Raw genomic sequence first — 144,179 nt, forward strand, 5'->3', positions numbered from 1 at the left:
TTGTGGGTTCCTCCTCCTCTACTTTTTATTACTATTAACAAGACCCATTCCAAGCCTGTTTTGGAAACTGTTTGGGACTTTTTCTTTGGTCATTATGATGAATGGCCTACATTAGCAACTGGATAAGGAAAATGTCCATATTAATTCTGCTGAGCATCTCAGCAGCATTCAGCCTCCTGGGTTTTGTTGGGTGAGATGGCCCTTGGAAGCACCATTTTTTATGATTCTAATTTTTTTCTGGGATGCCATTGTTAGGTCTGAGCCAAAGGCAGCTGAGATGAACAAGGATGAGTTGGGATCCTCCTGAGCCCAGCAGTAAACAGAATTGCCCCCTCTCCAAAACTTACCTCTAAGTTTGGACATGCTAGACAGCTCCCTGAACCCTAAACCAGAATGATCACTGTCCTTGTGCATTAGGTGATGTGAAGGCGGAGCAATCCTACTTAGTGCTGTGTCCCCACTTTGTGCCCCTAGTTGTAGGTCACTCTGGGAGATGCACAAAGCAGCTTCAATCAAGCCCAGCTATTAGGTCAAGGCCTACCCTGATCTATATGATATCAGGTGTGATGCCCTGGGATTCGGATTCGAATGCTGAACCTGAGTAATCCCAGCCTCCAGAAGCAGCTGAGTCGGGGCTGGGGCATGAGCCTGAAGGGTCCTCACCTGTACTGAATCCTCAGGTGCAGGCACCAGCTGAGTCTGCTCTGGCTCCTGAGGGGGTGGAGGACCCATTGCCTGCAGGTGCCTCTGGGTCCGGTAACCCTCCAGCTTCTCCTGAGCTGCAGAGGCTCAGGGCAGAGAGGCGGAGGGAACTAAGTTCCCACGGGAGGAGTGCTCGCCTCCAGGCCAGGAGAGGCGAGTCACCTGAGGATTGGGGCCACCCTGTGCCTCGGTTGTCACTTCCTGCCTGAACCCTGTCCTGCTATCCTGCTTGAGCTCCTGACCTCACCTGACTACATGCCCTACATCCAGCTTCAACTTTTACGGATGGCCTCCATACTGCACCTTCGACCTCAGACTGGACTCGGACCTCGCCTCTCGGTTAGCCCACGGGACCAGCACATCAGGTGTAGGGCAGGTGGACATGGCTTGCCCAAAACAGCCTCACAGGCCAACTAAGAAAGCCTGTCAGGCCAAGTTTGGCCCAAGGGCCAGAAGTTCCCCAACCGTGCTTTAGAGCCCTAACTAGCTTGAGTCCAAGATCTCTCAGGAACCATTTCCTCCCATACCAGTCTGTCCCCTTCCTTATTTGTTGTTGCACACAGATTTGGGGGTATTTTTTAACGTTCATCTCTTATTAGTTTTCACTGCCTGCCACAAGAGGACAGTGGCCATTTTGGGTGTTGTGATTTTATGTGATTTCGCACTTTAGTGCGCGCCTGTAAAAGGTGCTTTCCCAGGCACTGTGCCCAAAAACATGCATTTTGGGGCACTGTGCAATAATGCACAATAATATTTTTTCAGGGGGAGCTCAGTGCACAAAAGTGCATGACATCACAGCACCCAGAACGGCCACAGTCCTCTGACAAGAAAAAAATTGGACGTCCTGTTTTTTCCATGGCACTTGCTGGTTATGAAACCAGTAGGCATTTAACCAGCTGGACTGAGTATTTTTATGTGATGAACCATCAGTCATAATATTATCTGTTCCACATGCCTCTGTTTTATTGGGTTTATATTACTATTACTATTACTATTACTATTACTATTACTATTACTATTACTATTACTATTGCTATTTTATTTTTTATTTTTTTGTGGTTTAAGATGTCATCTTTGATACAAATACACTGGAAGAGAGTGCCCATTAAATATATATATATATTAGTAATACATAGACCATGCTACACCTGCTGTCTTTGAAAGCAAGTTAAGAATTAACACCTAGTCAAGTCTGCTTGCTTACAACAGGAAGGGTTTGTTTTGGTGTACAGGAAATATTGATTATTACAAATCTTTCTCTGGAATTATTTCAGCCCAATTATGAATGTTATAACCCGGTCCCTTTGGAATCTGTTCTTACCCAGGCTGGAAAATGGTATGGCAGACTCTATGAATGCACAAAAGTATATATATTTTAGGTCGGAAATAATACACCTCTTGTAAATATAGAGTAATCATCACCACAACCAAATATAGAGTAATCACCACCAACAACAACAAAAGAAAATTTAGAAAATCCTGCATTGTACTGAATAGTAAAGTAGTATTAAGTGTAGGATATTTGTGTTTCAGAATAGAAGGGGGTCAATTTCCTGTAACTAGCATTTCACAACATCTTTTAGCTAAGGAATAAAAGCACAAGTAAGATAGCTGTTTGCAGTAAGAGCTGCACCATGTAATTTCTAGCCGCTCTGCAAGTGATCAATCATTCTTTCAATAAACTTGAACTTAGGCACTAGCTCCTTGATTTCAGAATGCTTCATGCTTTTTGATACCCATGTAATGAGTAAAGGTTTCTTTAATACAGCTGCCCAATTGAAAAGGCTCAGTCATCTGCAGGTAGGTCTCTGAATGTGCTGGTTCGATTTGTTTTGTATCATAAAGGGTGCCCTTCTCTCCCGCTTGTTTGCAAGATGCCTTTCGTGAAAGATTTGCTGCCTATCTCTTTCATTCACCAACATTACAGTGTTTAATGAAGGAATGGATGAAATTCCATAGCATCACACGGCGGAGCACTTGGTGACAACTTGCTCTTCTGCCCGCTCAATGGTCTCAGATGTGAGTTCTCATAGAAAGTGAATGTTTCATTATTTGTGGAATGGAAAAGTGTGCTTCCTGCCTGGTTCAATTTTTGGTTTGGGAACCACAGAAATGCCCACTGCAAAATAAATGGCCCAAATGTGTTCGGATTATTATTTATTGAATTTATATACCGCCCTATACCTGAAGGTCTCAGGGTGGTTCACAGAATCTCACTAGAGCAGAAATAGTCAAAAACATGGCTACATTTTACACACAAACATAGAAGATAGCAGTATAGGTACATAAGGGGGGGGGGTGGAGAATCCAAAGCCCACATACTGTATTGGCCCGACTATGAGCCGCACCCAAATATAAGCTGCACCTTTAAAATTCAAGGGGGGGGAGAGACAATACCCAAATATAAGCTGCTCCCTTAAAATTCCACAGGCACTCACACCCGCACTGGCAGATGAATGGGGGGCAGGGTGGGGGAGCGTACTGCCCCTGGCACCATCGGGGAGGGGGTACCATCATGGCCGCCCCAGAATGTGCCGTGCACCCCCCCTTTGCTGGGTGCCATGCCCCCATGGGCAGCATGCCACATCCCCGGAATGCACACCATGCCCCCATGGGCGATGTGTTATGCCCCCGGGATGCGCGCCACACCCCCGGGACGTGCGCCATGCCCCCGCCTGCTCTCCGCCCCTGGTGCCGGAGCATGCAGCTTCGCCACTGCACACCCATTCCATTTTACCATATGTCTGTTACAGCAGCAATATCATAGAAGCCCATTTTTGTAAGGTCACAAATTAAAGCCGCACTTCAGCTTTTCACATTCAGAATTTGGAAGAAAAGTGAAACTACCCACAGTGGCCAACCAGGCTAACAATTCTCTGCTGTTGTTCCCCAACAACTGGTATTCAGACATGTGCACCTCTGATCATGGAGGTTGTATATAGTCATTGTTACTCATAACTATGAAAGCTTTATGCTCTTATCCCCTTCTGAATGTGTATATTAACCTTTTAAAGCAGTCCAAGCTAGTGGCTAGCAAACCGTGTGCCGTGTGAAGCAATAGCTCCTTTCATCTGTCCTGAATCTCCCAACATTCAGCTTTTGTTGGATGAGTCTGGGTTCTAGAATTATGAGACAGGGAGTTCTGCCTATCCACTTTTCCCACATCATGGATAATTCCATAAATATCTGTCATGCCTTTCTTGGATTCTGGCTATATTTGTTGTTTGGGTTACAAGGAAAGCAGAAGGATTGTACAACTAACAGTCCAAAATTAACATTCAGTGCATCCAGCTGGCTAGTTGTCTTCAACCTTCCCACCCAAATGAATTAGAAAAGAACATATCAAGGTCATTAACTGAGTTAACAAATGCATAACATTGAGCTGTTAACTCAGTTTTAATCCATACAATTAGCAAGGCTGTTAATTAATATGCAGCTCTCTAAATTCATATGTGCTGTTTTTAAATTAATCTGAAACTTAATGAATGGTGAACAAGAAAAAATCATTTATTTCAGTTGTGACTGAGATGTCGATACATTTATTTAGTCTGCAGTCCTATTCATTTACAACATTTCAGTCTGAGCTATTTGGACTTCCTTGTAAACTAAATAATTAGAGGTCATATGTCACCCTGCTGTCTGTTTTGTGACATGCACTATTTTATGTGACCCAACCACTTTTTCCCCCTTCCAAATTATTCCAGCAATTTAGGAGATCACGGCTTTTACTGTATGGCTGTCAGAAAATAAGTGTTGGCAACATTGCCCCTTAGTTTTAGTTCTTAGTGTAAAAGAACTTGCTGTCATACTACTACTCCACTCTTTAGCTATCATAAATTGGAGAGGCATGTTGCTCAAAGTAAGCAGTCAGATACAGGGCCAATATGGGTCATGTTCACATAAAGCAAGATGAAATGAAGGGCATGTAAACACTGATAATATGCATTTGGTGTTGGAAACAAGTGCCTTTTGGGGGTGCAGAACACATTATTGCAGACATTGATGTCGCACAGTTTGAAGTGACTGGATGCGTAAAAACTGACTCCCTTTGGAAATGAAGCATTGTCCAGACCCATTAGATATTATTCAAAATTTGACTTGCAAAGTTTTCTTTAAAACAGAACATGAACATCAGCTGATACATCCAAACAGTTGCATAAGATATATGGCGGTCCAAGGCATAGGCTCAACATCTTACAAAATCTGAAATAATTCCAACAGACCTCGAAGCAAAGGTCTGTCTCTCCCCAGGGCCTGTATTCCAGCCTACATCCTGCCTTAGGCAGTTTACCTGGAGAGTTTCATGTACATCCTTGCTCTCACAGAGTCTGAGAACAAAGAACTCCAGCCACCATGCTTCCAAGATGGCGAATTTGCAATTCAATACTTCTCAGGTGATCTAAGCATAAACACTCATGTGTTAGCTAGCAGAAAACAACAATAGTTAATAGAAATCAACTCAGTTAAAGCTTGGAGAGCCCTTTTTGCTCTTAATTTAGTTTCAGTAGAGTATTCCAGTTAAAGACTTTCATCAATACACAGGCATTCCCATTTCATTGTCAGTTAAATAAATTAGACTTAATACACATGACTTCATCCCTGCCCCCATGCTATTTGTCAATATAAAGCACTTTCTGCTGGAATGGTTATAATCCACTTTTTTTCTGAGAATGCACTTTTCACAAACTTGCTGCCTACATGGATACACAGAGAGGGGCTTTTTCAGGTGTGATAGGAATTTTATGGTCTTAGATATATGGTAATGTTCATAAGCGTACCAACCAAGCACACACATAGATCAGCACAGGAAGGCCAACCTGGAACCATTTTGATTCCTAAACTGACCAAATCTTTTCTCTGCAAGGTCAAAATGGAAAAGCCTCCCCATTGTCTTTTCCTTCACAAATCCTGTCTTAAGGGTATGTCTGTGTTTGAATAGGGTGTGAGCCTGTGACCTGGCCCAGGAACTAAGTATTTATCATTACAAAAGACTGGCCAGGCTACCCAGGAAATCCAATCAAGTAACCTGCCAGACAGGAGATAAACAAAAACAGGAGAAAAACAATATTAAAATTTCTATTTTGGACCTCCTTTTCTGTGATGTAGGTATGATGTATCTGAGGGGTGGTCTTAGGTTACACCCCTTCTGTGATGTATGTATCATGTTTCTGGGGGTGGTCTTGATCTACAGGGTGGCAATTTCAAAAGTCTTTATAAGGCCTTGCACACCATTTTTCTGGGTCCCTCCTCTCTCCTGCAAGTGAGGGGAGCACCCTGTTGCAACAGTTCAATAAAGGCCAAGCCTACAGGCTGCTGTTTTGCTCCAAGTAATCCTGGTTGGTGTCTTTGTTTTTGTCCAAGGGAGCCCTCAGATTTTTCCGTTAACACAGGTCACCTCCTTTTGGGGCATAAATACTATTTCTACACTTTAAAAGCGTGTTTATAAAACAAACACAATGTTGATGCAGTCAGTAGTCACTTTTGCTTCATCTTCAGAACAAATAATTAAACAACTAAGGTTTGATTTGGTTGACAATTGATAGCAGAGACCGCTCAATAAATCCACAGAAAACCTTGTGTTAAAATTCCAGGTCCAGCATAGTCTTAGCTGTAGAGTCTTCCTTGGCACGGAACAAATTGCTCCCCAGCATCAATTTTTCATGTGAAAATGGGTTTTGTGACCAAATTCTGTGAAGCTGAATAAAAAACAGTGGTTATCAGCCCTGAACTCTACAGGATGACCTCAGGGTGTAAAGCCTGCAGGGGTATAAATCTAAATAAAAGCCTTAACTTCCATCTGATCTATCCATGAATTTATTGCAAATCAGCGCACGGCAACAAACCGAAGTAAAATATAAATGCTTAAAGTATCCATATTGCCCAGGAGAGGGCACCATGCATCAAAAAACCCTGTAAATTCTAATCAGAGAAGATATTGGAGAGCATGTAAATCTTTATACTGACTCTAAGCCTTCGCTGTCTCCCTGGAGAAGCTAGACTGGCTCTCTCTGTCTTGTCCTCCTACCAGCAGGTCAAGACTTATTCTGACATGCTTTTGGGAATTGACTGCTTTTAATGAAAGTTCAGGTGCCATGCTGTTTTTATTGTAATTAGTGGTATGTTTTAAATAGATTTATGTATATGATTTTAATTCAATTAATGTTTCATTTTTTAATGATTTTTTTTCTATGCTTTTAGAAATTCTTGTTTTTATCTGTAAGCCAAAAGGCAAGTTAATTATCATCGTCGTCGTCGTCACTATTATTATCATCATCATTATTCTGTTCACTGACAAAGTCAATAAAGATAAAAGAAAAAATAATAATTGTGGCAGCATTTGATTCCATTCCTTTGCATTTTGGATATATCTAGCTTGTTGGAAACAAATCTGCACACCTTTTTCTGAAAATACTCTGGAAAAAACACTGGAATTGCACGTATCTGAGATCTACCTTACCAGTCCTGCCCTATCCAGTAGCAGCAGCTGCAGGTTTTAATGAGCGAATGCAGGGAAACTATTATTACAGAGTTTGTTGCAATACATACAGACACCACCCACTTTTCCCCCTCCCAATTCCCCAATTCAAAAAATAAATGCAAAATGCTTAACAAAAAATAGATATTTATTATAGAAGGAGACTCACTGTTGCTCTCTGCTTAATTGGCCTTAACTGAATGGGTGGGGGCAATCCTTTGAAATACATTGATGTGCATGCATGAGTGGGTGCATAGGAGCAACATCGTAAAATATTTGAGGGGACCAGGCCCCCACAAAGTTGATGGGCATTCCCATTCAAATGTTGTGTGTGCACTGCATCATGTGATCGGTTACCTGGGCCCACACAATATTTTATTCAAGTTGGCACCCCTGGGTGGCTGGGTGCACACACACACACACACACACACCTGTAGCTCCCTACAGCTTCCTTGAGGTTGTATCCCGAGTCACTCTGAAATTAGGACAGTCTAATCATATATGTCAGTAAACCACAAACGTCTCAGTAACCCACTTGGCTAGAAAAATATACCAGACATTCTTTGGATTCTAGATTTCTGCAGAATAACTGTTCAGTTTACTTGCACAACATATTGGGTGGAGTCACAAGTGGTTTGTAATTAGTAAATAAGATACAGCCATTGGCATTCTTGTCTTGCTTTTTGTGAACTCCTAACATTCTAATTTGACCCTCTATCAACAAAACACACACACATATATTTAACACCCAGAATAGATTCAAAATCACAGTCTTCATTTTGTGTCAAACCCCCTTTTTTGGTGTCATTCAGTATAATCCAGGATAATATTTCAACTACTGGAAGCTTTTAGCCATTCCTAATTTGCCTCTAGCCAAGGCGTGAGCACCTTTGCATATGGTAGACATCATCCCTCCGGCAATGCCTCTTTGTTGTCTATGCAAACAGAAACAAATCTGACCCTATTGAAGCTATGCTGATGTGAACAGCCAGGAGGGAAACAGCTATGATATGCACCCAAAAAAGAAAAGCAAACAAAAAACAAAAAATTCACTGTGAACACACCCTAAGAGATAAGGAGATCCTTGCCATTTTTCTTGTTGTTGCTGTTTGGGGAATAAGAAATTATTGACAATCTATTACAGGGGTCGACAACGTGTGGCCCATGGGCCAAATGTGGCCCACAAAGACCATTTTACCGGTCCCCGAGCTGCCCTCGAACTGAGCTGTCCACTTGGTGAGTCTCCCATGTGCTGCGCTAAACTGGTGCAGTGTGGCACGGGGACTCACCAAGCAGTGCTGGAAATCACGTCTGCACACACGCAGATACCGGAAATCACATCTGCGCATGTCCGGATGCTGAAAATCGCTTCTGCGCAGGCACAATTTTTGGCATCTGGGCATGCACAGAAGCAAATTCTGACACTGCAGACATGTGCAGACGTGATTTCCAGTGTCGCGCTGCGCTGGTCCGGCCCACGGATGATCTCTATGGGAGTGATCCAGCCCATGGCTGGTAAACCTTGCCGACCCCTGATCTATTATAATTCACCTGGAGGTCTACCAGCAAGTCCAACTACTTTCCCCTCCCCATGGCATACAGAACCTTCAAAAATAGATTCGCATACCGTACATTGGTTGTAAGTGGATAGTTGCATGTTAAAGATGCATGGGAAATAACCAGAACACTCAATACAATCAAAATTAACTTGTTGCAACTCTGACTGGGCTGTAGGACTTGGACCTCTACTTGTCACTTACCTTTGCAGTGCAGAGGGACTTCAGCCAATGCCAGTCCCCTGCCTATCCTCACTGCTAATGGAGATGTGCAACATTCTTAGCAGGTCTCAGCTGGTAACCCAGCAAAAACAGTACCTGCCTTTTCAATGTCATTCCTTACTTTCAAGTTATATACTAGATAATGAGGAAAGTAAGAGTCTGTGTTTTTCAGAAACTCACATAATGCCACACAAGTGTTAAGCTTAGTGATACATTTTACCAGTTCTTCATATGTATCCATTGCTTCCCTTCCGCATCACTGTCACAATCGGTAATAAAAATGCTCAATCAGCAGCTCAGGCAGCTGGAAAAGATGCATCTGGGGGTGGGGCATGGATATTCCAGAGCATTTTGTTTTATACGAAGGTAAAATTGAGTTGGTACCCTTTATCCTGCCTTTATGCCAAGTTTTAAATCCACTTGGAGTTGCTTGGTTGCTTTCCTGATACGAGGCATCATTTGTGTTATATGTTCTTATGAACTTTCATACAAAGTTATGACTTTTGGTGTGATGATCATACCTTATAAGAAGGAATTAGATGAAGGGAAGGCTAGCCATAATGAGTTTAATGGTGTGTGTGTGTGTGTGTGTGTGTGTGTGTGTGTGTGTTCAGTAACTCTAGACTAGAGCACTGGAAGAGGGGCACAAAAGGATAACAGACATTGCTACTGTATGCTGCTTGTGAGGTTGATAGATGCATCTGGCTAGATGCTACTAGAAGCACAGTGATGGTCGCTAGGCAGACCTCGGTTTGATCTGGGAAGGCATGTATTATAGTACTATATATTGTCCACTAATCATGAACAAAGTTCACAAGCAATAGGCTGTTAAAAAATTTCTACGGGCACTAATTAAACTGAAATGCCTTGGCTGTGGACATTCAACGTTGTATTCTAAGAAATAATCAGCCACAATGTGGGGAAATTTTTGTCTCAGAAGATCAGCCAAGTGACTTGATCTTTATCTTCTCTAAGCTTTTCCTGAAGTTGTCATGTGCTCTTATGTGCTAGTTGGAACCAGTACTGAGAAAAAGGCTACACAATTTTCTCACAACTCTAGCAGACGGTTCCAGAGTTATAAATGATCTTTCACACTTGTACAGCACATATAATGGTCCACAGTGTTTTATTACTTCACTTGATAATGGGTAACATTTTGAGAGTCCAGACGTATTTCAGCCTCTTTTGAACTGAAGCTGACAAGCAACCTTGTGTGCCTGCCTGTTACCTCACTTTTCTTTTTGTTTCAAGTAACTATATTTGATACCTATCTAGGAAACATAAACAAGACCTGCCACAACAAGGCCTATTCACTTATAAATCATATCAGCTGATCCTCAGACCTTTAAACCCTTTGCTTGCCAAGGGAATACCAAGTGCACTAGTATACAGGCAACTCTCAACTTATGGTTACATTCCAGGGGGTGGCGCATAAAACCAAAAGCATATATAGTCAAAACACACATGGTTCCATGGCAAGTGGGATTGCCAAAGTCTTTTTTCTTGGATGCCAACCCCCTTTCCACCCCCACTTTTTTTTGCCATGCGCATAAAGATGAATGTGCTTTATGCACATCAGTTGCAAGTTACATATAAAAATATATACTAATAATATATTCTAGTAATAATTAATTTAATAACGATGATGATGTTATTTGTACCTCGCCCATCTGGCTGGGTTTCCCCAGCCACTCTGGGTGGCTTACAATATTAGTAACTCATAGACTGTTGTTGATTAGTCGTTTAGTCGTGTCTGACTCTTCGTGATCCCATGGACCAGAGCACACCAGGCACTCCTGTCTTCCACTGCCTCCCGCAACTTGGTCAAACTCATGCTAGTAGCTTTGAGAACACTGTCCAACCATCTCGTCCTCTGTCGTCCCCTTCTCCTTGTGCCCTCCATCTTTCCCAACATCAGGGTCTTTTCCAGGGAGTTTTCTCTTCTCATGATGTGGCCAAAGTATTGGAGCCTCAGCTTCACGATCTGTCCTTCCAGTGAGCACTCAGGGCTGATTTCCTTAAGAATGGATAAATTTGATCTTCTTGCAGCCCATGGGACTCTCAAGAGTCTCTTCCAGCACCATAATTCAAAAGCACCAATTCTTCAGCGATCAGCCTTCCTTATGGTCCAGCTCTCACTTCCATACATCACTACTGGGAAAACCATAGCTTTAATGATACGGACCTTTGTTGGCAAGGTGATGTCTCTGCTTTTTAAGATGCTGTCTAGGTTTGTCATTGCTTTTCTCCCAAGAAGAAGGTATATTTTAATTTCATGACTGCTGTCACCATCTGCAGTGATCATGGAGCCCAAGAAAGTTGTTGTTGTTGTTGCTGCTGTTGTTGTTAATTAAATTAATATACTGCTCTTCATCTGTAGATCTCAGCATGGTTCACACAATACATAATAAAAATATAGACAAAAACAAACAAATAATGCACCCTCCCACAACACATTTGAAAGGGCATTGGATGTCAATCAGCCCAAGGCCTGGGTGAAGAGGAACATTTTTGCCTGGCACCTAAAATGTATAATGATGGCATCAGACAAACTTCCCTAGGGAGAGCATTCCACAAACGGGGAGACACAGCAGAAAAGGCCCATTCTCAAGTTGCCAGCCTCCAAACCTCTTTTGGAGGAGACACACAAAGAAGGGCCTCAGAGGATGATTTCAGGGTCCAGATAGGTTCATATGGAGAGAGGTGGTCCTATAAAAGGAACAGGTATGTGAACAAGTGAGTAATTTTATAGGTGATTTAATATATTATAAATCATTTTGTAGACTACTTGTGACAATCCAACATATGTGTTGGATATGTGTTGCTGCTGCATACATGTGCTGATAATACCAAAGCCAATCATACATACATAACAATTGTTGGCATCTGTCTGTCTTGGGAGACAATGGAGGAGTGTACATTTGGGGGTGAGGTCAAACTGTTGGACGGTTGCAGTGTCTGCTGTAGAGACCAATGTGGGGAAGGCATTAATAGAAATTTACTATATGTCAAGTGGACTTCACTGGAATTTATTCGACTTAAGAAATTACTGTGATAGTACTTCCTCTCCCCTTCTTATTCATGATTAGATCATTTTATTGTTTGAAACCATGCACAAATTATTCTGGCTCTCTTGTTAAATGCATCCAAAACTTTTATTACTGAACTAGCTTGCTATATACTGTAATTGTATCCCCATAAAACTTAAAAAAGTGTTGAACCAGTGATGGAAATGCAGCTTCAGGGTGGAGGCAAATTCTGAGGGGAGGGGGACTGTAAAGAGGGGGAGGAGGAGATGCAGATCCTTTCTTTTTCTTTTTCTTATCCTTATCCTTCCCCAGAATGGCACACATGGTCCTCACATATTCTAGCTGACTGGTGTGAGAAAACTGAATCAGGGGCATCATGCTTCTGAATACCAGTCTCTGGAAACCATGGGAGAGAAGAGGGCTTTTGTGTTGATTTCCAGCTTGGTTTCCCACAGGCATCTGATTGGCCACTGTGAGAAGAGGATGCTGGACAAGATGGCCTGGGGTCTGATCCAGCAGGGCTTTTATGTTCTTATGGTGACTTTCCTCTCCCTCCCTCTCCACTCCTTTGAACTTGACAATCCCTGTTTGTGGTGTTGGTAACAGGATAACAGAATTGTAAGGGACCCCAGAATTGTAAAGAAGGCTGATCGCCGAAGAATTGATGCTTTTGAACTATGGTGCTGGAGGAGACTCTTGAGAGTCCCATGGACTGCAAGAAGATCAAACCTATCCATTCTTAAGGAAATTAGCCCTGAGTGCTCACTGGAAGGAAAGATCGTGAAGCTGAGGCTCCAATACTTTGGCCACCTCATGAGAAGAGAAGACTCCCTTGAAAAGACCCTGATGTTGGGAAAGATGGAGGGCAGAAGAAGAAGGGGACGACAGAGGACGAGATGGTTGGACAGTGTCTTCGAAGCTACAAACATGAGTCTGACCAAACTGCGGGAGGCAGTGGAAGACAGGAGTGCCTGGTGTGCTCTGGTCCATGGGGTCACAAAGAGTCGGACACGACTAAACGACTAAACAACAACAACAAAGGGACCCCAAGGGACATCTAGTCTAACCCCGTGCAATGCAGGAACCTCAAGTTGATCATCCATGACAGATGGTTGGTGGTTGGGGAAACCCAGCCAGATGGGGAGAGTATAACTATTATTACTATTATTATTATTATTAAATTATTATGGTCCTCCAACCTCTGCCTAAAACCCTCCAGGGAAGGAGACTCCAGCACCTCTCCTGGGCGTCCCTTCCACTGCCAAACTGCTCCTACTGTCAGAAAGTTATTCCTGGTGTTTAGTCGGAATCTCCTTTCTTTGTAACTTGCATCCATTGGTTTGGGTCCTACCCTCCGGAGCAGGAGAAAACAAGCTTGCTCCATCTGGCCTTTGAGATATTTGATGCTGTCCATAAAAATAAAAATATAATAACACTCAAGTGGAAGTGAAAAATATTCGCCTTTGTGAAAGAGGAGGGGGTGGAAGACGGGTGACTATACTCTTGAGAATGCCTCTCTCCTAATGCAGCACGTGGGTGTGAGCTTGCTCACAGAGAGAGAGAGAGAGAGAGAGAGAGAGAGAGAGAGAGAGAGAGAGAGGAGAACAGCCAGCAGCATCAGCACCGAAAGACTCAACAGGAAAAGGGTGTGGAGCTCGAGAGTGTGAGACAGCGCAAGGAGCAAAGCCTCGGCGCCTCCCCCCTCCCCCGTGACGCAATCCGCAGGAGTAACCCGAGTCCCAACCTTGGCAGCGCGCGCGGACCCCGACTCGCGCATTCTCGCCTCCTTCCTTTCCTCCCCTGTTCAGCCTCCAGGGCCGCACGAGGCGCCTCCCCTTAAAGCAATTCAACCTCTCCCCCCCCCCACCTCCGCGCGCGCCCTCCCTCCCACCCGTTCCTTGAGCTCTGCCGGCGAACACTAATTAGGTCGTCCGCTGCCCCTCTGGGATTCCAGGGCGAAGAGATAAGCGGTGGGCGGGCGAGGGTGGAGAGAGAGCGCGAGAGAGGAAAGGCTGGGGGCGGCGCGCTCGCGCTCTGCCCGCCCGCCTTCCCCACCCCCCCCCTTCTTCCCCCACACTGGCTCTCTCTAGCGGGCAAGGCTGCTTGGCTAGCCTGCGCGCCCGCCTCTCCCGAGCAGCCATGAACCGAGTGGGCAAGAAGGATGAGACCCTCATCGAGATGGGTCTGGCCAATGACGGTGAGTAAAGCCACTGGGAGGGAAGCGGGGCGCGCGCGGGGGGGGGGGGTGTCTTGGTCGCTCGCCAGTTTGCCCTTTCGCCACTCCGGCTCCTGAGGCGGCGCTTGGGCAAGTGCCTGGGAATCCCGGGGCTTCCCTTGCCCCGCTCGCGCTCCCTGTCCGGTGCTGAAGGCGCAGCTTCTCCCCACCCGCCACCCCGAGACCGACAAAACCGGGCCGGGTGTCGCTGGGAGGTGGAGGATCCCGGCCTGGTTCTTGGCTGGCGGGCGGGCGGGCGGGGCTGGCCGCGGCTGTTCATTCCGCCGCCCGGTGTTTGGCTGAAATGCGTCGCCTCAGGCTCCCTTTTTCCATGTGGGCACCTGCGGTGGGGGGAGGAAGGGTGAGCCCGGAGAAAAAGGCGCGCCTCGGGTGGGCTAGAAGGAGCGAGGCTAGCGGAATTCCCAGGCGGCCGTGCAAGGAGGGAGGGCGGCTCCCTCCTTTCCTCAGAGGGAAGCGGCTTCACAGTCCACTCCGGCTCCAGAGGCCTCTTCAAGCCGTTCCCAGGGGTTGAACCAAACCGAAAGGCTCTGTCGCCAGTAGATTTCTACGGGAGGGTCCTTCCTTCAGCAGATCGTAGGACGGCCACATTATAAGCCTATGTCAGCCAAAGCTTTGACCAGAAACATGGGAAGGTGCGGTGTTTTGCATCTGGCACCGTTGGGGAAAGGTGAGAGAGTGAGGCCTTGTTGAGATCATGGGGCTCCCAACACTGTTCCAACAGCCAATTCACCAGACTGCATCAGAGATAATGAAGCTAAGGCTGATTGCCATTATTTAACTTTCCCCTTCTTAAAAAAAGGCCTTCATATCATTTTCTGAAAGCTGTAATTATTACACCAGAAGCTGCCAACCTTTTTGGACCAGCAGACACAATTCAAAGTTCTGTGGGTGCCATTCGTTTCCATGAGCTGCTCTGGTTCTCCAGAAGTGGTTTAGTCATGCTGGCCACATGACCCGGAAGCTGTACGCTGGCTCCCTTGGCCAATAAAGCGAGATGAGCGCCACAAGTAGATAAATAGGTACCACTCCGGTGGGAAGGTAAATGGCGTTTCTGTGCGCTGCTCTGGTTCACCAGAAGCGGCTTAGTCATGCTGGCCACATGACCCAGAAGCTGTACGCTGGGTCCCTTGGCCAATAAAGCAAGATGAGCTCCGTAGCCCCAGAGTTGGTCACAACTGGACCTAATGGTCAGGGGTCCCTTTACCTTTACCTTTACCTTTATGAGTGCCATTCTCAAAGTGGCTGCTATAGGGAGCATGGCATAACACAAAATAATAGCTGCTCCTTTCCCTCCATTCTTGCTGTTGGCAGTCATATATGTCCTGCTGGCCCTGATTGTTCAGATCACACCCACCCACTGAACACACGCTAAGAAGAGAGAGCATGCCCCTGTACCAGGAAAAATATACAAGCTGGCCACACCACAGCACACCACAGCACACTCACTACACACATATAGACCACAGACACACATGCAAAAGTCTCTCTCTATCTCTATCTCTCACACACATTTCCCCCTCTGTCTGCCCAAGTGTATGTCTCTCAGTCACACAGAGAGCATAGCTGAGAACCCTCACACACACATTCAATAAAGGCTCTTCATGAGTGAAGGAAGTGCCTACCATTGCAAAAATAAAATAAAATATCTCTCCCTGCAAAATGCAAGAACTAGTGATTTTGCAAAAATACCTTAGGGCCACCAACTAGTTTGGTGATCTCTGTTCTAAACAAAAATAAAATGAAGGTGGCCCATAAGGAAAAAATAACATTCTATCTTAAGGCAACACTTTAATCAAGCCAGCCAATATATCCCAAAATAGTGTGCAAGCTTTTGAGTTGAAAACTTGCACAACGGTTTTGGCATTCTGGTTAGCCTACATGGGTATTGCCCTAATGTGGATTATACTATTTGTTAGCTTTCCAAATGAACTTTTCCTGCCGCGTTTTGAGCATTGCATTGTAATTCAAAAGAAACAGCTCTGCTCTGTGAAACAGAGAGCCTCTTCAAAACATGATTTGGTTCTCAAGGCTACCTTTGTTAAACATAACACATAACCTGTGAAAAATAGACCTGTAAAGGAGAAGAAATTGAGGCAAAGAATATTTTCATACATGACCCTAAAAGCACCTTTGGCATGGTTGACCCAGCATGAGAAAAAAAACCTGCTTCATTACGAAGCCATAGACGAAGGCAGGAGTTGGTTTCCCAATGGTGCAACAACAGAGGACGTATGAGCAAATTGTCTTTCACCGATACTAAGTTTTGGGCCTTATTACTACAAATGTTTTAAACACAAGTTAGAGTCTGGATGTTTCTCCCCTTCTACATGCTGTAAAACTACTCCCAGTAGTGACTGGTGTGGTGTAGCTTGGAGGCACCCCCTGACACCAGTGCTTGGATGGACAGGGCAGGGTAGTGATGAGGCTGGGTGTTTGTGGCCGCTAATGGAGGCTGTAAAACAGCCCAACCTTGATATCGCCCTGCCCTGCCCAGGTAAGCTGCAGTGATGCTAGTGCTGGAGGGGAAGTTTCAGCTTCACTCTACCAGATGCTATTGATTATTTCCCTAGTAGTTCTTGCCTTCATTATATGCAAATTGGAAATTATGTCACTGCCTTTGAACTGATACTTGCAGGACTTTCACCTCAAGGTGAAATGGAATGGATACTATAGCTAAGCTAGACATGGGACTGGGGAATGGATGCAGATCCTTCCCAAGACTAGAGGACACCTCTGCCTCCTCCCCAAACAACTCTGGTGGCTTTGGGAAATAACGAAATTGGCTGGGGTGAGGAAGGAGAGAAACTGAGTGTGGAAGTGGAAAGCCATGTTGTTTTGTTGTTGTTTGGTGGCAGCTATGACAACCGGGTCATAGCAGTAGAGAAGTGAATAATGTATTTTTGTATGTGTGAAGTTCTGGTGTGTGTATGTGCATACTACTAGTCAACCAAAAAAATGACAGTAAAATCTAGGGTTGGGGGAGGGAACGCTTCATCCCTTCTTTCAAGATCCTTAGTTTTCATTCCCTTTTATAAGATAGATCAAGTGAACCAATATAATGTGAAAGTCAGAGTGTGGTGTTATCATCATGCTGGAAAACATTATTTTGTAAATTAAATACTGCCTAAAATAGACTTACTAAGCACTTTCATAATGACTTCCAAGTTGGAGTATTTTTCTCGTAAGTGTCTGAGATGAAGTTATTGCTATGACTAAGCTAAAGTGAATATTTACAAAGTGCATAGTTGATGCCATTCCCAAAGCAGTTACTAAGCCAGGAAAAAATCCATTGCATCAATTTTTGCCTAGCATCTTTCCCCCATCATTACTTAATCATTAAAGGAACCCATTATTAAAGCATAATGCAAGCTAGAAATGTACTGATGTTCACTAGTTCCATTCCCACCACCAACACACTGAACTTTCTGTCTCAGTGGCCTTTGACTTGAAAGTTTTTAAAAGCATTCCATGGCATCCCAGACTGTGTTTGGGATAGGTGTCATCTTTGAATAAAACTGAAGTCAGAGTTCTAGCAGGTCTGACATCCTGTTTTTTGTAATAGCCAGCATACTTCATGTGTGATTTTTCTGTTGTGTACACATACACACAACACTTGCACATACACATTCACATAATCACTTACATGCAGGTGTGTTCTCTCAGTCATGCACTGCACAGAAGTATAAGTTCCCCTCTGTTAGGTAGTGAAAGAATGAAGCAGACAAGGCACTCTTGTGGAAACTGACACCATGAGTGGTATTCAATTAAACAGTTCCACTAGAGCAATGACTTTTAGTTGTGCAATGGAGCTTATTCGCTCCCTGTGCAACCCCTTTTTTCTGGGGGCTCCCACAATCTTCTAGAACAGATTTATGGGGCATGCATAGGATGCATGGGGAGAGGAGAAGGCAAAGGGGTTCAAATTCTCAGTCATGTGTCTTTGTGCTAGTGGAACACATCAGTTGACTATGCTAATTTCCAGGAAAAACCTTGAAAGGCAGACCTCAACCACATACCTTAAAAACTGATATAGGATGAGCCTGAAAGCAGTTGAAAAGAGCAAAGTAATAAGGCCTCAAGGAGGTTTTCAGCAAAGTGAGCAAATGATGCCTCTATTCCATATCTACTCTTCTCCCACTTCTAGCTTTCATTCAACTGTCAACTTCCTAGGTCCAAAGTAACCCCCTTCCCTAACTTATTCATCCATTGCCTCTTTCCTTGCCTCCAGAGATGCCCTGGAATGCTGTTTTACCTGCTTCTTATATCTCTTTAAGGCTAGGAGATATGGCTATACTTCAATAGCTTTCTGATTCCTTCAAGGCCCAGAAATGTGGCTATAAAAGTTCCACAGAAGTCATATTCCGAGTCAGAGACCATTGAAAGGTCAGGATAAACAATCACAAGATAGGTCTCATGGTTCTGCATCGTGAAAGCAGTGTTTGGAATTAGCCAGGTGCCAGGCTCACTTTGCACCTGGTTTTTGACCACTTGCAACCAAGTGAAGATGCCTGGGTGCCAGGATGGTGCCTGACATCTCCACCATGTGGAGGTGCATGCCTGGGGATCATTGGATCTGGTTTGTTTTCACATACTAATACCCCATCCTATAGAATTCTATCAGTTATATTTCATCTGCACAATCAAAATGAATTTCTGAAACCAAAATGCTTTTTCTGTACAGCCTAAGCAGGTTCAGTCACCTTTAAGAAAAAAAGGTGGTTGGAAAAGGCCAATATATTCATGAACTGGACCTGGATCAAGTGACTTTTCTTCTTAAAGTTCTCAAAGTTCTTAACCTAGTTCAAGGTTGTCATCTCAACTAGCCAGATAGTCAATCATAGTCAATCCATCATTTGAAAAATAAGATTTTAGAGCTCTTTTACCCAAAAATGGCAATTTGGTGACTGTAACCTTGGTTTAAGGAGCCACTTGACTATGCTAACCAAAAAGTCTTATAGTATGAAGGAAGTCCTCTCTTTTCATTTTTAGCTGTATACATAATAAATTTGTACCAATCAGTTGCAAAAGAATCTTTATGCTTTGAACCTTGTAACATTTTTATTTTATTAGTCACTTTTTCCATTAGTGCTTTTTATCGTACTTTATTGTACCAGTTTGTCAAAGAAGCACCCTCTGATTTTTTCCAGTAACTTTTTATTATCAGCCTGGCTGCTAGTAAAAGATGACATTAGGGGTTTGAAATGTAAGTTAATGTTGTCTCCCATAACAAAAAATTGAGCAGGGTTAGCTCTGGACATTTCAAGGTGTTTTGTCCAATAACTGCTTTTATTTCAACAAATACTTTCTCACAGAATTGAACCATTCTCACCCCCCTCCACACACCCCATAATATGTTGATTCAAGCATAATGCTCTGCAGCCTCTCCAGCAGCTTGGTGAATGTCAGGTAGTAATATGAGCCAAATGTATAGGTGTGATATAGGCATTTTTACAATGTTTTAAGTGCTGCCTCTTCCGTTGAGGCCAAGGCAGATTTCAAAACAAATTTTCCCCATGTTGAGGTCCAGTCGTCTCTACTGATAGTAATCTGTCAGCTTCCCACATCTGCCTTAGACCATCAGCTATATCTGTATCTATTAAGATTAGCATGCTGTACAGTCTAGACACGCTCAACCCTGTTCCACCTAAACATTAGGAAGAACTTCCTGACAGTAAGAGCTGTTCGACAGTGGAATTTGCTGCCAAGGAGTGTGGTGGAGTCTCCTTCTTTGGAGGTCTTTAAGCAGAGGCTTGACAACCATATGTCAGGAGTGCTCTGATGGTGTTTCCTGCTTGGCAGGGAGTTGGACTCGATGGCCCTTGTGGTCTCTTCCAACTCTATGATTCTATGATTCTGTTCTTTCAATTTGGGGAGAGTCCAACAATAGCACAAAAGGGGTAAGGTCTCTCAATGCCTGTTCTTTGATGTGGATTTGGCACATGAAATTTCCAATTGGGTACAATGTCAACCAGCCCTATATATTATTCTGATGTCATCATCCAGTGGGCATTATGAAAAGGGAGAGAAAAACAGGAACCTGAAACAGACAAGTTTCCACTGACTACTATTCCTTCAAATAAACAGTACTGTTTCCATGTTATTCAAAATACAGTACATGTTTGTTCTGCTGTAGAAAAATACTGAGTTTTACAACTGAGTCAGTCTGTCAGTATTCTAGTCTGAAGGAAATGTATTTGCATCTGATTAGTTTTGTGAAAACAGGGACATATTTAAGGCACTGGCATTATATATATTGAAGTCTGTTTTACACTGCCCATACAAATTTGAGAATGAGGTCTTTAGTTCATGGACACAATGTTAATGTAAAATCATTAGTTCTAAAGTAGCAACTTCCTACAGGGAAAGGGGAGGGAAACTTTTGTTGCTAGTTCTGACCAAATATAGCCTTGCTGTGGCGCTGACTCACATCAAGTAGAAGTGCACATTCACTGTTAAGCCTTTTGGGCAAGATTTTCAGTTGCAGTGAATGAAACTGAGTCAGGGACATCTCAGCCTTATGGTACAGATGATCTTAGGATTAGTGCAGATATTAGATCAAAAACTTGGTAGTTGTGCTCTTTGCCTGCTGTTTTGAAAGCTAGTACAGGGACATGGTGAGGACAGACAAATAATCTGAGTGATTTTGTTCTAAACTAGTGTAACCATCCCAAACACTATTTATATTTATCTGTATAATTGTTTTCTTGCCAAATGCAAGTTTGGAAACATGCATTTGTCCAGAAATTCTTTAACTCAGTCAGCTCTTAGTTTTGTTTTGTCTCCTTCATACGATTCTCAAGTTTCTGGTTTCTTCTTCTTAATTTTATTGAGCAGCTTAACATTTTATTTTTTGCATTTTCAATTTTACAAACAGACTAAAAAAACCCTACAAACATAAAATCCCCTTTGACTTACCATATTTTTCGCTCTATAAGATGCACCAGACCACAAGACACACCTAGTTTTTGGAGGAGGAAAACAAGAAAAAAAATATTCTGAACCTCAGAAGCCAGAACAGCAAGAAGGATTGCTGTGCAGTGAACGTAGCAACCCCTCCTGCTGTCCTGGCTTCTGTGATAGCTGCGCAGCCTGCATTCACTCCATAAGACGCACACAGATTTCCCCTTACTTTTTAGGAGGGAAAAAGTGAGTCTTATAGAGCAAAAAGTACGGTACCTCCCCACCTTCATGGATCTTCATATAATAATTTTCCCCTCTGCATCTCTTCCGTAGCTCTATTTTTATAAATCCTTTATCACTCCATAGTTCGAATTTTTACTACATGTTTTCTTTCAATCCTATTACCAATGTGTGTAATTGTTTACAGTATTTTTTAAAAATAAATAATAAACTTCCCCCATTCTTTATTAAAGTCAGATTCTTCCTGGTTTCTAATTCTTCCTGTGTTTTGCCATCTTGGCATAATTCATCAGTTTTATCTGCCACCCTTCCTTGGTCAGAATTGTGCCATCTTTCCATCTCTGGGCTAACATCATCCATGCAGCCATGGTTGCATGTATGAATAATTTTGTCTGGTCCTTCAGGATCTCTGGACCTACAATACCTAAAAGAAGAGCTTCTGGGTTTTTTTTAAACAAACCTTATTTTCAGCATTTTTTTCAATTCATTGTTTATCATTTCCCAGAAGTCTATTACCACCACGTGATAAAATGTGCCCTCATTCTCTTTACATTTCCAGCAGGTTTTAGACTTTGATTTATACATTTTAGCTAATTTACTAGGAGTTAAGTACCAACGATACATCATTTTCATATAGTTTTATTTCAAGCAGGCTGTCAATTTTAATCCTATTGTCCATAATCTCTCCCATGCTGCTAATTCAATATTAGAACCAAAATCCTTCACCTAGTGACTCATAACCGATTTGACCTGTTCCATCTTTTGTTTGCCAGTCTAATAAAAGTTTATACATTTTAGAAATTAACTTAGTTTTATTTTCTAACAGTTCCCTTTCGAACTGGGAGGTTTTGTTTCTATCCATCTTAAACACTTCATGAATTTGGTGATATTGCAACCAATCAATTACTAATTCTCTTATGTCTTATGGGGTTTATTTGGGGGGTGCACGCCACCTTCGTGCTTCTCCCATGGTAATCCAGAAGTCCAAGTTCCTGGTTTATTGTTTATCAAACTAATGTTCTTGCAGATGAGCCAGAATAATTACAATTTCAGTTGCAATTATGACATACCTATATTGGCAACTAATGTTCTTGCAGATGAGCCAGAACAATTACCATTTCAGTTGCAATTATGACATACCTATATTTGAAATTATCCATGATAATATTGTGAGCTATGAAGGCTCTAGCTGTGCTCTAGTTGAGCAATATTGAAGCAATATTTTTAAAATTCATGGATGAGCTCCAACCCTTAAGCAATAATAAAAAAGCACTCTCATCTCACAAGCATACTTGGGGGAATCTAAAGAGATGCAGAAGTACAATTCCCCTCCCCCCCTCTCCATATAGCTATAGCTATAGATAGACCATAAGGAAAAACTACTCCTCCCACCCCCAAACCCAGTGAGGACAGAGCATTCCCAATAGCCATGGAACACTGAGTCATTGAAAAATAAAATGGCTGTGGGAGGGGGGAATAGAATCAGCCTCACTCTCTGAAAGTGGCCTGTAAAGAGGAGGGTGTGGCCTCAGCTTCAAAGGCTTCAAATTTTCACTGATCAGCTGACATGCATGCAGGAGAGAGAGAGCAGGCTAGGAGCGCAGAGGGGGAAAGGAGGCAAAGAATGGAAGGTAGGCATAACCCATAGCCATAATTACTAATGTTTTATAGATTTTATTTTTGTACAAGTTCAGAGTGTTTCACATATAAACTGTTTCCACACTGGGCTTTTACTGTCAACTGTTTTCATTCATTTTTACAGAGCATTAGCTTGGTATTGTCAACAAAATGCCCTGCTCCTATATTTCCCCTGCTTAGCTTCCTTCCCTCCCCCCATGTTCAGAAATTATGCCTCCTTTAACACTGTATTTAATTTCCCTAGGGATAGATGGTTTATGGTGCAACTGTTGGAGCCAGCTGTGGTCTTTCGTAGCTTGCTGTAGCCATTTCCTTTCATATGCTTCGTCTCTTTTCTAACAATCATTTCTATCATTTTCACCATCCCCGTTCCAAATAATATTGCCTTCATATCTATTTCTTTTAAAAAGGTAAAGGTACCCCTGCCCGTTTGGGCCAGTCTTGCGAGACTCTAGGGTTGTGCGCTCATCTCACTCTATAGGCCGGGAGCCAGCGCTGTCTGCAGACACTTCCGGGTCACGTGGCCAGCGTGACAAGCTGCATCTGGTGAGCCAGCGCAGCACACGGAACGCCGTTTACCTTCCCGCTGGTAAGCGGTCCCTATTTTATCTACTTGCACCTGGAGGTGCTTTCGAACTGCTAGGTTGGCAGGCACTGGGACCGAACGACGGGAGCGCACCCCGCCACGGGGATTCGAACCGCCGACCATGTGATCGGCAACTCCTAGGCACTGAGATTTTACCCACAGTGCCACCCGCGTCCCTCTATTTCTTTTACCCAGCCCCAAATTGCAGCAGAAGGCATATACTTATTGTGAGTGCAGCAAATGGGGTGGGAGCATTTGACTTTTCACCTGCACTGTGGTCCATGTAACATTCCCAGAAATTTGGGACTGGGGAAAGGGGAACTACCCACATGGATGCAGAATATTTCTTGGATTCCGTAAGTCTGGAAACAGAGTTGCTATTTCATTTGCAGCTTTAAGTAGACCAGGAATGATTGGGTCTGCTGATTGTCCACATCTGGAAGCACTGATAGTATCTCTGGGGCTAACTGTTATTTATATACTAATGCATATAACAGCTCTGTAGCCATATGTAGGGGCAGAAAGGAAGCATTGATTGATGCTTTCCTTCTACCTCAGAAATAGATGGATGCTTTCCTTCTACCTCAGAAATAGATGGATGCTTTCCTTCTACCTCAGAAATAGCTTGTTTTAACGGGGGAAACTGTTGTTCACTACAGTGGTACCTCGGGTTACAGACGCTTCAGGTTACAGACTCTGCTAACCCAGAAATAGTACCTCTGGTTAATAAATTTGCTTCAGGATGAGAACAGAAATCACTCAGCAGCAGCAGTGGGAGGCCCCATTAGCTAAAGTGGTGCTTCAGGTTAAGAACAGTTTCAGGTTAAGAACAGACCTCCGGAATGAATTAAGTTCTTAACCCGAGGTACCACTGTATTTGGAATAGAGAAATGGCAAGCAAAAAAGGGTAAGATGCATTCCAATTACTTCTCTAGTTTTTTCTTTTCTTTTTTAACAAAGGGCCATGGCTGTGTGTGTGTGTTTGAACCTGGGTCCCCCCAGTCCTAGACCAATACTTTAACCATATTTTTAAAAATGTTCAAATCAGCTATAATGTAAAGAATAAAATTCTAATCCAAAAATCAACAATAAACATACAGTCAAACCTCACTTGTTGAATGTAATCCATTCCGGAAGCCTGTTCGGCTTCCAAAATGTTCGACAGCTGAGGCATGGCTTCTGATTGGTTGCAAGAGCTTCTTGCACTCAAGCGGAAGTCGTGTTGGACATTTGGCTTCTGAAAAACGTTCAAAAACCAGAGCATTTACTTCCGGGTTTTCAGCATTCGGGAGCCGAAATGTAAAAAACGGAGCTGTTCGACAACCGAGGTTTGACTATACCACTGTAAACTTAACAAACAGGTAAAAAATAACCAAAACCCCTTGGGATAGCATGGAATCAAAAGCCAAAGTTTTTAAAGCTTTTATTAAAATAATGCGGAGCAGCTCAGTCCCTCCTCATGACTTGAAGTCATTTTACAGCTCTACTTGGAGCAACATATTTATATGGTATTCATATCTCACACACTGAAAAAATCTGGAGCCGGGTCTGATTAGATGAAGAGAGTTCTCAAGGGTGTTAGGGTGTCAGGATTGTTTGCCTGTAACGTGTAGCTAACCCCTCAATACTCCTCCTAACAACACTGAGAGATAGGATAGCATGTGTATTCCCAGACCAGTACTTAGGAAAATGTATTTTCAGTTTGTTGAGCATCTCTCGTGAAATAATTAACGTTCTCTTGGGATGATGACTAAACAAGGATGACCTTGTTTTTGTATGCATATGATGTCTCTAGCTTACAGCCACAAATCTCCACATGTACATGTTGAAGATGTCAAGTAAAGAAACAGTTAACAACTTTCCTATCAAGTGACCAAGATGAAGGAAACACCCAGTGCCTGTTAGGGATCTGATTAGCTATTGCACACGCCTTTTAAATTGTCCCAAAAGAAGGGACTATTCCTACCCTGTTTTGTCATCATTTGTTACAGCACATAAAAACAAAAACAATCTGTTAGTTTTGAAACAAGAATATTAACTGTGGAGTTTGATGAGACAGAGGTCATTTGTCAATTTTTTTGGCTGTTCCACTTTCATTGATACTATAACAGCTGCTTAAACGTTGTGACAGACATTGTTTAAATACGTTTGTAACTTAGGCATAGGCTGTATATGAAGAACATATCACTCTGATGACAATAGATGTCAACATCAGACATATTTAACATTTGTAAGTATACCCTACTGTAGTATTCAACAATACAATTGTCATTATATACTACTTCAGCATAACCATAACACTTCATATACATTATCTCACTAACTTTTACAACTATCCTGTAGTTTAGGTCAGAAATACTGTAACCATATTTGTGATTAGGGACTGAATTTGAGAGATAAAACCTTGTGCAAGGCCTGCCAGTGAATTTATAGCAGAGGCGAGATTTGAATTGGTTTATATCATAGAGTGCTAGCCATTATTTTACAAACTGATGTCATTCATGATCTTGGAAACTATAGCAAGACCTGCTCTCACAATACACTGGCAAATGACAAGGAATTAAAGTGCTTTTATATTTTCATTCAATATTTTACTAAAAGTGGTGCATGCTGCAGAGTTGCTATAAGGGGGAAACAAGGTCAAGGCTGTAAAGCACACTTAAAATAATAAACAATTCAGTATTACTTATTTACTGTATATGAAATATTTGTGATCTATAATAATGAAAGTAACTAATGCAAAGACATAATGCAAGGTGGTGAAGACATAGTTGCAAGAGATGCTACTACAATAAATACTGGATTGAACCTTCGTTTACCCTTTGAGGACTTAAACGTTCATTGAAATCTGAAAGGGACAGTCTGGCTGTCTGGTCTGGAATTTACACTTTGCAGCCTTTGAAATACTAACTTCTTTGGCTTTCTTATACATAGAGTTATTGGCTGAAAACAGATACAGTTGAATAAATTAATTCCCACTAGTCTCAGGTTGCCATTTTATGGATTGTATCCAGTTGTATTACTCCACTTACAAAAAGATGTTTGATCCAATGGATACTTGAAGGTAAAGGGACCCCTGACTATTAGGTCCAGTCGTGACCGACTCTGGGGTTGCGGCGCTCATCTCGCTTTATTGGCCGAGGGAGCGTTTGTCCGCAGACAGCTTCTGGGTCATGTGGCCAGCATGACTAAACCGCTTCTGGTGAACCAGAGCAGCACACGGAAACGAGCTGCTAGGTTGGCAGGAACAGGGACCAAGCAACGGGAGCTCACCCCGTTGCGGGGATTCGAACCGCTGACCTTCTGATTGGCAAGTACTAGGCTCTGTGGTTTAACCCACAGTGCCACCCGTGTCACTAATGGATACTTCCATTAGTGTAAAGAGGAGGAATGGTTTTTGGTAATTCCTTTTTCCTCTGAAGCCCTACGTACTCAGCCAATCTGCTAAAGAAGTGTGATGGACCTTTGCAACAAAGTGGTAGGTTGTGCAAAGAAATGCAGTACATAGCAAAGTGGGAATCTGTGAATATCACCTCTCCCCCTCCCATTTCACCTCATGAGCACAAAGAAGCATGATATTTAAAGAAATCACATGCTTATTCTGTTATCTGAAATTCTTGATGGGGTCAGTATTTTCTTCTTGTTATCTATTGCTGATAAAATAGTTCCAGAGAGCACACTCTCCAGAAGCCACAATACTTTAGGTGTGGTCCAGTTTTATAGCTTGACATTCCAAGTGATGATATAGCTTCTCTCAACAGGATTCTTGTGATACCTAGGGATTTTTAGAACGACCAAGAATTTGGCAAGATGGCAAATGCCCCTGTGGCATGAAACCGCTTCGTGGGGCACATGCTAACAAGCAGCTCTGCTAAATTTAACTTTTTTGGGCCTCTAATTTTTCCATAGCTTTACTTTGAAATTACACAGTGATATGTGGTTTGCTATTCAAAGAGTTCCTCTTAACTATAAGTTAGGATATGTGAAAGACCAGACTTAGCATCTTTGGAGCAAGCCTGACATGTATTGTGCTGACAATTACAAACTGAAAATGGATACTTAGAAGAAGAAAAAGATCTTTGCAAGGCCAAAGTAAAACCAGCAGCCAGCAGCCAGCTCTTACTTTATTTTGAGTGTAACCCGAAACTATAATATGAGTGAAAGATTAAACATTTGCTACAAGGATCTATGGATTTACACTTTTGAAAGTTTCAAAACTGTATTGCATTAGATACAGTAACTCATTATCTCATTTTTATTCCGCTTGGTCCCCAAGATTATCTCAGATAGAATTTTCAAATTCATTTTATTTTATTCATTTTATAATATTTTTTCAATGGTTTTTACACATACTTTCTAGCATAACATCCTTTTAAACATCATTTCGAAGTTTTTGGCTATCACAGCCTAAGACTTCCTTCAACCTCGACGGATGGTTTTCTAAAGCCGTTCTAATTATGCATTTTGTTACTATAATTATTGCTATAAACTCAAATTTCCAATACATCTATTCTTAATTCTTTTCACAATAATTTATAAATTACTCCTTACAAAACTTCTTTTAACCCTACAAGCGATGTCAATTGATTACAATTGCTTTCCAAATATTTCAAAAACTTATTCCATTCCTTTAGGAAAGTCTGGTCCTGAATTTCCCCTGTTAGTCTCGCCATCTCTCTTGCCACTCTTCTTTAGTTGGTATTTCTTCTTGTTTCCATCTTTGGGCTAATAGTATCCTTGCTGCAGTTATCACATAAAAACATTTTTTAATCATTCTTATGAATTTCTGTATCCACCATACCCAACAGAAGGGCTTCTGGTTTTCTAACAAATGTGTATTTCAACATTTTTTTTTTATCTCATTATAAATCATTTCCTAGAAGTCCTTCACTTTCTTGCATTCTCACCACATATGGTAAAAGGTACCCACTTTTTCTTTACATTTCCAACATTTATTATCTGTTTTATACATTTTAGCTAATTTTGCTGGTGTTATATACCACCATTTTGTTTATTTTAAAGTAGCTTGCATATATCAACAATTTTGAAACACACAAACAAAATAAATTGTGCAGAGGAAGAGGCATCAGCAAAAATCACCTCCCCTCTTCTTGCATTAGTGGATACCTCTGTTGCTTCAGCAGTGCTTCTGTGTGCACAAGATTCCACACAGTATGTTGAACTAGGAGAGGATATTAAGAGATTTGCTCTGAATCAGGATGTTGAAAACCAAATGAGGAACAGGAACAAATAACAAGCAAAGAGATACAGTGACTAAATCAGAAATTGGAGAAACAGAGGGCACTAAAACCATATCCACATGACAGAACTTCTGCTGGGATGATCTATTTGAAAGCCTCTCACCTCATGTTTTGGCCTGAGGAAAGACCTTAATTATGCAAGTCTTTGTCACTAACAAGGGGAACCAAAGTACAAACCAAACCAAAGTTGGGTTCAAATGTGGCTCAGCAAACAAGTTTTCATTCTAAAGAAGGATGTGGTTATTTCCACAAAGAAACAAGTTTTACATGATTTATTTATTTCTTCTGTCCTTCAGGGTAGTAGTAGTGTCATGGAATTCCATGGCTTATTTGTGTGTCTTGAGGTAGATTCACACCATACCTCTAGAGCACATGACTTCCCTGAAGAATCTTGGGAAATGTGGTTTTCCCTTTACAGAGCTACAACTTTCAGTGCTCTTAACAAACTACCATTTCCGTGATCCTTTGGGGGAAGCCATATGCTTTAAATGAATGTTGAATTCACTTTACATGTATGGTATGGATCTGCCCTGGTTTAGCATTGTGAGAATGAGCCTTTGCAAACCTGAGTCATGCATGAACCTCCTTCCCTCTCCTCTGGTGTGGCCTACAAGGAGGAGAGTGTAAAATCCCACTTCTGGTTTAGATTAACCATAGTTTTATTCTGTTGTCTGAACCCTAACTGTAGTCTTGAGTATAGTATGGTTATACAAAACAAGCCAACTTCATAAACTGTGGCTTGTTTCATTTCATCATTGTTGAAATTAACTACCATTGTCCAGGTTTGAGTGAGACAGAAATCTACAATCAATTCAAAATGGAAACAGAAGCTTCTGAACACTTCTCTGTAGCTATGAGAGAGGAGAGGTACGGTAGTACCTAGGTTGTTGAACTTAATCTGTTCCAGGAGTCTTCTGATTGGCTGCAGGAGCTTCCTGCACTCAATTAGAAGCTGCAGAAGTCATGACAGACATTTGGCTTCCAAAAAACATTCGCAAACTGGAACACTCACTTCCGGTTTTGCAGAGTTCGCGATCTGATTTGTTCAGGAGCCAAGCCATTTGACAACCAAGGTACCACTGTACTCAGATTCGTCCAGTGTAGAGTGTTCATTACACTCAAAGGCAGGGAAGTCTGTAGGTACAGAACAACATGTTCAGAGCAACAGAATGATACAAGTCTCTTGGTAGAGCTGGTTTGAATCAGATTTATTATGTGTCCTCTCCAGGCAGTTTTAATCCCTTTGCCACAAAGTAGATTTCATTCTGCTTTAGAAACACAAATCATTTCTTTAAAGATTTGTTCTGCAACAGATATTGCACAATGGAAACTCAATTCCTTTGTGCTATGTCTGTTCCTTGCGTTTTGACATTGCATAGGCACCTTTGCTGTACACTTTTCGGTTCCTGCTTAAAACACTTTTGTTCAGGCAAGCCTATCCAGACATGTTGACATGTTTAATACATTTTACTTTAATTTTATTTATTTAAAAATGTTTTTAATTGTCTTAAACTGTTTTTGTTGATAATTACAATATTTCTTGTAAACCACATAGAGATTTCACTATAGCCAAGTGAAATGTAAAGTTTATTAAATAAAGTGAGTGTGTGCTAGAGAAAGTGCTTGCTGGTTAGTGTATGTACCTCAATATGTTTCAAACACATTTCAAAGGAAATTTAATTCAGTTTTCCCCTCCTTTCTATCTAATGAGATGTAGTTGTAAGTCAAGAAGATATTAAGTTTCTTCTTTAGCCAAATTTAATTTTTTTTAGTGTTTCACAAACTGACTTCACAGAATTGCCTTCCATATAAATGGGCTTAAGACAAAATCCTAAGCATGAAATCCAGTGTACAAAATCCTAAACATTCATATTTGGTAGTCGGTGACAGAAGCATCAAGTATAGGTTGCATGTGAGAATTAGGATGAGTTCCATGTGATGGTACTTCAAAGGCATTTTACACAATAAGTCAACAAGGTATGCTAATAACATTGCATGTTCAGCATACAATGTTCAATTTACATATACTACTAGATTCATGAATGCAAGCTCAGCATAGTGGAATACAAAAATCCAAAGCTGCCATTCTAGGCACGCTTGGGGGCGGGATTATGGTGAAATCATTTGGGCTCATAAATGAATGGTCTATGATCCAAAGCTGTTTGGACTCTCCACTGTGCACATAAAGCTCTTCTTTATGTAAAATTTATGGAAATTTTCAAGTCATGAAAAACAACCAGTTTTGCATCAGGAGGAAGTTCCAAAGAACAGGTCTGAGTTTCTCCATTGATTTCAGTGCAAATAGAAATAGTTAAACTGAACAGGAAACTCCTAGTAGGTGGGGGACTTGATGCATATTTTAAAGCTTTCATGACCATACGAAATAGGTAAATTGTGGTCGGTGTTTCATACTGGAATGCAAGAAGTTAACTGAATACCAGACATAGATGTTTCAATTGTTTTCTTTCTCACTGGCAAGCAGTTAAATGAACAGCAGCAAGGTATAAGGTTATAAAATATTCTCATGTATATTATCACTTTTGAAAGATTATTTACCTCATGTAAATTATATAATCTGATATCAGGGCATCAGCTGGCACCATAAAAAACCATTTGTTAGACATTGTATGCTTGCAGGTAAAATAAACAGCTCTTATTGAGCTCAGGACAAAGTGTGAACAGAGAAAAGCCCATTTACAAGAAAGTTCTTCATGTGAATTCCTGCATTGCTGTTAGTTATTAGGATGCATGTTGTTCTGTGGCTTTTCTTCATGTAGTGATTCAGAGGTAGAAACTCTATGTAGGGTAAAAGTGTGGCCAAAATACAGGATAATCTTTGCTTGAAGGTTCATACTTCTTTCAGTGTACAAAAGACAAGATCCCATTGCTTGGAGAAGCACAAAAAAGTATACTTCATTGATTCTTTAACAATGAAAGGCCAGTTGCATTTTCAGGAAATGGCTACAGAACAAGCACAACAATGTATTTAGAGATGGTTGACATGTTAGTCTGTTGCAGCAAAAACTGCAAAAAAATAAATAAATTGTGGCACCTCAAAGACTGACCCATTTATTATGGCATAAACTTTCGTGGATTATGTGGAGTGTCGAACAGAGTTGCTGGTACACATAGGTGCCAACTCTGTAGGGTTGAGGTGCCTGCAGCCCCCCTCCCCCAGTGTCTTTTGGGATGGGGCTGAGCTCCCCCCATCTTGAAGGGATGAAGGAGGCCAAGCCCTTCCTCGCCCACCTTCCCCCGCCCTCTCCCCCACTCCCCTACCTTTGTCCTAACTTTTGCCTCAATTCAGTATGTTTGCACAGATGTGACGAAGGGCTGTGACTTTAGCAGAACACATGCTTTATGTGTAGAAGGTCCCTGACATCTCCAGGCAGGGGTGGAGAGCCATCACAAATCAGCTAGCTCACCAATAACTCAGTAGAAGGCAGCTTCCTATGATGCGAAACACACTTGTCCTCCCTTTGCTGTACATGATGCACTACTTATTGTGCATCATGTGCATCCTGCCTCTCAGGATGTAGCTACTAAAATATGAAATCAATATCCCAGAATTGCAAGCATGGCTACACTGCCAGAATTGTCTGTGTTATGTGACTGCCAAGGGCACCTATTGGTTAGTACATGTGAACAGAAAGAGTAAGCCTCATTAAACTCAGAAAGTCTTAGCTCTGAGTGAACATATTTAAGATTGGGCTGTAAATATTTCTTTTAACTTCAAACATGAATTATTATTATTATTTAGGGAAGCATACATTTGAGGTAAATGTGACTTTTATTCCTGTATTCTTTAGGAGAAGAAAGCAATGGACCTTTATTTGAAAATTTATCAAACACAGATTCAGAACTGCCTTGCAACTCTGAGGTAAGGTTTAACTGTGGGCACAGTTCATTTTATAAAATGTGATTTTTGATACTGAAAGGGAAGTAATGCTGTGGGTAAGTGAAAACCTCATTAGATTGCCAGTAATCTCTCAGGGAAGGCATACACCTTAATATTTAGAAATTGGCTTTTAAGGAATCAATTATAGAATTCTCAGGGGAAATCGGAAGACAAAAAGAGTGGAATGCAGGGCCTTGCCAGTCTACAGAAGACAAGCAAAATGGAGCCAGGAAAGTTTGTCCACCCTAAATTCCATTGCGCAGCAGAATTGTGCAAGTGCCCCCTAATCTAGGAAACTGCATATAGAAGCCTGGTTACATGTGTGAATTGGTTAGATGATTAAGCTGATGAATGCTACATGAAATCAAATAATGTTATGTGATTTAGATATGAGAAAGGCATCTGTGCCTTGTGTTTGTATTCCCATATGATATAATAATAAAAGTATTAATTCACAGTTCTCATCACAGTTAATGCTGTCCATTTCTTTGCATAGCTGGAAGAATAGTCTAACCTAGTTCAAGGCAGCTTCCTATATCTTAATGTATAGTGTTTTTTTTAACAACCCAACTCAAACTGTATTTATTTTATATATATTTAGCGCTTTATTTATTTATTTATTACTTTAGGCTGATTATTAGAAAGTCTTGATTTGATATTGGTAGCCCACTTGTTGTATACTTTGGATACTGTATGTACTTGCTCTTGTAAATATATATTCTCTTCATTACTTTAGTGAAATTGTTCAGGTTGCGAATCGCATACCTATCATGAGTTTAATGAGTTTAAACACGTGGTAGTATTTGAGGGCATATACCGGTACTATGTGGGAAGAACAATCCTTTATTCCCATACACCAGGAGAAGAGTTGTGCTTTCACTACACTGGTACAACATCTGCCATATTCTAGACTCACCATCCCAGAAAAACACTCTGCTCCAAAATAGAGTAACAGCAACCACCACACCCCATCGTCCATGGCAGTGGAGTGAGGCAATGGTGTGGATTTGAGGTTGAGGTTGCAGAGATGTCCCCATGTTAACCAGATGTAGGAGGAGTCAATCTCTGTTCTCTCACAAAATACACATCTGCCAGATATAATGATGTCACAGCATCTTCCAGTGTGTGAACCACCATTGAACAAGCACGAAGAGGCCAGTGTATGTATCCCTGCACATAGAAGTTTATTTTCCTTTGTACCATAAACTGTGCACAGGTACTGTTTATTTTTAAACATAATAGCCACATATTGACAGCAATAATGCCCAATGCCATAGGGACATAGAGCTGGAAAATGAGATGCAAGTTCAAGATGCACTGTAGAGGAATGGGGAGGGCAATATGATTCTGCTCACTTTTGCAATTATATTTCAAAACAAATGTATTTTTGCTTTATTGGGTAAAGCCTGTGTGTAAATCTGATACTAAAATTGTATTTTTTTGGCTTTTGGTTGCAAAGCAAATGTAAATTCAGCAGCTGCATCGAGGCTACACATATGATAAATATAGTAGCTTAATAATAAAAGGACAGATATTTGCAACTTCAATTAAGTTTTTTCAGCATTTTAAATTCTGATTTCTTTACAATAATTTACATGCAATGCATAGTATACAAGATGAGTTATGGATAAGCCATTACTAAAATGTTTTATGAGTATGCATTTTGAGTAATATTTATTGTGATGAATGTTAGCCTAAAATTAGTTCTGCTTGGCTGCCATACTTTCACATAATAAATACCTTATCCACTTTGCTTGCTGCAACAGTTACTGTCCAATATATTCTGTTGTACATCTTTATCTAATTTAAATACGAAGGTGATCACTTCTTTGAATTTTTGTGCTAGATGCTCAGTGACAAACTTGAATCCAGTTTAATTTGTGGATGAATATCACCATCTGGCTTTTATTGTCTAATACTGTAACTTGCTCATGCACTCATATGCACTGGACTGAAATTAACCTAGAAAAATTTGCACATCTTGTTTCATATTCCCTACCTGTATTTGAAACTAACGCATCAAACATTTGTCTTTATATATCTTTATGCATCACCACTATATACCCCGCTCGACTGCCAGTTTAAACTCATGTTTTGAGATCACTGTTGGAAAACCTTATCCTAAGCATTTGTTTGTTATTACATAAAACGTTAGATCATTTTTCATACCAAATTTACTCACTTCTTGAGGTATACAGCAAACTTCTAATTTACATAGTAAATTTGATTGCATTCAAGAGACCGTTAGATTATAGAAATTTCCAAAAGCTTTTAGTGACCAACAGGAAATTTATTATGATAAAAATGTAAAGAAAGCTTCCTTTCCCCATCATTTCCAAATGTGGAATAAAACTCTTATCAAAACCATAGCCTTTTTCTATTTTTATTTTTTTACAGCAGAATAACCAAAAGATTATTAGATAGAAACTTTTATTCCTGTTCGCAAACAGGAAGATAATAACCATGTAAAACATAAATTACTGTCGTTTAAGTTTCCTCACTTTATTTCCTCACAGGAAATAAAGCTGACTGGTGGCTATGGCAGTCTATTGTTTCCTTGAGAATTAAACTGGAAATTACTCACTGCAGCTTTAAAAACACATACAAACCCTGCAAGGCTTCATGGTTACTGCTGGGTTTTTTGTTTTAAGCACCCTGCAGCTTTTGCATCTACACTAATCCCATTATATTTTTCTCATGATGCCACTGGCAGGGCCTAAGTACCACTGAGACTACATTACTCATCTCTGATCTTCAAGGGGTAAGCAGCAATCAGTGGCAGTGGTTATGCATCCCTGCATGAATAGTGTTGTCTCTTACTGTATGTCAAAATGCAACAACAGCAAAAAAATATTTTCCAGTTTTCTTAAGATATTTTGGATATCCCTTCAACAATCTGTGCAATAGACTCTCCAGAACAGTGTGGAAGGTAAAATGGGAGACTGCATGAGAAATCAGCAACAATGATCCCCCTTTCTCTTATATTAGTAGACACCTCTAGTAGAACAGAAGCCATTCTGCAAATGCAATGGTGACCCTTGATTTTCTTCCTTTGAGTTACAGTATCAAGATTTCAGAAATAAGGGTAATGTCTGTTTCTGGAATGACACTTTAGAATAAGCGATTACCCTTTAGATATGGAGTCTCTGTCCATCCAAAAATTAAATAATTCTTGTCTCTTTAATTGCCTAGTGTTCTCAGTTTGCTGGCATTCATTTTAATCATTAAAATGGACAGTGGTATCAAGGACAGAGAGTACACCAAATATGAAGTGACAAATTGCATAAAATTTCCACACAATGCTGAAAACTGGAAAGTTTTTTTAAAAAATTTCTTGGGTTTGCTGTGGAATGAGTTGCTATTATGTGTTTGGATCTTTTCTGCTGTTTTAACAGGACTTTGGGTTTATTTTCTACCACCTTGCTCATTCATCTGTCAGTGGGAGTCTGCATGCCCCTTCTGAATAAATGGACTTTCAACACCCCCTCGTCTTGTACTGAAGCAAGCATAAATGTTGGGCAGTGGGGAGTCCCTAATGGATCAGTTTGAAAAATGAAGTCCAAGAAAGTGTAATGCTTTGCTTTATTAATTACTGTAACAATATGCAGCTAGTGAAAGCAGGATAAAAATGGTATCTGTTAACATTCTTAACATGGTATCTCGCTTTTAATCCAATGAATTTTGAATGGAGTTGAGGCAGTCTGCCTTTCAGGTACACCTAGATATCCTTAGCTTCACGGACGAAATTATCTGAGGTAGCCGCTGACTTCTTACTATCATTGTGTATTGGTGTTACTAATACTGGTGTTACTTTTCCATTTATTTATCTATCCGGTTTGTGGTGCCCGATGGATGGATCTTTATCATTATTTACTGTACCGCTCCTTGTATTCTGAGCCAAGAGAAAGTTATAACTCTGGATTTATATTTATTTATTTGATGTGCTTAAGTGAAGTAGGCCTATTTTAGTTTTTTTTCTTACCTAATAACTTCCATGAATGTTTGTCTTTTTATGGTTTTAATCAGTGCTTTTTTCCCTAGTGGGACGCTGGGGTACGCATACCCCTAAACATTTTGTGAATCTAAGTTTGGCCTCATTGAGGGGCAGTATTTCAATATGTATAGGAAAATGAGAGTACCCCTAAACTATGTTTTTTTTAAAAAAAAAAACACCCCACAGATTTTAATTAATATGTTATATAATATTTTGTACAATTAAGCAATATAAAGTTTGTAATTGTGAAATATAACTCCAACACAATGTGTTGTGAATTTAAAGATCTGGAAAAATATCGCTGTGACTTTTTACTGCTTTTTATGACCATATATTCTTCCTTGGTATTTCTGGTCAGTTGATCGCTCACACTTCCATCCCAGAATCATGTTAGCAGACTTCGGTGATATCTTGGTTATCTTACAATACAGTGCATATGCATCATGAACATCATCTCCTTTTTGTTCACCAATTTTATTTCTGAAGTGATTTGTTGTACTGTACATGTACAGATTGCCAAACTGTGGTCTGTGGACCCTAGTGCTCCATGAGCTTTATCTAGGTGATCCACAGCATGTCTGCATCAAACACTCATATTTATTTTTAATTGTCTTTTATTGCTTCTTTTTATGTATTTTATTGTATTACAATTTGAAATTTATGGCATGCAACCTGTAATGCAATAAAATACATGATAAGAAATAAATGAAGCAATTAAAAAGCAATTAAAAATCATCCAGCATCTAGCACAGTGCATCACGATTGCTACAACAGGCAGAAAAATCAATAAATGGTCTGCCAAGACTTCAGTAATTTTTAAGTTGTCCACAGGGGAAAGGGTTTGGGAACCAGTGGCATATGCAGCAAATAATTCTTACAGTATTCATCTGATACAATAAATGTATAAGCAAGTATTATTAAAATAAGAAACACCAAGAACTCTTCTGTTAATATAATTTGGTGGTGGAGGCTGTAACCAAAATTTGCTTTTCTTAGCTATGTTACTGGTGGCTGACCTCTTATTTGTTTTGGAGTTAGTAGCTACCTTTAGGGAATGAAGTGCTAAAAGCTTGTACACAACCTACTTAGCTGTTGGGTACAGACAACTTGGATCTTGCTTTGACTTTTTAAATAAGAGGGCACTGAAACTGGTTTTAATCATATTGTGGTAAAAGCCTCAGGACAGAAATAAAATGTGAGGCTTTTATCTGTTCTTAGTTTTATGAACTGGAGGGCATATCCATTCTTCCAATTTTGCTTTGGAGCATGTAACTAGAAGCATGGGAAACTGCCTCAGAGAAAACTCTCGCCCCTGCATGGAATGCCTCCTTTTCCTTCAAAAAATACTTCTGATAACAATAACTGCAGTGCCCACTACATAGCTCTGAAAGTTCTCCTTTACTGCTATGTGGACAGAAAGGGACGTGGGTGGCACTATGGTCTAAACCACGGAGCCTCTTGGGCTTGCCAATCAGAAGGTCAGTAGTTCAAATCCCTACGATGGGGTGAATACCCGTTGCTCTTATCCCAGCTTCTGCCAAGCTAGTAGTTTGAAAGCATGCCAGTGAAAATAGATAAATAAGTACCACTGCGGCGGGAAGGTAAATGGCGTTTCCATGTGTTCTAGTTTCCATCAAGGTGTTCTGTTGTGCCAGGAATGGTTTAGTCATGCTGGCCACATGACCTGGAAAGCTGTCTGTGGACAAACGCCTGCTCCCTCGGCCTGAAAGTGAGATGAGCACCACAACCCCATAGTCGTCTTTGACTGGACTTAACCATCCAGGGGTCCTTTACCTTTTTTTATTTTTTACGTATGTGGACAGACTAGTCATACAATGGCCAAGTTCAATTCCCTTTCATCACATATATTTCAGTGTGGACACATAAATGCAACTTGGGGTGTCTGCAGGTATAGCTATAGCTTCCTGGCATCAAATTACCTTGATTGTAAACTTCCAGCTCTTGCAATAACAGGAATTGAATGCAAAATGCTCAGTCTGTATTTGTCCATGGGTGTCTCTTGGAGCACATTGTTTTCTTGTTGTGAATGTGTCATAGAGAATTTAAGAACCAGATCTCCAAAAATGATATCTTGAATGTATGATATACATATTAGAACTTAAGGTCTATGTGAGCATATATTGTCTTTGAAATAAGTATTCTTTATTATGGCAGGTTTTATTACTGCAGCCATAACTTTCTGATCTGGAAAAATGAGTCTTGTTCCTGACTTTACGCAATTGTAGATTTAGGTTTTTTTAAAAATAGTGTGGTGACATGCTAATTCCCTGTTGGTTGTTCCAGAAGGCTGGAAGGAGATACAATCTGTTCCTGAAGCAACGTCTCAGGGTAAACCATAGAGAGCTGATACTGCTAATAGCTTGGATGGCTGCAGTGATAACAAGCTTCACTATGTGATGTCTCTGGTTAATTGGGAATTAAATTTGTAGCCTCAATAGTCTTTAAATAAAGAATAGTTGTTTGCATAATATAAACAAGAACAGAATTTAGACCAGAAAACCCCCCAATAATGATCAGTGATTTTTAGCTTGTTTCTTAAAACAAAACAAACCCACAGCCACCCTAACATAATTTCATGTTAAACTTGATGACAGCATCAAAGCTCTGCCTACATGACTGCAAACCTTATCCAATTATTTGACAATTGGACATTATATGATATTTAATTTCTGATGGGGTTTCTTCAGCATTGAAAAACTTTGTATTAGGGTGAACTTAATATTACTAGAGACTCATTCTAATCATTGCAAGGTACTGCGTACCAACTGCAAGGTACTGAATACAAACCTAATTGTAGATTAAATTAAGCTCTGTTTTGCATGCATATGTTGGGAGAAACTGCAATTGCTGTATTGGACCAAATTTCCTTCAAACACCCAACCACCATGCATTAGATGAACATTTGCATAGCAGCTGTTGTGATTTATGAGTCTGCTTTCTGCACAGAAATAAAGTGCTCAGGGATATCCCATAAGATAAAATGGAACAAAAAGTACAATTAAGAGTCAGTTCAACAGTGTGATAAAAGCAACATATGACATTGTAGCAAAATTATGAAAAGGTGCAAATGACACTTGAAACTCTGTCTCTCACACACACCCAAAATTCAGCTAGCAGAATAAATAATAATATGGGCTTCGTAGTGGAATGAAAATGAAGAGCTACCTTGCATAATTGTGAGAATGAATGAAACCAGTGCTGCAAAGCATTTGGCATTGCATATAGCCTAAATTTCTATATACGGTTGCTGCTGCACTACTGATAGCACCAAGTCTAGTGGAATTCAGAAAGGTAAACTTAGGATTTTATTGTTTGTTGCATTTGTTCTCCACCTATCCATAAAAAAATTACAAAGGCAGATAGCACTAAAGTCCACAAAATCAATTGGCTTGACTGCACACACCATAAACAATAGTACAGTAAAATCAGATAAGAAATCCAAACAGCGGAAGCCAGTTAAAAACATTCAGTTTCAAACACAGAGCAGCCCAGAAGAATGACTCAGAAGGCCAATGTCTGGTTAAATAAAAATATTTTTTTGCCTGCCTGCAATGCCATCCAAGGTCCCTACTGAAGTTTAGCCTAACTCATAAGGGACTTGACATGGTGCAAAAAAAATCTCAAATTTACTCTAGTAATGAGATAGCTTTAAGAAGGCCTTGCAGTAAAGGAAGCCTCTAGCTTAAGGCACCCACTGCTGTCTAGGGTATATAATCGCCAATTTCTCGCCAACTGTTTCCCCTCACTATTTCCTTGCACAGTAAATTTGGGAAGGGGAGGGAGACACAGTACTGGAGGGTTGGCAATAGAAGGCTACTGACAGGGAGTTTTCCTTGACTTGGTCTTTCCAAGTTTTGTTGGAGAATTCATGGGCAAGCCCTGAGACTTCACTAATGAAATTCAGAATAGTCAAGCCAATTATAAAGCAAATCAGAAGGAAACTTACTTTACAGCTATGTGATTAATAGTAATCGTCTAAGTGCATAAAATAAAATTAAAACTAGCTGAAAAAGACACCGCTCCCAGATTTATGGAGTCTTTATGGAAGCAAGTACCTCTATAACATTACTTATGTACCAAATTTGTTCCCACATTTGTTACTGCAGAATCCAAAGTCAACTAGATTTTGTTGCTAAGCGTCTGTTGCCTTCTTAAATATTTATTTAAAAAATAATGACAGATTTTCTTTACTTTCAGAACCACTGCTGTGCTTCCTGCTTTCACATATTGCAAGTGTGTTGTTTTAACAGCAGAGTGTTATTATTTTACAGTACAAAATTATGCTAGGACTAAAATAACCTTTTCAGTGTTTGCAGTTGCTTCTAAAAGCAGACATTTAGACAAAATGTAAAATGAATTTAAAGATTGTTGTCTTTTGTCATTGTATGTTGCATTTAACACGTCTGATGTATGGCAGGTGAATAACATTTATGTGCAATGGGCTTCAGATGTTCTTTTTCATATATTTCATTCATTTCAAATGTGTGACTTGAAAACATCTGTGATGTATGGGAGAGTGTGAACTTGTTCATGCATGGAGAGGGGTCAGTAGTGTGAGTGACTGTCTGGAAATTAGTTATTAATAGAAGAGGGCAAATGCGAGGAAATGTAAAGGGGAAGAGTGTGTGTGTGTGCGTGCGCGCGTGCATACACACACACACACACACACACACACACACTACATCCATAAATTATGAAGCATTTCCCTCAAGTTATTTCATAAATCTCATACTTCTTTTGGAAATAGGAGACTGAGTGCTTGAAACAAACTGGAAGATGTGTGGTTTTCTGCCATGTTTATAAGCAGCCACAAATATTAATAGTGTACATTATATTCTATATAGATTGATAAACGCCATCAAAGCAAGGACTCTGTTTTCTTCAGGGATGGTGTCCGGCGAATAGACTTCGTACTTGCATATGTAGATGATCCAAAAATAGAAGGAGAAAAAAAAGTGGTAAGTTTCTTTTATGGCATTTTCTGAAGGAGCAACTTAGGAAACAAATGGTTGCTTCCTGTTTTTGCTTCTTGTATGATCAGAAAATACCAGCTCCAAGCAATTTACTGAGGCATGATGTAGTTCTGTCTGAATTTTTGTTCTAAGTTGGCATCTACTTCTTCAGAAGTGTCAGGATGCCATTCTTAGTGTTGCATTCTTCACGGTTAATGATTCTGCTCTATATATTTAATATTATCTGTGTAAAGTTCTGTTAATGCCTGTATATATCTTCTAAATAATCATAATATAGCTTTTAAAGTATAGATGTGCTGAGTGGTGCCAGTTGAGCTGCAGCAATCGTGTGGTTGTCCTAAAAGAAAGGGTGGGGAGCAGCAGCTTCTTTGATGACGATAGCACCATTTTGACTGCAGGTCGGAGCACTATTTTGTGTAATTGGACAGTTCATAGAATCATAGTTTGTGTTGCCCTTCAAATATTCAGTGAAACAACAACAGACATAGGGAATGACTCAAGATTAAGATTGTTTACAGTTCCTCCTGATGTTGGAGATTGCAGTCATGTCAAGCACATGTGCTTCCCTAATTGTATGAAATTAGCCAAATGGTCCTTCATTGCACAAATGGGAATGCTGTAGTGTTCTTGGTCTATCCCTCATTCCCTTGCTGGTAGAAAAGTCTCTGGGAGGGATTCAACTGATGAATCCTATCAGCAGAAGCTCTGTGCGAGGACGTTCACTCCCTTTTCCGTGTGCCCCCTGAAATTGGTTCTGGGGGATTTTGGGAGAAACACTGAAACAGCATGTGTGGGGAAAAGAGGGGGAATTGTTTTGTTTGGCAAGCCAAAATGCTTGACTGGACAGAAGGATTGCCTCACTGCAATGTTGGATTCCTCTCTCAATGTAGGAGAGGAATGTATGCTTAGACACTGACTTTTTGCAAGAAAACTCAAGGTCATGGAGCCCTGAAACTCTGTTAGGAAAAAATTAAATAGACCTCCATCTCAATTTGACTTCTTTATAATCAAAACAATTTATTTCCAAATGTATTGGAAACATACCGCATTTTTCGCTCTATAAGACGCACCAGACCACAAGACACACCTAGTTTTTGGAGGAGGAAAACAAGGGAAAAAAAATTCTGAATCTCAGAAGCCAGAACAGCAAGAGGGATCGCTGCGCAGTCAAAGCAGCTGTTCTGGCTTCTGAGATAGCTGCGCAGCCTGCATTTGCTCCATAAGACGCACACGCATTTCCCCTTACTTTTTAGGAGGGAAAAGGTGAGTCTTATAGAGCAAAAAATACGGTATGTTGTTGCATAGCTTACATAAGATACTATATATTTTCAGGGGTCCAGTACACTAATCATAAACAACAGCATTTCAGCAAATGTTTTTTGTTTACCCATCTAGTGACTCGCAATGCTGCCAGAGTAGTTTGAGAACCAGGCTGTAAGCAATTTAGATTTCCTTATCCACAAAAGCATAGAAATAATCTTATCTTCTAAGATGGGGTGGGAACTTTGTCCTCGGTACTTTGTACCACATCTTGTTCCATATAGCTGTTATACACAACAGCAGGGATAGCCAATGTTTAGCTCTCCGGATGCTTAGACCAGTGTTTCCCAACCTTGGGCCTCCAGCTGTTTCTGAACTACAATTCCCACCATCCCTGACCACTGGTCTTGCTAGCTAGGGATGATGGGAGTTGTAGGCCAAAAACATCTGGAGGCCAAAGGTTGGGAAACACTGGCTTAGACTACAGTTTCTGTCATTCCTCACCCTTGGCCATGCAGTTATCAACAACATTTATAGGGTTCAACACTGGCTACCTCTGCACTACAGAGAAAGCAGAGACAGCTTTGCCTATTGCTAATCAATCACTTGGCAATGAATAGAGGGGATTGTACACTAAATTGGTTTCCTGGTCAGGGCTCTTTTCTGGTGGTGTAACCCTACATGATTTTCTTGGGACAACAGTACTTCAGATACCCCAGCTACCATCCTGTACTGATAATACTATTTTCCCTTGGAGACCAGGGGGTTATATCCAACTGCGTTCTAATTATTGAAATTAATGGGCCTAAATTAGTCGTGTCCATTAATTGCAGTGAGTTTAAACTGAGTTGGCTATGACCCTGGCTTATGTAGAATCAGGTGAGCAATATATGAATCCCACAATGTGACTAATAGATGTTGCTCAACATACACATCTGTATGATCTTAGGCAATAATGCAGAAGACTTGCAGGCTCCAGTGACTGAATAACTGGATCATTCACTGAATCATTTGGCAGTTTCCTGGGGTTTGCTTACATGACCTTAAGTCTCATTGTAATATGCAGCACTAGAAAGTTTTTGGCTTTTTAGGTTGCCTTTGCTTTTTTATATTGGCTTGTTCTGCATGTTTTCTGATGGCAATTTGAAGATTAGACTATGAGTAATTTGGATGCCCTTATCCAGTGTAGCATATCACTAATGCCACAGACTGAGCACTGTCATATTTCTGTTCTTGTGCAATTTGATGATAACTGTTCTATTATAGGATGGTTGGGTGTGGTTTTTAAAGCACTACATATGCCATATTATTTTTGTATCTCAATTATTCCATGGCTTTCAGAATGCAATGTAAAGAGACGAGATAATACATGGCATGTTATCCTTAAGTTTGCTAATTAGAACCTTTACTGCACAAAATTACTCAATAAAAAATGCATAGATAACATACACATATTCTGTATGTAACCCTTAAAAAAGAGATCATCCTGTGGTCTCACCTCTGGTAGGAACCATTTGTACATGAGGCCTATGCACCCAAGATACCGTATTTTGCGCTCTATAGGACACACCTTGTTTTAGAGGGGGAGAACAAGAAAAAAATAATCTCCCCCTCTCTGCGCAGCGCCCCTTCAGTGAAGTGGCAAGAGAAATGGAGCCCCTTTCATTTCTCCTCCTGCTTAGCTGAAGGGGCACTGCGCCTTAGCTGAAGGGGCACCTACCCTTCAGCAAAAGGAACCCAAAGCCTCCGGAGCACTTCTGGATGCTTCAGGCGGCTATCTTTGAAGCCTGGAGAGTGAGGGGGTCGGTGCGCACCAACTCCTCTCGCTCTCCAGGCTTCAGCAGAAGGCATCCCGAAGCCTCTGGAAGCCTCCTGAAGCTTGTGGGGCTGGCGGTGGGGAAAGCCAAGCTTCCCTCACCGCCAGTCCCGGGGAGCAGTGGGAAGGCTGCATGCAGCCTTCCCGCTGCTCCCAGAGCTTGTCGGGGCTAGCAACGGAAGCCCGGGTCCCCCCCCCCCAGTCACAGGGACCACACATTCGCTCCATAAGGTGCACAGACATTTCCCCTTAGATTTTAAGAGGAAAAAGGTGCATCTTATGGTGCAAAAAATACGGTAGTTTGCAGATCCATAGTTACCATATTTTTCGCCCAAAAATGAAGGGGAAATGTGTGTGCGTCCTATGGGGCGAATGCAGGCTTTCGCTGAAGCCTGGAGAGCGAGAGGGGTCAGTGCGCACTGGGCCTTTCCCGCTGTCCCCCGACTTGGTTAGAAGGCTGGTGGGGGGGAGAAGCCTGCAAACTCGGGGGACAGCGGGAGAGGCGCAGCACACCTTTCCCACTGTCCTCCGACTTGGTTAGAAGGCTGGCGGAGGGCTTCCCCCTCCTCCAGCCCCGCAAGCTCCCAGAGCGATGCCAAAGCTGCACGCAGCTTCGGCATGGCTCTGGGTCCCGTTCTGGGGGCTGGGGGAGGGGGAGGGGGAAGCTTGGGCTTCCCCCTCCTCCAGCCCCGTGCCCGGGGGGGGGATAATATTCTTTCCTTTATTTCCCCCCCCCCAAAAAAAATCTAGGTGCGTCCTATGGGCCGGTGCGTCCTATAGGGCGAAAAATACGGTAAATCTTTCAGTTTCATTCAGACAGCAAGACAGGGCTTTTGCAACACTGCTCAAGTTTCACTGTCTTTTTCCTTGGGGAGTTGTTTATTGTGTTCCTTTCTTTTTGAGACTGTGTGAGGCCTTCCTTTCTGAAGAATGGAGAGTTTAGTACAGCATCAAGGCCATTGCTGATAGCAGACTAGTCCTCAAAGAAAAAATTATGGAGAGACTGCTTTCCTGTCCCAGTTTGTGTCGACCCCAGCTTGACTTCTTGTTGGTTTAAAAAGCCCAAACCATGGAACTGTAGCAAGTGATTTTCTTTTTGCTGCGTTAAAAACTCTCAGACTGAAGATCATCTGGAATATTTGTGAGGTTTACTCTATGGAAATAAACTAGAAGGTTGACTAATCTTAATAGAGATATTAGTTTTAACATCTGCCCACTGCCTGAATACATTCCGTCCAATTATATGTCATTGGGAGAAGCAAAGCTGGAGGCGTTGTCAGACGTAAAGGTTTACTTAGTAACGTCTCCCGTTTAAGCAGTGAACTCTAACCATGGATTTTTATTTTATTTTGCTGTTATAATGGATTTGGGCTTGACACTTTGTTAAGGATTGGAAAAAAAGTGCATGCAGTGTCATACTGCAGAGTAACTGCTAGGAAATCTCATGCATTGCTCTTTCTACAGCACAGTGACTTGGCAATGTTCTGTGGGCTAAGAATAGAAGCATTATTGGGAAAACATCTGAGAGCTGCACAGTCTGGAAGTCTGTATGCTTGCTTTGTTTTGCAGACATATGCTAGTGGAGCACTTAAATTTTTCATACAAAGAAAACTTTTAAAAATCATTTCCATTTTCAGCAGAACCTTAAAATGTATCAATGAGGAGCTGAAATGTTGTCTAATAGAAAGAGTTGGTTCAATGCTGCATGCCAACACGCTCTAGTGCATGCCTAAGCATGTTTATTTGGGTAAAAATGCCTCTGCTAGAAGTTGGGCCAATTTACATGTGCAGTTCTGAAATACATCTCCCTAAGTTTCACATGAAGAATAATGGATTGTGCAAAAATTGCTACATCAGAAAACAGGCTTGAAAACTGGTGCATCAAGTTTCTTGATTCTCACAGGCAAACAACTCCAGAGAAATATCCCTCATGTGAAAGATATTCTTTGAATAACTTGCACTGTTATATTTTGTCTATAGTACAGGGAGAAGTTCATGTTCAGAATATGAATTTTGGTCTTATTTTCCCCCTTAGTAAACCTTCCCCTTTCCCCTATTGTGGAAATTTTGCAATCTAACCAAAAAAGCACTAGTTGTTTTTGGTATTTCTGGTGTTGACTTACCTGGATCAAAATAACACAAACTTTGGCAACAAATTAGAAACAGGCAAATGTTTGGAATTTGTCCACTGTTGCACATATCATTTTCACTTATTGTTTGTCCACCTGGTGGATTTTCCTGGTGCTAGTCTTGTTGCTTTTACTAAATAACCAAAATGGTAGTAATCATTTGCCTAAAATAAAAGGCCCTGTTCTGTTTGTCTCTCGCCCCCCCCCCCCCATGTGGACTGTGCCATCTTGTAGGCAGTAATCACAAATGCAAAACATTCTTACAATGTAGGACATCTGAGAGATGTAAAAGGGAGACTATTGATGATGCCCTCCAAAGAGTCGTAACAAAGCGAAAGCCTTGCATGAGAACCCCTGAATTATAATACATACACTGTAAACATGTTATCACTTTCCTGATTATTTGAAGGTTAGGAGCAAACAGCACTGTTATCTGAAAGTGAACTTCTTTTTACATTGATAGCACAACTTTTCTCTAAGATAACATGTATTATCTGTTCATTATATTAAACTTCTTTCAGAATCATTAACTTTAATCACTGGACTTTGGTGCCTATTTTTTATCTTCATAAAACTTTACCATGGGAAATTGAAGCCTACCTTCAACTGTTACCCTGAGGGTGAACTTGGGATGGGTCTACAATATAAAACAGGAAGTCTGTTAAGGAAACCGTTCAAGTCATTCTAAATAGGTGCTGATAAATATTATTTTTGTTTGTTTAGTTACTGCCAAAAGTAACTAAAGTGTTGGTGTGATTTATAGTCCTACCATAAAACAGAAAACAATGCAAAATCGTCACCTAAGGCAGGGACATTTTCATCTAGCTAGAAAAACAACCCTTTAAATGATATGCCTTTTCTGCTGCTGAATGTCCAGGGAGCAGCCATGGCCGGTTGACAGTTTGGCTAGTAAGCTGGCTATGATCTCTCTTCTTTTTGACCCAAGATGTGGTTACTGTCACCAAGAGAATGGTAATATCATTTTTAGACTATTGCACTGTGCTTTGTATTGGGCTGCCCTTGAGAACATTTCTTTGACACATAACAGGTATTTATCGATTTAAATGCACCTACTATTTTAATAAGAAGTAAAGAGCTTTTTGTTTTCCTTCAGGAACGGAGACGGGAATTTGAGAACAATCTAGAGAAGGCTGGCCTGGAACTAGAAACTGAAGACAAGAAGGTAACGAAGCATTATTGTGCCTTCTTACTTCTTGAACATATGCTTAAACTAGATGGGGGGATGAAGAACTCTGCTTGGAAATTGCTAGGAAATAGAAAGTCGATTGAATTACGGCATCTTTCACCTCCCTGCCAGCAGCATGTTTAAGATTTGTTTGTTAACAGCATGCTAGATGCTGATCAGAAAATAATAGTGATGCATTCAATTCCTTGAGAAATTCTGTGACCTTTAGGTGTCATCCAAAACCCCGCAGTGCCTAACAACATGGAGAGGTGCTACAGTGATATCCCTGCTCCTCTGCCTGGCAAGCCCAGGACATACCTGGGATCAGGAGATGCACAGTCCAGCTGCAACAACAATGCTTCTATAGGAGAAGTCTCGGCGAGTAGTTTCAAGGCCTAGGAATTTCACTTTCTTAACTCAAAGTATGGCAATTGCTCTGATTATGAGATCTTCTGATTCCAGGTGTGCCTAGGGTTTGTTTGGGCCCATTATCCTTTGTTGTGCGGGGGTATGGGGAGATGAGAAAGGTAGCCCCATTGAAATAGAGCCTCTTTGTAGATCTTGTTGATAAGCTGTAATCCTTCGGCTATCATCAGTGGGAGGTTTCTTAAAGGCCTACAATAAAGGAAAAAGGAAGGGCTAGAAGAGCATTAAGTTGTACATGCAGAAAATCTTCAGGCATGTGGTCTAAATAAAGGTTTTGTATGGAGACAGAATACGGACCACTTCTGATGAGCACAACTAGCTTCTCTTGGTCTTGATTATACTCCCATTTTGCCTGTAGATGATTAGTCATGATTGAATCCCACTGGGATTAATACAACAAGTTAGTGCTATTGGTTTCAGCGAGATTTAAATGTAACTTAACATTTTATACATCATAGTCCAAAAGAAATACCATCAAATACCTAGAAGAGTAATGAGATGAACAGCAAACAGGGCAGCTTGACATAGAATAGAAGCACATGCTTTCTAAACTGCACTTTCTCATTATGTTCAAAATATGCCTTTTAGGGCTTGTTTCTGGTCTGAAGTTTAAAAAATATTTTAAAGGTTTATTTTGCATGTTTTATGGTATTTTGTTTTTTAAGAAATGTATATCGCCCAGAAACACTTGTAATGGTGGATTAAAAATGGTGGTAAAGGCTAAATAAATATTTATGCTAGAGTCCAATGTAGCACTAAGTCTCTCATTTCATCAGAGGAAGGATTTCTTGATGGGTAATGAAATGTTCTCCCTTTCTCTTCACTCTGCACCCTCCCAAAAACTGTTCCAGGAGTTCCCTTCTGGAGCAGATTTAGTGAGGGCATAGGATGCTCATAGTGGAGGGTGCAAAAAAAGGAGAGTAAGTCTGATTACCCATGTGGAAATCTTTGCACTGGCAGGTCACAGGAGTTCAGTGCCACCCAAAGTATTCTTGTTTTTGCTTACCACATGGATTCAGTGGCCCTAGCTCCCATAGATGATATCTGTATTTAATGTGAAGCTTCTTTATAGATGTATGAATATGAAAGTATTGCCTATTTTAACCTCAAACCTTATCATTTCCTTCGTAGGAATCTGACAATGGCAAAACTTACTTTGTGAAGATTCATGCCCCATGGGAGGTTCTGATCACATATGCTGAAGTGTTGAGCATAAAAATGCCCATCAAAGAAAATGATATCCCTTGTACTGCGGAAAACCCTTTGGATTGGATATTTTGGCCATTTAGACTGCCTGAAATTGTGATGCACCCAGAACCAGATTACTTCACAGCCCCATTCAGCAAAGAAAGGCAAGAACTCTACCTCATTGAAGATGAGAATACATTTTTCTCCCCGTCTGTCAGGAACAGAATTGTGAGTACTTCCGACACATCAGCACACATGAGGTGCAATTCAACGTTCTGGAGCCTTATATTGAAGTATTTTAGTCTGTAAAGGTAATGGGTTAATAAATTAGTTTAAAGGTCAAATATAATTTTATTTGACTAACGTATCTATTTTTGGAGTGTGGAAAATGTTTTGTATCCACGCACTGCAGTGAAGAACGGTTGTGAAGGAAAATTACCAGTAGATTACCTGATAATCATAGTATAGTCATTTTAAACTGTGGGGTTGGTTTCTCTCTCCCTCTTTTAGGTTTTCTATATTTTAACAAGGTGTCCATATGGAACAGAAGAAGGGAAAAAGAAGTTTGGAATCAAACGGCTCTTGAATAATGGCACCTATACTGCTGCTTATCCTCTTCATGATGTAGGTATTTTTTCTGTCATTCATTCATTCATTTCAGAGTACTTCCCTGTTTTCCAAACCTCAGTTTATCTGTTTTTAAGTAACACCTCCTAGGGAAGACATAGTATGTGTGATTCTCTGTAATTGTGACTACTGCTATGGGAAACTGCTTACAACATAACATAACGTAACATAACACCTGTGCAAGCCTCGGGAAAAGAGCAAGGAGGGGAAGAAAGTTAATTACAACTGTGCTGTCAAACTGGGATGGTTATTGCAGGGTTAAAGTTTAGTGTCAAAGCGCCCTCTGGCGGCATACGACAAGTGCTTCACTGGAGCCCATTTTTTTATTTTCTTTTTAGCAGTTTATATATGAATGGGGCACATAATTGTTTTTAGAAACTATGTTAGGAAATTGTGGCCTTTTATGTAGTCATAAAAATACTTGCACAGTGCCGGTTCATGTGATATAACAAGGACAGCAATATATACAATGCAACAATATATGCAATGGAATATAAAATAGTACAAAATGATCATTTTAATTCCTGATTGCTCAAAAAAAATTAAGCAGTTGCATGGACCTGCCTGCATAACAAGGTAGAGATTCCTTCAAGCGAAACATCAGAATCAAAAGCAAGGGTGTTTGCTGAATCTTTGCTAGAAGACTGTTTTCACTGCTTGCAACCAGCCTGGCTTCTGGTAGAGGCCAGTCGGGCCTCCGTAAGATGGGCCTGGCTCCTGATGATCTCAGTCATCAAGATGGGGTATAGGGTTTCCTGAATACAAGTTGGTCAGCACTTTGTATATTAACACAACAGACTTGAAAGTTGGGCTTGCATATTGCAAGACTCCTGAACTTCTATACCTAAATAGTTTGAGAATTTGAAAAATAATTAGGGACTTAATTGCTGGGAGAGTAAGCACAACTATCTATCTGGCACTAGAATCACTGCAACTTGCCATGGCGGGGTGGGGAAGGCAGGCAGCAGGAAGGTCTGTGCTCTGATGACATGCTGGCAGGAGGAGTACATCTGCACAATCCCAGTTTCTTTGTTGCACTGCCCCTTCCCTTCTCCCTCCTGGTAAGCCACAAGGGTGCCAGCGTAGTTAGTTCCCTGCCGTCCACTCCTGCTTGTTGTTGCCCCACAGTCAGTTAAGTTTTAAAGTATGTATTATTTAGACCTGGCAGAGATGCAGTCCCCAAATTTCAGATTAAGGGTGCGTGTTCTTAAGGAATGCCCACATTGTTGCTCTTAATACTATAAATAGCTATTTGTTGCCACCCGCCCCCAGCCTGTCATATACGTAGAATTATACCAATTTCTACATATATTATCCTGGTTCATATTTAGGGGAACCAGTGTTGCAGAACACATGCTGCCGTTTGCTGATCTGTTTTATTTCTGCTTTATTTCATTGTCCACGCTGACACAGTGCCAGTACTGGAAGAGGGCGAACGACCCGAAGTGTGAAAATGAAAGGTATACCCTCTACAGAGAATGGGCAAGGTTTCCTCGTTTTTTCAAAGAACAGCCCTTGGATCTTATCAGGTGAGCAATTGGATACTCTTGTCTTAATGGAAGCGCCAGCTTTTGCATTGGCTTGCAATATTTACCTACTTTAATTTGTAGATTATTTCATAGTTCAAGGAAACCTCAAAAATTGTAAAATGGCCTTAAAGGTAAAGGTAAAGGTACCCCTGCCCGTACGGGCCAGTCTTGACAGACTCTGGGGTTGTGCGCCCATCTCACTTAAGAGGCCAGGGGCCAGCGCTGTCCGGAGACACTTCCGGGTCACGTGGCCAGCGTGACATCGCTGCTCTGGCCAGAGCCAGAGCCAGAGCCGCACACGGAAACGCCGTTTACCTTCCCGCTGGTAAGCGGTCCCTATTTATCTACTTGCACCCGGAGGTGCTTTCGAACTGCTAGGTTGGCAGGCGCTGGGACCGAGCAGCGGGAGCGCACCCCGCCGCAGGGATTCGAACCGCCGACCTTTCGATCGGCAAGCCCTAGGCGCTGAGGCTTTAACCCACAGCGCCACCTGCGTCCCCTTAAATGGCCTTAGTGGTCCACAATCTAATGACCTCTTGCTTGGACTGCTGCAGTGTGCTCTACATGGGACTGACCTTGAAATTGGTCAGGCAGCTGCAGCTAACGCAGAATGCTAGATTGTTGAGTGTGGCATCCTGATAGGACCATGTTCCGTCAATCCTGAAAGTTGCACTGGCTGCCAGTGAGCTCTTCGGCCCAATTCAAGGTATTAGTACCAGTGCCCTAAATGGCTTGGGGGCCATGTGCCTAAAATAGCACCTTTCCCAAGGCACACTATCTCAGGCACTGCAATTCACAGGAGAGAGCCTGTTGGTGGTGCTGCCACTTCCCGCTGCCCTGTTGTTGCTGACCCATGACAGGACCTTCTCATTGGCCATTCTCCATTTATGGGCTGTCCTCCCTGGTGGGGTGGGGTGTCTCCCTCATTATCAACACTCTAGAGGAATCTTAAAACATCCCTGCTCAACCAGGCATTTAATGGCTGAAAGAAATGGTTTCCAGCAACCTTGAAACTGAAGATATATAACTGTTTTTAGTTGTTGTTTTTTAATTAAAAAAACCCACTACTGTGTTATTTTGGTGCCTTGTTGTTTGCTGCCTTGAGCTCCTTTGGGAGGGTATCCAATGGGATACAATTTATAATAATGGAAATGAATAGCTAGATAGCTGGGAGACCTGTATGTACCAAGATCATCACTGGAACGTTCAAAAGTAGAAAGAATGAAAAATGTTTTGCATGAGATTTTTGACCCGTCCCAGTACAGGTGTCAATATTGTTTCTCTTTACATCACACCGTAAAGCCCTCTTTTCTGGTTGCAGTGAGTGTCCTCCTATGCTAGAATCAGATTTGTTTTCCAAGTAACCCTCCCCCCACCAAATGCTTCATTTTGTTTGAGGTGAGGGTACAATGTCAATGTATAGCTGTAAAACGATGTACTTTGAACTGTTAGATTCCTTTTCTCTGGTGTTCAGCTTCTATATGCATATTCCCAACTGGCTGTTTGACCAATTATGCTAAACAATGTTCTGTGGATGTTAAAGGTGCTGTCACTGGCCATGTTCATATAATCATTTCCATGGCTTCATGCCAGAGTCTAAGGCAGCTTTAAAATCAAAATGAGGGGAGGGAGAATCATATCTGGTTGCTGGGCAACACATGAGCAAAAACTAGCTATCCATGTAATTAGGGCACAAATAAGAACAAGAAATTCTGAGAATTGTTTTACAAGCAACTCAGTAGCATTGCTTTGAATTTTGCCTGAAAACTTGTCATCCAAATCTAGCCCTGTATCTTTATTTGCAATTAGTCTTCCAAGCTTTTTTCCCCTTTCCTCCCCCTTTTTAAGATGCTGGTTGTTTCTTGCATTCCCTTACTTTCCATTCCACGTTACTTTCCCACAGGAAGTATTATGGGGAGAGGATTGGAATCTACTTTGCCTGGCTGGGGTTCTACACTGAGATGCTGTTCTTTGCCGCTATCGTTGGATTAATCTGTTTCCTGTACGGTGCATTCACAATGAATGAAAATATGAGTAGGTAAGAGTAATTTACATGGTCGTGTTGGTTAGATTGAATCATGACCAGTTGACTGATGACAGCTGTCCTGTCCACTTCAATGCAAATTGTTGTGGCTCAATTTTTTCTTTGAAAAGCTCCCCTTGCCTTCTGTAACATTGTGTGCAGCGATCCTGTGAGCCACTGTACAGAAACATTAGCTTAAACGTATGATCCAGATGTAGAACTATGTGCCACTGCATTATTGTGGGTATGGCCCTGCTGAATATTGTGCACTGAAAGAGAGGGAACTGTTTCTCTATATTCCTTTTGTAAAGTCAAATATCAGCATCTGCACAAAAACACAATTTATCTGTCTATTGCTTAATTAAATACAACATATCTTTTATCTGTCCCCTTCAGCCAAGAAATATGTGACTCTGAAATTGGGGGAAAGATTATCATGTGCCCACTATGTGATCAAAAATGTGATTACTGGAGATTGAACTCCACGTGTGAGTCTTCAGAGGTCTGTAGTCATTGCTGCAATTTCTGTTTTTTTTAAAATAGCTTTTCCATGGTTGTTTTCAGTAAAATTGTTAATTTGTGTTTTTATTCCAGTACTCCCATTTGTTTGATAATGTGGCTACCCTCTTTTTTGCAATCTTTATGGGCATCTGGGGTGAGTATATTTGTTAGTGCTACTTAAATAACACTCAAGCCATGTGGGTCAGCTTTAGGTTTGTCTCTTACTGCATGCAAGTCAATGGCACTTTTGACAACAAGACCATGACTTGGTCCTGTGAGTGAATGTTCACTCACGGGATGCTCCTACTGGTAGAAAGGGGAAGAGGGAGAGCTCACAACTCCCTCATGAATCCCTCTGTAAACATAAAGTAAAAGGTAAAGGTACATGACCCCTGGATGGTTAAGTCTAGTCAAAGGTGACTATGGGGTGTGGCGCTCATCTCGCTTCAGGCTGAGGGAGCCGGTAATTGTCCACAGCTTTCTGGGTCATGTGGCCAACATGACTAAACCACTTCTGGCACAATGGAAAACTTTCCATCTGTAGTGGTACCTATTTATCTGCTTGCACTGGTATGCTTTCAAACTGCTAGGTTGGCAGAAGCTGGGACACAGCAATGGGAGCTCACCCCGTCATGCAGATTCAAACTGCTGACCTTCCAATCAGCAATCCCAAGAGGCTCAGTAGTTTAGACCACAGCGCCACATGCCCCCCCTCCAAGTATTCAGCTCTGAACTATGTGGGAGGTGACATGGCGTGATTGCAGGGGAAAGGGGGGAATTGGCAGATATTACCTTTGCTGAATTGGAGTTGCTTTTATTCTTGGATGAGCAACTCTAGATCTCAGCCTCTGTAAGAATGGTATGAATGCAATAAATATCATTCTGTAATGATATATGTAAATGTGCAATAATTCACTGGGTTCGATCCAGAGGAAGTTAAGCATGTTTTAGATAACTTGGGTCCTATTGGTTTCAATGGAACTGAACAGCGCTTCCATATTCTTAATCACACCAAATCCCATGGAGTGGTACAACCCTCAATGTGCAAAAATATGCAGACAGTAATGAATCTGACTAACTTTGTCACAGCTCCAAAAATTCCATCAAAATGAGAAATGGCTTCTCCAGGGACTTTGCAGTAGTTTTTATGTAACTGATGTGCTGTATAGACATCAAATCCATCACAAAGATAATAGAGAAAGTATCATCTGGGAATGTTGGTTTTGCTCAGTAGCTACTAGACATTTCTTATTCTTATTTTTGTTTGCACCATACTCTATTCATTGCAGTCACACTTTTCTTGGAGTTCTGGAAGCGTCGGCAAGCTCGACTTGAATATGAATGGGATCTAGTTGATTTTGAGGAGGAACAGCAACAACTCCAACTGAGGCCAGAGTATGAAGCAAAATGTACTCAAAAAAGGAAGAATCCAGTAACGCAGGTAACCTGAGCATTAGAAGACAAAAATCACATGGAGGTTGGCGGATACATAAGATCCAGTTACCCATTGCGTATTTAAGACTAAGTATGCCATCTCTTGTGGGACGCAGGTGGCTCTAAACCACTGAGCCTAGGGCTTGCTGATCAGAATGCTTCAAATCCCCACGACGGGGTGAGCTTCCGTTTCTTGGTCCCAGCTCCTGCCAACCCAGCAGTTCGGAAGCACGTCAAAGTGCAAGTAGATAAATGGGTACCGCTACGGCGGGAAGGTAAACGACATTTCCGTGCGCTGTTCTGGTGCACCAGAAGCGGCTTAGTTATGCTGGCCACATGACCCAGAAGCTGTACGCCGGCTCCCTTGGCCAGTAAAGCAAGATGAGCGCTGCAACTCTAGAGTCATTCGCGACTGGACCTAACGGTCAGGGGTCTCTTTACCTTTTATGCCATCTCTTAAGTGCTTAAGAAGGAATTATGCCAGAACATTACACAAGCATGTTGTTCTGACATGATCCAGAAAGTTATAATTCTGTAAATGTTTCAGAACAAGGTGACAAATCAGCTGCCGGTGCTTAGGGTTAACATCTGGGATCCAATGACTGATATAAAATGGATTTGAAAAGAATCAGGCTTTCTCCAAATGCTGTTATCCACAGTCACTTACGGACTCATTGTTAAAACCATGTTTATAGAAGACAATCTTACTCTGCTACAAGTGATCGCCAAAGAAGAAGATATATCATTCCAGCAGGGAAAGGCAGGAGGTCAAGAGGGCAAATTTAACTGATTTGTTCTTCTCTAGGAATTGGTTCAACCATTCAGAAAAAAAGCTTATGTTGCTCTCCTTGAGACTATATTGGTTCAGAATACAGCTTAACAGTTGCATGTTTGAATGCTATCCCATACCCCCAAAAATGCTGAACACGGAAAGCTTCTACCTAGCCTTTTCCCTGAAACAGTAGTTCTCTAAGTATAGGTAGTTTTTGATGTGGAGGCATTCAAATATGCAGTTTTCACACCTGCATTCTGGAGCAACACAGTCCTAGGGCCCTACAGCATGTGCTTCTTCTGAGTGTTTGAATTGCTGATAAGCTTTTATCTGCATGCCGTGAGTTTCTGGGCAGCTAAACCAAAGGGGGGAAATAACAGACAAAATGGCTACAATTCTACTTCAGGTGCAGTAAATGTCTGTTTCACTAAGCCTGATCCTTATGATGGAACTCTGGTGCTTTAAGGAACAATTCTCTGGTGTTAATGTGATTACATTGGATGTAAGTAATATTAATGTATCTATTTATTTGTTAAATTGTATCCTGCCTTTCTGTCAAAGCTGCTCAACTGCAGGAAAATAGAAAGTATAAATAAATAAATAAATAAATAAATAAATAAAGAAAGCAAGGGAAATAAAGCATATCAGTTAGAATCAGCAAGTTGATGATTTTGCAGTATCTTTACAATGGATTGGCAAAATGTTTTGGGACAAAATGAAGGTATCCTCTGAGCGCAGCTACAAGTTAGAGGAATCCTGATTTATATTACAGATTATTATCTATCCTAGCTTAGATATTTCCTTTTGCACATGAAGCTCATGAAGAATGAGAAGTCTAAATGTGTTGACATTCTTAAATATGTGTTTGATCATTACAAGTCACTTGCTTTAATTCCTAGTTACATTTTTTTTTAAAAAAAGAAAGCTAAAACCTTGTTCCCTCTCATTTAAATAATCTATTATCTATTTGTCAAGGTTCTAGGTTACAGAAATTTGTACACATCCTGTCAGCGGTCCAGATATGAAAGAAATCAATGGTTAACCAAATTATAGTTGAATGTTCTTGCTGTGTGACATTAGACAATGAAAATGTGAAGGACCTCTGTGCTCTAAAGATTATATCTGCAGATTGAAAAGAACACTGATAAAGCAAATTTGCTAAACTATGTGCTTAGATTAACATTTTCTTCAACTGTACAACTACATTTCATTGTTACTTACACTAATTTGAGACTTTTGCTGGTCACCAGTCATTTTGCACTTCCATAGACTTATATCAGAATTGTGCCCTCTTTATTAACCCGCAGGTATAGCAACATTGTAATCAATCTTAAAGCATTAAGCTAGGTCACCGTGGGTTATGATCTGCTCTCATGGAGATTATTACTTATGATGGTACTGAACTTCAAAATGGGGGAGGAGTGTGTGTGGTTGAACAACACTTTTCTGGAGGACATCTTAAGCCAATTTTGAACTGAGCTCAGACATTTCCAGAGGCAATGCCTGGTTTGAAATGTGCTCAGTTCTTTGTTGTCGTTGTCATCCCTTCTGCCTATTTGCTCTCCTTCCACTGGCTTTCACAGGTGAGAGGCAGCAAAGGGCTTATAGCAGCATAGACCTTAACCTTAAGGCCTGGACATAACCATTGACCTTTGTTATAAATTACTTCCATTCTTCCCTTTGTGTTGTGCAACAATCAAGCCAGAAAGTCTCCAGTTAACCATAGTTTCTCATAGCATTTAAACTGATGGTGGTGACCCTAGTTTCCTGGCTTGGATGAAATGAGAAACTCTGGTTAATTGGATGCTTCCTGGTTAGATAGCTGCAGACATGAGTATCACTAGTATCAGGTGATGGTGGTACAGTGAAATCTTTTCCGTTCTTTAATTACTGCTTTTTAAATTGTCTGGTCTGCTATTCTAGGAATTAGAATTGGTTAAGAGGAAGAGCATACATGACTATGGGAAACTGAGCTTGTTGTACTTTGGAATTTTGTTTTGGGTAAGACAGGGCTGCGTGAACTCAGCAGCTTAGAGTGGCAACTAATGAAAGAGCCATTTCTTCAAGTGGGAAAGCAATGAAAAGACCTGAGAGAATGGAGGACAACACTTAACAGCAATAGCTAGTCCAGTCCAAACATACATATTTTTTTCCTGTCATGTAATTTGGGCATATTGGAAACTGAACTGCATTCACTCCCTTCTGTTCAGAAGATCACAGAGAAGGAAAACAAAAATGGCCTTCTGTCCGTCTTGTAAATTTGGCAAAGTCTTAAAAGCTCTGGATGACTGGCTTATCTACTTATGGACTCCTCTATTTCTGTCTTTCTCCCATAAGATGAAATGTGCTACATCATGCATTCCTTGGGAGTGTAAAAACTATTTTCTTGGGGTGTGTTTGCTTTCTCACAGTGGTTGAGGTTGCTTTCTGCAGTGTTCAGTGTAAGAATATGTCTGCGGGAGGTGAAATGTGCTGTGCTTGCTTGACTGTTTCAGGAGTTGGAGCCTTACTTGCCTTTAACTAGCCAGGCTATACGATTCTGCATCTCGGGAACGACAGTGTTGTTCTGGGTGAGCATCCTTTTGAATCATCACTGTAATGCATAACAAGCAAGGCATCACTTTTTAAGCTTGAATTTTAACATGCCTTAATGCTTTTGCTGTTGGTATCTTTCTCTCTGTGCTTCTGGCTACAAGGGGTTGTAACTAACATTCTGCTTTCTTAGTGTCATGCAAAGTACACACTGAATCGTATAGCATACAATCCATAACTCTCTCTTCTGCCAAATCAATCCATTTGACTTTATTTAGTTGTCCATTATTCATGATAATGAATATAGTGACTTAGGTTACAGTTTTATACCCACATACCTAGGAATAACCTCTGTTGAATTCAATGGAGCCTACTTTTAAGATGACATCTATGAGATACCACTGACTGTGTTATTATTATTGTATTTATTTATACCCCACCTTTTCTCCTGATGGGATTCAGGGCAGCATGCAGATAAAAATAATCACTAAAAACATAGAAAAATAATAATTAAAAAACAATTAAACACTGATAGAATTAAACCATATACGTGTATTAAATATGTTTAAAACAAGCAAATAGTTACAGTAAAAATGGTATGTCACCAGCCCTTTCATTAAAAGCAGTTCCCAAAAGCCTGTTGGAACAAGATAGTTTTTACCATCTGATGAAAGAACAACAAGGAGGGAGCCAGTCTAGCTTCTCATGGGAGGGAGTTTTAGAGTCTGGGAGCAGCTACTGAGAAGGCCCTTTACTATGTCCCCACCAACTGTGCAAATGCGTGTGGCATGACCAAGAGAAGGACCTTTCCTGAAGATTTAAAAACCTGAGCAGGTTTGTATGAGGGAATACATTATTTCAGATAGCTTGGACCTAAGCCATGTAGCGCCTAAAGGTCATAACCACCACTTTGAATTGTGCCTAGAAACAGACTGGTAGACAGTGGAGCTGTTCCACTGCTCCCTAAAGGGTTATGCTCCCTATAATTATCTCTGGTCAATAATCTGATCATATCTCTTTGAGCCAGTTGATGTTTCTAAGCACTTTTCAAAGGCAGCCCCATCTAGAGCGCTTTACAGTAATCCACATAGGAGGTAACTAAGGCATGTGTCACTGTGGCCAATTGAGATATCTCAAGGAATGGGTGCAGTTGACACAGTGCAAATGCACTCCTGGCCACTGCGGAAGCCTGGTCATTCATGCTCAGTCTAGAGTCCAGGAGCACACCCAAACTGTGTCTTCGTGGGAAGTGTTACCTCATCAAGCACAGGCTGAATCCCTATTCCGTGTTCTGCCTTCTGACTGACCAAGAGCACTTCTGTCTTGTCTAAATTAAGTTCCAATTTGTTCACCCTCATCCAGTCCATTACAGATGACACATGTGGGTTTGCATCTGAGACTGCTTCCTTGGATTTTGGTGGAAAGGAGAAATAGAGCTGGGTCATCAGCATACTGGTGACAATGAACCCCAAAACTCTAGACTACCTTTCTCAGTGGTTTCATTTAAATGTTAAATAGCACAGGGGACAGAAGAGAACACTGAGGGACTCTGCAGGCCAATGTCCAAGGTGTCAAACAGGAGTCCCTCCAGGAAGGAGCAGAGCCATTGTAAAATAGTACCTCCAAGTCCCATCCCTGCAAGGTGGTCCAGAGGAATACCATGTTTGATGGACTGAAAGCTGTCAAGATGTCTAGCAGAGTCAACAGGGATACACTGTCCTTGCACAGTTCCTTGCACAGAGCCTCTGTTCCATAACCAGGCTTGAAACCAGATCTAGATAATCAGTCTCTGTAGTTGTCTGTAGACCAAGGGAATTTTGCCCTATTTTGAATTGTTCAAATGCTTGATTATAAAATTTTCCTATAACCTGTAGTCATATATTATTGACTAAAACACTCTGGAGAAATTGGGTTCTGGATTGCATCATTTACGTCTGAATCAATTCAACTTTCTCTATTTCAGTACAGAAAAAAATTGAGAGATCTTTAGTATGTGGATAATGTGTTATAAACACAAATGTTTATAATGCTACCATATCTATGCAATGAAATTGTAACATGGTATTGGTGGATTTTGAAACAGCATGCCACTAGTGTGCTTTGCCTGATTTTGCTTGGTGTACTAACAGACAAGCTAAGCAGAAAAAGACAATATTACTGCTCTGTTGGGACTATACCACTTTAGACTGAAGACATGACTACATTTATTCTACTTATTTCTAAATTTCCCTTCATCTAGCGGTTTCCAGGGCAATGTACAATAATTATAAACAATAACTTATACGAAACACAAACACAATTAAAAACAACCAACCTTGAAAACAAATAGGCAGGAAAAGCTACAAAAGCAAAAGCAAACATAGCCCTTTGAAATGCTTGGCCAAATACAAGAGGCACCAGAAATATTACAATGTCAGCAAAAGGCTTACCAGCATTGAAGAGGGTGTTCCAGAGTTGGAGTACCACTGCAGAAAAGGACCCAAACCATTTCAGACTTTACAAGTACATATCACCATCTTGAATACTGGTCCCAGTTGTGACCATGTAGCCAAGACAATTCTTTCTGAATCAGAATACTGTGAATCAACTGGGCTGAGCCAGTTAAAATTGTGTCAGCTGAATTCTTCACTAATTGAAGCTTCTATATAGTCTTAAAGGGCAGCCCTGTGTATAACACTGAGGGGTTGCCCTATGTATAATGTGTCTAAACCATCCAGGATATTACCAGAGGTTCTGGCCAGGAACAGATGCAGCTGGAGAACCAGGCAAATGTTAAAAGACAAGGCCGCTAAGGCATCAGGTGGCAATGTTAAATCAAGGAGTACACTCAAGTTCCATGTGTGCTACTTCAGGGGGAGTGCAGTGCCATCCAGAACACACTGAACATCTGTCTCCCAGACCCAAGAATCACCTGCTCACAGTCCTTCTGCCTTGTCAGGATTCAGCTTCAGTCTTGACCCTCATCTGTCCATTTCCAAATCCAGGCATTGGCTGAGGCTCACTTGACTCACATGACATAGAGAAATAGATCTAGGTTAGATTACCTTACTGAGCAGTTTGAGAAAGAGCATGGGGGCATAAAACAGAGCCATGTAGGACTCTACGACACAAGTGTCATGGTGGTTGAGCAGAAGCTCCCCACTGCAGCTTTCTGAAACTGACCCTGGAGGTAGATGCAGAACTATCACAGCATTGCGTCCATTACACACAACTGTTGGTAGCAAATATCAACTGAAAGACACAAAAATAACAGCGCATCAGGCAGAAAGGGTCTGCCTTGGCTCTCACCCTGATGTACTTGGGTTTTACTTGCAAGAAGAATACATTGGATGAGTATCAGATGAGCCTTCAGATAAACACATATCCTCCCTCTTGCAGTCTGAAGTGATACAGTCCTGATGGGGCCATACTACACTATTATTCTCAATGTGTAGTTTGGTCCTTAGAATATGGCACAGTTAGGGAACTGGTGGTCCTCCAGATGTTGCTGAACTACAACTCCCATCATGTCCATTGGATATTATGGGTGGGGCTGATGGGACTTGGAGTCCATCAACAGCTGTAGGGACATGGGTTCCCCATGCTTGCTATATAGTAAAAAGCATCAAAAGCTGTTTCTGATACGATGTCATTGTCCTTAACCCTCTGGTTTCTCTCAGATCTTTTTGATCATAGCTAGTATGATAGCTGTGATAGTTTACCGCCTTGCCGTCTATGCTGCTTTTGCCAGCATCATGGAGAATGCACAAACCTTGCAGCCTATTCAAGGTATCCTGACACCACAACTGGCAACATCGGTCACTGCTTCATGCCTGAATTTTGTCATCATTATGATACTGAATTTCTTGTATGAGAGGATAGCCATCTGGATCACAGATATGGGTAGGTATGTTGCATAAAGACAGAACTGTCAGGGATATGTTTCTGTCGCTGTGGTGGAAATGCTGAGTTTATTGGCAACCAGAAGTTGAATATTTGTACAATTTTTCCATATGGTCAAGTTGGCTAGCATTCCTGGGAAACTGTTTTTGAGACCTCCCTCTGTATCATGTACCGTATTTTTCGCTCTATAACACGCACCTGACCATAACACGCACATCGTTTTTAGAGGAGGAAAACAAGGGAAAAAACATTCTGAATGAAACAGTGGATGTATCATTTTTGGGCTTCATGCTGTGGCCACAGACATGTGATCTGATGGTGAATTTGGGGTGACCCAATGCAAAAATCCTGAGAATTCCTGTGGATCCATGCTTTGTAACCACGTTTTTGCACCATTGCAGCCCCAGGCAACAGTGGGTGCGTGATTTTTTTGGTGCAGGCTGTAGCCATGGACATGCTATGTGATCTGATGGTGAATTTGGGGTGACCCAGTGCAAAGATCCTGAGAATCCCTGTGGATCCATGCTTTTTAACCATGTTTTTGCACCATTGCAGCCCCAGGCAACAGTGGGTGCGTGATTTGGGGGGGGGCAGGCTGTAGCCATGGACATGCTATGTGATCTGATGGTGAATTTGGGGTGACCCAATGCAAAGATCCTGAGGATCTATGTGGATCTATGCTTTGTAACCACATTTTAAGTGGGGAGCGAGGGAAAAAAAAATAAGGGACATGAGAGGGGTGTGCAGAGAAGCAGCTGGCTAAGAATGCAGGAGAGGGATTTAATGGGAGGGAGGAAAGAAAGGCAAAAGTTTTCCCCCACCAAAGCCAGCCATCTCTCTCTCCCTCCCTCCCTCCCCCCTCTCTCTCCCTCCCTCCCTCCCCCTCTCTCTCTCCCTCCCCCTCTCTCTCCCTCCCCCCTCTTTCTCCCTCCCCCCTCTCTCTCACTTCCCCCCTCTCTCTCCCTCTCCCCCAGCAGCACCTGAGCACAGAGAGGAATTCCCCTCTGCTTGCCTGGAGGGGAGGGGCTTTCCCTGCTCTTTGTTCAGTTTCAGCAAACACAGCAACGAAACAGAGGAGGGTGAGCAGTAAGACCTTGAGGCAGAATGCAGGAAAGCAGCCGCTTCCTCTTTTCAGTTTTCCCTTCTCGGTGAAGTGCCGCGATTTGATTTTTGCCTGATTTTTCGGCTCCAGGGACCACACATTCACTCTATAACACGCACAGACATTTCCCCTTCCTTTTTAGGAGAAACAATCTGCGTGTTATAGAGGGAAAAATACGGTAGCTTTATTCCTAGATTATCCACAGCTGCATCCTAGTTCTGTGATTTTATGAGGAAGAGCTTGTACACTATTGCAGCTGGCTAGACCATGCTAATAACTACTTATTAGGAGTATAACATCACTGTAGGGAACTCATGGAAGAGCGTTTCTCCCCTTCCATAATAATATACCATCCACAAGTGACATTTTTCTTGACTCACCTCTCCAGATTTTACACTTTTCATATGAATAGGCTGCTTATGTGAGCATTTATTACAATTTGCAAACCTTACAATTAAGATTTGGACCACGAATTCCATTTGTGTCATTAACTACCACACTAGAGTGATGTTTGTTGTTCAGATAAATTTATCGGGATAATGAAGCATTTAGAGTAATCCTAAAATAAGTGCTTCCTGAACTAAGATGATGATCCCCCATTGTAGCTGGCAAATGGAAATGTTTTAATCTGCATTCATTTTTCCACAGTGGGAATAATAATTATAATGTGTTTTAAATGTGAAAGAATTTAATTGTTCACCTATAGGAATAATTCTGCAGTAGTCCTGTCACTTGCATAGAGAGGCTATAGACTTGACTCACTGTTCTATAGCTGCTGCCCTCTGCTGGCATAAAAATGCAGTGAATGGTCTTGCAGTATTCTTTTGGAAACCCTGTTCTTACTCATACCTAATAGTTCTGCAGTGCTTCAGCCAAATTCAAAATTGTCAGTGTTTGCTGTAGCCTTGTTTGCTGTGCATGGTGAAGAAAAGAAAAAAAATCCTTGTTTATTTTGTTGACCTTGCAGAGATCCCAAGAACTCACCTTGAATACGAGAACAGACTCACCATGAAGATGTTCCTGTTTCAGTTTGTCAACTATTATTCTTCATGTTTCTACGTGGCTTTCTTCAAAGGGAAATTTGTGGGGTACCCAGGTCACTACACATACATGTTTGATCGCTGGAGAAATGAAGAGGTATGGGGTCATTTTTCAGTGAATTAAGGAAGTAATTGCCAACCACCCTCATTTTTGTAAAGACAGGCCAATAAAACAGCACAATATTCTGAATAAAAAGCCAGGAAAATGTCACAAATGTACATAAGATGCAGTAGAAGATGCCTGTCTGTGTTTGTCAGTGTATGTTTTGGAATGTGCTATTTGCAAACAAAGGTCCTTGCATTATATAACTCAAGAGTAAATTGCTGAAACAGACTGGCTCTCTGAGAACAGTAGTCATGTCTCTCATTCTGGCGTTAACACTTTGTCTCTCCCTTTCTTCCCAAATCATAAATTTATATAGTATTAAGGGATTTTGTTATGGTGCTGACAGTGCCACTGACAGACTAAGCCACTCTAATGTCAGGGTGGGGTAGGAGAAATAGCTTCTGGATTTGATTGGCTGAAATCTGTTGTTCCCTATCAGTGAAACTGCCACTACAAAATGTGATGGATAAATTTTCAGGGGGCATCCTCAGAAGTTGACCTTAGGTAAATAGTGGGATATACCTTCTCTGCATAAGAATCCTCTGTACAGCTAACTGGGTCGTAGGCAAAGGAAGCAAGTCAGCCTAGCTCCCTTCCTCTGAGTCTCTGGCTGCCGTTAGTTGAGGTGTTCAGATCTTAGAAAGGGACAGAGAAGTCAGAAATACCATGGGGGGGGGGATGGCAGAAGAAGGCAGGAGCCAAGAACTTGAGAAGAAGGATTGCTGCCCAAGAGAATCCATGGAATGAAGGTTGGAACAGGTTACTTTCCTGGGTTGAGTTGTCCAGAGGAATGTGGGTAAGAAGAGAAGGCAAGAATGAGAAACCTGACAGAAGTAAAATTGGGAGGTGGGCACAGAAGAGAGCTGCACATGCCCAGGAACAGAAATGAGGGGTCGCCTGTTGATTTGAAACAGCCAGTCAGATGTTTGGCTGCTGGCTTTTTAATATTAAAAATAGGCGCTTTACATCAGTACTTGGTATACACATAATTCAACCTCTCACCCCTGGCCCAGCTCTCTAACCAATTCTCATTGCCTTAGTTTTCCTAAAACAAAAGATGGCAAGCCCAGTACTGGAAAGCTTCTTTTTTGGTCCTGCTGTTCTCTTTTTCTGGCAGAAACTTTCTGCTGGCTTTTGGTGTCAACTTGGGGGTAAGGTTGAGGAGTATAGTGAATGCTGTAGTCAGTTTAATTTCTCGGCATAATCAAGAACAGTTGCTCTTGTAGGTAAGCAGTTTTAGGTTTAAACCCATGTGGTTTTGCTTTCTTTCTTTTTGCTTTCTTTTTTTACTACTTAGTAAAGAGTTCCTGTCTTCTACTTTAACGCTGCGGTTTTCAAGGGAAAGACCAATTACGTGTTGCTTCTTCCTCTCCCCACCCTTGTTTCATTAGTGTGATCCTGCAGGATGCCTGATAGAGCTGACAACACAGCTTACCATTATCATGGCTGGCAAACAGATATGGGGCAACATCCAAGAGGCTATTGTACCGTAAGTGATGCCTTCATGTTGAGTAAGTTTCATTTTTAAGAGAGAGAAATAGGTTGCGTTATGCATCTCAACAGTGAATGCAGTCAGTGCATAAAGGCATAACGATGTTAATTTTGGTTGCAGAAACTTCTTACTGCAGGATGAGAGAAAATTATTTAAAATGAAGGCAATGGTTATGGAACTGGAAAAGAGGGAGCATTCCTAGGCACCAGAATCAGTGCTATAGGAGGGAGTGTCTGCACACACATGGTCTCTCTTTGATTTGGAGCACTGTGAGATCAGGGTTGCAAATCATGGCACTGTCATACACACAAAGAGCCAAGCTCCTCTTTTCAGACTTTCACCCCAGTGTGTGAACAGTAGGGGTGATGATGGTAGGTGATTTGACTGCAGAGATGCATTGTGTGTGTTGTGTGATTTAGAACAGTGTTTCCCAACCTTGGGCCTCCAGATGTTTTTGGCCTACAACTCCCATCATCCCTAGCTAGCAAGACCAGTGGTCAGGGATGATGGGAATTGTAGTTCAAAAACAGCTGGAGGCCCAAAGTTGGGACACCCACATAGAACTACAGTGGCCCTGTAATCTGGACTTTCCCCACCCTGTATTAAACCCTCGGTAGTCTTCTTTATGGGAGAGATACTTTGTAAACACTTTTGGTGTCATACCATATGGGACATGATTCTGACTTCAATGCTGAACCTTTTATGCAACCTGCCCCATCCTGTGTTTTCTGGTACCCCAACCCACAGCTGGATCCGGAATTGGTGGGGCCGTCGGAAAGCCAGTAGCAGTCCTGAGAATTTATACAGTCGATGGGAGCAGGACCATGATCTGCAGAACTTTGGAGCCTTGGGCCTATTCTATGAGTACTTGGAAATGGGTAAGCACAAGGAATGGTTATAAAATACCTCTGTATAGAGCTTTTTAAGTTTCTGACAGCTGCTTTTCTTCCGTGCAATTGAATGGAGCTAATACATATTCCTCAGTTGATGTCTCTTGGCTGAAAGACTATGTGAACTAATAGTACTACATATACACCTGTAGATGCATTTGCAGTGGTTGTCCCCTAGGAATAGGGACCTGTCAAACCTTTCCATTGTAAAGCACCTTATATATAGATGGCACTATATAAACAATAACAATTTCTGGCTGCCAAGCTGTGAAGTATTGGAAAAAAATCAACTTCTTGGGTACAAAATGTAGAATATCCATTAAAAAAATATTCTAAAATTTTGCTGCAGTGCTGTGCCTCACAACAATAATTACTGTATTTTTCGCCCCATAGGACGCACCGGCCCATAGGACGCACCAAGTTTTTTTGGGGGGAAATAAAGAAAAAAAAATTATTTCCCCCCCAGGCGCTTGCGGGGCTGGCAGCGGGGAGAAGAGCGCTCTTCTCCCCGCCGCCCGCCTGCAGACCAGGTCTGGGGACAGCAGGAAGATGTGCTGCGCCTCCCCGCTGTCCCCGGAGCTTGCGGCGCTGGCGGCCGGGAGAAGCACGCGTCTCCCCGCCGTCAGCCTCCAAACCACATCGGGAGACAGCGGGATGGCGGCGTTCCGCCTCCCCGCTGTGCCCCGACCTTGTGGGACTGGCGCTGCGGCTCTCCTGAAGCCTGGAGAGCGAGAGGGGTCAGTGCGCACCAACCCCTCTCGCTCTCCAGGCTTCAGCGAAAGCCTGCATTCGCCCCATAGGACGCACACGCATTTCCCCTTCATTTTTGGAGGGGAAAAAGTGCGTCCAATGGGGCGAAAAATACGGTACGTTGCTTTTAGTGAGCTTTCAGCACAGATTTCATGTGGCTTAAACCCCTGCCTTATCTGAACACAGCTGTATCTGCAGTTTGACCCATTCTGTACAGTGAAATACATGAACTTTCTGCTGTCACAATGTGCTACCACATAAACAGAGCATGACTACAGAGAGCAGAAGATAAGAAGCCAACAGCTGTTGTGATTTCACAGAGCAGCCAACAGATGGCATATGGTAGCTTGCAAGAAAATCTGTTCTAAAATAGTGTTGTTATGGCTGCTACATTGTGTTTTGTGTGCTAGCCTTTAAGAAACTAAAAGCAGACGTGCTGATTTGAGTTGGTATTCATTGCAGTAATGAATAAAGTATGTTTTGGGTTTTCTCTTTATCTGAAAGCACCATAGAGCGAAATATTTTTGTATTTGTTGTGGACCATACAGGCATCTCCCCACTTTCCCATGTTCTAAATAGAATCATACCAGGAAATGGCAGTAGAGAGTCCTCATTGCTCATGAGGAGACCCTCACAGAGCCCAAAGAGGACATCAGTGAGGGCGGAGGAAGCCCCAAAGAGACTTGAGACACAGCTGGGTTTTGTTTAGGCTGCTCAGCCTCCCCATGCATCTTCCAGCCTCCAGCTGGCCCCAGAGTTTCTACACTAGTTGAAGAGAGAGTTGTATTGGGAGAGAGCATGAGAGGGAGCTAGAAAGCATGGAAAAATGAGCATTTCGAGGCATTTTAGAGGGCGCTTCCCACTTTATGCAATTTCACTTATGTGCATGATGGCCCAGAACGTAACCACTGCGTAAGTGGAGGGGGGGACACCTGTATTACCAAATGAAAATTTAAAGCTGGGGGGCAGAGAAGATTATAGTGTAAAGTTAATATGCATTCTATGGGACGCAGGTGGCGCTGTGGGTTAAAGCCTCAGCGCCTAGGGCTTGCCGATCGAAAGGTCAGCGGTTCGAATCCCTGCGGCGGGGTGCGCTCCCGCTGCTCGGTCCCAGCGCCTGCCAACCTAGCAGTTCGAAAGCACCTCCGGGTGCAAGTAGATAAATAGGGACTGCTTACCAGCGGGAAGGTAAACGGCGTTTCCGTGTGCGGCTCTGGCTCTGGCTCTGGCCAGAGCAGCGATGTCACGCTGGCCACGTGACCCGGAAGTGTCTCCGGACAGCGCTGGCCCCTGGCCTCTTAAGTGAGATGGGCGCACAACCCCAGAGTCTGTCAAGACTGGCCCGTACCGGCAGGGGTACCTTTACCTTTACTAATATGCATTCTATTATTCTGTTTTTAGACCCTATCCTATTCTCACTGGGCAGCTTGTCAAATCGTAGCCCCTTCTTCCCCATTTAAAATTTTATTACCTCATAAAATGCCCTACTCTCCCACCCATGCTCACTTTGACAGCCATGGAGAGGCAGTGACTTGCAAGGAAAAAAAGTCTCAATGAAGCTGTAGTGGCCAGTGTAGTAGCTTAGGTGGGGCACCACTGTCCTCCCAGCACCAAACTAGGCACTGTGCAGGCACATAATGGCAACAGCAGTGGGTTGGGTCCACTGCATAGCACCATGCTCCTAGCCTCTCTCCGTCCTGTAAGTGCCAGCAACATACTGTGTTTGGAAGCTGGGGGAGCATTGATGGCTGCCACACCAGCCACTACTGCCGTGAAGGCTTTTAGGCCAGGGATGGGGCTGGAACACAGCTAAAGTCACACAAACTCTTGGTTTATCATTTAGTGTGATTACCATGCCAACAGTTTGTATGGCACTTACAGAGACCCTGCCCTGAAGAGCTTACAATCTAAAATTCAGTCAAGGGAAATCAACCAAGAAAAGGGAAGAAAGTGGAGGCGGAGAGAAAGACTATGCCATTGCTTTGATCATGCATGCTTAAGATTGACTGCAGACTATGGTAGGTCATGAGAACTAAGGAGTGGGGGACATGTGCTCTTCCAGATGTTGTTGGACTCCAGCTCCCATAAACCCCAGTCGGTGTGGCCTATGGTCAGGCATGATGGGAGCTGTAGTCCAGCAACATCTGGAAGGTTGTTGGCTTCCAGCCTCTGAGTGAAAGACTTGAAGGAAGAGGTAGAATTTCCTTTTCTGTGTTAGGGTTTTTCTTCTTCAGGGAAAAGATTTTCAGTCTTATTCTGGAATTGATCTCTTCATCTTCAGTCTCTGTATTATTTTTCTTAATAAATAACTATCATTTTTTCTGAATTAAATGTAAAAACAGGTTTACTTTTTCCCCAGGAATACTTGCTACATTTGTTTTGATTCATACCATGTACTTGCATCCACAGCTGCACACAAATATTCTGATATGTATGTTTACTATTCACAATTAATTCAAATGTAAATTCTCTAAGGTTTCATTCAGATGTTTTCCTTTATTTTTCTCTCTCCTTTTCATGTAGTTATCCAGTTTGGATTTATCACTTTATTTGTGGCCTCTTTTCCTTTGGCTCCATTACTTGCTCTGATGAACAATATCCTGGAAATTCGAGTTGATTCTTGGAAGCTTACAACGCAGTTTAGAAGGCCAGTGGCAGCCAAAGCCCATAGCATAGGAGTCTGGCAAGAAATTCTGAATGGGATGGCTATCTTGTCTGTTGTCACAAATGTAAGGTTTTTTTTTTTGTGTGTGTGTGTGTGTGTGTGTGTATGATTTCTTAGTTTACAAAAATATGTGCATTGTCTGTTTTGTCAAGTTGTGTTTTCTACAGATCCGTTTCATTTGTTGTGAGACATTAGTGTTGCATGCAGTATTAGGTTGGGAAGAAAAGAGGGGGAGGGGGACAGTGAGTAGAGTGGTGTGGTAATGCTTCTATTCTTGTACTCAGTGTATGTGTGGGGTTTTGTGTCAGTGTCACTTGTGTGGGTTCGCTTTCTATTCGCCTGTTATATTTCCTTGGTGGTGAGAGAGATTGGGGAAAATTATTTTTGGATATGAGGGGGATGTTGAAACACATGGCCTCAGATTTTGCAATGTTTAATTGTTGGCCCGACACCATTGCAAATGTGTTGAGTTCTTTGGTTAGGGTGGTTGCTGTGTTATGGGGTCTGGTGTTGTGATCATCAGGTCTTCTGCAAAGTGCCCTAATTTATAGGTTCTGTCTTTTATTTCCACTCCCTTGATGTCTGTGGCTGCTTGGATTCGTTTGCTAGAGGTTCCAGAGCCAAGATTAATAGGAAGGGAGACAGTGGGCATTCTTGTTTTTTGCCTCTTTGAATTGCTATTGTATTAGACTCCATACAGCTGGTCCTGCATTTTGCTGAGGCTTGGGTGTACGTAAAAATTTTTAAGCTGAAGGTGTATGGTAGTACGCATTGTTTTAAAGCTCATGTCTTACTTCAGGGATCCTGGGAACCGAAGCTCTAAGAAGGTGCTAATTGGTGCACTCCAACATAATCACTTTTTTCTAAGGGAAATTGTAGTATGTAAAGCACAGGACCCTGATTCAGCTAAAGTTAGTTCCATTAAAATTAGTGGAATAAATTGTTGGTTTTCGTCCCGACCTTTGCAGAAATGTAAATGGCAAAGCATCCATAGTGGTGCCTGCATTGTGGACCATGCTTTGTCAGGTTAGATTTCAGGGCAGCACTAAACATAAAAGATCAATGTAATGAAATACAAAAACAAAGATAAAAGCAGCAGATGAAAGCTTTAAAATGAACTATTAAATGATTGCTCAATTAAATCAATTAAAATGTGCTATTGCCTGGCATTTAAATGATTGCACCTTCCTCTTTGGGAAGGATGCTTTATAACCACTGCCAAGAAAGCCCTCTTCTCTGAAGGTATTGTCATACTCCAGATGGAAGAGGTACATGGAAGAGAGCCTTGGCAGAGGATCATAGAGCATTGGCAGATCAATAATGGTTCCAGTTAAGTTTACCAGTTGTACATCCAGGTTTCCTTCAGCATCAGAGGCTCTGAATGCTAGGTGGTGTGGAATAGGAACAGGCAAGTGCTCTTGTCTTACCTCTGGGCTTCACATAGCCATCTGATAGACCACTGTGGGAAATGGGATGCTGGACTAGGTAGGGTTTTCATCTGATAAATCACCATTGTTCTTATGTTTTTACATATATCAATAAATAGACACTTTTTAATCCCTGTTTCCATGGAGCTCGAAGTGGCATACCTGGTTTTTCTTCTTCTCCTATATCCTCACAACATTATTGTGAAGTAGCTTAGGCTGAGAAAGAATGGCTTAAGGTCACCTGGTGACCTTCGTATCTGTGCGTGGATTAGTATTCAAAGGTAGAAACATTGTTCATTTCTTTGCATTTCCTGTGAATGAAACATTTAACATATAATCCAACTTCTTTCCTGCAGGCATTTATTGTTGCCTTCACATCCGATATGATCCCTCGATTGGTTTATTATTATGCATACTCTATGGATCCTTCTTCACCCATGTCTGGATACATTAATGACAGCCTCTCCATATTTCAAACCTCAGATTTTCCTGATAAAAACAGGCCTGACATAAACCCAGAAAACTTTTCCACTTGCAGGTTAGTTGCAATTAACCCCTTTTACGTGTTTGTTTGTTTGTTTGTTTGTTTGTTTGTGGTTTTTTGCACTGGATTTCTGTAATAAATCAGTTATATTGGTCTTGATCATTAAATTCTTCTCCTTACTGTTGCCTTCTATAAGATGAAGTGAGGGGCCCTTTAGCCATCAGAATAAGACATTTGCTTTATTATATGAGTTTTAGGGAATGTAATTTGATGTCATCTTGAAGGCAAGATGTAATTGTGGCAATATTACCAGTACGGTAGTAGGAAAAAAAGAACAAATGTAGCCCAAAGGACAGAAGTAAGGAAGTGTAAAGACTACAAGCTTTCATTGCCTTATTCTCACTTTTAAATTTAAAGTAATTTCACTCTAGAAGTAGATGTAATGCTGATCATGGTGTCTCTGCAACCCCATATTGGCAACCCCCCTGCCACCTTTCTCAGTAACATGTAATGTGTGTCAGGAAAAGCTAAAATAAAATAAAATGATGTAATGTCACCTGCTTCTCTAACATGTCACTAGGGGAAGAAGGGGCCCACAACACAGAACTACAGTTTTCAATAGTAGCTCTGTGATTGTCTCACCTGGAGAGGTGACCTAAAATAAAATGCATATATCAGAGTTCAGAGAAAGGGGAGTTGTATCACATGGAGACTTTTTACAGTCTCCTTTAAAAGAAGACTCATATGTAATTAGCTAGGAATGGATTCAACATTTTGTTTTATCCAGTGCTACCGCTACGACATTCCTGATAACCCTATTCCCTGTTGAGTGCACCTCTTGGAATGGGGCTACTATAACACACAAGATTCCACATGGCTTTTCACTACAAGGTGCCTACAGAATCATTTCTAGCATTAGCCTTCTTTGCATGTTTCTCATGCAAAGGGGCATCATGGCTGTAAAAGACCACACATTTAGCGTTACCCTGGAGCTCATGTAATTCCTCCTGGCCCCCAGTGTGCTTACAGATACCTTCTGGAAGAGGGAGCCTTTTTTGTCAATGGAAGGTGTTGCTCAAGGGGGAGGGGGCAGGAGGACTCACACTGCCTCAGGCGTGGGGCTATACATGCAGCTCTCTTTATATCTCTGCTATCCATTTGCATGAGTTGCATGTGAGGAGGACTGTTCCTGTTGGCTATAAATGAGCCATGGAAATCTACAGTAGAAGTGTAGGACATGTTCCCATTAAAGCCCAAGGCTTCTGTTTGTACCATTTAAGCTTTAGTGCTTTGTTTGAACAACTTTCCTACATCACGTCTTGTTTTATGTTTCTGTTCCCTGATTTATGCTCTTCCATGATCCACCTATTCAAACATCACCTTATGATAGCTGAAAGCTCTGCTAGCATGTGCTCTACAGTTTGCTTTTGCTATGAATGAGCAAACGAGGGACACTGAACCAGTTACAAGAGCCATGTCCTGAAAAGAAATAAATAAAGCAAAACATTAAGATCAGGATCGAAAGGCTTCTTAAGTGACAGGTGTATTTGAATGTAAATGCCACTGAGCTTGTAATCTGTCTGCCTTTGAATGTGGCCCTTCACCTTTACATGTTTGTATTCAACAGGTACAGGGACTATCGATATCCACCAGACCATGAGAGGAAATATGCACACACAATGCAGTTCTGGCACATCCTGGCTGCCAAGATGGCTTTTATCATTATTATGGAGGTAAGTTGTTCCCTTGCCTCTTGTAATTGATTCAGTGTAGAGTGTCAGTGTAGAGTTACTGCAGTTTTGATGAGGGTACAAAATTATCTTGTTGTGATTCATGGAATTGTAGCTTTAAAAGAAAGGTAACAACAAAACACAAAGGATTTACAAGTTGCAAACAGAAATCCAGAATCGAATACCATTTGCATATATGCAGATTATAAAAGAATTGCAGAATTTTGCAAGCTTTACTGCAAACAACCCTCTGTTGTTTTGCCCCCCAAAAGTTTGTGCTATTTATCTAAATGCATCCCAAGCTGATGAAATTAGTGTGCATGGCATGCTATTGTTGACCCCCCCAAAAAAACCCCCTCTTTGTAGCCACAACTTTAAGGTGTAGGACAGGCTTCCTCAACCTCGGCCCTCCAGATGTTTTTGGTTTACAACTCCCATGATCCCTAGCTAGCAGAACCAGTGGTCAGGGATGATGGGAATTGTAGTCTCAAAACATATGGAGGGCCGAGGTTGAGGAAGCCTGGTGTAGGAAGATATCATCACTTTGCAAAACCATCTTTCTCAGAGCTCAAGCCTAGAAAGTCTGCATTGCAAGTGTTTAGGACAGGGAATAACAATTGTTTGATGAAATACCTTGCTTGCATAGTTCTTTGCATACATCCTCCTATTTTTGCATTGTTCCCCTGCCTTGCAGCATGTTGTTTTCATTGTCAAATTCTTTGTGGCTTGGATGATTCCTGATGTCCCGGCTGAAGTGAAAGCCAAAATAAAGCGTGAGAAGTACTTAACTCAGAAAATCTTGCATGAGTATGAACTCAATAAACTCAAGCAGAAGCTGTGTGAAAACAGGACCACCGCCAGCATGGAAAAGGAAGTCATTGCCACCGAAGGGAGAGTGGAGTTATCAGAAGTCATGTAACCTGAGGAACAGCTGACTGTGAAATTCCAGCCTGTGAAAATTGGTTGTCCAATCTGAGATGAGCAGTTCAATATGCGTGAAAGCTTCTCTTTTGGTTCTAACAATTTTACTGAAGCAAATGGAGAGAATCAACATGGATTTCCTGTTGGCCAATCAACAAGCTACGTACCTTTGCTGCTGTGGAACCTTGAAAAACGAATCTGCTCATGACACTGCTGAAATGCCTTGCCTTTCTAAGGCTGTATGTTTCTCATTACTAGAATCGTCTTAAGTGTGTTATAGCGAAAAGTTCATAATGTTCCACATTTGCAGTCACAGTTCTTGGTAAGTGTGGCGATGGCGTCCTGAATGAAGCTCAGGAAGTTCCTCCCTCACCCAGCCTATATTTAATTAGTATCATTATTAGCTGATAAGGCCAAGAGTTTTGGTGTGTTGTCCTTCAGTTGTTGCACTGTCAACTGATGATGCTAGAGCATAAACGGAATTCTGTATCTTTTCATCATGCTCTTCAAGTGATATTAAAGCACTCCACAGACTCCGGTGGGGATGCTGTCTGTGGCTGTGGATTTCATGCATCATCTTGGTAGGATTAGTCCTACCAAGCTTCAAGGCCCCTTCCAACCTATGGCTCTATAGTTCAATCCTATTTTTGTTTGCCTGTTCTCAGAGTTGGGGAAACTGGGATCTGAACTGCCAATATGCTAGTCATAGTTAACCTTGTTAAGGCAGAAGGGGCTTAGTGCAGCAAGTACACAAATGTTTGGGGAGCCTTTACTGTAAGATGCTAACATCAGACAAACAAAAAACTAAATTGGATGCCTTACTTAGAGAAGTACTAATCTGTATTTGTCTGATAGGTAGCACTGGCTATTCAAAAGCATGTACTTTTCACACATTGGCCTTGATCATGCATTACTTTGGAACATTACTTGGAAAATCTTTCACATATCACGTGTGCATTTCTGCCGCACAAACCTGTACCTTTCAGTACCTTTTGAGGTGGGTTGTTTTGTAGGTTATTTTTAAGGCACAGATAACATATTTGTAGATTTAACAGTTCAGTAACTATAGTGACCTAACAAAAATTAAAACCCACAGTTACTTTTTCATAAGTAATTTCTATGCTTAATAATTTTCATCAGCCATATTTTCTCCAAAATAGTAAGGGAAGTTTAAGGAATTATACCTCAGAGTTCCTAAAATAAAATAAAATAATTTTCTATTCTTACATGATTAGTGAGAGTTAGAAAGATGACCAGATTCTTCCTAAAATTAGTATGATATTGAATTGGAAATATACTTTATCAAGACCAGATCCACTGAGGTAATCTGGAGTTTTACCTGTGATTGTAGTAGTATTATTTGGGATCTGAAGTCATTATTTCTGAAATTTTTAAAAATGATTTCATATTTTTCAAAACCCCTGAGTAAATTATCTACAGGGATAAATTGTAAACAAAGCCATTTGTTGTGAATATGCCTTAATACTAGATCTCTGTGTTTGTACAGAGTATCTATTCATAATATTTAATGAATGAAAGGTTATGTACATTAATGTAGCCAAATCCGTAATGCTTAGAAATAATGGTTTTTTTAAATGTTGCTAAGAAGAGAAACAGTTCCTTTTTTTTGTCTTAAGACAATTTTGCAAATTTATAAAGTTTATTTAGTGTAAACTGTGCATGTAGACTTAGCTAGAAGGTGTTACAGGCAGTGTTTTGTTATATAATTTTAAGTTCCTGCAAGTATTTTTGAAGTTTTGCTACGTTTTTATACCCAAGTTTGCCCCACACTGCATAGTGCCTTATTTACATGCACTTGTGAAGGAAAAAAAGATGTGAAAATGCTAGTAGTGTAAGTTATGTAGCATAATGTATCTTATCAGTGAATTCACAGGTATTATGAAAGTATCAGCTTTCAAACTCAGTCTTGTGCATTAGTAGCTGGTCAGGAGCAAGTTTTGCAAACTTCCAAGGTGTTTTGCTCAATGCAATACGAACCTTGAGAAACAAACACTTGCTGAATTCTGAATTCACTAAACATGAAGCATGTTGGACATAAAGTACTTGCACTTTGAAGCTTATTCTTGACTGTTAAGTATTGGAACAAATATCCCAGGCTGTGTCTAGCATGTGAGCTAAAGATTATGTTGTTTTATACATTTGTGTGCTTCGGTTTCATTTCTTATGGCAAAAGAGCAAATTATCTTCTTTGAAACACTATGGTAAAAGATCCCAATCAATGAAGGAACAGTACTCATATCCTTGGCAAAGAAAAGAGCTAGATTAGTGGGCAAAATGCCCAGATTAGATTCATAGTATCTGTCTTGAAAAAACGAAACAAGAAAAGAATGGTGCTTATAGCAAATAAGAAACTTATACAGATATTGGGTAACAAACAAGAAGGTTATGCAGATACTAGGGGTGTGCAATGGCTCCAGGAATAGAACAATGAGAATTGCAGGGTTTGGGGGTTTCCTCCTTTTTTTCATTGACACATGATATCAGTAATTTCCCCCAAATCAGATAGGGCCCTCTCCTGGGGTTCTGTTGCTCTGTTTCTTTGCTTTTCTGTGCTGAATAATTCAATGTTTGCATTTATAATAGCATGGTTTGCCAAAACTATGCAGACCCCCAGAGAGGAACTTGCAGCCACTTTGCTCCTCAATTGTCTTCTTTGCTCAGCCAGAAAGAAAGGCTGAGGTGAAGCTGCAAATGTTAAAATAATGTTCAGGTAAGAATATACACCATTTGGCTATCACTTAATTGTTTTATGGTAAGAAAGAGACAAACTCCCATTTCCCTGCACTTATCCAGTAGAGCATTATGGAGGAAAGTGAATAATAAAAGTCCCTGGACCTCTTTGTCTGCAATTTGGCAGATTTAATCTCTCTGATGGAGCTCCTGGGCATGTAAATTTCATCCATTTTGGTCAAAGGTGGGAGGAAGGTTTTTAGATTCACTTTAGATTCCCCATTATAGTAAATCGGGAGCACACAGCTTCATTTTATACAGAGCAGCTCTGAACTGGGGGGAAAAAAAACAGATTGAAGAAAACAGAGCACAGAATGACTTAGAAGCAGATTGTAAGTTTTTAAAATGTACAGATACAAAGCAAATCTTAGAGCCTATGCACACCCCATATTTAATGGGCTGTTCCAGCAGAGAGGTCTGCAGGAAAAACTAAGGTACTAAGGGTGCTGTCTGCAGAATGTAAGTTGTTAGCCCAATTTCTATTTATTGAACCTAATTTCAAAGGTTTCCATGCTCAGAGACAGGGTTTCGGTCACCATTGCCCTACTGCCCATTCTCTGCTTTGTGCATATATTATAAGGGTCTGTGCATAACCTATGGGGTTTTGAAGAGAGTTTGGAGAGTGGTGTGACAAAAAGTATTCAGCACCAGACTGAATTTAGCATCCTCCTCAAATTTTGAATCGGTCTGGCTTACATTTTCTTTCTTTCTATTTGTGATGTGCTCAGTCTGCTAAGATACTGTCATCCCCCCCCCCCGAAATGATGTACAGTTAAGACAAATAATATTATATAGTGTATATTAGATATGCCAAAGAGACATTGCAGTCACCAAAAAAATCTACATATTTAGCCAAAAACACTTTCTCATTGTTTGAGCATAAACACTCTGCTGCTTATTTATAAGTGTTCTTGTAAATATAAATGGAGGATTTGCGATAGATTCATATTTAAAATATGTTTGTGTTAGTGTATAATGAACTGCAGTGGTTGTAAAACAGGCAGCAAACAGTGCAAATCAAGTCCAACACATCACAGTTCTGCTTGACAAAAAATGCCATCCGTGTCAAACTTAAATGTATTAACAAATTAAATGTGTGGGTTTTTTAGCTTGTCACACTAGTTATTTTAAATTGTGTAGAATCATTTTTTTTTAAATGAACACTGAGCTGCAGTGACTTGGCACAGATGTAAATGAAATAAGTGGCTGTAGTTGCACAGTACCTTGGGTTGCGTTTTGTCAAGTCCAGTTGAGATGAAGATTACACAAACAGCTTTGTCTGCTGTTATTATGCACTCTACCCATTGCAGCCAGAGCAATGAGAGGGGTTAAATTTTTAAGAAGTGGCATGTTTACTTATGTAACTCTGACCTGTCATTTGAGGAGACTGTGGGGCAAGCCCTGAATGTCTGCAAGGATATCAACAGAACAGAACTTCTGGCAACTTCTGGTACACAGGTGACCAGCCATCTTTACAACTGCACTGAGTCTATGATTTTGTAGTTCCTGGCAGCAGTGGCGTAGCGTGGGGGGTGCAGGGGGGGCCGGCCGCACCGGGCGCAACATCTGGGGGTTAGGGTTAGGGGGTGCAAATCCACGGGTTAGGGGGCGCAAATCCACGGGTTAGGGGGCGCAAATTACTTGCCTTGCCCCGGGTGCTGACAACCCACGCTACGCCACTGCCTGGCAGGGAGCAAAAACACAAGATATTTTAAGCCCCTGGTGGGCAACTGTACCCATGGAAGGTTTTATTTGTAAATCTGGAACATTGGGATGGCATCCTCTGTTCTGTATTTATATGCAATTCCCTTTTAACCAACTCCAAGTATTGTTTTAGTATTGTTGGATTAAATTCCAGACATTTTAATTTGTAGGCTATGACTTCTAGGCAAAAATATGTAGATAAAGCCTCTTTGTGCTTAGCTCAATCTGTAAGGAAACCTCATTTTGCTCAGTGGGACTTATTCTTAAAAATATGCACAGGACTGCAGCTTTAAGTGCCCATGCATGATACATTTTGAGTCACAGTTTGTTAAACTTGTACAAACTGAGCTCTCACTCAAGGAGAATTATATCAGTTGTGGTCTGAGTGGCAGCAGTGCTTTTTGCATTCTAGCAACCTTTTCAATAGATACTTTTATACTAGTCCACTGAAAGAGCCAAGTTACCAAGTACTGCTGTGGTGTTATATTTTCAGTTAATTCATATGCAAGCACTGGACCCTTGTGCCTTGTAACAACACTTACTAAGGAATGGTGTTGTGCATGTTTGCCTCTATGCCCTTGCTTCTGACAGAGAACTGTAAGTGGTCTAGCACTACCCCGTCTGAGTTTTTGAATTGTGCATAACACTCCTGTCTTAGAGTTTTTGAATTGTGCATCATGTATTGTGCATCTGTTTACCTGTGTAATTTTTTTTAACCTTTCCGTATCCCTGTCTTATCATTGTGTGAGCGCTAGTCTTCTGTTGCATATGGATTATATGCCGTCTTGTGTATACTGGTGGATGAATCCAATGATTATATTTGTAAATTGTTGGTTTATGCATACTGAATCATGGTATATAAATGTCCTGTGATGCCTTTAAGGACTACAAACTTTTATTTATGCTTTTAAAGTAGAAGTTGTGATTTCAAAAATTGCTTTAAATTTTCTTGTGACAACAAACATTCAAGTTTCTTTCCCGATTCTGTGCTGTGCAGTTCTGTACTCAGAAGTAAGTCCCTTTGATTTCAATTTAAAAAATCTCTATTTTAAGAAATACATACAGAATTGCAGCCTTGAGCCCCACTCCAGATATGCACATCAGTGGGTTGAATTCAAGCTTGAGTGTAAGAGCATCTGCCTGCCTGCATCCTCTGAATAGTTGGTGCTTTCAGGAAGAGGCTAGAAAGGTGAAGAATTTGAGATTCAATTCTCCCACACTCCTAAACAAGTAATTGGTATTAAACTTGCTTCATGTTTGTCTTACGCAGTACAGTCCCAAATCACTAACCACAACTATGTAGAGAGTGTTCTGCTTAATGCAGTATCCTTTTGTGGACAATGGTCCCATTCCAAACAGACATACCTGCAAACATTGAATCAAGCAGTCAGTTACGCTATAATACATACCAACCTTAACTTAGCAGAGCAGAGATCTAACTCCATTTTTTAACCCATCAAGGCTCTGGTAGTGCAATAGGCATATCAGCATGCCTCCCATAACGTCAAAATTGGGTGAAATGAAGAGTACCATATCCTTTCACTCTTATTGTTCGTAATGAGAGGATTTTCAGTGCTGGTGGTTGACTGTGATCAGGGACCCACCCCCCACTCCCTACTTTGCTTATTACAGAGAATTAGTCTGCTTTAAGTTTCTAAGTGAACATTTACTAGATGGTTTTTATTGGGCTTTCAGTGCAATTTGTTGATGTTGCCAATTTTAAGCTAAATTTGGGGATCTGGGATGTTTGCCTGGTAGTCTAAGCTTATTCAAATTGTGTCTCATAAACTGATATCTATGGTTAGATGGTTGATCATCAAGCTGATATGTGCAATACTGGGATCTTAAAAAAAAATCAGCTAACTGATGATGGCATTTAAAAGGTGTCTGCAAATAGTGTGTTGCTTGTTTTGTAAATACATTGTTACATGTATTCAACTGATTCTGTGAAAAGTTGACTGTTAATAAAAGGTTTTGTTTACATCCATAGTTCTGTGCAGTTTACCCTATCAGCTGTGTTGCATGCAAGACCATTGTTACTGCTGTGGGGGTTGGAATATTGGGAGGTGGAAGTTAGGCACTGCAATGCCTTGTCTCAAAAGGTAGATGAAACTGAATTCCACACCAGTCCAGAAATGGGGAAAACTTGTCAAAGGAAAGAAGTGTGTCCTATACAGGAACCAAAGCTGTATAAAGGCTGACAATTGACTTCTCTATATTTTATGCCAATTAATATATTTACAGCACCATGTAGGAAATAAGTTTCCTTCAACTCCTTTCCCAAAACCTACTATGGGCACCATGCCCAGAGATTCCCCTTCCATCCCAAACCTTGCCCTATAATACAGGCATTGTGGCCTCTGCAGTTCACCTTCATAACAGCAAATTGCCTTACTTCTACTTGTGGTAGCACAGGGTTACCGCATCACAGTGTACTCAGGTGGTTTTCTTTCATTGTTCTCTTCAGCATCAGCTTCCATTTAAAGAGCCGGGGAAATCAGTTAATGCCAGAGAGAAGGAGGAAGGAAAATGGAGAAAGGACACTCTGTTCCACTGAGGAACCATAACTGAATGACAGCCCTGTGTCTGGAATAAAAGGCAGAGTGAGCTGGAAGGGAGAAATTGCCACTTGCAGCTTACCTGTAGTACCTTTGAGATATGGCAGATGCTGTGCTAGTATTTCAGAATCTATATGCATCAGAAAAAGAACAAAAATCAACAATGTAGCACTTTAAGGGCTGAAAACCTACAAAGAAAGTATTATTAGGCCTGTGTGGATTTCAATTTATTGTTAAGAACATCAAGGCAAGCTTTTTTTTTTTAAGCCTTCCATTTCCCCATGATTCAAGGAATATAAGAAATGATCTAAATGAATTGCACAACATGGATGTTACTTTAAATATATGCTAATGAAATTCGATCAAAGACTTATACAGGACCTGTAGGTGAAGTTGATGTAGTTTAAAAGATGTTGAATCAATATTAGATGAATTAAAGTAATGGTCCTTCAATTAGAGAAAGAGATTAAGTACATTGTGTTTAACGAGAACTGCAAATCGCATTTACAGCAAAACACTGAATTTTTATATGGTGCAGAGGTTGATTCTGTTTTTATTCTTTAATACGCAGTTCCTGGACCAGATTATCTCTATGTTGTATTTCATTTTATTGCCTTTACAAACAAGGTTCATTGTAGAATGTCTGTAATCAGGAATTTTCACATTTTCATTTCCTGGTTTCATTTCTGTCATAAACTTTATCACTGTATACTGGCAGATTCCACAAATAAGAATTAGAAAACAAAACAAGATCATAGGTATCTTAATGCGTATATGCTTGTTACCTGTTCACTCCCACTGTTCTTTTCCGGAATCCCAGAGGCTGTCTGTCACAACTTACCTCATCCATGATAAAGAATGGTGATGACTTTCCCTAGGAATAGGTAAGACAAAAGCAGGAAACATTTGAATTGTCTTGCCACCACAGGGGAGTTCATGAAGTCTTATATGGTGTTTTTCTTCAAGGGACTTCACAGTTGCCCACAAAGGATTCTTAACTCTAGAAAGCTCTATTGGCCACTGTCCCTCGGCACACGCCCTCTGAGTGCTCAGGAATGCTGCTCTGAATGTATTTGCTTTACACAGCACAGCTGCAGCAAACCTAACTGCACCACCACCACACCTTTAATAATGTTCCTGGTCCTCTGAGACAGAACTTGCGAAAGAGCAAGAAGCACTTGAAACAAAGACTATTGATTTCCTTAAACATTCCTCCCCCAAAATACTGGCGCTGGAGAGTTTGGGTAAAATAAAAGCCTATGATTAAAATCTCAGCATGAGTTCCTGCACACCTCTAGTGCTTACTACTTCCACATATGAGTGCTGCTGGTTATGTGTGTACATGAGAAAGAGGGTGAGAGACAGGTGGAAGTCTGACTAAGAAAGAACAGCATCAGGTCACTGAAGGATCTCTTGTTGCTACTTAATCTCGGTTACTGTCTCTTATAAAAATTAACAAGCTCATAAAGCATTTCTTCACTAAATAGTTGGGTATGTTTGGCTTACAGTATTTTGAGTACCTAGCAGCACAGTGGTACCTCTGGTTACATACTTAATTCATTCCGTAACCTGAAACTGTTCTTAACCTGAGGTACCACTTTAGCTAATGGGGCCTCCCACTGCTGCTGCATGATTTCTGTTCTCATCCTGAAGCAAAGTTCTTAACCTGAGGTACTATTTCTGGATTAGCGGAGTCTGTAACCTGAAGCATCTGTAACCTGAAGCACCACTGTAATATTGTGAGATCCCTAGAACTCTGCCATTATGGCCTTTTCTAAATGGATAGAATACAGCCATATACCCCTTGGTATTGGCAACAGAGCCTTGGGTTGAACATCCTCAAAATAAGATTTTTTTCTTTAAAAAAATAAATTCCCACTTAGCTCTCATTGCATTAGCCTTTGCCAATGAATCACTCTGCTGTGCTGAGCTACACAAAGCAGGGAGAATGTTCTGGGAGGATAGTCTTTAAATAAGAACTGTTTTTACGCAGTTCTGTTGGAAATGAATTAAGAGTACCCCATTAGGGTAGCATTAACAAGGAAAACATGATGAACAAGAGATAGCCCTGTGCTGTGTTTCCACCGTTTTAGGCTTTTATCAGTAGCCTTTGAATAAACATTTGATATTGGCCCATTAGGGAAAAGATCAATAAACACTGTAGTGCTTTAGCTACCCAGTGTTGGTTTCAAGTGTTGCTATCTGCATTGCAGGCTCTCTGTGTATAGCATTAGCTAAGAAGATCAGAGAATAAGAACAATGAACATAGTATTCCTGTGCTATGTAAACCTTTCAGTGTTATAAAAATGGGCATGTGTGTGTTTACAGCGGGGGGGGGGGGATCTTGGGGTATGTCCTTCACATTTTTAAAAATCTGCTTAATATAATACTCAGCTATTTTTTCCAGGATCAAGCCCACTGGAAGCAACAGATGGATTTATTTCCAGATGTGACAGATAAAACCTGAGCATATGCTGCTCTTTGACCTCAAATCTGCAGTTTACTGCAGCAAGCAGATTTGAAGCCAATAGCAGCCAGGGAAAGGTGATTTTCAGCTGGAAATTCTCATGGGAACACAAGCTACCTTGTGGCCTCACTGTTTTATTTTTATTTTTCCAAGAGGTTTTATTTTTCCTTTTTTTTATAAAATGTTTATTGAGTTTTCACATTTTATAAACACAGACACACACACACAGACAAAGACAACACATATAAAGTTTCATATCCTTACTTTCCTAACCCCAGTTCTTGACCTCCCCCCACCCCCCCTTCATACATCCTAATTCAATTAAATTAGCTCAGCAAGTTCATATCTCTCATCCTTTACATATTATTATTATATATATATATATTTTTAAAGAAATACTTAATTCTTATTACTTGGCCAAATTTTGCTTATCCAATTTTCTTATAAATACTAAATCCTTTTCTAAGGTCGACTCAAATTCCTTCCACGAATTTCCCTTTTATCTTAAAAATAAGTCATAATAATCAAACACAAATGTCATAAACATTTTTTTAAAAAAAATTCTTCCCCCCCCCCCGCCCCGGTTTCTGTCCCTTCCCAATGTCCCCATGTCCACAAAAACAGTTTTTAGCCTGGATTCCTCACATCTGAGGCCTTTAAATCTCCGTCAGTCTCTCTCTGCCGATTTTGTTGGTAGCCCTCTTTGTTGGTCATCGGGTCTCGAAGGAGTTCTAGCTCAGTCTCATCAAATTTTCTTCCATCCAAAGTACTTGGTACCAGCTGCTGCGAAAGGTCAGCTAATCTTCCATACTCAAAGAGGAAGCCCCAATCATATTTCTTATTTCTTTTAAATTCAAATATTCCAAGTGTTCCAGGGGCTTCCTCCCTCCTCTTTCGCATCTTTCGCAGATTTATAATCCAAAGGTCTTCTTCTTTATGTTCTGACAATGTAGGCTTCTGGTTGGTACTCTCCATCTGTACTGGCCCTTGTTCCCTCTCCTCCTGTTCCGAAGTTATCTCTTCTAATTCAGCTGCAGATTTTTTCCCGGTCAAGTCCATTGTGCATTCAGCAGAGTCACTTATTTTAGAGTTCAAGGTTATAAGTTGTTTATTCATAGCCGTAGTCTGCTCCTGCAACTTTCCCACGAGAAAAAACATTCTTTCTATCTCTGCCTGTAGTTTTCCATCTGCAGCCATTGTAGTGTTTCAATGTTTCCCCTAGGGGGATTCTGGTTACTTAATAGTCTTTTCCCAACAGTCCGTTACTTTGTTATTTCACTACTTTGTTCCCAACCACTTTAATTCAAATATAACAAATTTAGTCCAGAAAGGTGTTAAATAATAAGATTTTTAACTTTCACTGCCCATTTGACAGCTCCTTTGACAACTGTCAAACTCCTTGTTCCTTTTTCTCCAGCTCACATACAGGACACTCCCGGGTCTGGGGGGGGGGGGGTTTAGACAAAGGCTTCTAAAAATCCACTCTTACTCTCCAGCATAAATCTTCTTCTGTCAAATTCATGAAAATATTATCTTTTAAAAAACACCAAAAAGAAAAAACTCTCCACCTTATTTCTCCAATCCTTGCTTTAAATCTTCTGTAAGCAGGGGGGTGCGGACTTCCCTTTAGCACATCCCCCGATCGTACCAAATTCAAGGGTAGAAATTTTAAAGTCCAAATTCCATTCTACTCACGGATTAATTAAAGTCCGAATTTCAGGGAAGAAAGTCAGCGGTCTCCGGCCATGGCTCGCGGCTTCGCTCCACTGCAGTAGCGGTCCACTCACAGCACCACGCCGCTCCCCGTACCCTCTCCACAGCCTTTAAAAAGGCTCTTCGTGGGTCGGGGGGGCGCTTTAGGTGCCCGCCGAGTCACCAAGTCCGCAGGCTTCAGCGCCTGCGGTTTCTGAGGGTCCCCGCGTCGCCGTCGCGGTAGAACCCTTCTCCAGCGGAGCCGATTCCCTCCGGAGCTCAGAGGGAATCCGCCATTAACCAGATCGCGCTAACCCGGAAGTGAGGTTTTATTTTTCCAAAGTGGCTGATTTTTGAAAGCATTAAGAGCATCACATATGGTTTGTTTCATGGGACCATGTCCATAGTCTTCACATAGCTGAGAAAGAAGCAGAACTGTGGTTTGTTTCCTGGAGTAAGATTTTACTTCACTGGCCTCAAGTGATTTACTGTTTGTGCTGCTGACCTATGCCTAAAATCCATGGAGCCTCCTGGCTGTACTGCTGTTCTTCCTTGCAGTTCTTACCTGTTCACTGCAGACCTTGTCCCCCATCTCTCTTTCTCTCTGATGTGATGGAGCAAAATAACAAGTGAATAGACAATGGCAACAATGAGGAGGAGGAGGAGGCGATGAGCCCCCTCAGAAAGGGAGGCCCACTGAGATAATTTACCCAAGGACCCCCAAAATTTAGAACATTTGGAGGAGCGATTTTGATTGCGAAGGTAGTCCAAGGGGAAAGTTACTGTTCTTAGTTGATTTGTAACCCCCCACCCTCCACCTTAGGGACGCAGGTGGCGCTGTGGGTTAAACCACAGAGCCTAGGACTTGCCCATCAGAAGGTTGGCAGTTCAAATCCCTGTGACGGGGTGAGCTCCCATTGCTCGGTCCCTGCTCCTGCCAACCTAGCAGTTCAAAAGCACGTCAAAGTGCAAGTAGATAAATAGGTACCACTCTGGCGGGAAGGTAAACAGCGTTTCCGTGCGCTGCTCTGGTTCGCCAGAAGCGGCTTTGTCATGCTGGCCACATGACCTGGAAGCTGTATGCCGACTCCCTCGGCCAATAAAGCAAGATAAGCACCGCAACCCCAGAGTCGGTCACAACTGGACCTAATGGTCGGGGGTCCCTTTACCTTTACCCTCCACCTTGCTGGTCTTAGTTGATTTGTAGCTCCACATGCCTAGATTTCAGGGCAGGGGGGGACATTGACAGTTTGGCCCTCAGAAAGCTTCAGGAACTACGAGCTATGGGGATCTCAAATGGCAATTTCTCAATATCACCGAGCTCAGAAGCCTTTGATGAAGGCCATGATAACTATAGGGATAGTGGTTGAAATAAAATTGTAGTGGAAGATATAGCATCTGACTCTAAATAGAGTCAGCGTCATTGGGTCAAGGTGAGTAAGAAGGTGACATAGAGGATAAAGAACCAGATTTGCATCTTTTCTTGCAATGGCCAAACAGATGTCTTCTGAGAAGCCTGCAAGCAGGACCAGAGCTCTGAAAAACACTCCCCGGTTGTGAGTCCTAGCAACTGGCACTCAAAATCATACGGCCTTTGATAGGGGAGATAGAACATGACCACTGATAGCCTTATCCTCCATGAATTTGTCTATACTTATTTTGAAGCCTTCCAAGCTGTTGGCCATCACTACTTCTTGTTGAAGAAAATTCCATAGTTTACATGCTGTGTGAAGAAGGCCTTTCTTTTTGCGTGTGTCAGGGCAGGACTTTGGGGCAGTTGGCCAGGGCTCCTCTCAGGAGAATGAGCAGGAGGGCCCCTAAATGCAGCAAGGCTGTCCTACCACATTTTGAAGTGAATGAAGTAATGCACATCATTATTTAAAGGGGGGAAGGGAACTGAACAATCTGAAGTTTACAGCATGTTATTCTTTGAAGGAGAATTATTTGAAAATGATTTACAGATGGTATTTAACTCTGAGGTTCACCAGAAGCAGCTTAGTCATGCTGGCCACATGACCTGGAAGCTGTATGCCGGCTCCCTTGACCAATAAAGTGAGATGAGCGTCGCAACCCCAGAGTCGGCCACGACTGGACCTAATGGTCAGGGGTCCCTTTACTTTTAGACTTGCTAAGATGTATAAGCCTGAATCAGATAAGTGTTGGAGATGCAATGAGGTTGAGGGTAGGTTCTTTCATATGTGGTGGGCCGGTAAAAAAGTATTGGGAAATAATTTATAATGAATTGAAAAAAATGTTGAAAAGTACTTGCCTTTTTGTCCTTTTTGTTGAGGATAATTCAGATGGAAATTCCAATGTGTCAAAAAAGGCTATTTATGTATACCACTACAGTGGTACCTCAGGTTAAGTACTTAATTCATTCCGGAGGTCTGTTCTTAACTTGAAACTGTTCTTAACCTGAAGACCACTTTAGCTAATGGGGCCTCCTGCTGCCGCCGCGCCGCCGGAGCACGATTTCTGTTCTCATCCTGAAGCAAAGTTCTTAATCCGAGGTATTATTTCTGGGTTATCGGAGTCTGTAACCTGAAGTGTCTGTAACCTGAAGCGTCTGTAACCTGAAGCATATGTAACCCGAGGTACCACTGTACTGTGGCCCATGTTTTGTTAGCCCCAAAATGGAAAACGAGCGAGGTTCCAACTAAAGAAAAATGGCAGTTTAAACTGATGGAATATGTGCAGCTTGCTGACCTAACATATTGAATAAGAGAACAAAAAGAACATACGTTTAAAGAAGATTGGGAAATGTTTCTTGAATATATGGGAGCAAACTCTACACTTGAAAACATTTGCAGCTTTGAGATAAATTCAACAGTGTAAACAAGTTTTGATGTACGTATTCATGGAATACGGAATGGTTTAGTTAATGTAAAATATGCAGAGATTTATATGTGCAAACTGAACCATGGAAAGAGAAGAAGGGAAGTCCCTGACATTTTAAGGTTGTTTAATGAATATTTTTAATTGTAAAATAGAAGATTTAATAAAAATTACACACGCACACACAAATGGGGATATAGGACTATTAAGTCCCATTACTTACCAGCACCATTGATTGTGGGGGTGCAGGAGAGTACTCGATACAGAGTTATAATTTTTGGTTGCATCATGCACAGGCACAAAGGCATTTATCCTAAACAACCCATAAGGAAAGAGGATTTTTTATTATTTACCGCACTGTGTCAAGCATGGCATGGAGAACTGTGTATCACAAATTTCCATGAAATGAACATGCATGTGGAGGAGTGGTGGAAATCACGAATTCCTTTCACCTCATTTAGTTCAGCTGTGTAGGCAGGCAGCTGTCATGCAGCTGAATTAAAACAAAGCAAAACACCCCACTTGTTGGAACTTTCAATAGAACAAGGAAACTGGTACTGTGTGCTTTCCATCACTGCACAATATATTCTTTCAGAGGCACATGTTTTGTTGTTGCCCATCCATGAGTAAAACAGCAGATTTGTTATCCTATGTGGACACAACCTAGTCTGCCAACATCACTTGGAAATTATTAAAAGCCGTCATGCTTTTCAAACAAAACACCCACTTTTGGTCTCGGTGTTCCACCTTACACAAGTTCCCCTTTTGCAAAAACCATTAGCGCACGCTGGTCCCCCTGTGACGCCACTACGACGAGATATGTTCGTGGGCAATGTAAAAAAGCAGGGGAAGAGGGGAACCAAACCAAAAGTGATGTAGTTCTTGTGTAATGGTTGGGTCTCTCCCACAGAAACAAGACAACTCCGGCAGCAATTAACTCAGGTTTATTGCTCAAAACACACAAATCACTCTGGAGCTCAGTCATTCAGTGTCTGCTTCCAAATTAGCTGTTGCCAAGTCTGAGTTCCGCCCCTTCCTCTTCCCACTTTCAAAGCCCCACTTACACTTCCTTTCCTGTTCACGCCGCTCATTAATTTTTGAGAGCCTACGCGTCTTGGGATAGGCTATTTCCGGTGGCCCTCCCTCTGAGTCCAAGCTTAAACTGTCAGTTTGTGTCTTCTCCCTGGAACTCCCCCCTTCCTTCCCCTTGTTCTCAGAGCTCAGGCATCTACTGCAACTTGGCTGCTCCTCCTTTGTTCCACATTCCTGCCTCATTACCTCCTCCTGTCTCTCCAAGCTCTCCCCCTCTGTCAGCAATGGGACGCCACTGACATCTTGTGACATTCAGGCCAGCAGTGTTCCATGTCAGCAAGGGAAGAATTAATCAGACACAGGAACTTGAATATTCAGTAACTAGTGGAAGTCAGTATCCATGTAATAGCGACTGAGAGAGAATGGGACTATGTGCTGAAGATGTATTTGGGAGACCACAGTATATCTCTTTGCGGTCTATGTATTTCACTTTCAGTGGGACTCCTGTTGGGGGCAGCTCAGGTTGTACCTGCATAACAGCAGGGACTTTGTCTCCATTGGAGTGAATGGCAACTTTCTATGGTACCCACACAGGAACACTATTAGAGCCAGGAGCAATCCTGCCTCTGTTCCTCAATCACAGCAAAGAGGCACGATGTTGGTTTGGTCCTCACCTGTATCCCAGGTTGAATGCCATTTACTTGGTCTTATAAACTCTGCGAGAGCTTCTGAGAACAAAGCTGCTGTCATGCCTCTCTGCATAGCTCCATTCTGGGTTCAGTACAATTATGGTACAGTACCAAGAGGGACGCGGGTGGTGCTGTGGGTTAAACCACAGAGCCTAGGACTTGCCGATCGGAAGGTCGGCGGTTCAAATCCCCACGACGGGGTGAGCTCCTGTTGCTCGGTCCCTGCTCCTGCCAACCTAGCAGTTCAAAAGCACGTCAAAGTGCAAGTAGATAAATAGGTACCGCTCCAGTGGGAAGGTAAACAACATTTCCATGTGCTGCTCTGGTTCGCCAGAAGTGGCTTAGTCATGCTGGCCAGATAACCCGGAAGCTGCACGCCAGCTCCCTCGGCCAATAAACCGAGATGAGCGCCGCAACCCCAGAGTCGGTCATGACTGGACCTAATGGTCAAGGGTCCCTTTACCTTTACCTTACAATACCTAGATGAAGATGAAGAGATGGAATCCAGGAGTCAGTGGATGTAGCGATTCAAATTTTGGACTAAAACTTGAAAGACCCAGGTTCAAATCCCTGCTCAGCCATGAAATTAACTGGATAACCTTGGGCCAGTCATTATCTCTTAGACTGACCTACCTCCCAGAGTAGTGATGATGAAAAATGGGGGAACCATGTATTGGAGCTCCTTGGAAGGCAGGAGATAAATGAAATGAATAAATAAATCATGATATTTCTTTTTTAAAAGCCTCATTCCAAACATAAATAACACATAATGGAATCCTATATTATTATGCTAAATATATATGTTCTTTCAAAAGAGCTAATAAAAATAATTAAAATAAAACAGTATTGGCTACAGTAATGTATGAGAAAGTAGCCAACCATATAAGTATTTAAAAGGAGAACCAGAATGTGCAACTGGTTTATTGTTTTAAAATGCTCCCTCCCCACCACTTCTTTCTTCCTCTGATATTTTTTCTGCATCAGTCAAGAAGCTGAAGAAATCCAGAGAAGTCCCGACTCCCCAGTATATGAGATTCGCTACCTTTGGGAAAGCAAAACAGCTTTAAATTTGCACACCGCATAACCAAATACTCCCCTCCTGTCTCTCATCTACTCCTACCCAGGCATAGAGCTATAACAGCAGCAACATCCCTTGCACATCTGTCATTTCAGGAAGTTGGCCAATCATTCTGGTAAATGAATAATTAACGGCACAGAGAGCATTATGAAATCAGCATAATACATGTAAGGATTATGGAACAGACATCTAGCCAGGTAAGACTATTTTTAGTGTTGTTGTTTTGCTGGACTTGGTGTTGTTGTTCTTAGAATAACAGAGATTTCTGAGACTTACGTTATTGATTATAACTATGTTTGATCATAATTTCTAGCCCAGGGAGAACTATCAGTGATGAGATATTTATAAACACTGTCATTTTTCATACTGTTTTCCATGCTGTGGATTGATGCTGCTTATTTCACAGACTGGACCTCCTTGATCTTCCAGCTTCACATTCAATTTCCTAGACATTAGCCAATTTACACTTACTTGCATGTACATCGCTTCATTACTCTTGATTACTCAACACTTGATAACTGGTAGTTGGATGTGTAAACGTTGCTGAATTATTATTTTTTTAATGTGACTTACTGAGTAAAATGACAAAGAATCTTGTGGCATCTGAAAGATTAGCATAATTGTTGTAGCATAAACTTTCATGGACTCAAGACTGTCAGCTGCATCTTAAGTCTAACAAAGCCATAGTAGATTTGTTAATCTTTAAGGTGTCATGAGATTCTTCGTTGCTTTTGCTGTTAGAGACTTAGCACAGCTACCCCTCTGGAAATAAGTAATATGAAATTTTGATCTGTGAAAATTCATTCACACATGCAGATTGGCAACTGGTGGTACATTCAACAACTGATGAAATTGAGTGCATAAAACAGTGCTTGCTTAAATGTTTTTAAGTCCCAAGTAAGGTAGTTAGGTCTGTAGCCATTTTCCTCTTACAATACTGAGAGATTCTTCTGAGCAAAATAGGAGTCATTTTCCCCATGTTTACTTTTGGCAGAAACCAGAAGCAGACTTTTGTGGAAGTACTGACACCCTCTTAGACACCATCCAAAGGACTCTAATCCCTGGAACCTTCCTTTTCATCCTGGTTGCGGGATTGCTGCTCAACGTCCCCATCATTTGGATCCTTGCTTTCCGCATGAAGCGCTGGAACAGGAGCACAGTTTTCCTCTGCAACTTGGTGTTTGCTGATATCATGTGGATCTTAACCCTTCCCTTCCTGATCTACTATCACCTAAACCAGCTGCACTGGACCTTTGGAGAGAGCTTCTGCAAGATTATACGGACTGCCTATCACCTGTGCTATTACTGCAGCATCCATTTTGTCACCTGCCTGGGCATGGACAGGTACTTGGCCATTGTCCACCCTCTGAAGTCCCTGTGGGTATTAAACAAACAACACTCCCTGCTGATTTCTTCTTCCATCTGGACAGTTACAGGATTGGTTAGCCTGCCAGTTGTTTATGTTGCAGGCACCCAGGCCTGCCCAAACAACAAAACAATTTGCTCCCTCTATGTATTTTCCAGCTCTACCTATATAACCCTCCCCCTGTCTGTGAGCTGCTCAGTTGCAGGGTGCTTACTTCCTTTCACTGCTATTTGTTACTGCTATTGCAGCAGCGTTAGGAAACTCCAAGATACTGGCCTCCAGCGCTTTCAGAAAAGGGAGAAACTCACCAAGCTCATGTATTCAGCCTTGGTCGTTTTTGCTCTTCTCTACTTCCCCTACCACGTCTCACGAAACACTTGCATCCTCCTGAGAGCTGTACGGCCTTCTGCAACCCAGTCTATTCAGCATGCCGACACCTTGTTCCTTGTGGAGATGGCTATCTGCAGCCTGAACACCTGCATCAACCCTCTCTTCTGTTTCCTGGCTGGGGGAGACTTTCGAGAGGAGATCTGCAAATTAGCATCCTCCTTCTGTATCATCAAACGCTGGAGGAATCGACAGCAAGTGGCATGTGTTTATCCCATATAGATCTTCTCCAAAACAAGAGTCTCCTTGACTGAAACAAATCACTTGCAATGAGCGACTGAGTGACCATCAATTGCTCTGAGTGTGTGCATGATAGCTAGCAATAAAAGTAGCAACAAAAATCTAAAAGTCTCTCCATCAGTAAGGACCTGCATATCAAAATCCTGAACACTCAAAGTAAATTGGAAATCTAGTCAGTTCCAAAGCTCATTTTTTCAGTATAAACACCGCAAAGGATTTATTATTCAAAACTGGTGGTAGCTTTAATTATTTCTGTACTGTACAACTAAAATCCAATACCTGTGCTGGTGATAGAGAAATAATCTACTGTTAATTTCCTAAAATGACCTTATGGCTGGGTTCACAAAGTCTAATTGGGAGTAGAGAAATAAGAGGTTGGGGGAATGTTGGCTAAACACCCTTTGGCCACCTCACATGTAAGGTAAGTGCATCAGAAAGCCTACCATCCACCCATGAGAATCTCACTGAAATTATCTTTCCATTTGATAATTTTTGGATGCAAGTTAATGGATGGAGAATTCAAGAATTTTTGGACAAACCGCTAGTTCTGCCCCACCAATTATTTTCAGGCAAGAGAGCTCCAGTGCTCACATGACACTCCCCCCTCACCTTCAAAGACTTCTCCATTTACTTAGAAAAGACATGTGTGCAGAGGAATTGCCTGCCTTGATCAAATTTCTCCTTAAAGTTTAGAAAATTCCAGGTGCTCTAACGTAACCTGCAATACATTATGAAGACAGCACATATACTATGTTTCATTATGGGTGGTGCAATCCCATTTTATGCCCCCTCATTACAGGAACAACTAATGCAGCTTGGTGAATGTAATTAGATGTTGCTCAGTCTTAAGCCTTTGCAGATGACTTGGTATTAACATTAGAAGAACCACTAACCAGTACCAAAGCGGTTATTGAGGAGATAGAACAATTTGGGCAAATAGCAGGTTTTAAATTGAATAAAAAGAAGACTAAAATGTTAGTCAAAAATATGAAACAAGATTTGGTAGATATGTTGCAGCAACAGTTCGGTATAGAAGTGATTTAAAAAGTCAAAAATTTAGGGATATGGTTAACATCAAAGAATATAGACTTACAAAATAATTATACACCAGTGTGGAATGGAATTAAAAGAGATCTGGAAGTATGGGAGAGGATGAAATTGTCATTTTGGGGAAGGATTTCTGTGAATAAAATGAATGTGCTACCAAAGATGTTATTTTTATTTCAATCAATTCCAATAATCAAGGGGGCAGCAATTTTTAAGGAATGGCAGAAGACAATTTCAATATATATCTGGCAGGGGAAGAAACCAAGAATTCAATATAAGTTGTTAACAGATGTTAAAGAAAGAGGGGACTTCACTCTGCCAGACCTGAAGTTATATTATGAAGCGGCATGCCTCTGTTGGTTAAAGGAATGGATGTTGTTAGAAGATACAGAGTTGTTGGATTTGGAGGGTTATGATAATAGATTTGGTTGGCACGCATATTTATGGTATAAGAAATCAAAAGTCCATAAAGGATTTGGTAACCATATATTCCAAAGATCTCTATTTGAAACATGGGATAGGTATAAAAACCTATTAGAACGTAAACCACCATGGTGGTTATCTCTATTAGAAGCTATGAGTGTGAAATAGCTTTCTCATTTTATCATCAAATCCATTTTCTTTTAAGTCTTAGAAACAAGAACTGTAAAATACTGTCCGAAATGTATAAACTACTTTGGAATTTCATTTGAAAGATGAAGAAGTAAAGTCAGTTATGATACATTGGGCCAAAGATTTTGGATATAATATACAGTTAGAAGATTGGGAGATATTGTGGAAAGAAGGAATAAAATTTACAGCATGTAATGCCCTGAAAGAAAATGTGATGAAAATGATGTGTAGATGGTATATTACACCAGTGAAGTTAGCTAAAATGTATAAGAGAAATAATAAATGTTGGAAATGTAAAGAAAAAGAAGGAACTTTTTACCACATGTGATGGGAATGTAAAAAAGTAAAAAGCTTCTGGGAAATGATATATAATGAGATGAAAAAAATGTTGAAACATACATTTTTTAAAAAACCAGAAGCATTTTTACTTGGTATTGTAAGTGATGATATTAACAGACAGGACAAAAAACTGTTTTTATATGCAACAACAGCAGCAATTGTACTGTTGGCACAGAAATGGAAACAAGAAGAATTACCGACGAAAGAAGAAAGGCAGACGAAATTAATGGACTATGCAGAATTAGACAAGATGACAGGAAGGATTAGAAACCTGCGGGACCAGAGAATCTCAGAAGACTGGAAGAAATATGTGAACTATTTGAAAAGCAACTGTAATCAACACATTGCGCTAGTAGGACTACAAGAAGTTTTGTAAGAAGGAATATATGAAATATTGTAAGGAAGGTTATGATGAGAGAGTCAATAGATAAGATAATTAATAGCAATAGTGAAATTAAGAAATGGAAATTAAGTGGAAAAAATGGAAAATTTTCAGATGTGGTTGACGGAAGTCCCAAAAAATTGTATAAGATGTAACTTAAGTTGAATGACTGTTGAAAATGATATATTAAAACACACACACATATATATATGTTGCTCAGTCTTACTTTTCAAACTTCAATATGGATTTTAATTACCTGGGTATTGCCATAAGTCAGAACTAACTTTCACGAGGTCAATGAAAACAAATGTTGTAAACAAGAGGGATGTTTGTTAATTAAAAATATTTTGCTTTTTATAAAAACCCCAAACAAGAATTTGTTTCCTGCCCTGCATGTCATTCCCCTGTTTGGAAATGAGAGAAGATTGATTTAGGAGGGTTCATTTAACACCACAGAAAAAGAGATGAAATAGTATGTGAAGCTTCTTCAGCATGTTTCAGATTTGAGAGTAGTGGAAGCAAGGAGATTTCAGTGAAGTAGTGTTAGGAGGAGTGACAGGGCAAAGTTTCCCATGAGGTTTCATACCTGTTCTTGGACTTATTCACAATTAAATTGGGGGGGGGGCAGATATAGAGGAGGAACAGCCACCATGTTGCTTTCCAGACACTGTTGGACAAGGACTCCAAAATCCCTGATCATTGCCCTTGCTGGTAGAGGCAGCTGATAGGAGTTGAAAGTCCAACAACCTCCAAGGACCACAGGTTCTCCACCCTTGGCTTAAGCAATGCAGAGCAGTGCCTTTGGTATGCACACCTAGTACTTAGATGACCCTGAGAAGCAACTGAAGAGGGCAACCTCTGCCCTTCCTAAATGAGGACTTTCTATAGTCCTAACAACCTCTGCTTGTAAGTTTGTTAGGAATAATCTCATGTGGTTTGAAACACTGAACAGGAGTAATGAGCCCCTGCTACCTTCCCTAAATATAGCCTTTTACTAATCTGACCCAATGGCCAAAGAGTTGAAGACATGGACTGTAGGATGAAAGACTTCTGCTGCAGAACCATTCTGTCTATGTGCTGCTTAGTGATCTTTACAAGGTCATTCTGCATAAGGGCTGAGAAGTCACCCATTCTCTGTTTTGCATCCTCATTTCTCAAGGTGCAGTAGGAATGAAGCCAGGCAGGCGCGGGGCGGGGTGGGGGGGGGACACCTTTATGTATCACTGACCAAAAATAATCCCTTTGTTATCAAGAGGGAAGACTATTCTGTGCTACTAAGTCTCAAACAAGCAAGAATGAAACCTTTCTCATAGGTTCAGTGACCCCATCCCACCTGCCAGGGCTTGTTCTTCTCAGATTTTCAGAAGAGTTGCTAAGGCCTTTTTATTCCACAGGCTTCTTGGGGTTCTGGGTTACATTATTTTTAGCTCTCTCTACTGCTGTTGCATTTAAATTCTTTTTTTAAAAAAAGTCTTGCCACTTGTCCTAGTCTTACCACTCTTTTAAAAAACGCAATTGTTCTACGATTTACATTTTAATACAGTTGTGCAGCGAGCCTCCGCGCTTGAACTAGTGTGTCAAAAGGCTAATTGTGCATTTAAAATAAATTGCCAAAACACTGACACACACCCAGGGGGAGCCGCTGGGAGGGAGAGTGTGGACAAACATTCCTTATCAACCAGATTTCCTCCTTTCCCTTCAGAACAGGTTACAACATGCCAGAAGCGGGGTCTTCTGGTGAGGTGTGGGGTGAGGAGAAGCTCATGAGAGGCCACGTGGCAGCTATTTTCTCAGCACTCACTGCAAAGATGGTCCAGTGCCTATCCTATCCATTTTTACAGAACAAGTCCATTACACAAGGCTGGAGGCAGGGAGGGTTTGAATGAGCAGAGCTGTCCCTCTGCCTAGCTTGCCCAGCTAAGCTGTCATCCTGCTGGCTGCCAAATGCCTGGCCTGCTGGGAGTGCCATGAAAGGCCCTCAGAAGGGCATTCTGGAGATGGGGATAAAGTGAAGCTAAGCCAAGTCTCATATCCCAAGGCAGTTTCACAGTCTTGATGCAGCAGCATGGGACCTGATTGCTGTGCCAGTTTTAGGCTGGTACAGCAATCTTCGTCTCCCTCCAGGGGCTACAGATGTGGCAGTGGTGCCTCCACTCTGTGAAGCCCTGCCAGCAGGGAGCAAAGGTTTGGATGGTGTCTTTTGCACTTCAGCCATTTAAATTTTCAAGTAAGCCAAATCAATATACCATCCTTCCAAAAATTACTTTAGCTAGGTCTATGGATCTTTGTGTGCAAGGGACCCAGCAACCACTATAGTTGTTTTATAAGAATTGTGTATGTCCTAGATCTAAACATTTTCCTTTCAACTGAAACCTGCTACAGTAATTGAGACCAATGTATCAAATGCCGCAATCTAATACAGAGTTTAGTTATGCTGATGCTCATTCGAAACAATGTTCTTAAACGTGCCAATTCTGAACTAAACTGAAGCTCACTTGTTATGGTCAAGGAACTAGATTGTTTTCATTTGGCAATACTACAGGCCTTCATTGACTACTACAAACTTGCTCTGGGCTGTTTCTGACCCATAGCTGATAAAATCCTCATGGCCAACTTATAAAGAAGTAAATTCTTCCAAAACACACCACATCTGTTCACGCAGGCATTTGGTTAACTTACTTATGGAGGGCAATAGCTTGATCTCATTGATGTTTTGGTTTATTGCATTTGTTGATGGGTTGTACTGTACTATTGGATTTTTTATATCACTTTTAATTCTTTGTTATGTTTTGTTGTCATATTAAGTACCTCACCCTGAGATTTCCTTTAATTATGCGTGGTCTAGAAATATTATGCATACATATCAGCTGTAGAGTTGACTTACTGTTTTTGTACCATTCCCTGCTCATTTTCAAGAATGATGCCCAAAAGCCTAAATACATCTACCAATAACCGTCATGTCCCACTGAAATCAAAGGACTGACTCATGTGTAGATTTGTTAGTAAAATAACCACTACTTGTAGAAGAGCATTCAAACTTATGGAGATATTTGCAGTTAAGCCCAGCAATTGTATAAATCACTCCCTCCTTCCCCAGAGAGTAAAGTTACTCTTGCCAAATGTGTCTGAGATTATAAACATTTAAATGTGAATATTAACATTTGCTAGATTTGGGGCATGAGCTGTTATACAATCATGCAGATCCAGGTGTTTTGGACTAGAGTTTCCATCAGCCTCAGCCAGAACAATTCTAATGGGAGTTGTAGCCCAAAACATATGAAGGGCACCAGGTTGGAGAAGGTTGGTAAAGCCTGCTTCTCAATATTTTCTCAGAGCAGTTTAGACAAAGGCAATGCTTCCTCCATTTGCAGACCAAACGAGAGCATGTATATCTGTTGGCAGACCCCCTCAACATGCCTAGTGACTGCATGTGTCACTACAGATACAGAGGTCAGGGCACGCAGTACAGTTCTTTTAAACCTGAATAAGGGGGAGTTAAATTCCACTAGGTATCTTTTAGTCATACCAGGATCAGCTGGGGGGAAAAACCAAAAAAGGGGAGGGGGAGAAGAAGTTGATATTTGGATAACAAGTGGCTGATTTATAGGAACAGGAAGAACCAGCTGAGCAAAAGTTAGCATGGCAAGAAAAGGTGAGTAATCGTGTTTGGTCTCCTGGGACTCAAGGCTTGGCAGCTGATGTGAAGGTAAGAGCATATGATTTATGACATGCATTGACAATGTGACCAGCAAAGTGCAGAAGGCTATTAATAATTGTTGTCATAAATACTCCACAAGCAGGAAGTAGACTGCAATGCTGTGAAAATCGGTGTATGGAAGCAGAACAAAAAAAGTGGATCTGATGGGTGGAAATGTTAAGCAGGAGAATGCTCCAAGGACTTACATTCTCATAAACATACATTGCCTTCCTCCCATCACCTCAGTATGGAAGAAGTTCCACACCCAGAGAAAGAAATCACCTGTTTTCTCCTCTTATTCCACACTCAGTGACCACTTTTTATCACAAAAACCTGATAATACTTGCCACATTACATACAAGTCAGATGAATTAGTCACCATGTGTTCCCTCTTTAAAATGCCACCAAAGATTGGACAATAATGCAGATGGTCACAAAGGGAGTGGCTCTCTGAACTAGCCATCTAAATGAATCTAGCAGACACAATATTATTCCCCCCCCCATCTTGTAAGCAGAGCATACTGGTATAAAAAATATATATAAGATGAGTAGATTTATGTTGTACTTTGGTGTAATAGCATCTGATAAAGTATCTTCTCAGATTTGGTTGCGTGGTTTGGTTTCATTGGGGTTCTTTTGTTTCTTCTAAGATCAAAAAAAGGTGGGAAGAACTATGATATTAGAAGAATCCAGAGAAGAAGCATAATTTTAGAAGAAACCAAAGGTTGCCAATGAAAAATGTCAGCCTTCAACCTGTTTCAAAACCAGGTATCTGCTGTACCGCAGCTGAGGACTAGCAAAAACTGAACACCCTGATGTCGTGTGCTGTTGTACAATGCATGGCTACTGGCACACTCATTAGTGATGACCTAAAATAAAGTGAAATCTTTCCTCTGCCCACATTTAACAATGTGTTGTTCAAAGGTTCTCCTTGGGGAGATAAAAGAAATGCTCTAGGTAGCTATATTACAAAGCAGCAGCCATAGCCATTATCTTGCACAGGCTCTGTCCAGTCCTTTTAAAATTGTTAGTTCTTGTTACTTTATCTCTTGTGGAGACAAAATAGCACTGGATCATTTCTGTTCCTTCAAATATATCAATTCCTTTTGCTAGAGAAAAACGTGCACTAGTGCTGACCCATTTAAGGGTTCACACAAAAAAAAACACACAAAAGGGGTGGAGAGAGGTGGATTAAATGAATTCATTGTTTAGGGAGAAGATGAATCAAGATACTTCTGCTTGATGTAATACTAAGGTTAAAGACAAAGAACAGAACAGAAAAATGCTTTCTGAATGATTATCATATACTTCATTATGACTTATTTCCCCCATATAAATTCCAGAGTTATTTTAAGTTTGGGAGTGTCTGACATGGCAGAGGTGGTGTGTCCTGTATGGTACTTAATTAGAAATTCTAGATTTATGGAGAGTTTTCATTTGCAGAAATGCAAGCTTATTTGCAGGCAAAGCCATTTTTTATTTTTATCTATTGTTCAGGAATTAGCATTATTTGTTGTCATTCTATTAGAATATAATACTGATTAAGCTAACTCATCCAGCTTAAACAATGTACCTGGAATCTGAAGATATTCAAGCATAAGGATCTCATTACTGGTAGCATATAGCAAGGGTGGCCAGTGGTTTGTTGTAGGAGCCTGCATTCCAGCTCAGTGTATTAGCAGCCTGTTGAAATGCATGACTAAGGGCAGATAACTGAGCCAGGAAAGGAGCTTGCCCAGCAATACAAGTACGATACAAATGGACAAAGAAAGAAAACCGTTCCCCATCAGTTATCTTCACCCCCTGCTTAATTTATGTGTAGCCACCTACTGTCAAATCTTAGGAAGAGGCTCAGATCACAACTCTCAAGGTCATTAGGCCAAGATGGTGAACAGCAGCTCTGCTTAGGAACCTGAAGATAAACGCTGCTCCTATATAAAACTAATTACAAAGGCGTCCTGAAGAGGCCTCATAAGCCCCCAGCTTCTTCTGAATTTACCTCTACAGAGGAGTGGAGAAAACCTGAGAAATGACTGAGGTGCGATCATATCCATGAAAGACCCCTTTCCCCAGCCAGCCACATAAGCTCAGCAAGGTGGGGGATGAGAAGCATTTGTGATTGAGTCCATTGGAAAGGTAGTGCTCATTTATCCTCCAAAAATGTCCCACTGTCTGTCAGGCTGTGACATGTCTATGTAGCATTGCAACTCCCCCCCTTACCCCCCTCCTCTTTTTCTAATCACTCTTTTTCTTTTAACAGCATTCAGAATTTGAGTAAGTGAAACTTTCCTCACACACACACACAGAGAGAGAGAGAGATAGAGAGATAGAGAGATAGATAGAGAGATAGAGAGAGAGAGAGAGAGAGAGAGAGAGAGAGAGAGAATCAATCAATTTCAGTATATTGGGCTGCTAACAGAACCAGCGATCAATCTAAAACATAGCCATTCACCATCCTAACCTAGATGAAAATTGCTTCCTGAACAATAATTGCTTCCAGAGTTTATTCTTAAAATCATAAAAATGCCTTCATTCAGAAATCCCCAAAGCAGTGGGACATCAAGGAAGTAAGCATACACTCTCCCAGACGTCTCATAGTACATGAAATCCACACTCTTGCTAGGAATGGATATTTTGCCTCAATGATCCTGCAGTCAGAATCCATCATGGCAGAGCATTCAGCTGAAAAGTGATGCCACCCATATGACAAGCTGCAGTGCTTTTCAGCATCATGCTTGGCTCTCCATTGTCATATCAGAATGCAGTAACTGGGCGGGGGGGGGGGGTTCTTGGTAACTGCAGTCCTGTTGGCTGCTGCTCAGGCAGATTTGTCTGCTTCCAGCCAATGCCTGAAAACATTGTGATTTGTTATTGCATGATGGCCTTATCCAAAGCCGCAGCTGCAGCAGAGACCAATCAGGTTCTCCTTCCACTAAATCTGTATCCCTGGAAAATGGCACCATACGATGTAAAGACACAACCAGTTTATGAAAGCATCATATACCTTTTCTCATGAAAATGCAAAATGTACACTAGAGTTTAGATACAATATTGTACATTATCTTAATGCATCAAAAAACGGGGATGGAATATAAAACCTGAAGTATTAACTGATCTACTGCAAACATCCCATACATATCTACTATTAAGTCACATAAGTTCAGTGGGGCTTAATTCCAGGGTATAGACTCCAGCCAAAGAAATCTATTACAACTGTTCATTTTATAGCATATATGATCTAATTTCTAATTTCCCTTTTATATATTGCATTAAAGATTTCCAGCTTTTCAGAATTACTTTATATTTTTGTGGAGTCCTTATGAGTGCTGTAAACTCTAATAATTTATCTTTGTTCCCACATTTTCTTTATTAACTGTGTTTTACTTGGTCTTCAGCTACTTTTCCAGAACGTGCTGGAGGTATTCTTGTTAATGTAACAACGTATAAAACCCATATCTGTTTTCCTAATGGGGCAAATTCAGTGTCATAGATGTTTCAATTATGTTGCCAGTAGGTGGCCAAGTTGTTTTTTTCTGTTCCTGGCACACCACAATGAAACAGGAGATAAAGTAATGACTAATTCAGCCACTTAATTTGACTGTCCTAGCTGCTACAATCACACAACCAAGGCTAGTAAAGACAATTAAATGTTTTCTGGTTGTGCTATTTGTTTATGAATGAATAAGAAAGATATTCAAATAACATACTCTTTTCTCTTCCCCTCCCATCTAAAGTTAGATTGTAAGCTACCTGGACTCTGCAAAGCAGCATGCACACTGATGGTGTACTGCACAGAAATAAAATAGTAATGCTTGCAAGATATTGTTCACATTTGTTAGGTACATGGTGTTGAACTCCAGCTTCCATCATCCTTGGCCAGCATGGCCAATGGTCAGGAATGATGGGAGCTGGAGCCCAACAATATATGGAAGGCACCAGGTTGGCTACCCCTGTGTTGGAACTATAACGTTTAGTCAATCAACCAGTTAGATTAATACATTAAGAATCTTTTTAATCATTCAAATGAATACCTTTTGAGGAGCAATTTTTTTAAAAATTAAATATTTTTTGATAAAACTATTAGCTTGCAATCTTATCCCTGAAATCCTCCAGCTGAGTCATCATTGAAAGTGGTGCTATTATTGCTTTGCCAGTAGACAGTGAGCTTCGATGGAAGAAAGATGTCTTGGGATGCTTGTGGAAGGCTCTTCCAGCTGGAAGGATTCACGAACCAAATCCTGGCACTGAAGCAGCCAAGAATGGGTTGTATGTTGGACATGCCACAGGGGAGGTGTATCCTACACCGATTCCTTAGTCCATTGCACACCCATAGTGGCAGGAGGACAGAACCTGCTGGGAATAAATCCCAGAAAGGCAAAATGGAGGATTATTTCTGTGTGTCCCACCGCTGCCCCCCTTGAGCTGGGTATCTACACAGTGAGTGTATGCCTCGCAGGCTCAAGTGCGAGCTGAGGAGCATCAGGGCTTCACTGAACTGCTCAACTGGGGGGTGGAAGAGGCTTCCCACCCTCCAGCTGGACAGATCAGATGCCTCAGAAGGCATCTGCCCCCAGCGGAGGGAGCCCCAATGTTTCTCCAGCTTGCATGTGAGCAGGAGAAGCATTGGGGCTCCCTATAGCTGAGAGGGGGTGCAGGAGCATTTTAACGGAGCCCCAACCCCACCACAGGCAGCTGTGTGCTCCTCAGTGGAGCAGTTTAATGAAGCAGAGGAAGGAATAAGCTGTATCAGGGCCTCGCCAATGCAGCTTGTTTCTCCCTCTGTGCCGGTAAGAGGGCAGCGTGGGATGGTGGCTTCACTCTGCAGTATATCACTGGTGAAACCACTGCTCCTGAGTCCCTCTGCTACCAATGCCAGCTGGAAGGAGTCAAGTGTGATATACCGCAGAGTGAAGCTGCCATCGCAGTCTGCCCCTCATACTTGTCCTGGGCGAAGTATCAATACATCACCCAGGCTTATTTAGTGCAAAAGGCAGTCTGTGTGGGTTTTCTTTTCTTCTTTTCTGTAAGAAGCTATTTAGCTACAGATGTACAGCAGAATCCTAATAAATACAAAAGTTAGCTGTTCCTATTGGGTAACCAGCAAGAATAGAAACCTCAGTCCAAATAAGTACTGTATTCAAGCCAGCAGTGAAATTGGGCACAGGATAATAAATTACTACTACTACTACTACTACTACTACTACTCCTACTATTACCAGCATTAGAAAATTCCACCTGCTTTCTACTCAGTCTTTGTCAATACTATAGCAAGCCTTCACCTATGCCTTTGAAGGTGCACGATCCCTCAGCAGAACCATATGCTGCAAAGTTTTGCTAAAATGTACCATCTTAGATTAGGGACACGGGTAGCGCTGTGGTCTAAACCACTGAGCCTAGGGCTTGCCGATCAGAAGGTCGTGGTTCGAATCCCCGTGATGGGGTGAGCTCCCATTGCTCGGTCCCTGCTCCTGCCAACCTAGCAGTTTGAAAGCACATCAAAGTGCAAGTAGATAAATAGGTACCACTCCGGTGGGAAGGTAAAACAGCATTTCCGTGTGCTGCTTTGGTTCGTCAGAAGTGGCTTAGTCATGCGGGCCACATGACCCAGAAGCTGTACACCAGCTCCCTTGGCCAATAAGGCAAGATGAGTCGTTCGCAACTGGACCTAATGGTCAGGCATCCCTTTACCTCTACCTTTACCGTCTTAGATTACAAGTAAGGAATAGCATGTTTAAATAAATAGCCTCGGATAAATAGCCTTCTTCATATAGAACACTTGCAGGTTAGGGATACAGCTGTGGTTTTTTTATTATTCAGTTGTAGTGGACCAATGGAGACAACCTTTTCCTACTGTCTGGGGACAGGCAATTTGTGGTAATATCACAAATTTTATGGTATTTTTTTTAGTATACCTATAATCCTTTGCTTATTAGGGACCACCACACATTCCCCCCCCCCCCAATGCTTTGCATGGGTAAATTCTGATTTATAAAAATGTTCAAACATAGGGGGGTCTGTGGCTTGGCTTTTGAAAAATATGAGTTCCTCAGTAATTAGCTAATTGGGAACCACTGCTTTAGATTATTGAAGGCCAGAGGATTTCTGGCCATATGACTGTGTGACCCCAAAAAACTGCAGATGACAAAAGCTACTTAGAATAGGCATTTTCACCTCTCTGTCACTCAAAGGAGAATGTATCTTCTATAACTTTGGCAATTGTGATGTGTTCATGTATTTTTATTTAGAACAGTTGTTCTATTAATGCACACATGCATGCAGATTAGAAAAAGTAATAATCATCCAATTAAAAATACAGATTTATTTAATCTGGTGATAGCATTAGAATTTAGATAAAAGCTACAAAATTGTGCACTTTCCCTTTCAGCACCGAGAAATTTATTTTCCTAAAATAAACTCTGAAGTGACATGAATCAAGGTAACATACACAAGTCTGGAAAAAAATTAAGACAAACAAAACCTTTTACTTAGAAATGGTAATATGTAAAATATCATAATTTTATTAGACATATTTTCTGCTCACATATTAATGCAGCATTTTACAAAGCAGGAGGAACTGATTATGAATGGCCAGTGAAACTGAACACCACAGGAGTAATTAATGGAAGTCTTGTCGAACACCATTGTCCTTCCACCAGAGGGCATCCTTAGTAAAAACATTTTAATCACAGCAACATCAGTGTATTTAGAGCACAGCAACAGGGGCACATTTTTATCAAGTAATTAAGTGTGTTGGTACCATATATTTTTTATGAATCAAGTGATCAAGGTCCAAATTCAAAATGTGCACATTTATAGGTAGATGTTTTGCCTTTCATAAAACTATACTATTGCCATCAAAATAAATAAGAACTGAATAGTGCTTTTCAATAATATGAAACTTGTCGGAGTCACTACTGGAGTATGAGAAGCCCCTGCATAGTCAGATATTCTGTCCCTTTCACATTCCTGACATCTCACCAGGATAAGAGATTTCTACCATAATATAAATTATTGGACTATATTTTGATCAGGAGAAGCCAAATCTGAGCATGGCAGTTTGGGCCTATTGTTTAGGAAGAATATATAAAATATTAAAATGAACTATCTATACATATTAAGGAAACACACACACAAATCAAAGATAGATACTATGGACAACCAGTCCAGAGTAAAGAAATGTCATAAAATATTATGCCCATAAAATAAAGATTCAACGCTTTCCTAATTATACAATCTGAGAGGTGGCCTTACTCATCTATTTATTATAGCTTTTTACTAAATCTCAGAAGATTTGCTGCTTTGTTTGCAGATCACTGCTTAAAATGGTGTCTTTTTAGGGAGGAAGTGTTCAGTTTATTTTGCTATACTGCAGCAAAAGCTGCTGAAATGTGCTCTAGTGCTTGTACTGCGCAACTGGGTCAGTCAATGCTTCAGGAAAGGGAGTCAAACATGGGAATCCGAAAGTTAATTGTCAGCGTCTCGTAAACCCCCGTTTTCTTTGAGAAGTACACTGCTCTCTGGAAAACCTGGAGACGGAGAGATCTTGACTCGGCTCCTCTTTGGTTTCCATGGCATCCGCTCTTCATTGACTTCATTGTAATGAGCCCGCCCAATTCCCCTGGAACATTGATGGTGGAGGAAAGCTTCCGATTGCTCTCTCCGTGGTGCTGAAAACATTTCTGAGCACGCTCTGTTCCTAGTGCGCTATCCATGGTGCTGAAATCTCTCTGGGAGGCGCGGCAGTGAAAGAAGGTGGCGAAGAATTGCCAACTACGTCTGAAGGTGTGACCCCTGCAACTCTGCTTTAGACCACTCTTTCCAGCACTGGAGCAACTGGTTGATGTGTTGCACACCAGTGCCAGAGTTTGTAACACAATCATCAGGGATTCACCCAAATTGGCATGAAGTAGGCACTGGGAAGGTTTGTATTCATCCTCTTTTGAAGTCTACATCGTCTGACGACTCACTACCTCTACCTATCCCAAATGCAGTAAACTAATCAGCACCAATCCAGGATTTTACTTACAAATTGGACTTTGAATCCAGGCGGTTCTCTTTTTTCAAACTCGCCATGGCTCCTCCTGCACCTTTTGCTAGTGGATCCTTCACCTCCAGGAAGACCTTCTAGTTGTGTCTCACAACTTCTGTTCTATTCAGAAATCCGTGGGCTGTATGTAGACACTCAATCGTCTCCTCTTTCTGGCGCTGGCTCTCCTCCTTTCCTCGGCACCCACAGTTACACACATACACGCATACAGAGAATCTCTCTCTCTCTCTCTCTCTCTCTCTCTCTCTTTCTCTCTCTCTCTCTCTCTCTCTCTCTCTCTCTCTCTCTCACACACACACACACACACACCTCTTTATCTGGATGCACACCAATAGCCATTTTATGGAGAAAAGTTAGACATGGAAGCAATATGAGCCATCATCACTGTTTATAAGGGTGCCCTAGCCAACCAAGTGAACGCCAGTTAAAACCTTTGCAGGAATGGAGTCCGTAAAACAAAGGATCCTGACCCCTGGCAAGGAGGGGCTGAAAAATTTAGCTGGGAAATCGCTGGGTCAACTCTACAGGTAAGGGATGGGATTGTCTTTGGTGGGTAAGCATATTTACCATTGTAGAGCTTCTTAAACTGTGGCTCCTGACTTCACTTCTGATACGAGGATAATTTCACATACAGCTCTGGCCAAACGTGGGTATTATTTGTGCTCTTTGGGTTTTGCTAGCTCGGGCTTTAACTTCAACAAAATAGTATCCAAATGGTTTTGATATTTAAGCATTTAACACCCTCAGGCACCAGTGGTTTCAATATATTTGTTTCCAGACATTATCTTAGAAACACAGTCAGAAAAATCATACCAGTGTTGGGTAATTTATTCATTTTGTTCTGTGTATTTAGGACCTCACAATGAGCAATGTAGAAAATGCTTTCTTTTATGGGAGGGAACCCTTTGCACTGTATTTGAGTTTTGGTTTACAATTTATTTAAAAGAAAGTTTTTTCCCCTCCCCCCCCCAAGGAAGAATTAGCACGGTTTTCGATTTGGATTCCCCATTCCCCAGTGTATTCGCCCTTCAGACGAAGAAAAACATGGAGATGCATAAATAATTGATAATCTAATGTCTTCTTTCTGGAACACACATAAAAGGTAGACCATAGGAAAGAGACACTGAGGGAAACGGGTGTCCTCCTACTGAACCACCCCTTTATCCTTACACAGAAATGTACTACAAAAGAAACTGCTTGAAAAAGTACCGCAGCAAACCTTAGTTACAAAAATACATCTGAATTCGATATCAATGGTTCGTCAAAATATTGCAGCCTCCCCCTTAATTAAACCAAAACCAAAACGAAACTAATTGGTAGTTAAAATAATAGCATTTGAGAATGAAAAGATAATGCCAAATTGATTAATTTATTAATCTTAAAAAATAATAATTACTATTTCCCCTTATGCACATTCAGAGTGGCAGGTTAATACTCGAATAGGAAGGTCACCTTTGGTTGAGCAAAGCCACCATTGCGGCAATCGAAGCGTTGTTTTATTGGAGAATATTAGGCTACTTTAGGGCAACATCTAGAAAAAGAGGGCTGTACTAATTTATAAGCCAAAAGGTATGCAGTAATTTTATTGTAAGAGCTGGCCGTACAACCCCAAACACACCCACCCACCATCCCATGTATTTGCTGTCATGCCCAGCCACGTAAATATCGCCTTATTTTTACTAGAGAGGAAGAGGACAGCAACGAAATATAATAAAGGCAAAATGCTGATTTGTATGACAATCTAATACTCCCGCTATAGTCTTAAATAATTTTACAAAGCTGTCTTCGAGAATAAAGAGATATACAAACTGTGCATTTTTTCATGGTTTTTAAAAACAAATATTGTATTAAAATGTCGAATTAACTCTAGGAATGCTTAATTTCGCATTAGGCTTCGCGGGAAAAGCAGGATCTAGTTTTCTGCTCTTGATCTTAGAATTGCCTCTTTACCGTTCTGTTTCTACAAGTCTTTTTTTCTTTTTCTTTCTTTTCTAGGCATACAATAATAAGTGTTGGGAAGGAATATTTGTATGATTGTGTGAGGAGGCAATGTAAACATCAGCTATTATGTGTTATTTCTGATATTGCCTGGATGAGATTAGGATCGGTTATTTGATGTTATGCTGTGTTATGTTATATTGTGTTATGCAATTAAGGTCAAGGACAGAATTCCTTGAAACTCGATATATGCATAGTATGTGTACACACACACACACACACACACACACACACACACAGAACATAGTAAAATACACCATATCATACCATCCAAAACCCAATCCCAATCCCCCCTCATCCAGGCAAAATAATACATAATACACAATCGTTGATTCTAACGGGAAAAACAACTTGCATCCCTCTCCCCAAACTAGCCAGTAAAGGAATATGTGAATAAAATTAAACCCCCTTACCCACGTACTTCTGAGTAATCCCCATTACTCAAACAGATTTACTTCTGGGTAGGCATGTATAGGACTGCTATGTTAATTCGCTCAACTGGCATAGGATCCAGTACGGATCCCCGTGATGAAGAGAAAAACACTTTTGATCCTAAAATCAGCCGGTCCTGTTCCTAGATCTTAACCAATCTGTCTTTACTGACCTAGATCTCGAAGGAGTGAAGGTCACTGCTGCACTCCTGTCCGAAATTTCTAAAATTAGTACCGGGGGTGGGGGGTGGGGTGGAAATCCCTGCAATGGAAGATCGGATTTGCAAACCGAAAGACAAACGGAATAATATTTCGATCCCATTTCCAAGCCTTCCTTTTGTGAAAGGAAAACGTTTTTCCTCCGATGGAAAAACTAAGGGAAATTAAGGCAGGCGCGCAACTCGAAGGGCGAGAAACGGCAGCGTGCCTGGAATCAATGGGAATTCAATATTGCTAAGGAACGTTGGGGTGGCCATTCAGATCCCTCCCCATTTGCCATAACAGCAGTGAGAGAAAGGGCGCTCGGCTCGCCTATGCACTGGCTGCTTATTCCCACCCACCGAGGTCCTCGAAAGGAGGGAAGCCTTGCTTGGGAGCGCTGAGTTTTCCACACCGAGGGAGCCGTGCGCCCATTACACGTTCGTCGGTGTCTTTTAAACCTCCAAGCGCAGGCTTCCCGACAAGGAAGGCCTTCATTCGCGGCCGCCTTGGGATGTAGCTGGAGTGCAGGCCCGGCTGACTGAAAAAGCGCCAGGCGGCCATTTTGAGTGCTGGCAGAAAAACCAGACAACTGGCCGTCGCCTTTGAAAGAAAAAAAAAGACGCCCTTTCCCTTCTCAGTAGGCCTCACCGGGCCTGCACACTCCAACCCCCAACCCCTGCTTTATAAGAGAGTTCAAGCCCTCTCTCTAAAAGGCAAGCAGACGTGGGTTTCGGCCCCTTTTTCCAGGATATGTTTCTGATTGCAAAGTAGCCCAACATGGCGTCTCCGCAGTCGAACGCCTCCCATACATGAGGAGGCACATAAGGAATGGAAGGGAGGGGGAAGGAATCAAGAAGCCTGGCAGGGGCGCCTCATTGAATTGCTTTGTGAAACCCACGCAGGAGATGGAAACGTTTCCTAAATCACGCCTGCCAACTTCTCGGGTGTTGTGGCGGGATATTTGTCAGTGGTGAGGGAAATAAACGTGTGCCGAAGCCCCCTTTCCCTTTCCAAACTTTAATGTTGGGCAGATCTCATCCGCAACAGAAGGGCCCCGGGTTCATTCTTGGGCCTGAAACGCTGGAAGGTCAGGGCAGACAGTACTTCCTGAACTAGGCGGACCAAGGATCTGGCTAAGTGGAAAGCAGTACACTATGTTGCTACATATCCCCAGCGAGGTTTAGCACTCGCTAAATTGATTTTTAAGGCACACTCCTGGTTCAGATTAAGCCCTGAATCTTTAACCTTGCTTTCACCTCTGCCACCCACTCCGGGCAAAAATAAAATCCTGAAGATAAATGAGGCCAGGGGATTGGAGTCCCTTGACTGAGATCGTGTCATCTTTGGTTTGGGCAGAGTCCTCGAGAAGAAGCAGAAGACCGGCGACACCATCGAGCTGACGGAAGATGGGAAACCCTTGGAGCAGCCCGAGAAGAAGGCGCCCCTGTGCGACTGCACCTGCTTCGGGCTCCCGCGGAGATACATCATCGCCATCATGAGCGGACTGGGCTTCTGCATCTCTTTTGGGATCCGCTGTAACCTGGGAGTAGCCATCGTGGACATGGTCAATAACAGCACTATACACCGAGGAGGGAAAGTCATCAAAGAGGTGAGAGAGAGAGAGAGACGTTGAGACAGTTCTCCTCTTCCACCTGCACCATCATGACTCCCAAACGCCCTTCTGGCGTCCATTTTAACAACATAGGCTAGACTCTAAGAGAGGTGGCCTGTATGTCGTCGTTTGACTTCAGTGTTTAGGGAAAGGTTCTTTAAGCAGAACTGAAAAAACCATTGCAAAGAGAGATGAATCCATTCATTTGGTTTTGATCCATTTTTTCCTCCTCTTTCTCTCGTTCCAATTCATTCACCCGCCTTATTCACCCGCCTCATTTTCTGTTTCTTTTTTCTTCCCCCGTTTAAAACCAGACTCAGTTTTGCTGTCGTTGGTATGAGAATTTGGTGCACCTGTTGGCTTTTCCTACTGCTTTCTTTCCATGGAGCTCGGAACGGGCTTACATGGTTCGCTCCCCAAGCATTTTATATTCACAGCCCTGTGAGGTCGAGAAAGAACGTAGCTGGCCCGAGATCATCCCATGAGCTTCCTGGCTGAGTGGGGCTTTGAACCTAGGGTACCCCACCCATAAATTAAAAAATGTAGCTCCCCCACTTTCTTACACACAATTGTATTTTAGACGACGACCAGCTGCAAGGAACTCGTAGCCCAAGGCACACCTGGAAGCAGGTCCCATTGAGTTCAATTGAACTTACTTCCAATTAGGTGTGGCCAGGAGGACCGCAACCGCAATCGATTGAAAATCCTAAATTATTCAGCTGTGAATGGGGGTGAAAGGAGTCCAGGAGCCCGCACCCCACCCTGAGTCGGATCATGAGGCTCCGCTTCCTGCTTTCGCCTCTTCAGTTCAAACCCAGAGCTGGTCCCAAGCTCAGACTTCAGCCGTGACATGGCAGCGTCTGCGCTCCGCACTTGCCAAAATCGATAGGGAATAGGGCAGAGATGGTCCCTCTGGACAACTGCTATTTTAGACCCTTAAACATACTTATATGCCTAATAAATAATAATGATTACACCAAGCGGCCAAAAACGACGAAAGACGTTTGTTTTTCCCCTAGCTCTCTGGAAACTTCGGAATTAAGGAGATGAGGGTCCATCAGTTGTTTTTTACATCGCGATTGTCAAATCAGGTCCGTCTTGGTTTTTTAAAAGCGAGGGAAGGAATCTTTATTAAGAATATGAGGAAAGCGAAGCAAATCTATATCAAACCCCTAAACTCGGAGGGAAGGTGAAGCTTAGCTTATAGGCGGATAAATGCACGTCGCTTCAACAAGTTTTTCCCCTTTATAATCGTTTTCTTTGGTGAGAAGAATAGCAAGGTGTTTGTGTCCAATGGAAAAACAAACAAATCACCACATAGTAATCGAGAACGTGAAATGGCTCACAAAATAACGCACCACCCCCGTCCCCAACCATTTCTCCCAAGGAAAAAACCAGACTAACACAAAGTGGCAAAGGTATCTTATTTATACAATGAAATAAATTGCTGGACGGATCCGTTTCAAACACTGTTGTGTTCAGAAGCTTTTGAACATTATGTTTGATTTGAACCTGGCGATCGCCCAGGATCCACTTGTGACCCTTTTCAAATATAGTCGACCCCCTCTACTCCCCAATATGCTAACCTGGAATCATAAAGTCCCAGAGTACAGTATCCTCCTAGTACAATAATATAAATACTACTAATAATTAATAATGAACAGGAATTAAGAATATATAGGTTACAGAGACGTTAGCAATCCCCATCCTTAAAAACCCCAATGTGTTTGTTTGGGATAATTGTTGAATTTAGCAGCGTCAAGGGAAACCACATTCATATTCTGTGGTTGACAGCTGCAGGTACCCTCCGTGGACCTTGGCTTAGCACCGACCTGTCCTTTCTAAATGACTGCTTACAACGCATCTTCTTTTTCTTCCCTCTGTCTTTCCTTTCCTTTCCTTGGCTTGGTCGCCTTCGGAAGAAAGCGAAGTTTAACTGGGATCCGGAGACGGTTGGCATGATCCATGGTTCTTTTTTCTGGGGCTATATAATCACGCAGATCCCCGGGGGATATATTTCATCCAGGCTGGCAGCTAACAGGTAATGGCAACCCGATCTCTCCCCTCCTCCACGTGCGAAGTAAGTAAACAAAGAGCGAGATGTCTGCTCCGCATGGTGTTGGGTTATTCTATGGTTGGTGTTTCTGCTGACAAGGGAAGAGGCAAAGAGCCGCGGGGACCTGTTGTTGGCTCAGGGCTGCTTCTTTTCTGCATGGACTGTTGAAAAGAAACAGCCTCCTGTCTTGGGGAAACCTCGATGAGCCACACTGCGGAGCTCAACCCCCACCCCGCTATGGTGCAAAGCGTATCAGCGCAGTGCGGAGTGGTGCTCCCCATCCGCCAGTACGTGGGCGCAGACTCAGAGGCCAGAATAGTTTGGCTTTGCAGCCAATCTTTGTTGGTGGAGCGACAGACTGTTTTTGTGTTAGACGAACTGAACAGAAGGGGAATTCTCTCACGCTTAGGAGACAAGGCAGGGCACCTCCAGTGGTACATACAGCCAGGACTCTGCTTTTACGCCTCTCCTCCAGCCCATCTTTAGATGGGATTCTGTTTAGCTTCTGGCATTTCTGCTCCAAAGTCCTGCTTTGAGGGCACTACTGGACACACCATCCCTGGCAGAGTCTCTCTCTCTCCCTACCAAGGATTTCTGGTCTTTTGCCGCAAATTTCCAAATGAATACATTTCAGTTCAGTCCGGAATAAAACCCACCACCGGTTCTGTGCAACTAAATCCCCATGAGACTTGCTCCCAAAGAAGCGTCTATGGCAGGCATGGCTAAACTTGACCCTCCAGGTGTTTTGGGACTACAACTCCCATCATCCCTAGCTAACAGGACCAGTGGTCAGGGATGGTGGGAATTGTAGTCCCAAAACATCTGGAGGGCCAAGTTTGGCCATGCCTGGCTATGGGATTGCAGCCTAAACACAGTTTTGCTGGGTGTGTGACTCAGTTCTAGCTGAAATCACTGCCATTTTAACCCGAAATCTGAGATTATTCTTTAAACGGTCATCGTTTATTATCGATCATTTCGGTTCATGTCGCGTCTTTCAGTTTCAACATACAGCGCCCAAGGCTGCTCATAACAATGACAACCAAAAAAGGGGGCGGAGAGTCCATGCTCCCTTCCAAGCCCAGTTGAAACGAAGTATTTTGATAGCTGAAGTAATAAAAAACACAACATTGACTTTCAGTTAAATGCTTCAGCTTAACTAAATTGATTATTGATTATAATAATCATACTCTACTAGTAGTACATATTCAGTTAGCAGATTAACAATTGTACACATTTTCGTCGGACCGAAACCCACGGGTTCGTGTTAGCAAAACACCAATCTCCTGTTTTTACATTGTTATTATTGGTTTTAATGTTACACTTTATGATATGTATTGTTCCTGGCGTTGTTTCCAGATATTATTATTCAGGCATTAAGATATTATTCATATATGAAAGCCCTGTTGTTGTTTTTTGTTGTTGTTTTTTGCACATCACTGAAACGCAGTATACTCGTTCGCTCGCTTGCTCGACGGTTCGGAACTATTTCATGCGGTCTGGCTGGGCTCTCGGTTATAACGTCTGCTTCAAGTAGAGACAAGTCCATTTGTTTCGCTCAGGTTATATATAACCCGCAGAGCTTTTTGGGAAGCTGTCGATGGGGAGTCGAGTGCGTTATTATTAATTATCCCCCCTTTTTATTTATTTATTTAAACAAAAAGACTCGGCGTATCTCTCAGATGAAAGGTGGGGGTCCTTATTAATGGGCAGCCGAAGGGGAACTGAATGAGGCGCCCGCTGCACGAAGCAGGAGAGGAAGGTGCTTTCCAAGAGAGCTTTGCGCAATGAAAGGGAAGTGCAGATGGCGCGGGGTCTTAAGGCTCCGTTTCTATGGCGCCTGCCAAGGAGGTTTCAGGCACCCGGGGGGCGATTCTACCTGTTAATTAGATCCTCGGAGGATTCCCGGGCGCAGGAGGCATTCAGAGCCATCCTCTCTGGGAGGAGCAAGGGGGGTCCTAGCGCCGCGCACTCTCCAACCCGGAAGCAGGCGGCCCCGGGCAGGGACTGGATGTTCCGAAGAGCAAAGTCTCCGCGCGTAGAGGCCCTTTAGACCAATCCATCAGCCCATGCAGACGTGCTGATCGCTCCCCGAATCGATCGCCTTTCCACCCACGCCGCCTTCTCCGATCCTGCGCTTGCAGCTCTGAATGGGGAATGTTTGTGCTATTACAAAACCCCTCCCTCTCCTAGTCCGCAGTCATGAATCAAAGTAACTGTGTTCACACACGCGCGCGCATCTCACTTGCCTATCTCTCTCTGGTGTGGGAGGCGGATGTCAACCCGATCGTCATTTCTTGCCCTGGGCAAGATTTCCACCAGTTGTTTGGCTTGAGTAAAAAAGGAATCAGGGATTTAATCGCCACCGCTACCAACCCCCATCGGAGCGCTTCAAACTACTCCGGGTCTTTATCTGCACAAATGGGAAACGGGGTAACCTAGCTGTAGATTGAATTTCCAAAGGGAAAGCGGGTGCGGGTGGAATCGGACGCAGGGAAAAGTCCTGCAGGAAAGCTTGCTTTCCCTGAACATCTCAATGCGACTCTATTAAGCTGAATTTTACTTCGGATGGGAGAGCACCACCTGATCTAGAATTTGCGCTGATTTAAGGCTGGACTCCTATACCTACTTACCTGGGAGTAAGCCCCGTTGTACTCGGTGGACCTTTCTTCTGAGTAGACCTGCATAGGACTCCCAATTCAGATTAACCGGAATACAGTGGTACCTCGGGTTACATACGCTTCAGGTTACAGACTCCGCTAACCCAGAAATATTACCTCGGGTTAAGAACTTTGCTTCAGGATGAGAACAGAAATGGTGCTCTGGCGGCGCAGCGGCAGCAGGAGGCCCCATTAGCTAAAGTGGTGCTTCAGGCTAAGAACAGTTTCAGGTTAAGAACGGACCTCCGGAACGAATTAAGTACGTAACCAGAGGTACCACTGTATACAGGTTTGGAAAGGCAGAAGTAGGACCTAATCCACTTCCCCCCCGAACCAGCTCCTGGTTCAGTCTCCCCAAAGTCGTGCGTGTGCGGGGGTGGGGGTCGTCTTCTTTAGCCCTAAATCTCTCCGAATTTATAGTTTTGCGATTATAGTTGTGCGAACTGGTAAGATGTGGAGGGAGAGGAATGGCACGTAACTAATTCGGAATGCGTTAAAGGAAGACAGCGACAAGATGGAAACCGAGGAAATGGCGACTCATGACAGTCAATCTGTGAACGTGTACTGTAGGTTTAGATGCCAAAACAAGGGCAATTCTCCATAGAACCGATCGTGGCCGATATTATAAATCAAACCTGAATGCTTAAAAGGCGCATTGAAATCAGATCACCTGCTAGGTTCTAAATCAATGCAATAGGCATTCTATCCACCATTTTGGATAAAAAGTCCAGTTGTATTTCGGGGCGGAGGGGAGCCTTGTAATACATACATACATACGAAAGCTGGGAGTTTTTATTTACAGTACTCTCTTCTGGGCGAAGGGCCCGAGGTTTCCTTAGGTGGCTCATATTAAGTTCTGTTCATAGGCCTGGATTTGGCTTTACAACAATGAATTTTTGTTCTATAGGCAAATATGGGTAGCGAGGCGACTGAGACATCCTGCTTTGGAGCAGCTGGGCTAGTGTCTCCATCCAGACCTGCCAGCCAGGCTCCGCCCATATTGGGGAAGTCATTGCGTGTTCCACCACCAAACACAATCCACAGTTGAGACAATACGAGTGAGTGGACATTTCATCCATACGAATGAATGGATGGTTCCTCCATGTGAATAAACGGATAGTTCCCCCATACCAGTGCATGGCCATTTCTTCCATAGGAGTGAATGGTTATCTCCTCCATAGGAGGATTCCTTCTCCATTCACTTGGATGGAGCTGGGAAAAAGGACTGGGGCGAATGTGCTCCACATTACTGGAATAAGTGTCATCTCGCACTGGAGCCATCTCCAGGGTTCTGTGGGTGCTTCGACACCCACAATAATATATTTGATAACCTATGTTATCTCGGGGTATCTGTCCAAAGCCAGCAATATTGCAAAGGCAGTCAATATGGTGCGGTTGTGAATCTTTGACCTACAACCATTTATCAGCGCCGCTCAATGTTCAGGGATGAGAGAGCTGCAGGGGAGGGCATCGCGTTAGCTACCTTTGCGGCAGAAAATGGCACTGAGTTGTTTTTTATGGTGAGCATTATGGGCATGGGCATAGCCAGGATTTTTGCTAGGAGGAGCAGGACTTTGGTTAGGGGGGGGGGACAGAACGGCATTGATTGGTCAGTTAGTTAGGTATTTCTATTGTTTTACTTGACCTAGGGGGCAGTTGCCCCCTGCCTCCCCCCCCCGGCTACGCTCATGATTATGGGTAAATCTGGAAACTTGGAAGAATGAGGAGCAAGGGCAGCGCTTTCCAAACTGGTCTGCGCGCTCCACGGTGCAATACTGCAGAATGGCTCCATCACGTTACAAGGGGTTTCCGATGGGCGAGAGGAGCGAGGCAGGCAGGCGGTCTCTTTGGGGAGACAGGGAGAGGGCAGCATGATTTCAGACTGCGGAGGATATGTGGCTATTTGCTTCTGGCCAGGAAGCGCCAGGCTCGCTGGTCTCCTCATCAGCAATCGACGATTATTTACTAAACCGTAATTGTAGCCATTTTCGTATAATGCCATGCATTTCCCCAATACAAAGGGGGAATGAAAGCCCCAGTTAACACACATTCAGGTGCCCATCAGAGAGCTCTTCTTACCAAGTCCATTTAGTCTCGAGTTAAAGAAGAAATAACGATTGCGCTTTTATCTTATTAGCCGAGCCTTTAAAGGAGCCGACGACGTCGCCAGTCTTCCCTGGTGCCGTCCTCCCCCCCCACCATTGACTTTGTATTTTCTGTCCAGTCAAATCCATCACAGTTGCGTGCACCCCGCTTCACCCCTTATGCCCAGTTTCAAGACGCGCAATGAACGGAGAGTGAATGAATGGTGTCGTGCTGTTAATTAGGAGCAGGGCGCGATCCCTTCACAAGTTATACTACACGGGGAACGTTTCTAAAGAGTGCAATATTTTAATCCAGTGTTTTCTCAGATCCAGTTAACTCACATCAGCAGAACCGTCAAACAGTCAATTCGTCATTCAGGGATTTCTAAGGTGATTAACTTTCTTGGTGTGTTTTTTTAACAGTGTAATCAATAAATGAACTGATTAAAAGGGTAGGTATAGAATACAGGTGATGCTTTCAGGGTTTCAGAAGACTCTAACAGGGTCAGTTTGAAGGGAAAAAAACCCCTGAAAACAAACGATCTGAAATCCATGATCAAAACTGAAAAACTCTATAAATAAAAAAGCTAGAAATACAAATAAATTGCCCCCCGCCCTCCCATTGCAAAGGATGAACACTTTATTGCGAGGGACAGCTCTAATTAAAACCTGATTAAAAACTCAAACATTAATATGAGATTAATTAATAAAATCAATTACACCGATTTAAATCAACAACACCATTAACAAGCTGTTGTCATGCGCACTGCACAGTACTAAAAGTACTCTTACGAATCAGCTCTAGCAAGGAAAATTAAATAATACTCAATACATGGATGTGTCTTGTGCAGCAGATCTTTTTTATCATGACTGAACTAAAATGACTAAAGATAATAATAATAATACATACTTTAATAAATACACTTCATCCTTTCAAATGTTGATAACATAGTGGTGTTTTAATTTTTAAAAAATTGCTCAGAGCTGTCCAGATTGATGACAATGACCTTTATTTTTATATAAATGTCATGCATCAGCAGACTCCATTTTCACGTGCATGCACCTATTTGACTGAAAAGAGAGAGAGAGAAGATTGGCATGCAAAAACATCAGAGTATAAGAAGACCCCTGCTGGATCAGGCCAAGGCCCATCAGGGCCGTCTTAAGCATATCCAGTGTGTGGTGCAAAACTCTCTCCAGCAACCCCCCCAGTTTCCCAGAATTTTTTAGGAAGGATGGTGCTGCCAGCGGGGCTGGAGGAGGTGGGCAGTGGCTGGAGGGCGGCTCCTCTGGTGGGGAAGAGGTAGAGGCTCAGCTGGCTGCTTCGGCACAGCATGGCGGAGGCGGGCAAGGGCAGCGAGCTGATGCTGGGAGGTGCCACGTCCAGCCTCTGCCTTTTCCCTGGCGCCCTCCAGAACGTGGCGCCCTGGTGCCCCACGCCACTAGCCTCTATGGGTAAGACACCCCTGGGCCCATCTAGTCCACCATCCTGTTCTTATAGTGGCCACCCAGATGCCTATGGGAAGCCCACAAGTAGCACCTGAGTGCAACAGTGTGCTTCCCTCCTTCAGTTCCCAGCAACTGGTTTCCAAAAGCATATTGCCTCCAACAGTGAATTATAACAGTAATTATTATTTCTATAATTATGAAATTGTAGAAATATTGTGGGTGGCTAAAAATTTGCAGGTGACTTTTGAGAACAATGGTGTCATAAGTTTTGGATGTCTTAACTTGGATGGGAGAATGGACTATGGAAGTTCTATGGAAACAGTTTGTCTAACCAAATTCAGGGCACACATTTCAGTAGATTTTCTGTCCAGTCTCAGCTAGATTATCTGTTGAGCAGGTTGTGGAAGAGCTAACTGGCTTCTGAAAGGTTTCCCCAGTGGTGGGCCTTCCGGAGTTAGTTTCTAGGCTCCACATCATAGCTTCCAAGTTTCCGTTGGCTGCAACTGCACTAGAACAGTGGTTCCCATCCCTAGGATAATTCTAATTGCACAGAAAATGCACAAGACTATTCAGAGACATTATTTAGGCTTTGGCCTAAAGTTTATGGTTGGAACTTCACCCTACTCCTTCAGATGACTCTACCATAGAAGCATAGGATGTTGCCTTAGAATGATTCAGACCACTGGCCCATGTAACTTGAGCAGTGGTGGCTCTCCAGGGTTTCAGACAGGGAACTCCTCATCTGTACCTTGATATGCCAGGTATACAAAAAATGTGCTCCAGTGCAGGGAGCTGCTAATCCATGGTGTACATGCTTTTGTTTTTGTCATAGCACTCTGTCTCAGGAATGCCCCTCCCCCAGGGCATATTTGTCACTGCCATTCCATATTTTAATTTTTTAAAATTTTCATGAAACAGGACATAAGTATGGGCATATCATTATCAAAACAATTGGTTTCCCCCCTCCCCCAGATCAGAAGACTAATACATTAAAAATTTCCCATAGATCTGTATGTGCAGCTGGCGGGTGCCAGTCATCAGAGTGTTCATGTGAATACTTTATAAAGGGATGTCGTATTTCAGTAAAATTGTCTGTATCAGTTGCATCATTCAGGGCACACACTCTCTTAGTTTCTCAGATAAAGCGATTGTCCATTCTTCCTGTTTCCATTGTGTGATATGTAGATCAGGCATAGGAAAACTCTGGCCCTCCAGATATTTGGGACTACAATTCCCATCATCACAAACTAACAGGACCAGTGGTCAGGGATGATAGGAATTGTAGTCCCAAACATCTGGAGGGCCGAAGTTTGCCTATGCCTGTTGTAGATTATCAAATTCTTTCCAGTTTTTTTTGCTATGAGCAATCGTGCTGCCATGATGTATATATTGAAGCCTTTGGAGAAATTTCTGATAGAACCCACAACATAATATGAACAGAATATGAATATGAAATAAACAATGAAAATCCATAGCAGGTTATTAATTGGCAGAATTTCCAAATCTGGTTAGAATTCTGGATTAGTTACAATGCACTTGTAATTCTGTAATGAATCAAACATTTTACCTGGGAATAAGTTCTTTAACTTTCAAGTAAGTTTCTGTTCCACTATATTACTATTCTGTTCCACTACTTCTAACTATATGTGTTCCAGACTAGAGTATGAGATTGTAGAATGCTTGAGTTGCTGAAGACACAAAATGTCCCTAATACTTCCAGTGCAAATGGAATTCAACTTTCATACAGTACTTTATCTTACACCCAGTGATTCCCAACCTTAAACACTTTTAATGGAAATAAGACCCATTGGTTTTTATATAGTATATTTCCAAGTACAATATTAAAGATGTCACATTGTCATCCTAAATACTCTGGAAGCATCGGCTGTTAAAGCCAATGTATCTTATTCCTTGGAAATAAAAAAAATCTGCATAGTGCTGACTGGTACTAAATGTATTTACATATCTTAAAATTTTTATTCCTTCTTTTGACCACAAGACAGTTCAGTAAATTCCCTAAACCCAAAAAATAGATGATCGGGTGTGGAAGATAAGACTTTTGCACAGCACTCGGCTTGAACAAAACAACATCTCCCTGTGTAGCATCTAAAAATGGAAGAGGGTTTCATTAGTCTATTCATTCCAGAGGCATCTCTTCTCTCATGAGGTGCATAGAGATCTGCCATTGGAGGAACATAATTATGACATCACCATGAATGCTCTAAGGGCAGAGAATAGGAACAAAAAGGTGTTTGCTGTGGAGTCCTGAGGGTTTAATTTAGCACAGTCACTCCTTTCCTTTCAGGGAAATTCTCAATGAAAAATTAGAAGCCTGGGATCAACTTTCCATTGATTAAATATTAAGAAATCCATTGCATAGGGCTTTTCTATAGCTTTTATGGGCAATTATTCGCTACTGTAACAGATTTGCCAGCATAACTCATATGAACCTGAGTTCAGGACCATTAACTGATCTAGCTCAGAAAAAGGCAACATACCAAGACCAACTTTTCCTTCTTTCACTACACTTGAATCTCACCCTTTCCCCACAACACCATGATGCTGAGGCAGTGATTTATCAAAGAGCCCATCCAGAGAGTTTGGGGCATTTGAACCGATTTTGACAGTCCAAATCTAAATTCAGCACTTCATCTGTGCATTAGACTAGTCTGCCCCTTCTTTAGACTCTAGAGACATGATGTTCTACCCGCTACACCTAGTACCGTATATAATGAGCTTGAGCAGACCAGTGATCTTGTAGTCTTCTGCCACCCTTGAATTTCTTTGGATAGGGACCAGTATTTTATAATAAAAATATTGGTATGGTAACTAAGTAGATCATCAGAATGACTAATCAAAACATTTTGATCTATTAACAGCATGCTCTGAATTAGACAGGAGGTTTTTTTATATAAAAAAAGAATGATTTTAAAAATACAAATATGCAAAAGGGGGGAGAGGAGCCCAGCAGGTACCAGTTTAAGAGAGGCATCCCTTCTCATATCAGAGGAGATGCCTAATTTAAATGGTACCTGTAGAGTGACATGTACATTATGAATAATCTAAAAACAAAAATATGCTTTTGACCCTTCAGAACAATTGCTATCCATATATTCATTTCTGAGATTTACTTCCAACAAACAAACAAACAAACAAACAAACAAACAAACAAACAAACAAGATTACTTGGGTTTTCTGGAATGATATCACCCCCCCCCCCGCCCCCTGCCAACCACAGATAGCATCCATTATTTCTGAAGGACCAAAGTGAATCTACCATCTTAGGTCTGAGTTTTATTCAGACCATCTTCATCAGATTACCACAAATAACTGATAGGAACATTCACATGTAGGTTCATTAGTATCACATATCTGCAATTACTCAGTCAAATTATACATTTTCTTTAAAGGCAGCTAATAGCAATTGAAGCATCTCATTTGCTTTTAAGGAGCAGTCTTGAATGTCACTATTATAGTTGCTCCTCTTAAAGTGGCCAGTGTCTAAGGAGGCTGTGCATTAGCATGATCTCCTGTGAGAGCAGGTGACCCTCTATAGTACAGTTCCAGCACTCCATTTGATCTTCATTTTGGAGTCTTAATTGAGCTAACTTACTTTCCTTTGAAAGCCCAAAAGGTGTCATTTCACATCATCACAGAGTTAATAATTTATCTGAGAAATATAATTGTAATGGGCTTGTTTGATGATGCGATATTTCAAATCGGCATATTGGTTTGTTAGGGTTTTTTTTTTTTTTTTTTTTGCTAAATGTATGAATTATTTAAACAATGGGGTGCTTGTAGTATTTTTTTAAAAAAGAAATCAATCATTCACTGCTTGTAAGAATTAATTCTGATTGCATGAGTTGTCCCACACAGCCATTGTACCAGACAGGAACAGAACAGTTGTGTCTTCATATTTCTTATCCAAAATTCTTTTTCAGTCTTGCTGAGACTGTTCGTATGTTCTTGCTATTATAGCTGGTGTTTGGTCCTAGTAACTTTAGATTTATATCAACATCATCAGTGTACTCACAGAGGAAATAATTAGCTGGCGGTGGGACAGATGTATTGAAAAATATGTAAGTTCATCATATAAGGCTCAGGAAAGCCAAATTCATTTCTCATGCTGATTTTAGCCCACAGAAACTCCATAGTTATTGTAATAGGAACTTCGCCTTATTCTGGGTCTATTATTGTCTTTGACTCTGATAGCCATAACTTGACATTTTAAGGTATAAAAGCAGTGATGCAACTGGAAAATGTGCACATGAGGATTTAGATGTGCACATAAAGGAAGGGCACGTTGAATCAACTGGGTGATGTACACATAAGAAGAAGCAGACCAGACCATTTGCTGCTAAAAATAACCACCTTTTCATGGAGACTGATGCCATTCATACAATAATAGTTGGGTGTACTGTTCATCAAGTGAATTGGAGCCATCATACTGGGACTCTCCAGCTTCTTCTCTATGTTCCCAGTGGTCATGGTGGAGAATACCAGAACACACAATGTGATGGCCCCAGTTCATCATGGTAAATGGCAGCAAAAGGCAACCATTCACCATGATGAAGCAACAACAACAACAACCACAACAACCACAACCACAACAACAACAATTTTATTTATATCCCGCCCTCCCCAGCCAGAGCCGGGCTCAGGGTGGCTAACATCAAAATATATAATACATTAAAACATAAAGTTCAGCAATCGACTGAAATACAGCTTAAAATTGGATTAAAATCAAAATAAGATCAGATGGCTACCCACAAATTATAACTATATACCTTAAGTACTCACCAAGCTCAGCTATTTGTATGAGCCAGTGAGAAGAGTTAGAGAGGCCACTTATATGCAGGGTCTTGTAAGAGGAGGGGGGTCAGACTGGGCCCCAACCAAAGGCTCCGTCTTGCAGGCCCTGCGGAAAGATGTCAAGTCCCACAGGGCCCTGGTCTCTTGTGGGAGAGCGTTCCACCAGACTTGGGGTATGCCAGGAGAGGCTGTCCAGTAAGTACAAGGGTCCCAGGTCGTAGAGGGCTTTAAAGGTTAGAACCAGCACCTGAAACTTGACCTGTACTCCACTGGGAGCCAGTGCAGCTGGTGTAGCACTGGATGGATGTGGTCCCACATCTTCTTGGAAAACATAATACGTATTCTGCCTCTTTTTCTCTCACTGGGGAAACACAAGTAAATTGACAAAAATAAATAAATAAATCTCTGTCCATGACACACACCGGACTGCCATAAAAGTCTTCAAGATAGATCACTGCTTTTTCTAGATGTGGTAACTTGAAACTGTGTACTCTATTTATTGAAACAGCCAAAAGAAAAATAACACACATTTAAGTATCCCTACACCCACTTAATCTCAAACAGGAAGAGCTTGCACTGGTTCTGAAATGTGTCCAGAAGAATAGTTCTCTGGTTAATCTCCAGGAAAATAAAGTTCCATAAATGTTGATCATATGTATTAGTGTGTCTTAGATGTTCAGACTTGAGGCTCAGGTAGCATTATTCACAGGACCCTCTTGTTTGATTGCACAGATTGTAGTGGGCCATAAATCTTCATGCTATCTAGTTCTGCTGGATTATTTACTGCAAGGTGTCTGACAAAGCAACTGCATTAAACAAAGTGGTTGTCTGGAGATAAAACACAAACAGATTAACCAGATTCTCTATGGGAAGTGAGATTCTGTAATTCAGAGTGATCATGGTCACACAGTAAACAAGTGCCCTTGAGCTATTCTCCTTGAGCTTAGATTTGTGACAGCAGAATTCAAGAGAATTTAATTTATTTTTCCAGTCTAGCAGGTGATAATGAGTCCAATTAAAACTTGACTCCCAGTTAAAATAGAATAGTCACATGTGTGTAATTGGAAGACAAGAATGCTTCACCACCATGGAACAATTAAAAGTATGGGTCGTTGGACTGTTACTACTATGCTTCTGCTGTTACTATCTTGAGCGTCGTTCTTTTGATTCTTACAGTGCAGATTTGTTGTATTCCAAGATACACAAAAAGGACCATGTATATTCAAACTGTGCTGTACATTCCGAGTGGAATGCTACTCAGGGGATTCTCCTATTGGCTGAAAGCAGATGGATTACCTTTTTTTCTGTGCCCCCTCCCACTGTGCTTCTGGAAATCTGCTTTGGGAACCTCAGGCAGCATGAGAGTGGCACAGAGGTTGCATACACACACACACACAAATTAAAAATGCATTACATTCAAATTGAAAAACATAGAAATATCAGCAAACATACTGGTATGGTAGTTAAAATGGTAGACTAGAACTGAGGAGAATCAGGTCCATATTAGTCTTTGCTGTCATGAAAATCACTGAGTGACGCTGGCCAATCACTATCGATACCACCATAAACTTCCTTTATATAATGGTTGTGAGAATAACATGCGTTGAGGAGCAATGCTATGCCACCTTCGCTCCTTTGAAAAAAGGTGGGATAAAGTTTAAATACAAAGAGCCAGATTATTAAAATATCAGCGTCTATAATAATACAACATATACTTGTTGTTAACCAAACAATTTCTGTAATATCTCATTGTGTTTTAAACTAGTCCACATACTAGGTGCAGCTTGCTTTTGTAATTCTAGTGTAGTAGTTAACAGATTCTTTTATAGTGAAGTCCACTAAACTGACTTCAGCTTCTTTCTCTGTTGTTTGGAATCTGTGCTTGAAGCCTGGTTCTTCCTTGCTTTCCACTGGCTCCCTTGGACCCATCTTGGGTTGTTGTTTTTAAGCAGCAGTGGCAAAATAACACTGGCACTGACAAGAGCATCACTGTTGTTTCTGAAACTCCTCCCCCACCTCCTGCCTCCTATCTGTCTCTACAAACTGCAACAGTTTGTTTGCTGTGCATCAGCCTTAGTCTGTTTAATGGGGAAGCCTTTCCCCTAGCAATACGATGGTATCTATAATGATTTTGCCCTGAGGGGATTTCTTCTACTTCACACCTTTCTTATGATAAAGTAATGGATCCCTTTTGCAGCTGACTGGGTATATGAACATGTTTTGATGTGTTTTGATAGAATGTGAAATGCAGGAAGGTTTTTCTTTTTAAATGGGCGAAGGAGACATGAATTGCTACGCACATGTCTGTGTGCTAGGAGAATGAGAACGAAAGCTAGAGTTTTGTGAATTAATTGTCCACTGTTAGATATTAACCTAGAAAAATAATGGCATTCTAATTAGTTCCACCACACACTTTCAGCAATGCAAGCATTAGAGACGTCCCATAAGATCCTGTGATTTCATGTACTCATTGTGAAATTAACACCTCATTAAAAAGAGATGTTGTCAGGCATACTCATCTTTACAGAACTGTAATAATGATGCTTTCCCTGCCCATAATTCTCTTTGCCTGCAAGAATGAAACTCATGGCTATGTTCTGACACAAGGTTTGAGTGTAGGTCACCCATAGATAAGTCTAGTAAGAACCTGCTTATACTAGACTGTGCCTCTGAAAATCTGCTCTGCAGGAATGGGGACTGTTCAAGACCTTCTAAGACAGAATGGGAACAGTCAGTGGTGACACTGGGGGAAAATGGGGGTGGGCACAGTAGAGGCAAAGTATATTTCTAGGTGGCTTTGTTGTGTTCCACATGCTCAGATCTCTGAAAGAAAAATAGCCCTATATATTATTGACAAGGAGTCCAGCAATGGAGGGGGCAAGCTCCGTGTGTGTGTGTGTGTGTGTAAGAGTTTGCCCCTCCTGCCCCCACCCATGGGAACAGGGAACTCCAAGGGGAATATACAAAAGTTGCCTCCCTCCCTTCATCCAGGGGAAGTCTCCACTGGATTGCAACCCATTTCATGAAAAGTCACTCATGAGCCAACCCCATATGCATGAAAATTAATTGTGCGGCTTACAGCTCTGCCATGAGGTTTTAATATTCCAATCCTATGTGGTGGTGCTGAGGGGTTCCATCATGGACCAGGCATGTAAAGAGAGAGAGCAGAGAAGTTTAAACCTTCCCTTACCAGCAGCAATCGCAACCAAAAAAGAAGTTTACAATCACACATTGGAGGATAATATGTGATTCTAGACTTACTCTTGACCTAATTTATGTCAAGTTATTACTCTGTTGCTGCATGGTTGCTGCAGATGTCTTTAGGGGACAAGAACAGCCCTGCTTCATCAAGCATCCTCTTCTCACAATGGTTTGCTATGCCTATGGGAAGCAGGAGCTAAGTGCAACAGCACTTCCTCCACTTGTGATTCTTAGCAGCTACGGTTTAGAAACACACTATCTCTGATAGGGGAGATGGGAGATAGCCTTATCTTCTATGAGTTTGTCTAATTCACTTTTAAAGCTATCAGAATTGGTGGCCATCAAGACATCTTGTGGATGCAAATTTGTAGGATCATAGAATTATGGAGGGGAAGGGACTCTGACAGCCATCTAGTCCAACCCTCTGTGTTGCAGAATTCCTGCCCAAATCCCATAATTTATGTGCTGTGTGAAGAAGGCAAAGGGGAATAAAAACCAGCTTATGCAGCACCTGGCTAGCCTGTGCTTGCCTGGGGTGTAGTGTGCCAGCTTGACATCTTGTTGAAGTCAGTACTTCACATATTTGACTTGGGAGACGATCCCAGACACCAGCATGGGCTTCTTTGTTTTCCACGCAGATCAGCCGGTGCTGCAGAAGCCTCATTGAAAGGTTCTGATCTCCAACCACCCTGCCGTGCCTTTTTACATCGGTTTCCCCACAGAGGGGGCTAATGAAACATTGAGTGATCTCTCCCTCTGCCATATGGCTCGAGGGTCTTCCATTTTTCTGTCATAGGTGATGAAGCCGTGTTCACAACTTAATGATGCACTGAGGGATTTGGGGAGGGGATGGCTGGGGGATTTGCTTGACAAAAAAAAAGTGGGTCTCAGATGTGTGGCAAAAATTAATAATGCATCCAAGCTTTTATTAGATTAGAGGTGGTGGCAGAGAATCAGTTTATCCATATTAATCCTTCATGAAAGGCTTAAAATAGGATTTAGTTAGAGAAACACACACAGATGCCTCCACCCCCTTGTCATGTAGAAAGGAGTATATATTTTTAAATGAATAGAAATAGCCTGTCTCATCACTGGTTTAATGTGACAAGGAAAACTGTGAATCCAATGGATCTGTCAGCCTTCAATGCAGTATACTGCATTCTTTTTTAATTTTAAATGTTTATTCAAGAATTCTAATGTGAATCCACTATTTTTTATTTTAAAATATTCTCATAAAACAGGCAGTAAAAGAGACAGGGTCAGCTGTTAAAACTAAATCATAAAAGCATTGCTTGTCTCAACTGGCTAGAGCAAAAAAATATCTTTATCAGCTGGTGAAAAACAGAAAACAAAGGGGAGCAACTGTACTTCATGGGGCAAGGTAGACACAGTCTGGATCAGATCACCTGAGTGGAGCTCTGCTCTGCTTACAATGATGGGAGAGGTGTCCTACCATCTTCATCAACTTTCTCCATATCCCTTTTCTTGTCCCTCAGAAGATCTGCTCTGAGGGTTGCAGGACCTATGAAACAGTGTCAGAGATGGTGCTGGAATGGGTAGGGAGAAGGGGCGGGGATTGGCAGACATAGTTCCCCATTCCTCCAATCAGGTGGAGTTCCTATTGAATTAAAGGTCCTTCTGATGATGGAAGGACCATGCCTATGAGTCCTGTTCTGACTGTCAGGTCTGGGCACAAACATGACATTTAGCTAGGTTTAAACGTGGCAGTCTAGAGGTTTGGAAGGGACTCCTGACACCAAGGGCCATTTGATAGGAGCAGTGTTACTGCAAATGATTTATATAGCATCCTGACACTGCATGGTGCTTTACAGGGCAAAATTAGCAGTAACAGGAACCTTAGTTTCTTTAAAACATTCTCATATCTCCTTTCTAGAAAACATTTTCAAAGAAGCTCACTGTAGTGTAAAAGCCAAGAACAAAACAATTTCTAACCAAGAACAGAAGCGGATTTACAGGAGTGTAACTGGTTCAGTTGCACTTGGGTGCGGAGCCTTGGGGGCACTAGAATGGAAGGTGAGAGGTGGGGGTGCAAAATTTTGGTGTTGCACGATATACAATATCTTTATTGTCATTGTCCCATGCAGAACAATGAAATTGAAAAACTACATAAAACATTCAAAAACCCCTAAAAACTCTGAAACCCCATTTTAAAATACACTATACTATAGAGACCCCTTATGCTGCGTTTAGAACCAGAATTGCATTTGCCTAGAAACTGTTTCTCAGGCGGCTAGTCCTGGCCTTTATAACCCTATACCTTCTTCCAGAAGGCAGAAGCTGAAAGATCATTTCACAGGGCACTGCTGAAATTTGAGACCCCAAAGTCTGCCACTGTCAAGACAAATTTGGATGGGAAGTAAACAGTCTAAAACAGGGGTCAGCAACCTTTTTTAGCAGTGGGCTGGTGCACCGTCCCTCAGACCATGTGGTGGGCCGGACTATATTTTGATAAAAGATATGAACAAATAATTCCTATGCCCCACAAATAACCCAGAGATGCATTTTAAATAAAAGCATACATTCTACTCATCTAAAAACGCGCTGATTCCCGGACTGTCCGCAGGCTGGATTTAGAAGGCAATTGGGCCAGATCTGGCCCCTGGGCCTTAATTTGCCTAACCCTGGTCTAAAAAGTCCTTTAAAGCATCAGAAATGATAAAAATGACAAAACATTATCAAAATCAATAGTAGTGTAGCACTCTTAGCATTTAGCATTTCACAGTCATTTTTCAGCTGGATCAGGTTCGCCTGTTACAGATGGAAATGTAAAGCTGCGAACTGGGACTGTGTCGTAATTCTACAGGGAGTTGATAGCTGAGCAGGAACTTGAAACTGGGGTTCTAATCCTAAGCACACCTTCCTGAGAGGAAGCTCCATTGCAAAGCGGGATTTACCTCTCAGTAAATATGCATACCATGCTGCTGTAGGGGCCCCAGACACAAATCACACTATGCCTGCCCATGGGATCTGGAGAGAACCAGCAAGTGAGGAACAGGAGACAGGCACTATGTGGTGAAGAGGGGGAGGCTTCTATAGTAATCCCCAAAAGTAGTGCTTCCAGTGGACTTCTGAGCTTATCGCCCCAAAGAGCTTCAACAGCAGTTCCTCCCACCCACAAATTAAAGGCTTAAGGACCCCAGGGATGTTTGGATTGGGACCATAGCACTGGCTAAAGGGCTAAAGCATTTGTAGCTCCCCACCAGGGCCTTGACCTAAAAAGGTAAAGGTAAAGGTACCCCTGCCCGTACGGGCCAGTCTTGACAGACTCTGGGGTTGTGCGCCCATCTCACTTAAGAGGCCAGGGGCCACCGTTGTCCGGAGACACTTCCGGGTCACGTGGCCAGCGTGACATCGCTGCTCTGCCGAGCCAGAGCCGCACACGGAAACGCCGTTTACCTTCCCGCTGGTAAGCGGTTCCTATTTATCTACTTGCACCCGGAGGTGCTTTCGAACTGCTAGGTTGGCAGGCGCTGGGACCGAGCAGCGGGAGCGCACCCCGCCGCAGGGATTCGAACTGCCGACCTTTCGATCGGCAAGTCCTAGGCGCTGAGGCTTTAACCCACAGCGCCACCTGCGTCCCTAGGGCCTTGACCTAGATTGGCTCAAATCCTGCTGGCTATTTCTGCAAAGAGAAATCCTGGGCAAATGACATGATTAATGTCAAGCGTAGTTTGGCCCTCTGTAGACAAAGTGTAGGATACATAGCTGTCAACGTTTCCCCCTTTTTAAGGGAAATTCCCTTATTCCGAATAGGATTCCTCACAAGAAAAGGGAAAAGTTGACATCTATGGTAGGGTACAAGCATTTCTGGAAGAAGGATGGATGTAAAACAAAGGAACTGGGACAGCACAAAGGCTTTTCTGACAATAAAAGCAATCCTTTTTCCCTAAAAAATGTTAAATGTTTGCTAGGACTGTTTCAGTATCAGTGCTGTATTACTATATATTCTCTCATTATGGAAGGAGGAGTGAATGTGGGGTAGGGAGTTGAAAGTAACATTTATATTTAACTGACAGTCCAGTTAAAAATGTGATTTACTTTGGGAAAGGAAATACTTTCCTGAAAGTAGAATTTAGTGAAGCAATTGCTCCATCTGCTGACAGATAACCACACAATGTGCTTTAATGTCCTTAAATGATTCTTTTTTGGATATTGCAGACATACTTCTGGTTTTCCCCTCCCATCACCTGCATTAAGACTGCATTAAGACTCATGCTTTTCTGGGATTAAACCCCACTGTAGGACTGTAGGTCTTCTGAGATAGGACTGTGCTGCTAGACTCATATTAAAGCAAGTGTTACTGTTTAATGGTGTCTGAAAAGGTGAAAAGGGTAGCAAGCCATGAAATGACTGTGGTATAAATGTTGCAGTACAGAATGGAACCCAAATAACCAGAGTGACTCTGGAAAGTGGAGCTATTTTTGATAGGGGAAAATAAAAGCTCTTGCTTAAACTGCCTTTGCTGGCAGGCTGTATCTGTTGGGTTTGAATTTGTTTTAACTTTACAATTGCCCTAGCTTGTATATGTTGCTGCTTTATACACAGTGTACGTTGCTGTTTCATTGCTGTCTTGGAATTTCAGTGTTATTACTGCACATACCCCAGTGCTTTTAAGTAAAGGCATTATAAGATATTTTATACCAATAAATTAAGAGCAATGTTGCATTTAAGGCATTTGTTAAAAAGTCCCTGTGATAATATAGTTTGCAAATTTAGACACCTCAGTTCCAGATATTCTAGCAATTTAAGGAAATGTATCAATGCAAATGTTATACAACACAGATGGGAGCAGTGAGTGCCAGTGAATATGAAAAGGTCACCTAGAAGGCTTAGCCTTGTTACAGCAGAGGTCAAACCTAGCATTTGTTGTTCAGCTTTCTTTTATCCTTATTCTTCAGATATTAGCTTTCTTCTTATTTTGATGTCAGCTTTAGAAATACCATTGTGCGATTTTGGATGAAATTCCTTGTACGTTGCAGTACAAGGTTGCAAATATAGGCTGTGACATTAAAGGGACAGAAAATAATAGAAAATGAAACACTCTGATTTCTGCTTTAATTCAGTAAAGAAAATGACTCCTGAATCAGAAAAAGCACAAAGATAGGCGAGGAAAATAGTGAGGCTCAAGTAGAAGCATTCAGGCCAGATATGCTAGCCTAAGAAATCCAAAGGAAAACAGATATGTTTGAATAATGATTATCCAAATTTCTGAAATCAGAAATAATCAGAACTTTGGATAAACAAAACCAGCTGTTTACTTGTGCAACACTAAATCCCTGAAGGTCTAGTCTTATGAGCTGCTGGGTTTTTGCAGTACAGTATTTGTAAAATCAGGCAGCAAGTCAGGTAGATCCTAATGGTATTTCATGCTAGGAGTGTGCACATGTCCCAAGATTTGCCTTGTATCTGTACATGTGCATTAAAAAAAAATCTGATCTGTTTCTAGCCATTTAGTGTTCTCTCTGTGTTGGTCTGTGTTTCAGGTCCTTAGCCACTTGGTATAAACCAAAGCCCTGTGTTTCTCATTCACCATAATGAAGAATGTAAACATAGCTACAACGTTTCCCCCTTTTGGCCAAAGTGGATGAAATTTACAGGCACAGGAAAATCCTACTGTAGTGAATTAAGTATGCCAAATTGCCAACAAATAGGTCAAGGGGCTTTTTGTGAGGGAAATAAAAGGGATGCACTTTCTTCTGTAATCCTTTATGGTAGGGGCAGGTTTTTTTGTTTCTTACCATACAAGAATTAGCAGGTGGCTGAGTGGGGTATTTGTTTTTGGGGTATTTGTATTTGTTTTTTAAAAAAACTTTGTAACTTCACACCGACCTTTTCGTTTTGGTTGTCACTGAGTTAGGCTGCCTGTGGAGTTCTGAAGGGCTGTGGTTTTGTTGTTGCTGCTGCTGTTAAAGCAGAGCTACATTGAATTAATTTTAACCCTCTGCTGCTGTGTTTTAACAACAAAAGCCATCACCCACCTCCAGCTCTTCATTGCTCTGCAGGAAACATTTTGGACAACCTCATTTTTTGCAAAGCCCATAGACAGAGATATATCTATCTATCTGTATGGTACAGAAGGAACAGAAACAGCATAGCAACACAAAGCTATGTAGGGTCCCTAATCTGACTCTGGGATGGGTTATTGACATCACATGTGAGGGGTGGAAAGGCTCCGAATCATTCCAATTCACTGTGTAATTTGGTCCTCACCAGATATAGAGCAAGATACATTTATTCATATAAAATATAACAACTCTAGCAATGAAAGAATATGTGAAACCTATGGTAAAATAATCAAAAGGGAGACTACAGAAGTACAATAGAAAAGACAATGAAGTACGATACAAAAGTGACCACAAAAAAGAAACATGGCATATAGATGACAGTTTCTACAAATGTTTTTTTTTAAAAACCAAACTAGGAAATATACCCTTATCGTATATATTTAACTACTTGGCTTCATTGGGATCTTGGTACTTTCATATGAAAGGGCAGATTTTCATGTACGTTAAATGCACTGGAGTGACTGGATTAAAATAAAATACTAGGAAATGAGCCACTCATACGTTTAATAGAGTTCATCATCTAGGAAATACAAACTGTATGTTAAAGTAAACACTGAATTCAAACTAGTATAGTTAATCTAGGGAGGGAGGAAATACAGGAAACTGGTGAAGAAAAGCTGTCAAACATAGGTATATGTACTCGGTCACACACTCAGGCTTTTTCTTTCTCAAGAGAGAGAGAGATTGTTTATACAGAAAGAGGTTTGGTGGGATGTATTAATAATAAGAGAGTGAAGTGGAGACCTATCTCAGTGGAGCATCCTCTGTGGACCAAGTGACCTTTTCCTGCACAGCTGCCTTAAGTCATTTTTCTGTCTTTTCAAACAAAATCAATCCTGTTTCCAGTTCCAGAATTTCTCTCTCTTTTTATAAACAGATGCATAGAAAGCATGTACTGGAAGTGTGCTCTATGCTTTGCAATATGGCCCTATTTCCTGCTTTGTTTGTAATGAATTAAAGACAACCCACATTTTCCTGACTGTTTTGTTGATGATCACCATGCAACTCCCATTTCCTGTTCAAGGCAACACACTTTCCTTATTTCATTTATCCTTAACAGCAGCTAGGAGAAGTAGATGACCTGTTCAAGGTAACGCAGTAAGTTCTTGGTTCTTAGTAGGAAATTGGTTTTGGACATACGTCATTGTAGTTCAAAATCAACACTGTTCATGGAGCTCCCTGTAAGGTCAGTGTTGACATTAGTTTTCTCTACCCATTCCTTTAAGTGTGTGTTCACACATGCATTCTTTACTACTCAGTGAATGCAACATCAAGTGATTACTTGCATTCATATCCAACATCAAAGAACAAGCAGCACTTTTATAGTGCTTAACATAAATTAAAAACAATACATTTTAGTCGGGACAGTTTTCATATTCACCTACTGACCTTCCTCAAGTGATAAGTCATTGATGGTGTATTTTGAATGATTTTATGCAAAGTCCAGTACTAGCATTGTGATTGAAAGTGACCATCTTTTGTTTAGTTGATGGCTTTGTAATGCCATAATGGTTGGTTGACATTCCATTAATGGGAGCGAATAGTCAGGAGACATTTTCCTGAATAGGCAATCTACCTGCCAAGGTTGAAGTCAAACGAGTGTTCTGCAGTGTGTTTCAGAAAAGAATAAAGTTTTGCTCTTTGAAATTGGAGAGAGATGTGAACTGGCTGAAGGCAGTTGGTTGCAGAGAATCTCTCTTGGAGAATCTGCATCCCTGTTTTTAGGAGCCTGCTTGCTTTGATTAGCCTGCGCTTGTATATTTTGTTTAAAAGGTGTTGCAAAGCACCATACAACACCAGTGCACTCTCATGCAAAGGACACTACACCTTGTAACACTGAACCCGAAACTTCTTCCCACTCTGGGAAATGTGGATTGATTGTGAAAAAGTACTGGGGAAATATTTCCCCAAAGAGATGGATCCTGCATGTGGAGTGCATTTAAAATAACCCTTTATGAAATCACAATATTCCTCTACTAAAATAGATATTTTGGCATGGAATGAATAACACAGATATCTAAGTCAGCACATATGTTTCACAGAAAGCTTAAATATAAAAAGATAGATCAGTGTGCTTGAATTCTTGGCATAGGTTTAAACAGCACCATTCCATTGCCTTCCTTTTCTCTTACAGGGTTTTTGGTGCAGCTATCCTATTGACGTCCACTCTCAATATGCTAATACCATCCGCAGCTCGAGTGCACTATGGATGTGTTATCTTTGTCAGAATCTTGCAAGGTCTTGTAGAGGTATGGATAAGAAATACAAACTCTTTAACGTGTGCTTCTCTATCACCATGGCCAACTCGAATAGGAGAAAGATTGATCCTCATGATGTAACCTTGACATGACATATTTCTTTGCTCCAACATGAATGACCTGCAGGGGCTCCTGGAGGAGTAGGCACAATGGCTGCATGTGAATGCTTTGAAGGAAATTCATTCTGAAGCTATGAAAGAACTGAGCAGAAGAGAAGATAATGTCAGGATAGAGCAGAGAAGAAATGTAAGCTAGGCATGAGGAAAGTGGGGAGAAAGAAACAGCCCACAGGGTTAGATGTTACAAACATCTCGAGTTACAAACACTTCGGGTTACAGACACTTCAGGTTACAGACTCCGCTAACCCAGAAATAGTACCTCGGGTTAAAAACTTTGCTTCAGGATGAGAACAGAAATCGCACAGCAGCGGCGCAGCGGCAGCAGCAGCAGGAGGCCCCATTAGCTAAAGTGGTACCTCAGGTTAAGAACAGTTTCAGGTTAAGAACGGACCTCCGGAACGAATTAAGTTCATAACCAGAGGTACCACTGTATAGGCAGGTGACACAAGCACCTTGGTGTTGGATCCAGTGAGGCAGAGCACGAGCTGAAGTACCATGGATAGCTCCAAGTGAGCAACTCCCTCCAACGGAGATTCTCCTCCTCCTCGGAAATTAATGGTGTTACAAGGCCAGAGGAAAAACCTGATCACCACCACTTACCGACTGTTGTGTTATTACACCTCACTTGCAATCTTTCCTAAAACCTCATCTCTGCCTACCCCCTGATTTTTTATTTTTAAAAACCCTTCAACAGTGTCTCTAACACTGTGCCCCCAATATTTTTTCTTGAAGGGCAGCTCCCAAAGAAAGCAGAGGTTGATAGTACATTAAGCCTTTATAAGCCTCTGCCCCCAGGTCACTTCACTCAGGCTCCAACCCCTTGTGGGAAGCTTAGATTCTTAAAAGACACGGATCTTCCTGTGTTCCTTGACCTCCTGCCTGGTGTGCTCCCTGGGCCACTGAGATACTATGGGAAGCATTAGGAACCTCTGGCTCAAAGGACAGTGCCAATAAGGATGTGGCTCTATAGGCCCAGGTTTTGTGGGCTGTCAGTCATCTGCTGGCCCAGTTGCTCTCTTGAACTCCAGCAGCAGGCTGAGAGCCCTGAATCTGGTCCAGCTCCTTAGCTGGTACCTCTGTATCCTTTAGCTTTGCATCCAAATTGCCTTCTCCTTGCTGAGTTCCACAAGTGCAACACTGAGTTTATGGAGGAGGAAGCTGGCATGCAATGCCAGCCCCTAGAATGGTTGAAAGAAGGCTGGCAGGTGGGACTGCCTGGGGCAGACGGAAGCTGACAGGGCAGTGCCCCATTAGCTTCAATGGACCTTCTTCACCACCCGCAGCATGTGTTTTAAATGACTAACAGTTGGATCTGAATGCATTAGCTTATCAGCCAATTCACCCCTGAGTCTGATCAGACATATGACTAATTAAAAGCGGGTAAAATGAAAAAAAATAAGAAAAAAAATGGGACACTGGTGGCGCTGTGGGTTAAACCACAGAGCCTAGGACTTGCTGATCAGAAGGTCAGCGATTCGAATCCCCGCAACAGGGTGAGCTCCCATTGCTCGGTCCCTGCTCCTGCGAACCTAGCAGTTCGAAGGCACACCAAAGTGCAAGTAGATAAATAGGTACCGCTCCAGTGGGAAGGTAAACGGCGTTTCCGTGCGCTGCTCTGGTTCACCAGAAGTGGATTAGTCATGCTGGCCACATGACCTGGAAGCTGTACTCCGGCTCCCTCAGTCAATAAAGCGAGATGAGTGCCGCAACCCCAGAGTCGGTCACGACTGGACCTAACAGTCAGGGGTCCCTTTACCTTAAAATGAAAAATGCCACCAAAACATACACAGCCATAGGGTGCTATGGTGTTTAATTTCTGCCCCACTAAAATAAATGAATGAATCAAACTTAGAAAACATCGCACAATATATGTAGATGTTTCACTGAAAATGAGTATTGCATTTCCAGTATTACTTGTCACAGATAGTCATAAATCTGCCAGCTCCTCAGTGACCTATGAATATTCACAACTCAGATTTGCTCCATGTAACTGATTACTCCTGGTACTACTCAAATTATATTATGCTGAAGCAGGTATCATAAACTAGGTCATCTACTCCACAGGGTGTCACTTATCCAGCTTGCCATGGGATATGGAGCAAATGGGCACCTCCTTTAGAGAGAAGTAGACTAGCAACTACTTCTTTCTGTGGTAAGTAGCACCTTAATTTCTCAAATGTGTTCCCCCTCTCCTTTCTCCAGCATTCTCTGAAATAAACTGATATTTCTCTCCCTCCCCCCAATTCATCAACAAGGTTCATGCCTATTGACTGCCATTGGATTTTCTTCCACCTAAGAGTTTGGAATAGCAAGCTCACACCTCTCAGTCTGTGAACAAAAATTAGGAATTTAAGAGTGTAACTCCGAGTGTTGCAGCTCTGATTCACACAAGTACAATTGGATTTCTTTGTCAACCTGAATGAAACACTGAGATGGTGAAACAATCATTTGGAATTCCTCGGTATTCACATAACAAATGACAGGTGCACCGGAAAGGAGTATTCTTAAGGCATTTAAATTGGCATTGAATCAAGCATCTGATTCGAGGCTAATGTGTTTAGGTGACCATTTTATCACATCTGATATATGACACCTCCCCCCCAAAGCCAAATGGATAAAAAATATGACTCAAAAATAATCGTGGAAGTTGACTGTTTCATTATTTTAGTATTGTGGGATGAACTAACCATGTGATGATGTTGGCCAAATAAAAACGGTAATGTTGTCCATTTGGTCTACTTCACTTGATCATTTTGTCCAGAAAACATCAATGGAAGCTTTTCTTCAGAAGCCTGCAAAAACAATGATGTCTTTTTACTTTGAACTGGTAGAAACTGAACATTTGACAGACAGAAACATGGCTTCTTATGAATATTCATTTCTGACCTGTCCCCTCAGTAAGCATTTCCATTTTGTTAATTGCTGTCTTCTTTTCCAGGTTCTTATGCAGGTGCAGTAATTGCAATGCCACTGGCTGGGATTTTAGTGCAATATACTGGATGGTCTTCTGTGTTCTATGTGTATGGTATGATATTCTCTGTTCACCTTGCTTTCTATGCCACTTTACAATATGCTACTTAAAACCCAACAAAACATGATAATTAAAAGATATAGATGCTAATATTCAATAGAATAATAAAACAACTTTGAAAGAGCAGATATATCAAAACTGCCACCCAAAGGGAAGATATTCTGGAATGTGCTAGTGCAGAGATAGGGAACCTGTGACTCTAGAACATCCTGGACTGCAACTCCCGTCAACCCTAAACTGTTGGCTACAGAGGCTGGGGTTGGCAGGAGTTGGAACACAACAACATCTAGAGAGCCACAGGTTTTCCATCCCTGCCCTAATGGTTGTGTAGAGTTAAGTAAGGGAGGCTTACACACATGCACACACACCAACCCCCATGCAACTACAGAAAATGCCTTGGGGCTCACCCTTACAGTCTACAGGTCTTTCATTGCTGATCTCAGTGATTGTTGGGCATGAGACAGATGCTTCCTAAGGTCATTTGGCTATGTAATGCTGTAAAGCAGGGGTGCCCAAACTTTTTTCAAAGGGGGCCGGATTTGATGAAGTGAACATGCGTGAGGGCCGACTAAAGTTGTTGAGCTTTTTTTAGGATTGGAGTTGTTAGGATTTTACCCCAGGACATATACTGCCACAGGGGCTGGATTAAATCGACCAGTGGGCCGGATTAGGCCCCTGAAATGGACTTTGGACATGCATGCCTGCTGTAAAGGTTCAAATCAACATCTTAAAATTGTTCCTGATGTGTCATTTATGCAGGATTGCTATTATATGTTCCCAGTTTTCTCCATCAAAGTTAAGATGGGCAGCCACTGTCTCAACTACCTGTATCTTTGGAATGCTCTACAGTATATACTGTGCAAGCATTATAGTTACAAGAAGGAGATTGTAAAATCCCATCTCTTCAGTTGGTGGTAGCCAATTAAATTCTTCTCAACATAGACTCATTGACATTAATAAGCCAAATTATTCTGAATATGGCTATTACTGGTCCATGGTCATTGAATCAGGCAGATTTGGTAAAATATCCCTTTAGTTACTGAAGCCATTCAATATCATACCTAGATGTTGGATTTAGTTCCTTAATGAAGTAGAAACACCATCACAGTATATATCTGGCCAAAATTTTGGTGGAGATATGGTTTATGTGAAATGCTTGAGCCCTCTGAAAAAACTCAGTATGCCATTATCCTTTGACACACAAAGCATTCTGAATTTGGGGGGAATGAAAGCCATTATTTCTGTGGATATGTAAGAACAGAAAGCTTTAGGACCACAGAATATGGAATTTTGTTCAGAATATAGCTCCCTTGCTCCATCTATAATCTTGGTCTGCATGCAGCTATGTTGAAAAAAGGTGGGGGGTGGGAATGCTCTGAGAGGATTTTAAGGGAATAGAATTCAAAATGTTATTTTGAGCAGAGCAAAAATAGGTCACATGAAGATGCTTTATAATTCCCAAAGCAGCAGAAATCTTCAAGCTGCCAAATTAGGCCTTAAATGAGAACTGTGACTCAGTCACATTGCACTTACCTCAGTGCAAAAGTGGAGAAACTGAATTATAGTCCATGAACTAGATTGTCAGCTAAAATAAAGCTATATTGAATTGATTTAATTACAGTGGGCAGTGTAGAAAGGTCTCAGTTAGTGACTGCGTGGAATACGGAAAAGGTCCTTTTTGGAATGTCCTTTTTATTGTCTCTGCAAAGCAGGTTTTCAACAGATTAGCTGCACAATTTCAGTATTATTTCTCCTGGCATTTTCACTCCTCCACCCCCATATCTTTAACAGTTGCATACAGGTACAAATGAATTCGACACCATTTCCCACAGTTGAATTTTTGCCTGCGGCTCTTAGGGTGGAAATGAGGCTGGGGCAGAAGGTGTGGAATTGCTCCTTAGAAATATGTGCGAAATCGGTTTGTGCCTTGGAATTATTTGAAATGGCACAAAGCTGTGCAGATTTGCACAAGACAGTCACACCTACCAGGCTGAAAACATAAGAACCTAAGAAGCGTAGTGCAAGATCAGGCCCAAGGTCTACATGCATTCTATTTATTTAAAAGCATTTATAAGCCATTTATCAGGGGGTGGCGCTGTGGTCTAAACCACCGAGCCTCTTGGGATTGCCGATCAGAAGGTCGGTGGTTCGAATCCCCATGATGGGGTGAGCTCCTGTTGCTTGGCCCCAGCTCCTGCCAACCTAGTAGTTTGAAAGCACACCAAAAAGTGCAAGTAGATAAATAGGTACTGCTCTGGCAGGAAGGTAAACAGCATTTCTGTGTGCTGCTCGTGTTCCGTTGTGCCAGAAGCAGCTTAGTCATGTTGGCCACATGACCCGGAAGAACTGTCTGTGGACAAATGCTGGCTCCCTCGGCCTGTAAATCGAGATGAGCGCCGCAACCTCAGAGTGATCTGCGACTGGACTTAACTGTCAGGGGTCCTTTACCTTAAGCTTTATAAGCTATTTAATATTTTTAAAAAAATATTAAAGTGATGTACAATACAGAAAACAAACAATGTCATTTAAACAGAAAAGCAGAAGGTAATATAAAAGCATATACAAACAAATAAAACAAGAATTCAGACACATAAAACAGGCTCCAGTCTTATGGATCAGGGAAAAGCTGGCCAGAAAGATAAATCTTTACAAGACATCTGAAGCAGCTGATGGTTTCTGCTTAACACATGAGAAGGTATGGGAGACGCCTCTAGAAATAAAGTGCAGAAGCAGGACATGGGGGAAATAGCTCTTCTCTTGCTGTAGCAGTTGATATACAGAGGCAGGCTGATATTCTACAAGACGGCCTTATTGGTTGGTGAAAATCTGCAGAGTAGTTTTAAAAGGAGGGGCTTCAAAAATGTTTACAAACTTAACAACTGAGTTGGCTTGCTTCAAAGAAAATGGTCGCTCTGTAGATGGGTTTTGGAGACAGCAGTCAATATGCTTCATAGGTAAAGTAAAGGTACCCCTGCCCGTACGGGCCAGTCTTGACAGACTCTGGGGTTGTGTGCCCATCTCACTTAAGAGACCAGGGGCCAGCGCTGTCCGGAGACACTTCCGGGTCACGTGGCCAGCGTGACATCGCTGCTCTGGCGAGCCAGAGCCGCACACGGAAACGCCGTTTACCTTCCCGCTGGTAAGCGGTCCCTATTTATCTACTTGCACCCGGAGGTGCTTTCGAACTGCTAGGTTGGCAGGCGCTGGGACCGAGCAGCGGGAGCGCACCCCGCCGCAGGGATTCAAACCGCCGACCTTTCGATCGGCAAGCCCTAGGCGCTGAGGCTTTAACCCACAGCGCCACCTGCGTCCCATGCTTCATAGCTCTATTTTAATTCTTTTTAAAAACATTTAAAAGGTTTTTTTAAAAATGTACACTTCAGTTAATAATAGGGGGGAAATGTAGGCTATTCACACTGCACTAATTAACACTGCTCATTTTGCATGCCACCTATTCAATGGCACAGAATAAAACCCCAACATGTTGTCTGGGAGTTGTCACTGGAAGAAGATGCCAAGTGCACCTGTTTGAATCTTACTCTGAGGAGAAATTAGCACAAAACTGTGTGATTGTGTCAGACAGAGTGCCACAACTCTGCAGAGATGGGGTGAATATTT

General features: G+C 41.7%; 3 protein-coding genes across 10 annotated transcripts in view; all 3 read left to right on the plus strand.

Annotated features, from left to right (window-relative positions):
- Window positions 1-13,869: 13,869 nt before the first annotated feature.
- Window positions 13,870-79,551, plus strand: ANO5 (anoctamin 5). 8 transcript variants are annotated; one of them, XM_079965268.1, is made up of 22 exons: window positions 13,870-14,181; window positions 32,655-32,725; window positions 35,457-35,504; window positions 39,042-39,086; window positions 41,603-41,716; window positions 48,051-48,119; window positions 49,680-49,964; window positions 50,247-50,360; window positions 51,777-51,892; window positions 53,796-53,930; window positions 54,312-54,417; window positions 54,510-54,570; window positions 55,706-55,857; window positions 58,546-58,623; window positions 62,814-63,036; window positions 65,106-65,275; window positions 66,676-66,773; window positions 67,524-67,654; window positions 70,940-71,145; window positions 72,865-73,046; window positions 74,620-74,725; window positions 75,417-79,551. In XM_079965268.1, exons 1-22 carry the CDS (start codon window positions 14,124-14,126, stop codon window positions 75,639-75,641), a joined length of 2,793 nt encoding a protein of 930 aa, XP_079821394.1. In that variant the 5' UTR covers window positions 13,870-14,123; the 3' UTR covers window positions 75,642-79,551. The 8 variants fall into 8 exon arrangements, with proteins under 8 accessions (XP_079821394.1, XP_079821395.1, XP_079821396.1 ...); XM_079965269.1 differs by lacking the exon at window positions 58,546-58,623 and adding an exon at window positions 59,118-59,192; XM_079965270.1 differs by having other exon boundaries at window positions 39,045-39,086.
- A 12,832-nt stretch (window positions 79,552-92,383) lies between these two features.
- LOC307223383 (P2Y purinoceptor 1-like) lies at window positions 92,384-97,198 on the plus strand. Its single transcript, XM_079989350.1, has 2 exons — window positions 92,384-92,646; window positions 93,444-97,198. The coding sequence occupies exons 1-2, from the start codon at window positions 92,626-92,628 to the stop codon at window positions 94,422-94,424; spliced, it is 1,002 nt and encodes a 333-aa protein (XP_079845476.1). The 5' UTR covers window positions 92,384-92,625; the 3' UTR covers window positions 94,425-97,198.
- Window positions 97,199-107,979: 10,781 nt separating this feature from the next.
- The window catches only part of SLC17A6 (solute carrier family 17 member 6), a 47,163-nt gene continuing 10,963 nt past the window's right edge, over window positions 107,980-144,179 (plus strand). The window contains exons 1-6 of the mRNA XM_079967590.1: window positions 107,980-109,093; window positions 112,553-112,805; window positions 114,731-114,849; window positions 137,288-137,402; window positions 139,595-139,682; window positions 140,469-140,555. Coding sequence (XP_079823716.1) covers window positions 109,008-109,093; window positions 112,553-112,805; window positions 114,731-114,849; window positions 137,288-137,402; window positions 139,595-139,682; window positions 140,469-140,555 — 748 coding nt within the window. The 5' untranslated portion in view covers window positions 107,980-109,007. The remainder of the gene's footprint in view (window positions 109,094-112,552; window positions 112,806-114,730; window positions 114,850-137,287; window positions 137,403-139,594; window positions 139,683-140,468; window positions 140,556-144,179) is intronic.

This window comes from Podarcis cretensis, assembly GCF_951804945.1.
Source record: "Podarcis cretensis genome assembly, chromosome: 1".
NCBI lineage: Eukaryota > Metazoa > Chordata > Lepidosauria > Squamata > Lacertidae > Podarcis > Podarcis cretensis.

Coding starts and splice junctions, on each gene's coding strand:
- ANO5 (XM_079965268.1), top strand. CDS start 14,124: ATGAACCGAGTGGGCAAGAAGGATGAGACCCTCATCGAGATGGGTCTG. Junction 39,087..41,602: donor TCCTGAAGCAACGTCTCAGG/GTAAACCATAGA, acceptor TATTCTATATAG/ATTGATAAACGCCATCAAAG. Junction 74,726..75,416: donor CTTTTATCATTATTATGGAG/GTAAGTTGTTCC, acceptor CCTGCCTTGCAG/CATGTTGTTTTCATTGTCAA.
- LOC307223383 (XM_079989350.1), top strand. CDS start 92,626: ATGGAACAGACATCTAGCCAG. Junction 92,647..93,443: donor TGGAACAGACATCTAGCCAG/GTAAGACTATTT, acceptor TACTTTTGGCAG/AAACCAGAAGCAGACTTTTG.